Consider the following 144,179-nt stretch of genomic DNA (forward strand, 5'->3'; position numbering starts at 1 on the left):
GCATCTTTGATTACATTGAAGTGTAAGTTATTTCCCTAAGTGGCCCTCTCCCACTAGGGTGTTTGTAACATTGGCATTCTACTCAATACAAGTTTGAAGTCTTACTGCAACTGGACTCTGTGTGTGCTCACTTCCAGCACCACGCTGCACCTCCCAATATGTTCACTGTTCTGTAACTTGTATATGTTGCCAGAGTAACTTCGCAATGGCAACAGGGTTGCTTTAAGGCAGAATCCCACTTTTGTTAAAAAAATAATATAGCATATTGTATTGGTATTGTTCTGTCACATGTTCTGTCCCCCTTTGTAATGTACAGCGCTGAGCGAACTATTGGCGCTTTATAAATACTGTATAATAATAATAATATAAAAATGCCACACAATTCACTTTGTAATTTGTTATTAAAAATTGCATTGCCCTTTCAATTTAAATCTGCTGTAGTTTTCTCAAACTTGACGAACAATTGAATGCAATATGGCAATACTGAGGCATTCTGTACACAGATGGTGTACAGAACGTTCCCAGAAATGTAATTTCCTGCTTCTGTGATTGGCTCACTGATTTTCTCAGACCTCTGCATAAGATACAAGTAACATTTCAGGCATCCACTGCAGTAGGAATTCATTTTGGTGATGTACTCCCTGAGGGTTAAATACTTCTAAAGGGATGCAGATACTGCAAACTTTCCAATTAAAACACTGAGAGTGCAGCGGGTGATTATAAGGAACCAGACCCTCCCGTTCAGGAATTGGTCTTGCTAGGACAAAATGGGGGGATTTACTAAAACTGGAGAAACAAGACTCTTCAACTAAGTTTGATAAAATCCTTGCAATGTACATAGATCACCCAGAGGCGATTGCCCTTTTCTCAACAAAAGTGGAGTTACTCTTTAAGCACAACATTTGGTGACTTTGCTTTTTTTCTGATGGCCATAAAGGTTCTGAAAGGCATATGCAAGTTCTTTTGAAGTATTTCCAGTACCTATGAGTACATCTTAACAACAGAGTATCATTTTCTCACAGGTTGAGTTTATTCTCCTTGCACAATGCATTAACTGTGTTTACAGTCTATTGAGAGGATAAGTGCAGCAGGTTGACTTAATATCAGTTATTTTCTGCAGCGTTTTCAAACATCTTATTTTTTTCCTCAAGGTTGTTGATTTAACACACTCCGCAGCAACACTGCCACCATTATATAATGTCTATTTACGACACAATGATAAAATACCACAGAGACAACCTCTAATTTCTTTCGTTTCAGAGTCTTTATTTTCACTGCGATCAGTTCAGCTCAGGACACAGATTATCTTTTGTACAGCTCTTGGATATTTTTCTTCTTTTCAAGATGAGCTATGTAACGAAGGTTTTTAAATGGTTTATAGTTTTTAAAGGACAGATGAATATGGTTACCATTACTGACCTCCCTCTAAAATGTTTAACTCTCTTTGGATTAAAGCTAAGTTCTGGTCAACTTTAAAAAGAAATCACATGGGGGTGCCCCCCACCCCCCAATCTGGTAAATTAAAGTGGTAGTAAACCAAATAGCAAATATTAATTATATTGCAGCTTACCTATTCTTAGATGTGGTATCTGCATTCACTTTGCTTTTCAGGCTTTCTTTCCTTTATTTTCACCTGGTGATCCTTTAAGTAAGACTATTGTTTTTCCAACAGAACAAGCTCTCCTACAAATGTATCAGCTAAGACTGTTAAGACAAACCATATACCTTTGACAGGGGTGCTTAAATGATCCACTTTAATTTCTTCATGTAAAACCTTTATTACAAAAGGAAAAAAACAGTTACTGTAACTGCAGTATGCATTGGAGTTTGGCTTCAATTTGTTAGTGTATCTAAATCTTCTAGTACATGTAACACTCTCCTCCCCCAGAATAACAAAGCTGCTGTCCAAAGATGCTCCTTTGCTCCCTTATCCAGAGCGGGGGCATTCTAATACAGGAGGTGTATTACTGGCCAGATCACCAGGTGAAAACAAAAACCTAAAAAATAAAACTAACACAGCCACCATGTCTAATGTTTGGTAAGGTGCAATATATTGCATTTTTGGTTTTGGATTTAATACTGCTTTAAGGATGTAATACCCATGTACTCTTACTCTAGGCAAACATGTTATTTTGCTTTTAAATTGAAACATGGAGCACAGCCACCTATAAAATGCCCCTAATTCTCATCCCACCATTTCTCTATTTCTCATAGCTACCCTGTTAGCTAAATATCTCTACCTACAGCTGTATCCTGAATGAGCCCCAGCCAAAGCTTGTGAAGATGTAGACCAGTGCTCGTTGTTTCAAGCTCTCTCTTTGAATCCAATGCAGCCTTGTCCAAACACACTGGACCACAACACTTTCAACCAGTCCTCCTCTGCATCATTCAGATGTTCAGTGGTAAACTTCAGACAAACCTGGACATGTGCTTTCTTGAGCAGAGGGACTGCAGGATTTCAATCCTTGTCAGCATAGTGTGTTACCAATTGTTTTCTTGGTCACTGTGGTCCCAGCTGCCTGGAGATCATTGACAAGATCCTCACGTGTAGTTCAAGGATGATTCCTCACTGTTCTCATGATCATTGACACTCCACGAGGTGAGATCTTGCATGGTACACCAGACCTAGGGAGACTGACAGTTGTTTTGTGTTTCTTCAATTTGCAAATGATTGCAGCAACTGTTGTCACCTTCTCACCAAGCTGCTTGGTGATAGTTTGGTAGCCCAGTCCAGCCTTGGACAGCTCTTTCATCTTTGCCATAGTGGAGAGTTTGGAATCTGATTGTTTGATTGCTCCTGTGGACAGGTGTCTTTTATACAGGTAACAAAATTAGATTAGCAGCATTCCCTTTAAGAGACTTCTTCTAATCTCAGCTTGTTACCTGTATGAAAGACACCTGGTAGCCAGAAATACTGCTGAATGATAGGGGATCAAATACTTATTTCGCTCATGAACATGCAAATCAGTGCATAACTTGTTAGACATGCATTTCTTTTGAATTTTGTGTTGCTATTCTGTCTCTCAGTGTTACAATACACCTACCATTCGATTTTTAGACTGATCATTTCTTTGTGAGTGGGCAAACATTCAAAATCAGCAGGGGATCAAATATTTATTTTCTTCACAGTATACATGCTTTGTTCATATTTCATGGCTGAGGTATACAACCACTTTAAGCTGCCAAGACAGTGGACAGGATTGCATGCATGCCAGTCATTGCAAAACAGCAAAAGTTATCTCTCCCGTAGTGTTTGGCAGGGAGTGCAGTCTTTCAACCTCAACAAATGCAACTGAATAGTGCTGTGCCACAAGCACCTCTCAGCCACATGCAATGTGCATGGGTGCAGTGCAGCTTTTTATGGGTTAAATGAGGCGAAGAGGAGGCGACATCATACCTCCTCACCTTCTGTCAAACGCAGAAAGACATTCATGTATATACAAGCTTTAATAACTATAGGAATATTCTGTTTACAATAACCTTCATAATCCTTATCTTTGGTTTCTTATCTTTCAGTCAATGGCCCCAATAACACTTCAAAATTGAACCCTTTACAATGGCATTTACCACTCATGTGTCAAGAAAGTTAAATTGTATTTTTAAAATATATTTTCTTGTTCCTCTTTTTAACTCTCTGTATAATAATGTAGGTTTCAGAGTTATTTTCAGAAACGTACAAAGCCTGAAGTGATCTAAGTTATCCCAAAAGCTTGCATCTTTAGCCACTAAAGGTTATCATTTAAACTTTCTGCATGAATCAATGGCTAACATGGTATTATACACTACTACTGCATTCACCCAAGAAAACACAAACACCACAAAATAAAGCTGAGATGCCCTCTTATTTTAAATGGAATTTACTTTTTTTAAATATATTTTCTTCATTTGGTTCAAGACATCTTTATTTCTTTTTTTATTCATGTCTTTATGAAACACTGGATACTAATATATGATGTTTAACACTTTCAGTCGTCAGGTGATACACTTTTTCTTCTGTTGTTTACCAAGATATCTCACTACTATACCCCATCTTCTAGTTATGAATTTGTATGAGTTGTTAATTAGACAGACGTAGCCAAAAGCAGCAGGCAGTGCCAGGCTTTCTTAGTAGAAAGCACTGTATATACATTATTATCTTTAAGTATAAGATGAGACCTTCTTAACCCATGCCAGAGAGGTATTCATAGCTGAGAACAAACAAAGCACTAAGGGACTGTAATCAGAGGATCATTCTTGAATTCTCTTGAGAATGTTAATTCACTTGCTATCATTATGATGCTTTTGCTTTAGTGTGTTGGCAGGTTCAGTTGGCCACTTTACCACCAGGTTGCTCTGTACCAGAATAGTGTCTGGTACAGCAGATAGTGACATTTGGTGTTGGGCCCCTTTTAGGTAGAGCCCTCACACAAGTGATGCCAGGGGCAAGTCAGTACCCACATATAAGCTAGGTTGGAAGGGGGGAGCACAGTGAGTTTGGGGCATGAAAGCCAAACACCCCCAACACCTATGAGCATGTAACTTACAGACACAGGGCAGGAGGTCAGGTGGAGTGGACCTGTATGCAGGGGCCAACTGTATTTATTCTCGTTTCTTGAGGAGGTGAGGCTAGGGTGGATTGCAAAGACTTTGTAGGTCAGGCTGAATATCCCTGTATGAGGCTGCTTCCCTGGAGGGTTCCCATCTAGAAAGTGTCTACAAAGAACACAGTCCGGTGAGTACTTATGATCCTGGTCAGAGAAGAGACTGTAGGGGATGGATGCGAGGTGCTGCATGTGCTTTCACATGCAGACAGTCCACTTTATGTGATTGACTGTGTATGTCAAATGACTGTAGAATGTACTGTATATCCCAGTGATAAGGCTGTCTTACCATTCCCTGAATGACACAAGTAAAGTGTAGAACTGATGTGTGGACATTCTTTCTTTGGGATATAAAGGTCTGTGGATGGGAATGTCGTGACTAGGCCTACGGCAAGCAGCAGGGCACAAGACGGTGAAAGGGTCAGCCTCAACAGGTGGGATTTTGCTCTAGCAGGGCTGCAGTGGGGGGTAGAGCCCTAAGTCTCTGACTTGAAAACAACATGGAGATAAGGAATTCTGACATTCATTTTAAGTATGCTACTTCTTGGTCTGTGATAAAAGTACAAAAGTACTTAAGTCAGACACATCCAGGAAGCTAACATTTTCTTCAAAAAGCTCAATTGTCAGGGAAATCATATGCGTGGTCGTGCGTGAAGATATGTGCATGCACATAATACTACCTGGGTGAAAATTAGACTTGACTTGACTGCGTGCACACGTGCGTGAGCAAATGTGAATACTTGGCACCCACTTGCCCATTTAAAGCGGCCTCAGAGACCATCTGCGACCTGATCCTGCGCTCGCTTCTGTGGTAACCCAGCCTGTTCCTGATATCCCGTTGCTGACTCCGGCTAGTGATCTGACTCTGCCTTCTGTCTGCTGTTTTGTTACCTTCTCTGCTCACCCAATACTGACCCCAGCCTGGCTCTGACTCTGCTTTGGTTACCGATTCTGCACCTCTGCTGCCTGTTCAATATTGACTCTTGCCTGCCTGACCACCCGAGGTCAGTATCCGACCCCTGTTCTGCACCTGCTACAGTGACTCCGCATCTGCCAAAGTATTCTGCATCTGCCTGCCTACCGGCCTGCTTGCTGTCCGCTGTTCAGCACCGGCTGCAAGAGTCTTCCAGCCAGGATCTCCTGCAAGGCACCCATACTAGTCCGTGCCGTGTTATATCCTGTCATCTCCTTCAGGAGAAACAGGACTGGAGGTGTAAAGGAAAACCCTCTCGTTAGCGCAGCCTCGACCAGGTACATAATTTTCCATGTAATTTTCCTTCATGATTAAGTCCTGAGGCTGGGGCAAAATACGTTGTAGGCGAGGTTTAGACAGAGCAAGGTGAGGCTGATTTTACTAGTTACCTGCATGGCTGGGTAAGGTGTGTAACTTCCAGAACACATTTTCATCTCTATTGTGTTTATTGTACTTTTATTAAATTTTTACCAGGCCAAATACTAATATAGTATAGGGTGGGCTCAGTGATACCACTGCTTTGGGTAAAAACAAGTGAAGGATTTTATGGCCTAATGGTGACAGGGAGGATTGTTTAAGAGAGAGTAGGCATGAGACAATGGCCCAACTTTTTGCTTGTTCAGCCCCTGTTCAACAGGAGCTAAAAGTAATATAAAGATGTGATATTTTCATCATTTCTATATATGAGATCATCTTACTACCACTGGTTGCTAGGAAAGCAGCAGGTGCTTGTACCTGCTGCATCCCTAGGAACTTCGAACGTCACCAGGAATCCCCAGGCAGGTAACCAAAGGAGTGGCAAAAGCAGCTACATTTTTTTTCTTTCTACAAATCACTGCTTCGGGCCACATAGAATTTAGCTTTTTTTTTTTTTGCATTGGTAGTAATGCTTTTTTTTACACCTGCTTACATCTTTTTTTTGACAAATTCAGTTCCCATTGATTTCAATGGGGTTCAGGTTCAGCATCCAACTTCTTTGAAGTTTGCTGAACCCTGCTCAAACTAAACCCAGGACAGTTTGGCTAATCACTAAGGGACAGGAGTACTGTACATTTTAAAATTTCAGCATCTAATGCGGAATAGTTTTATGTTATGAACACTTACATAGATTAAACATATCTAGTTAAAAAAAAAGTTGAGCTGTGCATGGCAGAGCATAAACATTGGTACCCATGTTCTGTTGAAACTCCAAACCAATAATTCTTTGAAGGGATAGTCATGAAATGTTCAGAAAATAGATATGGCTTTGTGTTGCAATTGGTTAGATCTGTGAAATGTTTGACAGATCAAGTCTTAAAGTTGTCCCGATTAGATATCTGATAATGACTTCTGTGTTAAGAACCTGAGTGCTTTCCTCTTGCATCCATACATTCAATAGTTATATATAACATATGTACATCTTCACAATATTAATTTTCATAAGTACATGCCCCAGTAGAAAAAGTTAAATAAAATATAGACAACGGGAAAGATAATCCTTGAATATGTGTCAATGGCATGATTGTTCTCAAGGATTATTCTGCCAACATTCCCTTTAATGGATCTCTTCCTTTTTACACGTGCTGCATCCAGAGTGGCCACACTGGCAGCCCGACCGCGGGATGTGCTCTCCTCCGAGTGCACAGAATAGTTCAGGTCGGCATCACTGTCGTGGTAGCAGCCATCAAATGCCATGGCCTGCACTGCCTCTAGGTTCAGGGTTGTTGAAGACTAGGAGGAAAATATACTTAAGTCAGTTCACCTTTGAAGACAGTCTTTAATAGAACAAGTACACTTTTAACATCCATTAGTTCCTTTCATATTTACAGGCAAATCGAGTACATTTTTGGAAAAATATTAGTTTACCCTTTTCATTGCTACTATCCCCTGAGATCTGTACTGGAAATCTCAATGGATCTAAAGTTGTCTATGCACTATTAGAACTTTATGTGAAATTTCTCCTTTTAAGAACATTTGTTCAATTTTCTGATCGTTAGTAGTGTTAAATTGATGTTCATGTTCAATCATAGTGATGAGAAAATTTGAAGGAGCAGGATAAAAACATTTCTCGACCAAACAAATTCCTAAGTGTAAATGAGAATTTTGTTCAGGAAATTACATTCATTCCAAAATCAAATGTTAACAACAAATTAGGTTTTGAAGTACTTTTGAATGACATTCATCATCAAATGTACTGAAAATTTTCATATGAATGTTTGTTAAAGATACTAGATACTTTAGAATCCAAATTTCCTTGATAAAGTAGTCACTAGCAGACACAGGTTTCCCTGCATATGGTATTATATAAATGAAAGTATCCTCTGCATAACTTTAGATGTGCATGCTACAGTAGCTAAATTGCTTATGGAAAATGTTAAAGGTTCCAAATGTAAAAGAAAAAAAAAGTTTTAAAATGTTTCTGGTTTAATCTTTTAATTGGTTTTCTTGTTATAGTACAAGGACATTAGTAACTATAACAAATATGGAAATTATTAACATATTATTAATAGTAAAAGGTATAACATATCCAAGATATGTAACAAACAAAGATAAATTACTCATTAATATGACCGAAGGTTAGGAATATCCCTATTAAGTGTAGGGACACAACTATTATTGAAGAGACCAATGAAAAAATATAAATGATAACAAAAGTATATAAATAAGCTAATATCTTGTTTGGGTAAGATTGTAAGAGGATCATAATTTAAATCAGACTTCGCGTTATAAATCAAGGTCTCTTCAAATTATCATAAATCAGATGCTTAGGGTTTTCAAAGTCCACTCAACACAAAAGGTAACCAGAAGAAAAGAAAAGAGAAATAAAAAATGAAAAAGAAGGGGAGGGGTAGGACAAGGGCAGTCAAGGTTTGCTGTCTCAGGCTTTAAGTATCTACAGATAGGTATTGTATCTGGGGTTTCCAAATATTATCAGATTTTGTTGGGGATTACGGTATGTAAAGTGCAGTCAGACGCTTCTCAAATTTCTGAAAAAGAGCAATTTCCAGGGATCTGATAAGATTCCCATCTGTAATCAAACGGATGAAGTCAAACATGTTCCTTTCTGACCACAATTTCTAAAACATCTAGAGGAGGATTGTCGATTCATTTTGGCAGTCCATGATGGAACAATATACCATTGCAATGGTATTTTGTAATTAGATTCCATCGATTTTAGATTTTAGAAATATTATTGATTACACCAATCTTGGAGTTCCCAAGAAATGTCAAGATCTTTTTCCCAGTGTTCCATGTAGGGAGTTTGAGTGCAGGGTCAGTCAGATAGCTATATATAATAAAGATATGGTCCTTTATTGGAGTCCTAGTGTTACAAGAATTTTCAAAGAAGGATAACGATAGAGGTTTATCAATCTTGCTAAGCTTGTTTTACTGTTTCAATCTTTTTATTGAGATTTCAAATAGTAATAGAGCAGTGCAGAATTACCAAATCATGTACCAAAGTGAATTGTCTGCATAGTAAAAATGGCGACAATAACAAGAGAACATCAAAAAATTAATGTTAAGAAAAATTAGGGGTTCAGCCAGGAACCCATAAAGAACCCTTATGTATGGATATAACTATATCAAAGGGGTCAACTACAAAGAGTTCTGTGTAACACTGTATAATGTTCCAGAAGGAATTTTAACCAGAAAAAGAGCTTGGTCAACAGTGTCTGCTCAGCAGGGAGGACGAACAAGGCTACACCCACCACCCTACTGACTGGGCAGATGAAAACCGTCATGGTATATAGTTTATCATAGCCAATACAGGTGTCAGGGCAGGATCTATGGAACGGACAGGCAGGCCTAATGGCAGGGTCACGCACCGACTGACGACAACCACCACCCACAGACCGGAGTCCCTCAGGGCGCGGAGTCTAAGTCCCAGGCTGCCCTTTACCAGGGCCCCTGATGGTGGGGATGGACTTGACACAGCCAGGGACCAGGTCGTGGCCCCCGAGACACCCCAGCTGTGGTAATGGCCACCGCCAATAGCGTGTAGCTGGTAGGAACCAGATAAGACAATAGCGTAGTCGGGCAGGCCAGGTCGATAACAACGGGACAAATGGTACAGAACGATAGACAAGAATAACAGGTCACAGGCCGGGTTCAGCAAGGGGAGGTCAGATAAATGGATAACGCAGAGAATAGTCTAGTCAAAAGCCGAGTCAGTTGCCAGGAGAGCCACGAGAGTATAAACAGAGCTTGTTGCAACACGAACACACAAGACACAAATGCAAAGAGCACATGCGGACAACAGGCTTATATGTGCTCAACCACACCCCTCTGGGGGATGGACCGCAGAGGCCTGAAGGCATAAAAGACTCCCACCATGCTCTGCAGAAACCCAAGATGGATGCCAGCACATGGAGCAGCATAACCTCTGGGAAAGGGTAGGACCTTGACAACAGGAACCATTATGGTACTAAGCAGCAGACTTGTATGTCTAATGGAAATTTCTCAAAAGAAAAAAAAAAACATTAGTGTGAGGATACGCCCATCCAGGAAAACTGCCATGCCTTCAATCTGATGCCAGCCTTACGTGTCCAGAACCTGCAGGTAGGAAAGCCAGTTCCATATTTTTTCAAACATGGGTTGTTTGTCCCATAAAACACTGACAAGCTTTTCATGTAACATGATCCAAGTTAGCTTCTGTTTCATTAAGGCTAAGTCAATCACATGGCTTTTCCAAGCAGTAGCGATGGCTATTTTGGCTGACAGAAACATATAATATGTAATGTCTGCGTGGATCTCAGGATATTGTCTATAGGTTCCAAGGATCTTTGGTAATGTTAACCATAGTAACTGAACAGATTAAAGAATGAACCCATATCCAAAAACACCAAACCTTATGGCAGGTCCATGTGTGGAGAGCAGAGCCAAGTTGGCAACAGCTCCTAAAGCAGGAGGGTGACAAACCTGGGTACATTTTAGAGAGACACTCAGGCACTAAGTATCATCTTTCAAGCACCTTATACCCTGCTATACCCTGCTTCGATCAGGGCAACATTCATAATGACCTTGTGTATGTATGTAGACCAAGTCTGCCAGTCCTCCACATCAGGGGAGTTTAGACGGGGGAGAAACAAAAGATTTATACAGTATGGAGATGCAACCCCTCTGGAGGGTCTCTTGTATACATCTGTTTCAGACAGTGAGGTCAGATATTTTCTTCTGTAGAGAACAGAGGTGTCACCTACCTGATGGGAGACTGAATTGACGAGGTCAGCCTAACTTGTGTCACTAGCCCTGACCCTGCTAAAGTTGGAACAGAGGGAGTCTAGGGACCAGGGGGACAAGAGCACCAGAGGTTTGCTTGTGGCTCTTGCAGATGATGACCTTGATTTGGGTACTGTAGCAACAGACCAGGCAGGTATAGTGGATTGCCAGATGCACAGCAGAGCCAGGTTTGTAGCCAGGACACAGGACTGGAGTGGAGTCGTAGGATAGCCAGGGTCATAACAGTCGGGCAGCGCAGTACAGGATCAGGAGGAAAAGCCAAAGTCAGGATCAGAGCCGAAGTCAGGAACCGGGGGCAGGAGAGTACTCAGAGTAGGGTCAGGAACAAGCCGGGTCAGCACCAAAGGAATCGCACAGGAACTAGCAGGACACAGGGGGAAGCTGAAGACCAGTCAGCACTGAATCCGGGCACCTTAAATAGCCCGTCTGGCGCCAATCTTCACCGTGCGTGTGCACGTGTGTGTGCATGTGCGCGATCGCGCATTTCTGCGCGCCTGTGCACAACCGGCAATTCTTCTGCAGGGTCTCTTTTGCGCATGCACATTCCTGATCGCGATTCTCCTTGCAGGAGTTCTCTTACATTGCCCCCCCCCCTTAGGGGCAGCCTCTGGATGCCCACTAGGGCTTGTTTCTCAGGATGACGACAGAGGTAGGCTTGGACTATCCGTGGGGCGTGGACATTAGTGGACGGTTCCCAGGAATTATCCTCTGGTCCATAACCCTTCCATTTGATGAGGAACTGGGTTTGTCCGCCCCTCTTTCTACAATTCAAGATAGCCTCCACTTCGTACTCTTCATTTCCCTTCACCAGCAGTGGAGCAGGTGCCTCTGAATTCCGGTTGGGAAACCCACTTGGGACGGGTGGTTTCAATAGAGAGCAGTGAAATACCGGGTGGATCTTCAAGTTAGCTGGTAGTTCCAATAAAATGCCACAGGTTTAACCCTTCTCTTGATAGTAAATGGTCCCAGGTATTTTGGACCGAGCTTCTTTGATGGACAACTTAATTTCAGATTGGCTGTGGACAGCCAGACTCTATCTCCTTGTTTCAATTTCAAATTGCCCCTTCTCTTCCTATCAAAAAATGTTTTGTTACTCACTTGCGCCTCGGAAATCATTTTTTGTAACACCTTGCCGTTCCTCCTGAGGAACTCCATCCTTTCTTGTACCGCCGGAACAGCGGCCTCCACTGGTATTTCTGGAAGAAAGGAGGGATGGTATCCGTAGTTAGAGTAAAAGGGGGATTGTTTGGTGGCGGAATGGATGGAATTATTATATGCAAATTCCGCTAGAGGAAGGAGTGATGCCCAGTCATCCTGTGAATACGAGGAAAAGCATCGGAGATATTGCTCCAGAGTTTGATTTTTCCTCTCCGTTTGTCCATTCGTCTGTGAATGATAGGTGGAGGAAAAGCGTAACTCGATTTCTAATGCCTCACACAGAGCTTTCCAAAATTTTGATGTGAATTGCACCCCCCAATCAGACACGATATTCAAGGGAACACCGTGTAGCCTTACAATCTCCTTGATGAAAGCGGAAGCAGTTTCTGTAGCAGAAGGAGTTCCTTTCAAGGGAATGAAGTGGGCAATCTTGGACAGGCGATCAACTACTACCAAAATAGTGGTGAATTCCTCAGATGGGGGGAGTTCCACAATAAAATCCATGGAGATCATGTGTCAGGAATGGACTTGCCAGTAATGGTGGGACTCACCTGCCCTGTGGGCTGCAGTACCAGGGCTGGCCAGCGGGTGCTCTCAGCAATCAGAGACTCAACCCTGTAGTCAGCCAAATACCTGAAGCTGATTATGCAGGTGTATTTAAGGGATGGCCAGACCTGCAGTCTGGGCCTTGGTGTGTGCTTTCTATGGGCCCCTGTATCTTGTTACCTGCATCCCTGTTCCTGTTCCTGTCTGACTGATTCGTTGCTGACCCTGCCTGATCCGGACCTCTGCTGACTTCTCCTGTTTGATCCCTGGCTTGTGACCCCGACCATTCTCTGCCTGACCCCCTGTACCTACCTGCCCGTTAGTTGCTGTACCCGGCTCGTGACCTGACTACTCTCTGCCTGCTCCTCCTGTTCCTACCTGCCCGATTGTTATTGACCCGGCCTGCCTGACGATGCTTGCATTGTATGTATTGTTATCTGTGGGTGGTTTGGTTCGTTTGCACTGTGTTATGTTTTAGTATTGCACTGCGTTTATGTATTGTTAGTGTTAATAAATTATATTGTTTATAACATATCTGAAGCCTGCGTTTCCCTGCGTCAGTTCACATACCTCTGGTCATACCCTGGAGCCCTGACATCATGCTCCAAAGCTTTTCTGGTACGGGCAAGGTTTTCAACAGGCCCCAAGTCTTGGCTCTATCAGATTTGTTCCTCAGACAGACTGTGCATGATCTCACATAATCCTGGCAATCCTTTACTGCGTTAGGCCACCAAAAAGAGCAAGAGACTAAATCAGATGTTTTGCGAATCCCAAAGTGCCCTGCTAAGGGATGGTCGTAACATCTCTGGAGAATGAGTGCTCGAAGTTCTTCGGGCACAAAGATCTGTCCTTTGTGGAAGTACAGGCTATCCTTAGGTTGCAGTTGCATATCTATGGGAGGTGGAAACTTGTCCATGGCTTCTTTTATCTGAGTTATGAGATCGGTCTGCAGAAGTAGAATGTTCTTGGCAGGCAAGAGTGCATCGGGTTTGCCATTTTTTGATCCCGGACGGTAAGTCAGATGGAAGACGAAGCGTGAGAAAAATAGTGCCCATCTTGCTTGTCATGGTCTGAGTCGCTTCGCTGTTCTCAGGTACTCTAGGATTTTATGGTCAGTAAAGATAAGAATAGGATGGGCTGCTCCCTCTAGTAAGTAGCGCCATTCTTCTAGTGCTGCCTTGATGGCAAGTAACTCCCTGTCTCCCACATCGTAATTTTTTTCAGAAATACTCAATTTCCGAGAGAAGAAAGCGACAGGATGCAGGAGGGATTTGGGCCCCTGTCTTTGTGACAAGATGGCTCTTACCGCGTTTTCCGAAGCATTAACTTCAAGGATGATGGCTGGAGCAGGGTCTGGATGTTTTAGAATGGGTGCGGTCATGAACAAGGTCTTCAACTGCTCAAAGGCTGTTTGGATCTCAGAAGTCCATTTGAATTGAATATGTTGGCTGGTGAGCTGTGTCACTGGTGCTAGGATTCCAGAGAAGTCCTTGATAAACTTCCTATAGAAGTTCACGAATCCTATAAAGCGCTGCACTGCTTTCCAATCTTCAGGGATAGGCCATTCTAAGACGGTGGACACCTTCTGAGGGTCCATAGAGATGCCTTCAGGGGTGATCACCAGCCCAAGAAATTGGATAGATTGTTTCTCAAACTCGCATTTCTCGGCTTTTGCGTAGAGGTGATGCTGGCGTAGTCTATCTAGTGTCTTCTTCACATGGTCACGATGACTTTCGATGGAGCATGAAAAAACAAAGATGTCATGCAGATAAATGATCAAAAATAGGTCCAGGTAGTCCCGAAATACACCATTTACCAGGTGTTGAAAAGTTGCTGGGGCATTACAAAGACCAAAAGGCATTACCAAATATTCAAAATGCCCGAATCTGGTTCGGAAGGCTGTCTTCCATTCGTCCCCTTCCCGAATTCTCACCAGATTGTAAGCGCCCCTCAGATCTAACTTGGAGAAAAAACATGCTCCTCGTAACCTTTGGAATAATTCGGGGATCAAAGGCAGGGGATAACGGTTTTTGACCGTGATCTTGTTCAAGTCCCGATAGTCTATACAGAGTCTCAAAGTGCCATCCTTCTTTTCCGCAAAGAATATGCCAGCTCCTGCTGGTGAAGTAGATGGCCAAATGAACCCTTTTTCCAAGCTTTCGTCTATATACCCCCGGAGGACTTTTAATTCGACTTCAGATAGAGGGTAAATTCTACTGAAAGGGATTTCGGCGCCAGGCAGGAGCAAAATTGGACAGTCACAGGGACGATGCGGAGGAAGGGTGTTGGCACTCTTTTTGTTGAACACATCCAGATACTCGTGGTATGCCGAAGGGACGAGCTTCATGGTTTCGGGATCGGAATGGATACTGAGAAGCGGAGTTGTCACACCCATTTCTTTGGGAGTACAGTGAGTCCGGCAATATTCCGATGGGAAAGAGATCTCTTCAGACAACCAATTGATTGTTGAATTATGAGCTTTTAACCAAGGCATACCGAGGATAATTGGAAAAATCGGGGAGGTGATAATGTCCAGACATAGGAATTCTTGGTGTCCAGAAAGAGAATAGCAAAATATTGGCAAGGTTTCTTGTGTTACAGGACCAGAACTGATACCAGACCCGTCTGCCAGATGAACTGAGAGCCTTTGAGTTTTAGTGCAGAGGGGAATCTGATTCTGAGTGGCAAAACGAGAGTCCATAAAGCAGCTACAGGCACCTGAGTCGATGATGGCCGGGATAGTGATAGTCCTTTCGGACAATTGTAGTTGCAGATGGAAAGAGAGGTGTGTCCGGTTTATTCCCTGAGGATGCATCATGTAGAAGCAGTTGGGAGGAGGTTTGTGAGGTTTAATCGGGCAGGTAGCCACGAAATGTCCTGCTTCACCACAATAGAGGCAGAGATTAGACTTCTGCCGTCAGAGGCGTTCAGCTGCCGATAACTGTGGTCTCCAAAAGCTCCTTCTAGCCGGATTGGTGGGTGATTCAGACGAGACAACTCTCGGGCCCAACTTTAGGGCATAATAGAAGTTTCCCACTAGTCTTTTCATTCAACCTTTCCCGGATCCGGCGGTCAATATGGATCGTTAAGTCGATCAGACTCTCCAATCTTGTGGGTACCCCCACTCGGGCCAGCTCATCCTTCAGGGTGTCAGAAAGACCAAGGCGGAACTGATAACGGAGAGCAGACTTGTTCCACTGAGTATCGGAGCTCCAGATACGGAAGTCCATGATATAATCCCCCACAGTCCCCCACACTTTGTCCTTATTGTAATTTACTGATCATGGATTATGCAGTTTGGCGCTGGAAGGGATCTGCGTAGATCTGTGCCATTGCTGAAAAGAAAGAATCCACAGAGGTTAGTGCCGGATCATGCTGTTCACGAAGATGATATGCCCAAGACTGGGGTTCATTCCTGAGGAGGGTGATAACAAACCCCACTTGAGTATTTGGTGAGGAGAAGGTCCTGGGGAGTAGGGAAAAATATAACTCACAGGAGCTGCGAAAAGTCCTGAACTTTTGGCAATCTCCTGTAAAGAACTCAGGCATAGGTACCCGGGGTTCCGGTAGGACAGAGGTTTCAAGGAACATACTGGTCTCTGTCTGAGTAGCTGTACCAAAGGTTACTGTGTCTGGGAGGACATTAGAATCGGTTCGCAGTTTACTCTCCAGGTGTTTGAAATTTCTTTGCAGGTCGTGAATCACGTGGAACAAAGAAGTCACAGTTTGGCGAAGGTCCCCCAGTTGTGAGGCCTTCCTTTCAGACTCCATCATTGGCTGACTGGTACTGTCACGTACCTGATGGGAGACTGAATTGATGAGGTCGGCCTCACTTGTGTCACTAGCCCTGACCCCGCTAAAGTTGTAACAGAGGGAGTCTAGGGACCAAGGGGAAAAGAGCGCCAGAGGTTTGCTTGCGGCTCTTGCAGATGATGACCTTGGTAGGTAGGATATCCTTTGATTTGGGTACTGTAGCAACAGACCAGGCAGGTACAGTGGATTGCCAGATGCACAGCAGAGCCAGGTTTATAGCCAGGACACAGGACTGGAGCGGAGTCGTAGGATAGTCAGGGTCATAACAGTCAGGCAGCGCGGAACAGGATCAGGAGGAAAAGCCAAAGTCAGGATCAGAGCCGAAGTCAGGAACCGGGGGCAGGAGAGTACTCAGAGTTGGGTCAGGAACAAGCCGGGTCAGCACCAAAGGAATCGCACAGGAACTAGCAGGACACAGGGGGGAGCTGAAGACCAGTCAGCACTGAATCCGGGCAGAGGTGCACCTTAAATAGCCCGTCTGGCGCCAATCTTCACTGTGCGTGTGCATTTCTGCGCGCCTGCGCACAATCGGCAATTACTCTGCGGGGTCTCTTTCGCGCATGCGCGTTCCCGATCGCGATTCTCCTTGCAGGAATTCTCTTACAAGAGGAAAGTATGTATTTGTTGTAAGTGAAAGCTCTCAGAGGTGGGAATCTGCAGATCCTGTACATAATATGAGGAGGGACGTACCCCACATGGTCAAAAAATGTCCTATACAATAGAGGCCTTTGTTTGCTCACCTACAGAAATGAGCGGGTGATATGCCTGGTGAAAAATGAGGGTTACTAAAGAGAGGTGCTGCGAGGGTGTGAGGGGAACTGAGGGGCCACTGTCTGCAGATCGATTCCCAATAAGCCTATAGAGTGGGGAAGTGTTGGGCACAAAATGGCCCTTCGGTAGTTCAAAGGGAGCCAAAGAACCAAGTCTATTGGCACTGGGGAGCAAGCTTGAGCCTCTGTAGATACCCAGTCTAGTCTATAGTGTTTGTAATGGAATTGACATAACTACGTGAGTTAAGCTGCAATGTAGATAAAGATTTTGTTTGCCACTGTCTTAAGGCCTGCATTGGCACTGAGATAACTAGGATTCTGAAATAGTATAATATCTTGGGCAACACTGCCATTTTCTAAGCTTGTTTTTCAAGCATGAACGAATTTGGTGATATCAGAATAACTCTGAGAAAGGTGGTTGTAATACAGATTTATAATCATCTAGTGAGTATAATTCATCTCCAGATAGAAAGTTTCCTATACGTAATAATCCCTTATTTTCCCACCATTGAAAAAAGAGGACAAACCCGGTATGAACGCAGGATTATTAAACAAAGGAGATAAAGTTGTATGAGGCAAACAGAGTTTCTTCTTTTTTATTTGATGTCTGTTGATAATGAAGAATAAAAGCGTAGGGCACAGGAGAGGGGGAAGTAAACTGATAGGAATGGTAGAAGTTTAAAAAATTTTAAGCACAACATGTTTTTCACCAGTGAAGTTAGGAAATTACATAAAAAGCTGTCAATTTATGTTGTGTTTTCCAATTACACACTGCTGCTTTAAACCTCTATCTGCCCCCCCCCCCCTCCAATACAGATTCACAGAAATTGCTGTATGTATGTAAATAAACTGTTCGAATGGTTGTCCACTTTTTTCACATTTATGTTTTTCTGTATTAAAAATGAAATCTGCCCCACCGCTCTTCTCGATAGAGTCTGTCATTTTACTATAAAGAATATCATAGGGCTAGTTTTGTTTTTAAAAGCCACTAAGAGGACACAGGGTAACTGTCATTTCATATTTTCACCACCCTGTGGTCCGAATTGCAACTGTTTCCACAAGTTTGACCTCTATAATATATTTTTTATGCACAGATGTCTACACAACAATGAATCCTGACTTCTTCATCTGATTTTCTCTTTTATTTACCTTCCCTCTCCTCTTGAGCTGTTTCCGTTCCTCCACAGTGGTCAGGTAATTGACAGCAGCATACTCAATAACAGACAGGAACACAAAGAGGAAACTGATCCACAAATAGACGTCTACAGCTTTAATGTAAGACACCTGAGGCATTGAGGCACTCACTCCTGTGATGATGGTGGACATGGTCAGTACGGTGGTAATACCTGTCAGTGAAGGAAAAGATGTTGTATGAGTGAATGATCATTAGCGTGGAAATATGATTGATACAATGAAGGCTTAGCTATGTGAAAACCGGTACAGACAGAGGAGTGCAACATTATTGGATACACAAATTATATAAAGATGATTTTACATTTTATAGTTTTGTTCCCACATGATGTGTTTTTCTTTCAATTATTTTTCTGCTTCACACCATTTTAAAATCTGCAAATGAGGCTTGCCCTGTTCTCCTTAACCTCAGCCACACCCAGCCAGATCTGCATTCCAGAACAACTTTACCAATTCCTGACATACCTCACTCCTATATGTATCAAAAAATAAGTAGTCTCCAGCCCAATAGACAGCATGGAATGGTCATAAATACTGTAAAGTAAACCTGTCATGAGAGCACTGAATCGGCTTCCATTTCTGACCTTCTAGTTGCCTGACTGCAGGTCACAACTGCTTGTCAACATACTTTGTACAGGTTGGTAATTCAAAATATTAAAGCCAGAAGATCAGCACAACAGTCGGGCATATAACATTTCAAAGGGTAGTCAGTTCATATTAGTAGTATTCAAAGTGAAAAGTAGGATCCTTTGGGGAATTAAGGGCCATAAGTTTGGCCCTAAAATTACGTTACCGACCCCTGTTGTCTTATACTGATATCATAACTTAAAGTGATTCTAAAGGCAATTTTTTTTAAAATAACAAACATGTCTATTCTTACCTGCTATATGCAGTGGTTTTGCAAAGAGCAGTTCAGATCCTCCTCTTCTCCTCGTCTCCTGCAGGATCTACTGGCTCCTCCCTCCTGTTGGGTGCCCCACAGCAAGCAGTTCACTATGGGGGCACCTGCTGCTCCATGTGTCCATTCACACAAGGAGCTGTGGCTCAGCCCCGCCCTCTTTCTCTTCTCGTTGGCTCACTTGCTGTGATTGACAGCAGTGGGAGCCAATGGCTCCCGCTGCTGTCTCTGCCAATGAGCAGAGGGAGTCCTGGGATAGCTGAGACTCCAGTGCACATTGCTGGATTGAAAGGGGGCTTAGGTGAGTATTAGGGGGGCTGGGGGATACTGAAAACAGAAGGTTTTTCACCTTCATGCATAGAATGCATGAAGGTAAAAAACCATTCAGCCTTTACAATTACTTTAACTTACAGATGAAGTCCAGGCTGAACCCAATCTGAAACCTGCTCCCACCCCCATTCTAATTCCTATACTTAGTAGCCTGTAGAAGAAATATGTCTATACTTACCAATTCTAAGAGTGCTTTTGTCTGATCATGTTATCGACTCCCAGCACTGGCTTCAGGGGAGGGTGAGGGACCTCTGACAATGGATGCCTTATAGTAAGCCTATGGGTGACATCACCACCCAGGCATTTCAGCTATTGTCAGCACTCTCTCCTCTCCCCGAAGCTGACCACTGAGGAGATTCCGATGGCCAGACCAGAGCATCCTTAGAATAGGTAAGTATAGACATCGTTCCCAAAGGGGTCGTGACCCACAGGTTGAGAACCGCTACTCTACAGGCTAGTTAGTATAGGACTTATAATGGGGGTTGGGGCAGATTTTAGATTGAATCGGTGTAGCCCAGACTTTCACTTTAAAGCTAGGCTAGCAGTAGAGCTGGTAGAAGACACTGACCACAAGAAATGTAGTCTTTACAGCACCCTGAGCTTGTGTGAAGCCAGAATGCATGTGTCCACTGCTCAATACCATCAGCTGTGGAACTAGAAGTAAGACAGGAGGTTGCTACAACATTTCAAACCATCAGTGTGTTGTCACAAGTAGTATAGCTCTCCTGACTCGCACTCACCTAACTCTCCTGAAGTCCCCTAGAATGTGCAAGTGGGAGCCATAAAATTAAGTAAAATATACTGAAAATGGTATATAAAAAAAGGGCAAACAGAACTAGGGAGGAACCAGTAGGGTCACAGAAGACAGAAAAGTGAGGGGTATAGAAACAAAATAGCCTGAGATGCAATGGAAACACAGACAGGTCATAGAATAATACTTAGCTGACAACCTTTTACTAGTACACACATGTTCTTAGGGTTGAACTAGATCAGGGGTGCCCAACCTGCAGCCCAAAGGCCTCATACGGCCCAAGACGACTATGAATGCGACCCAACACAAAATTGTACACTTACTAGTCTGGCACATTTTGCTGGCTGGAAGCTAAAAAGAGTGGGAAATTTGAGTGGAGAATGAAAAACAGTTTTGCTTTTGTCTGCTGGTGATTGCTGGTGCTTGTAGTTGTTTTATTTTCTTTTTGGGGGCTTTTTTTCTAGCAGATTTTTTCTTTTTGAAATCACTTTATCTGTCACTTTTTAAATAGCATTTTTTTTCTTTCCTTTCCTTCCTTCAGTCTACTGACTAAGGGGAGGTGTTAATTGGTCACAGGTGCTCCAGGTACTATATAACTTTCTGTAGAGCTCACTCTGAGCTTGCTCATTCTTGAACTTGCCTGTATTTTGCTTGCTGGACCTTTGACAAAGTGAATATTTGATTAAGTGGAGTTAAAAAAACGCAGTTGAAAACAGGAGATTATAACAGGAGTCTACTTACTTGGAGGGGCTGGGCATGACCCAGCTGTCTTGGTCCATGTTGGAACCAATGACAGAATACTGGAAGGTGGAGGCTCCTTAAGAATTAATTTAAAGATCTAGGCTGCAAGTTGAAGGGAAGGATCTCTAATGTAATAATCTCTGAAATATTACCTGTGCCATGCGCAACTCAGGAAAGACAGGGGAAGGATTTGGGATTCTAGAGCACCAGGCTGACTTTTCATTGGGGTGCAACCTATATGTTAGAGATGGTTTGCACCTAAATGGAAGGGGGTCTGCTGTGCTGGGGGACAGGTTTATGGGACAGCTGGAGGAGTATTTAAACTAGGATCAAGGGGGAAGGGAGAATTAGATTATAATGGGGCAGACAGATCAGACAGGGGTCAGTGCTTATTGGTGGGTGGAATGGGGAAAGGTGGGGGAGGGCTATGGCAGGTGATAAGAAGGTTCCCATGTTACAAACATGTTACAAATAACCACTGGAATTGGTACTATTTGTCCAAAAATAAAAAATATGCAAAATACGTGTGCAAAAGGTGTCACTGAATTAAAGTGTTTGTTCACCAATGCTAGAAGTCTGCCAAGCAAAATAGGTGAGTTGGAAGTTTTCATGTATGAAGAAAACTATGATTTAATTAATATTTCTGAATCTTGAATTCATTCTTTACTTGACTGGGCTATTAATATTCCTGGCCATGTTCTCTTTCGGAGAGACAGGGTAAAAAGGAAAGGTGGTGGTGTCTGTCCCTATGTGAGAAGTGATCTTATAGTGAGTGTGAAAGAGGACCTCTTTGATGTAGAGTGTGATAAGGTTGAAGCATTATCTGTGGAACTGCACATGTGGGTGAGTACTACAAAGGTAATCTTTGGAGTTTGTTATAGGCCACCCAGTGTTAATGAGGAGGTGGAGACTCAGCTCCTTGCACAGATCAAAAGGGCTGCAAGGGCTGCAAGGGCTGGGACAGTGATAATAATGGTGGATTTTAACTACCCGTAAATTGACTGGAGAAATGGTACTGCAGGAACAGTTAAAGGGAAAAAATTTATAAACTTACTACAGGACAATTTTATGGTACAGTCCATAGAGGCCCCAACTAGGAATGATGCTCTGCTGGACCTGGTAATCTCAAACCATGCAGAGTTTATTATTCATGTCCATATAAAAGAACATCTGGGTAGCAGTGAACATAACATGATTTCATTTACTGTTAGCTGTAAACAACAAACACATACAGGAAAAATAAAAATGCTCAACTTTAAGAGAGCTAATTTTCCAAGGCTGATAGCTGCTCTCTAAGACTAAGACTGGGAGGGAATATTGGCATTGAAGAACACAACACAGAAATGGGAGTTCTTCAAAAAGACTGTATGTGAACACTGCAAAATATATTCCCATGGGCAACAAGTTGAAAAGGCTAAAAATCAAACCTTTGTGGCTTACGACCAAAGTTAAAAAAAAGCTATAAGTAATAAGAAAAAAGCTTTTATTAAATATAAAAATGAAGGAACGCTATCATCATTTAAACATTACAAAGAATATAAAAGAATATGTAAAAAGGAAATCAAGGCCGCAAAAAATGAAAATGAACGACAGATTGCAAAAGATAGCAGGACAAACCCCCAAAAATTTTCAAATATATTAATAGTAAAAGGTCAAGTCCATCAGGAGCATGTAGACCCTTTACAAAATAATCTAGAGTGGGCGACTGGAGACAAAGAGAAGGCAAATTTATTAAATACCTTCTGCAGCTCTGTGTATACAAAGGAGTATGGGGAAGCTCTTGTCCATAAAGGATATGGTATTGACGCAGCTCCAGATGATCCACATTGGCTCACAATTGATATGATCCAGAAATATGGACTGGATGGCATAGACCCACGGGTCCTTAAAGAACTGAGCTCTGTCTTTTCAAAGCCATTGTTTCTAATTTTTAGGGACTCTTTATTGACTGGCATAGTACCACTAGATTGGCGTAAGGCCAATGTAGTGCCTATATTTAAAAAGGGATCATAATCTTTACCAAGTAACTGCAGACCTGTTAGTTTAACATCTATAGTTGGGAAGATACTGGAGAGTTTAATAAAAGACCATATAGATGAGTTCTTGCTGGAGAAAATATTTTAAGCAACAGACAGCATGGATTCATGAAAGACAGAAGTTGTTATAGAAATCTGATTTCTTTTTATGAGGAGGTGAGCAAAACTTTGGACAGAGGAGTGGCTGTGGACGTGATATACTTGGATTTTGCAAAAGCGTTTGACACAAAAGCATTTGACACATGGCTAATGTGTAAGGTAAAGTCTACCAGCTTGGAAAAATCTGTATATTAATGGATAAAAAACTGGCTAAAAGATCGTATTTAGAGAGTAGTGGTTAATGATTCATACTCTGAATGGTCTAGGGTTGTTAGCAGTGTACCCCAAGGTTCAGTGTTGGGGCCCTTACATTTTAATATATTTATAAACGATATAGGCTCTGGGATTATAAATACCGTTTCAGTCTTTGCAGATGACAGGAAGCTGTGCAGTGGAATAACGTCCTTACATGTTTAATTGGACAACTATGTGGCAAATTAGGTTTAATGTTGATAAATGTAAGGTGATGCACTTGGGGGTTAAGAATATGCATGCATCATACATACTAGGGGGAGTACAACTGGGGAAATCAATGGTGGAGAAGGATCTGGGAGTTCTAGTAGATCACAAGCTTAATAATGACATGCAATGGCAAGCTGCGGTTTCTAACGTGATCAAAATCCTCTCTTGTATTAAAAAGAGGTATAGACTCCAGAGAGAGAGATATCATATTACCCCGGTACAAATCATTAGTAATACCTCATCTGGAATATGCAGTTCAGTTTTGGGCACCAATTCACAAAAAGAACATTGAGGAACTGGAGAAAGTACAGAGAAGGGCAACCAAACTGATGAGGCATGGAGGAGTTCAGCTATGAGGAAAGATTAGAGGAACTGAATTTATTCTCTCTTGAGAAGAGGAGATTAAGGGGGATATGATCAGCATGTATAAATACATCATCAGTGGTTCATATAGTGAACTCGGTGTTAATCACCTTGAGGTCATCACAGAGGAAAAGGGGGCACTCTTTACATCTGGAGGAAAAGAGATTTAATTACCAAATATGGAAAGGTTTCTTCATATTAAGAGCTGTGAAAATGTGGAATAGACTCACTCAAGAGTTGGTTCTGGCCAGCTCAGTGGATTGCATTTAAAAAAGGCCTGGATTATTTCCTAGATATACATAATATAACTGTTTACTAACATTTATAGGTACAATTGATCCAGGGATTATCCGATTGCCTCTTGGGGGATCAGGAAGGAATTTTTTCCCCTGCAGGAGCAAATTGGATCATTCTCTGCTGGGTTTTTTTTGCCTTCCTCTGGATCAATTGTCGGCAGGGGCGGGAACATGGCAGCACAGGAGAGAGTGTAGCTTAGCACTCTCCGTGAGCCTTTCCCCCCGCTTACCTCCCTATGAAGCCTCGTTAGAGGGACCAGCTGCACTGAAGGCAGTGACTCACCTGCAGGAGAGAGTCGGAGAGAGCCGGCGGAGTCCCGGGGACGGTCGGAGCCGGTGGAGTATCGGGAGGGTGCTGCGTGAGAGACACCTCGGGGTCTTCCCTCCTACGCTTCTACAGCGGCGGCTGGAGAGGAGTGGGGTTGCCTAGGAGACGACCGGTCGGCCTGGAACTGGGGGAGAGCCGGGAGAGAGACGCCTCGTGGTCTCAGCTGGTGTCTGGTGTCTTGCAGCGGCGGCTTCGGAGGAGGAACAGGGTTGCCAGGGAGACGTCAGTGGGTCAGCTGGGACATTGGAGAGTCGCTGACACTGACTCCGACACTGACTCCGACACGTGAGGAGCTCTGGGAGCCCCGAGAAAGAGAGGGAATGTCTGGCATCTCAGCAAGTGGGTAAACCAGCTGAGGGTAACAGACATACTGTCCCTCAATAGATATAACATTCATATGTATATACCATCTCCTTGCCTCCTATATCCAACCTAACTCCACCCTATTTCCACACCAATTCCATCATCTCCATATCAGTTATAATTTTACAGCTCCACAAGCATATAATATCATGCTCATTCTTATAAAACAGCTAAACATCTTAACCCCCACTCTACTCCTTTCTCTATTTTACTACTAACTTGCATACTAACTTTAATCGAAGGGGGCCTGTAATGTAAAGGGAGGATAAGCTGCATGAACTACGAGAGACCCCTAGGAATCCCTTCAAGAGGAGACAAGCGGATTTAAACACAGAGGAGGACTGTTTCTAAAGTGAAGTTCCAACGCGGTGGGTGAGTGAGGACCGTGGGTTTATCCTGCAGGTCCTCTTTTACACTGCATATACATTGGTTTGTATATTAGACTTTTATATATTCTGAATTCCTGCACTAGATTGTGAGGTGCCTGGAAAAAGAACTGTGACTAAATACTCAACCAGAAAATAAAAGAAATAGGGGATTCCTGGGACAGGTCTGAAGATTGGAGGAGTAAAAGATCAGGAGTTCCAGGAAATAAGAGTTAAAAATTCCCAAACTACAGCATGAAAGGTAAAAATATCAAAGGGAGTGGGTCTAAGAACACCCAAACGGGTACGATTAAGAAGTATGTGTCACAAGGAAATGTTACCCCAGAAAGAACCCAGGGAATAAGTGAAAAAAGTGAATCGGAAATAAGTCTGGATAACAGCCCAAGACTTTCCCTGGGCCCAGTTTACAATAGTCATATGGAAGGTAGGGAACCAAGAGAGCTGGAAAGAGATATGCAACTACCTAATAAAAAAGAAATGGCGGAGATGTTTAAAGGTTTGGAAAATTCAATAAAGCAAGAGATGGGGATGATTCAGGAAGATCTGGGACAATTACTAACTAGGGTGGAGGAAATGGAGGAGAAGGTACAAGCCCAAGCTCAGACCATCCCAAAATTAGAGAAATGGATAATTGAAGATAGAAAAGAACATAAGAGAATGCTTTATAGGGTGGAAGAACAAGAAAATAGAGAAAGGAGAAATAATATCAGAGTTAGAGGAGTACCGGAATTGACACAGGGGGAAGATCTAAAAGAGCTATCTGGTAAAATCTTGAACTTTATAATGGATAAATCGGATGAGGAGATGTTTAAACTGGATGAAGTATACAGGATTGGGAAGTACCAACAAGGAAATGGGGTAGAAAAACCAAGAGACATAATTGTTAAATTTCACAACTATGGAGATTGTCATGGAAATTTTGTATTGTTGGTCGAACTTTAAATGTGTCATATATTCGTGTTATTCATATGTCTCTCGTGTGGCTTAATTAAAGCTCTGAAGGCTGCAATTGGGCCATGCGCATGTACAATGTATGTATTACAGTACTCAGCTTGGTAATGGATGAGATGGCAGATCTGCGCTTATAGACCGGCGTGTATACCACCACGGCATTCCATGCGAATGCTGCTGTCAGTAGACCGTGGGCCTGTATCCACATATCAGCAGCATAGTACCACGTGGGCTTCATAACGCAATGCGCAGGCGGTGTGAACTCCACGTGTAGGCTTATGCATATCTTACAACCCATTACTAATCTGAACTGTATCTTGGATGGATGTGTTTTAATAAAGATCGTATCGGGCCCATCCAGGTACAGACTGGTATTTTTAGGAGATGCTTGTGCAGAGAATTTACATACCAATAGAAGCTAGTAGGACAGGAAATATGACCTCAGATGGCTCATAGGGGGGAAGGGGAGGAAGTCTGCTGACCTCAGAAGGCTCATGGGGGAGGACCAGTGATAGATAATAGGAAAGGCTATGCTCCAATTGGAATGTACATCCTGTGTATAGGCAATCCCCATTGCATTGCTCGGTGGGAGGGGATTGACTTTATTCATGTGGGGGGCATGTGTGTATTTTTAATAAAACAGAGAGCTGGGTCTAAAATCAGCCCTTATGTGGATTGCAACCAGCCTTAGAGTGTCGTGTGATCATTCTAGGGTAACGGAGCTCCAATCACCTACATTTCAACAGAACCAAAGTATTTGGATGGGCAGGAATCGTGTAGTTTAGCTGCAGTCGTGGTAAGCGAGATTCGCACAGCTTTATGGGGGATTTCTGCGCATCCAACTGCGAGTACTCACGGTAAGGAGAAATTCGTTAAAGCGAATTTCCAAGACAAGATAGAGAAAAGATATGGAAAAAGATCAAAGGAAGATCAAATATTACATATGGTGGGAAAAATATGCACATTTTTGCAGATTTGACAGCAGAAACTCTGAGAAGGAAGAGAGCACTGAAACCCCTATTGGAAACGATGAAAGAACAAGGAGTGAAATACAGATGGGGCCGTGACTTAAGCTTAATTGGGTGGAGGGATGGAATAACAGCTATCTTAAGATTCCCGGAGGATATGGAAGAATTTTGTGACAAATTTGGACTGTAGAGACAAGTGATATCTGGCTGGGAAGGGGAGGAGGGAGAGTTGGATATTTGTGGGACAGGAAAGTGGCAGCTGGTTAAAAGAGGAAATAGAGAAACAATAGATAAGGGGATATCGGGGAGGAGGGGGGGACGGTAAGCGGTCATGGGTAGAGTCGAACCCCTATAGAGGGATCAAAATTGGAATATGATCCAAAGGCATAGGAGGCCTGGGGGGGTGGGGAGGCGGGAGGGAGGGGGGGGAGGAGATGGCAGGAGGGGAGGGAGAGGGAGAGGGGGGGTTGGGGGGAGGTAAGGGGGGAGGGGGGAACGGGAAGGAGGGAGGAGGGGATAGGAGTGGGGTGGGAGGGAGGGAGGGGAGGAGGTACTGGGTTAATACTCTGCATGACAGATGGGATAAAGAGGAAGAGGCAATCTGGAAGAGAGATGGAGTTAATTGGGAATGATGGAAGAAATACAGTTTATAACCTATAATGTGAACGGACTGAGTTGTCCAGGGAAGAGATTTAGGTTATTTAATGAGTTACATCATAGGGCTACGTCAGTGGTATTTTTACAGGAGACGCATTTTGAGATAGAGGCAAACGTGAGGATGAAATCTAAATACTACCCAACATGGTACTATGCAGATTCCCCAATTAAAAGAGCAAAAGGGGTTGCAATAGGTTTGGCAAAGAATATGAGATTTGAGTTGGAAGACAGAAGAACCGACCCGGAGGGGAGGTTTTTATTTTTAAAAGGTAAACTTCAGGGGATTGAGTGTACTTTAGCCAACATATACTGCCCTAATAAAAAACCGGAGATATATATGAAAAGTTTGTTGAAAAAATTAACGGAATTTAAAAAAGGGTGCCTGATAGTAGCTGGAGACCTAAATTTCTGTATGGACCCACAAAAGGATAATACCTCTTCCGTGCAAAGAGAGGGGAGTAGGTCTCTGAGATCTTTGAAAAAAGTGATGCATGAATATCAACTAGTGGACACCTGGAGAATAAAGCATATGAAGGACAGAGACTATACCTTCTTCTCTAATGCACATGAGATATACTCGAGATTAGATTACATCTTAATAGATCATCAACTTATAGACCATCTGGTTAAAATTGACATAGAGACAAGGACGTTCTCGGATCATGCTCCGGTCGTAATGAAAATGGGATGGGGAAGAAGGTGGACTGGAGGATTAGGGTGGAGGTTAAATGAGGTTCTTCTTTTGGATGAGGATTTAGTTCAGAAAATCGAGAAAGAGATAAAGGTATACTTTAAGGAGAACAAAACAGAGGAGGTATCGATAGCTACAGTCTGGGAAAGCCACAAGGTATTTATAAGAGGAATCTTGATAGCAGCAGGAGCAAGGAAGAAAAAGGAAAGAAGAGAGAGGGTTAGTGGGCTTTTAAAAGAAATATTGGACTTGGAGCAGATCCATAAGAAGAAAATAACAAAAGATACGAGACAGAAGTTATTGGATAAAAAAGATGAACTAGAGAGGTTGATGGATGAGGAGAAGAGAAGAGTATACAACAGGGTTTTGAATGAGAGATATAGATGGGGAGATAGACCAGGAAGATATCTAATGAGAGCCCTGAATAAAAAGAAAAATAGGAACTATATAGAAAAGATAAAAAGTTCAAAGGGGGAGTTGGTCCATTCAAATAAAGAGATTATTAAAGTGTTTACGGAGTATTACAAACAGTTATATAATATTAGTCCCCAAGGCCCTCTAAAAGAAGCTCAAGAGGGAATCAATGAAAAAAAGATGACATACTTAAAAAATGCGGGATTACCAAAATTAAGTGAAGCACAGTTGAACACCCTAGATGCAGAAATTTCCCAGGAAGAAATTAAAATAGCATTAAAAGGCACAGTGGGGGGGAAAAGCCCAGGTCCAGATGGCTATACAGTTAAATACTATAAGAAATTTAGTGAAGTACTGTTACCCAAGTTGGAGAAATATATGAATGCCCTGGGAGGTGGGATGGAAGTGAGGAGAGAATCCCTACAGGCCCATTCACAAGGAGGGAAAAGATCCGTCTCAGTGCTCCACAGACACTGACACAGACACTAAACTGTATGCAAAGGTGTTAGCAAACAGGTTGAGAGATCTTATGCCTGAATGGATCCATGGAGACCAGGTGGGCTTTGTACCGGGGAGAGAAGGTAGAGATAACGGTCTGAGAACCCGGTTTCCTTTTCAGAAAAGTAGAAAAGGGAAGGCCCCGGTGGTGCTCTTGTCAATTGATGCAGAGAAGGCATTTGATAGAGTGGACTGGGGTTTTATGATGGACAACTTAAAAGTGCTGGGAATAGGTGATAGAATGCGAGAGTGGATAAGTAAATTATATAGGGAGCCCACTGCAATCATCACGGTAAATGGGAAGAGATCAGAACCCATTGGAATGTCTAATGGTACAAGACAGGGCTGTCCACTGTCCCCTCTGCTATATGTATTGTCACTCGAACCTCTGCTGTCAATAATAAGAAATAGTGGATCGGTAAAGGGAATTCAGATAGAATCCATAGAACATAGAGTTGCGGCCTTTGCGGATGACTTATTGTTCTATGTGGGGAATCCCCGAATAACTCTCCCAAATATAATGAAGATTCTGAAGGAGTACGGTGAACTATCAAATTTAAAAATTAATCCAACGAAAACAGAGATCTTGAATATTAATATATCGAAGAATGAAAAAGAAAAACTACAAAAAGAATTCCCCTTTATATGGAGAAAAAAAGAGATAAAATGAAAAAGAAAAACTACAAAAAGAATTCCCCTTTATATGGAGAGAAAAAGAGATAAAATACCTAGGAATAAAACTCACTGCCTCATCTAAGCATTTGTATAGATTAAATTATATCTCTTTGATAAATGAGATTAGAGAAGATTTAAAAAGACTAGAAGGAGGAAACCCATCCTGGATAGGACGTATAAACCTAGTTAAAATGGTAATCCTGCCTAAAATACTGTATAGATTTCAAATGGTACCAATTAAAATTCCAGAAGCCTTCTTCAAGACAATGAAAAAAATACTAACAAGATACATATGGAAGAATAAAAAACCTAGAATAGCATATGAAACATTGAGTAGGACTAAAGAGAAAGGGGGATTGGGTCTACCAGATGTCAAGAGATATTATAAAGCAGTGGTTTTAGCAAGAATATATGACTGGACATTCAACCATAAGGGGAAAAGCTGGGTAACAATTGAAAATGATCTTAGTGGCATTAGATTGAGTCAGATGATATGGGTTCCACCACAGTTCAGGGGAATTAAAGAAAGCACAAGTATCTACACTTTAAATGTCTTTAGGGCATGGGATAGTTTACACAAAAGCATGAAATGGGATTTTAATTCTATATTAATGCCTCTCACAAACACTGAGTACTTTCCCCCGGGAAAGATTAAGATATCAGGGAGATGGTTTAGAAAGGAAGATACTCAACTGAGAGATGTTTTGGTGGAGGGGGAATTGAGATCACTAAAAGATTTAATAGAGAAGAAGGGAGATATTTTTATTAGAATAGATGAGTGGAAACATCATCAATTGAAATGTTTTATTGGAAATCTACCGAAACCCCTGAGATCAAAAGAGGAGTGGAATATGTTTGAAAGGTTGTTAGAGACACGAAGGGATGGGAAGCACGGTGTTTCAAAAGTGTATAGAATACTCACAGAATTAGACACAAACACAAAGTTAATCTTTATAACAAAATGGGAAAGAGATATGGGAGTGGAGATTGATGAAGATAGACAGAGAAAGATGTTTAGATTGATACACGATAATGTTAGTATGAGAGAGGTTGAGGTTAATTATAAGTGTGTGACACGTTGGCACATTACACCGAGTGTAGAGCACAAGATGAGTGGTGAAAATTCAAATTTGTGTTGGAGAGGATGTGGAGAGATAGGCACGGTGTTCCACATATGGTGGGAATGTCCGAAAATCCAGGCTTTTTGGAAGATAATAGTCAAATTGATTGAAGATATAACTGAAATTGACATAGGGTTAGACCCAATGATGTGCCTCCTACACAATGTGGAGACATCTGTAAATAAATATAAAGATTCAGGTATATGGTACTTATTGAATGCGGCGAAGGGGTTGATACCCAAGTTTTGGCGGAAATCTGAGGTACCGAGGGAGGATGACTGGATTAACAGAGTGAACCAGATAGGTAGAATGGAAACAGCATACCATATGCAGGAAGATAGGATGAGAGTTTATTTTAGGAGATGGGAAAAGTGGGAAAGAGCAGGATTGAAAGAAAAATATAGGAAAATATAAACTAGGATGTTAGTAAAAAATTAATAAGCCTCAAGAGAGTAGAATGGGCTAGAGTCTGCAGAGGGGGAGGAGGGGGGAGGAGGGGTGGAAAGGGGGGGTAGTGGGATGGGAAAGAAAAGAGTTTTTAGTAAGGGAAAGGTAGAAATGTTATAAATGTCTATGTGTATGAGAATCTTTTCCCCTTTATGGGTTTTTGTATTAACATGAAAAATTTAATAAATATTTAAATTAAAAAAAAAAAATTGTCGGCAGGGGCGGACTGACAACTCATGGGGCCCCCGGGCAATAGGGGATCATGGGGCCCCTGTGTCCTTGCCCAAACTCAAAAAAGCCTATGAAAAAGGTACCAGGGGCATCTCATAGGGCCCCCTACTGACCCCGGGCCCTCGGGCAGTGCCCGAATTTCCAAATGGTCAGTCAGCCCCTGATTGTCCGTATAGGATTTTACCTTTTTTTTTTCTTTTGGTTGAACTGGATGGACCTTTGTCTTTTTTCAGCCAGACTAACTATGTAACTATGTAATGTTTATTTTAGAGTCTGAAAGAAAGAAAAGTTTTGATTTGGAAGGCCTTATACTCTAATGCTTCCATAAGATGCGAGCTCTGATTAAAGGATAAGTTCACCATTTGAAAATGTTACAGATGCACCAGCCTCCACTCCCTTAATCCCCCATTCACAGAATACTGTGAATGAATGATGCAGCTGTGTGGGCAAAGCCGGCCTGGCTGTGAGAGCCAGCAGGGGGAGAATATCACTCACTACCTGTCACAACCAACCTGGTTTCACCCGCCCAGCCACATCATTCACATCCAGTATTCTGTGAATGGGAGAACTACAAGTACTAAATGCCTTTGTGGCAGTCAGCTTGAAGTTCTGTTGAGCTCTCTAGGTAGTTCATTGAGTTTCCTGTAACTACCTGCCCATATCTGAGGTATGAGTAGACAGCTACACAGTTTGCAGGACCATGGCATTACACCTGCGATCTGCTGATCATGGGTGCAATGCATATTTTTTTTACCAGCAAAAAATGTGCTTTTATTATTTTTGTTTTGTAAAGGTGAACTTATCTTTTAACATCTTGGATCCATATAATAAAAACAGTGATAGAAGGAAGAAAAGCTTACTGAAAAAAAATATACTCCAGACTCCCTTCACTGTTGATCATGAAACAAAAATAGTAAACTAATCCTCCATTTCAGATAGATCATGTGATCAAAAGCATGGGTTACTGCTCATGAGAACAGGACTGGAGGGAGTTTGGAGTATAATTTTTTTTTATCCAGGAAAGTCCTTCTATTACTGTATTTATTGATTCATCCCAGCAAAAAATGTTAACCTAAGTATTTCTTTCAACAGATGTTTCCTTTAAAGTGTTATTCCAGCCAGAAATGAGAAAAAGTGACTTTTGCAAGGTTTCTCCTGCATATAATTCTTAACAGTAACTTCAATTTCATATCTTTAGATTAGAGATGTATTGCTAACCTTGATCCTGCTGTTGCCCTTAAATCACCTTTTTCTCGGGCCAACCACAGGATCAACTGCTATTAAAATGGCTGATCTCACTCACTTTTGTTATATCATTGGAACCGCTACTAGCGACTGTGTGAAAGAACATAGACATAAAGGGTTTTTTGATAGGAGATGTGCAACATAAGGTAGCAGCGTATGTGGATGATATATTATTGTATATAACAAATCCCAGAGTAACATTACCCAATCTAATGAAAACTTTAAAATACTATGGAGGTTTATCAAATTTAAAAAATGAATCCCTCGAAGTCAGAGATATTGAATATCAATGTTTCAAAGATAGATAAACAGAGATTACAGGAAGCTTTTTCCTTTGTATGGAGGGAAAAAGAATTGAGTTATCTAGGTGTTAAGTTAACCCCTTCTTTAAAGAGTATATATCAGACAAATTATATCCCATTGATAAATGAGCTGAAGGATGATCTGAGGAGAATATCTCTCTTAGATTGGTCGTATACATTTGTTAAAAATGGTGATAGTCCCTAAGGTTCTGTATAAATTTCAAATGCTCCCAATATATTTACCGAGGTCATTCTTTGAGACAATTAAAAAGATGATACTTAAATATATATGGGCAAATAAAAGACCAAGAGTGAACTATGAGGTATTGTGTAAAGTTAGAATAAATGGGGGCCTGAGCGTTCTGGATTTTAGGAGATATTATTGGGCAGTGTTGATTTCACGAATAGCAGATTGGATTTACAACTCACAGGGAAAAAGTTGGGTTAAGATGGAAAGTGCACTGAGAGAGTCACAGTTAGATAAGATTATATGGCTTCCACAACAGTTTAGAAATTGTTCTGAAAATACTAGCACTTTAACATGAAATGTCTTTAGGATATGGGATAGTTTCCATAAATAAAGGGGGTGGGTATATAATTCACTGTTAATACCGTTGGTGGGGACAGAACTCTTCCCTCCAGGGAAAGAGAATATTGCAGGGAATTGGATAACAAATAGAAACACACGTTTAAAAGATATCACCGAGAAGGGGGAATTGTGCACGTTTATAGATTTAAAAAATAAGGAGGACATTTTTTTTTAGGTTTGACGAGTGGCATTATTATCAATTAAGACACTTTGTTACAGCACTCCCACAGCCACCAAGGATGGTGAAAGACATGTATCTACAAATCGTTAGTACAGATACAATGCAAAGGCATGTTACCTCTCGCATTTATAAGATTCTTACTGGTCTATCTGGATCTGCCTTGCTGCCATTCTTGGAAAAGTGGGAAAAGGAATTAGGAACAATATTAAATGAGCAAGAAAAAAAGAAAATATTTAACTTGGTGCATGGGGCGGTGGATATGAACACTGTTGAAATTAATTACAAATGCTTTGCAAGGTGGCATGTTACACTCAGTGTGGCACATAATCAACAAACAGAAAATTCACTGTTATGTTGGAGAGGATGTGGAAAGAAAGAAACAATGGCACATATATGGTGGGAGTGTCCCAAAATACAGCAATTTTGGAAGGAAATAATACAACAAATACACAAGATAACAGGGATCAGTGTTTTGAAGGATCCCCGGGTCTGTTTATTTCATAATACCGATCTTACGGTAAAACAATATAAGAACACAATATTTTGTTTAATAAATGCGATGAAAGGACTGATCCCTAGCTACTGGCAGGTTCAGGTTCCCCCAAATATTAAAGATTGGATAATTAGAGTGGAGTATATATATATATATATATATATATATATATATATATAATGGAAGAACTATACTATATTGGAGAGGATAGAATTGAAAATGTAAACATTTAAAAAAATTTGGGATAGATGGTTGGGGTTTAAAAAATCTATGAAATACCTAGAATTGTCTGGAGTGTAAAAGAGGATTAAGAAAGCAGGGAACTGAAGGCTTCTCTACCTTGGATAGAAGGCGAGGGAGAGTGAAGGGGGGTAAATAAAATAAGATGACAAGAATAAAATAATGGAATAGGAAGAAAGAGATTTAAAGTAAGAGGTGACCAGGGGTAGGGGGTGGGGGTGGAAGGGAGGGGAATGGAATGGAATTTCTAAAAATTTGTTATTTAAATTGTATGTTCTTTTTATTGTGTGGAAAACTGTTGTAATTGTAACTATAACTAATAAAAAAATATAATTTAAGAAAAAAATGGCTGATCTCAAAAATATTGTCGGTAACCAGAAGCTTTGCAACCTTGAGCAGAGCTTTCTTGGGCACTGGTACTAATATTGCTCCTCCCCTTTTCCCACTTACGTAATCCCTTGGGGAAATCTCCACCCTTGTGAAGTAAGAAAAGGGGCAGCACCAGTTGTATTTTAAAAAGATTTTATTTTCAATTAAAAGAAAACCAAGTATAGGAAACGTAGTATTAGGTAGCATTCGGGCCATTAGCTAGTAGATGAATTTTTATCTACTTTAGGGAACAATGTGCACTTGCCATGAAATGACTGGAAGAAGTAAACAGTTCTGCAGACACAAGCTTGCCTAGAGTACATAGGAGCCAGAGAGGGCTGCAACAGAGCTTCAGAGCAATGGCTCATGGTAAGTCAGTTTTCTCCGGTGTTCTGCCTCCAACAGTTATATGTGCAATGAAATTGCCCCTGTGCTTATAGCCTATAATGCTTTACTAAGTTGTGTATGGTTATTCTGCCACTCTGTTTTCCTTGTATTAACTGCACTAATTTTCTGTAATACTTCTATCCTCATTGTGGTTTCCTGCAAGACACACATTGAGGTTTGGAAAGAAATATTCCTTTTGACCTTCAAACTGCAATTGCCAGCATCTACTGCATCATATTGTTTGCCTCAACCCTTCTGCATGGAATAAAAAAAATGTATGGATGCCAAGTGTTTGGTAAGTTCAGCTATCTGATGACAATTTCCTGCTTGTCTGCAATAATTATCTTACATTCAAGTCATGCATATGCTGTAGGTCCCAGGTAGGGATAAGTCACTGTTACAACAATTGGAGTAAGAATATCTAGCTTAAAGTGCTTGTAAACTTTAAAAGTTTTTTTACCCTAATGCATTCCCTGCATAATGGTTAAAAGAATCCTTTAATGTGCATCTATGCCCCCTCCCCCCAAATACTTACCTGAGTGTGATGGCAATCAAGCACTGTGCTCTCTCTCCTCATAGGCTCAGAGACAGCAGCCTGTAAAGAGGAGGTGGGGGCAGGGCCGAGCTGCACAGAGCCGGCTTGGGAGTGAGTCCTCACAAGTGCCCCCCCATAGCAAGTGGCTTGCTATGAGGGTAGTCTGAGGGGAGGAGCCAGAACATCGGGCAGGGGACCCCTGAAAAGGATTATTGGGGCTGCTCTGTGCAAAACTATTGCAAAGAAGACTTAATTATAACATGTTTGTTATAAAAAAAAAAAAAACTGAACCTTTACAATTACTTTAATTCAGTACCAACAGTACACTTTGTGACAATATTGTCCAGTATTCAGTGCTACTCATTCCACCAAGCAATGTTTACATATTTAAAAATGTGTTTGCTTGTGTGTCTCACACTATTTTCTCCTACATATTAAATTTCTGTATATCCTGTATCAGTCATTAACTCATTGCTTTACTGCTATGCACACTTATTGTTTTAGCACTTAGTCACTGGCCCAAAAGAAGTAGATCTTCTGGAACACTGGCATTCAGGGGAGTGCCTCTAATGAGCTCAGGGGACTTCTGTGTTCAGTAACAATTAAGTAAATGAAAAGTGCCAAGGACAGTTCAGCCTGGCTATTGTAATATATCCCAAAACATGGAACATGTTTAATATTTTCAGCAGCTTTTCTAAAAAACAGAAGTTTGGTAGGCAATACTTTAATTAATATTTTCAAACACTTGGAAGGAAGAAACATAGATAATATGTAGAAATCCAGTGTAGACAATGCTGATTGGAATCATATCATGCTTTGATGCAGTACTGTGACTAGTTTATGTGCACTCTTTTTCTTGTTTCCAGTGTTTCTGAAAATGACTTTAGCATGGTAACTGCTGGTCTCTTCTAAAGTCATACCTTACCTAGAGATACTCTGGCAGGTACAGCTCTTCTGTCTATCCAGAAAGACACCCAAGATAGCATCACCATCAGCATTGCTGGGAAGTAGGACTGAAGCAGAAAGAAGAAAATGTGCCGTCTAAGGATGAAGTTGATGAAAAGTCTATTGTACCAGCCTAGTAAACAAGAAACAAAATGGAAATAAATGTTAAAAAAGTTATTTGATTTTTGTTTGCACTATGTTCATACTTTAATTTGATATTTGCTATTATTTTCAAAACTGTCTTAAATAGGATTGGTTTGCATTAGGCACAACTACCAATCAGAATAAAATGTATTAGAAGAGAATAATATAACTGATAGCCTGGTATAATCCAAACAGCTGGTCCTGCTTGCTTCAAATTTTCAGTTGTATATTGCATTACAGAAGTTTTGGTGTTTAAATGATACCCTTTGTTGGCTGACTTAAGTTATAAAAGATGCATTCAGGATCGCTTAGATGTCTTCTTCAAACTTCATGCAATTGTCCTGATTATCCGAAAAGTTTGAATCTTTAAGAACATGTTACCCAAAAAGGGTATCACTTAAACTTAAAAATTTCAGCATTAATCAACAACTAACACTATACAATACTCTACGACTGGTACAGTTTATTGATTTATATATATATAAATATATATATATATATATATATATATATATACATATATATACACACACACACATACAGTGAAGATATATATACACTGAAAATTAATGAAGGAATGTTTTATAAAACTTCTTTCTGATGAAGTGCCATCCTGCTATGGGACTCTGACTACTAAATTCAGGTCATAAGATCTGCCTATCCCGTATCCAATGAGAGCTTCTCTCCACCCAATAAAGCCTCCTTAATGGTCAGGGAGTTGAGGGGTAGTACACGGTATGAGAAAATAGGACAACCAATCATCTGAATTTCCACAAAAATGATATTAACCTGTAAGAAAATTCTCGTCTGACAAAGGTAAACATAGCTCCATACTAGTGTAGTATAAGAGGAAGAGTAGGGTTATTCTATGTTTCTAATCATTTTTTCTGCTCACTTATTTGCATATGATTACTGTACACATTAAGCTCCGACATTGTTTTCAAGTGCGATAACATTTTTCTAGCTTGCAACCTCGGTTTTTGTCATCTGAAAAGTCATAACCAGCTTTCAAAAGCAGTATACTAACTATCAGATAATCGTCCAATTGTTCCTCGTACTGAAAATGTCAGGCAGGGCACAGAGGAGGCTTTTCTGGATAAGTAAAGTAATAGGAAACATCTTAGGCAGCACTTTTAGCTTTATACAGAATAGAATGGTGGTATATGAGTAGTCGAGAGGTGTCACCTATTGTATTTGTCTTGCCGTTTGAACTGGGAATGTTGGCAACTGTTCAGACAGATGATGGAAGTCACAACATCTAATTAAACAGTTATTATCAATAGTTACCTGTGCTGCTGTATAGTGCCAGTCCACTAGAAGCACTGAACTCTTCAATAAAAAACTGGGAGAGTGAAATGTGTTCATCAGTTTTCAGAGACTCGTTTCCACGCTTCCAATACAGCATTAGGTCATCTTCATTATAGGCATCTGAGTAAAATCAAAAGACGATGAAAATGATGAAATGGGACTTTTTAGAAGCAAAATTACCTAGCTGGGTTACAGTAATTGAAAAATGAACTAACATATACTCTGTGACACTTCAAATTCAGGAACATAAGTGTAACACGCTGCCGTAATACAGTTTGTAGGAAGGTAAATGGACACCAGATGTCAATGTTCTGCAGCCCAGTTGTACATACTCTTTGTGGGATTCATAGGCTCATGGCAGGACTTTGCTGTTTGACAGCCATCTGATGAACTCCATTTCCCAGAGGAGCCGGCGTGTGGGCGGAAGAAAATAAATACAAAAGCCCGGGAACCTGAGACCAAAAGTGAGAGGGAATAGCTGGAAAGCAGGAGTGAGTAGAAGGCTGTATGGGACGCTGGAGGATGAGAGAGTGAAGGAAGAGGGAGGAATTGCTGACCACTGACATCACTGTTAAGTCTGAAGAACCACCCTGCTGGCCGGCGATCTTGAGTGCTCCTGTCAGGATGCGATCCAAAGAAGAATTCATCTGTACAGCAACGTGCTTCTGCCCATTCCTTGAATCTCCTGCTTAAATTCACATCTCACTCTATGTGTTAACGGGGCAGCACTTTTTTCTTATATTCACCCTTTATTAAGGAGCTTCCACCTTTGCTCTTAAAGAGATTTGAATCCTTAAGGTGCGCCAACTTGGGCCCCATCAGAAGACCTTATAGTGCAGTTTAAATGGACATTAACCTATTCAATCTAAGAGCTCTTTCTTTGCCTCAGAATTCAACCCTGACATCAACCTCTGAGAGCCCAAAGTGATTTAGGCACGCGGTTTGGTAGTTTCTCGACTCAAGGGAAGTAACATCTCAGGACTGAGGCTACTGGTTAAATTCTGAATTGCAGAACATCTGCAGTATAACTGATTGAGATTTTGCTGTATGTTGATCTTTACTTGAAGTTGCTAAGAGTGATAGCTGCTATTACATGCACACATTTTGTTTCTTTATATTGTTTACTGTGCTCTCATTTGATCTCAATACAATCAAAATATCAGTTCACTGTAAACTTTGTGTGAGTCTATTTTCTGGTGGCAGTCAGAGGGTTCTTCTGGCCAGACGTTTATGGTGATGTCAGCAGAGGTTGGGCTTTTAGAGCGGGGTCAGGCAAGACAGGGAACCCAAAAAATACTTAACAACCCCTGAGGGGGTAATGCTTTATAAGGAAGCTTTCGATTTTGTATTCACATCACCATTATTAGTTCTGAAGAGGTGGGCTCTTTGTTTCAGTGGGTTTTGCCAAAGCTACCTCTATTTCAATCATTAGCTATGACAGTTTCTCCTGTACCAACCAGCCCATCTCTGCAATGCCATTCACTGATAAATGTTAAGACCTCAGTTTACAAAATGAATAGAAAGGACTGACTGATAAGGAGCAGGGCAGGGACAAGGGATGGGCAGGAGGGACAGCTCCCCTGGGTGCAGCGTGTTTAAGGGGGGTTATCTAGAAGGGGTGATTTGGAGGGGGGATATGTACCAGGAGGGTTGATTTGTGTTAAGAAGGGGGATTTGTGCTAGTGGGATGATTGGGGGGAATTTGTGCTAGTGGGATGATTGGGAGGATTTGTGATATGAGGGAAGGTCTGGGGGGGGGGGATTAGTGCTATGAAAGGAGATTTGGGAGGATTTGGACTGGAAGAGGGGGATTTTGGAGGGGGGGAGGAGAAGGATTTATGCTCAAAGGGGAAATTGGAGGGTTAGAGGATTTGTGCTAGGAGGGGGAATTTGGGGAGGGAGAGGATTTGAAAAGGGTGGGGGAATTTGCAATTGGGTAGAAGTTGGTTTACAAGGAGAATTTATACTTAGAAGGCAAGTGTGAAGACTAGTGCTCAATTTTTTTGGGAGGAGGGAGAGGATTTTTGCTAACATTTAATGCTCGTACATTTTGGGAGGGTGCCGTTTGGCATCTCCGCTTTGGGCGCTAGATGAGCTTTTCCCGGCACTGATAGTGAGGGCCTTTTATGTGCTCTTGAGATAATGTCCCATATTTTAATCAAAAGGCAAGAAATGCACTGGGCAGCTAATCAGGAGTGGAGTGAGCTCTGAAAAAGATATAAAAAGGAAAAAGCGCTTCTGAGTGCAGCAGCCAAAGGAATTTTATTAGGATACAAATCAAAAACACTAACAAGTATGTGTCTTGAAAAGGTGCCTATCAGCAGGATAAACCTGCTAGGTCCCCGATGCGCAGCAGCATCAGCCAATGTCATTGATCCTTAGAGCTGATCAGCAGCCTCAGATTCACATGCCAGCAAGATGGACGCCTGGCAACTACCAGGACCAGCGTGGAGTGCAAACAAGAAAAGATGTCACACCAAAAGGGGCAGTAACGTGTTTCGCAACATGCCCAGTTCGCTCCTTTGCCAAACTAATTGGTTTGACAAAGGGGAGAACGGAGCATGTTTCGAAAAACATTTTGGCCCTTTGCTGATAATATCTGTTTGTACATTAAATGTATGTACTATTATTAATGTTTTCTTATATAAAGCTTCTATTATTTCTTTACTGCTGTGCATCAATATGTTTATGGTTAATTTTATATGCTGGTTGCAGTAGTTCTTCTGCTTCCAATTACTTTGATTAGATTGCTGGTTAATTTCCCTATGTTCACAGAGGCCCTGTCCTGGCTGCCAACTTTATTATAAATTCCATTTAACAGAGGTTCTGGTTCTTTTATTTACCTATAGGTTTAGTGTAATATTCTGTTTGAAGAGGGACATTTCTCATATGACCGTCCCCCCAAAAAGAGGGCTACATATACCTATGTTATAGGTAAATCATGAGAGTGGTCAAACAAATTTACAAACATACTGTCCAGTAAAACACTTTATATACTGTGTATGTAGCTGTATGGAATTCCTTTTCAGTATTGTCATTATACATGTAATCCTTTTAAGTGTTCTTAGATGCTGAAAATTCTCAGGACACTATGCATACTTTCTGAGAATAGAAACAGGATCTTAGAACAGGCTGGTACTAGCCAAAAGAATTTGTAAATTTATCCAAGTACCTTTTTCTATAATATTCTATAGGTCTGGAGAGATTTCCTTTGCATTTTATTCTGAATATACATAAGGAAGTGAGAGGGAATCTCTCCACAGTGAAATAAGCCCTCTAAGACAAGTGTTTCTCTTCTATTACTGTTCTGTTGACAAATGTAAAATGCTTGATTTCCCTTCACTTGCTGTCCCACCTATGACAGCCACCAGGACGAAGAAGGGGTGAATCCCCAATGTAGTGTCAAGGACAGCAATAGTACCCTAATGTAAAGAGAAGTCAGCACACTACATTTTGGTTGAATACAAAAAAAAACATTATGTCTGTTACCTTGATAAAGGGGACTCCCATATCCCAGAAATGTGATTTTTTTTGTTTTGTTTTGTTTTGTTTTTATGCATGGAACTTCAGCATGGAGTTTTTGACTGGAACCTGTTGGGTTGGCATCTCTTCACATTACATGTTACCATTTGGATTTTGGAAGTTGAGAAATGAGTGTGGAATGAGCTTGTAATATACAGCAATAAAAAATAGGAAATACTGTAGGTTATAATCTTTCTGCACAGACAGACAGAGCATAGAACTTTCCGTACAATTTTCTTAAGTAAAAGCCACGTGACCCTGTGGCGACACGCGTAGGGGAGGGGCTCTGACGTCACCGCAAACCCACTTCTGAACGGCGAGTATAGTCTGAATGAGGAACACACCAGGAGGCTTGTTCCACTCAGCGGGCTGTTTGCATGTATAAGGCGTTGTTTACATGTCATACTCAGCGAGCTGTTTGCATTTATAAGGTGTTGTTTTCATGTACGCCATGTGAGTGCATAACACCATGTGAGTGCATAACATACACAATAAACCTTTTATACAAAGATAAGGCACTATATTCCTTTTCTTTTCTTGTCACCAAGATGGAGGAGAAACCTGCAGGGTAATCATCTACACCGCAGAGATCATCACGGGAGAACAGAGGGGAGTCTCACCATTCATCTCTTCCTGAAGGATCTAATCATATAACATCAAACCATCACCTTATTGGATCTAAAAAGCTTGTTTTGCCTAGAAGGGCTTACAGGAAAGTGAGCGCATAAGAATATCATAGTTGCAGCAGAGATTTAAACAGCGATGTGAACATACCCAGCAAACTTTGGACTCTTATATATACAAGTTTTAATATTTGATTTGTTCACATATTCTTTACTTCAATTTTATTATATTATTCTCTATATATCTTTTTGGTCCATATAATTTTATGCAAAAATATCTATTTGATAGATTCACATTCATTATCTTATACATTATTATAATATAATTACTAATACTATACACCAAGTGGACGGTAAATTTGGTTTGATATAATTAACCACCACCACAACCCGTAATAAAGATAAATAATTAATCTGTTCATCTGCTACAGGAGCAGATTAACCACCACCACAACCCGTAATAAAGATAAATAATTAATCTGTTCATCTGCTACAGGAGCGCAGCATCTATTTTAAAATCATTTAAAATCTATTTAGGCCTCTTGCACACAGTACTGATGTTTGAGCATCTGCTTTTTAGGATGTCATTTCAGGCCTTTGTTTTGCGCGTATTCATGCGTATTTGTGAGCATTTGCACAAACAATATATTCTTAGGGAAAATGCATTAATATTTATGCTTCAATCCACATATTTGCACGTAAATGCACGAACGTGGCAAAAATTACTGACCAAAAATGCAATTTTCCCATTTTTTTTACTGAAGAATTCAAGGCGCTTCTTTACAGGCCTGTGTGCAAAGGCACAATGTAAATAATGGGCTACATTACTGAGCTTTTTCAAGCTGCAGTGTGAGGCCTTATACATGAATCTTAGCACCACATATCTTCATTTTCAGCACAAGCATACAGCACAAATAATGAACAAACCTACTTACAACTTTCCAGTTCCAAGGAGCAGTTCTGCGTGTCTAGAGGAAATCTGCTGAAATCCATGAAGCACATAGCAGAGACCGTTATCCTGAAATAATCAGAAGGACCACATAAATAATCTACAGTGGGCTTACTGCTCATATCAAAGTTTATTAAACAGTGGCATTTAAAGAACACCTAAAATAAAAAGTTCCCCATGCTATTACCTATACAAAAATGACAGTCTGACCCACACCCCATAATATTTATCCCAACCTTGAAGTAGGGTACCCTAAATTGCAACTGCTACTGCCTCACTATAGCCTCTACTTCCCAGTCAAACATTGCATGGCTGGACGGCAAATAAGTAATGTTATTCAATGAATAACATATCCAAAAAGTCCACAGAGTCCTGAGTGGTTTGTCTATCCTGCAGCAGAAATACTGATACGGAAATTAAATATTCATTGAAAACATTTAAAGTAAATCCAAATATCCAAGTAACCAGCAGTAGTTAACTGTTGGTACGTGCCTGTTGCTGCATAAAGTCTCCCTTCAGATGTGCCCCAGCCCTAACTCTTCTTATGTATGCAAATAACTTGTTCTAAGGAAAAAATAGGAATCCTTGAGCTCAATGTGACTTGGAAAAATATCTCATCAGTCTCTTGCAGAAAAGTAGAAGCATTTGCTCAGTCCCTCCTCACACTGATCACTGTAATTTTGTAACCAGTTTTAAGTGTAGCACTACCCTCGTGGGGGCCGCTGTGTTGTGGGTACCCCTAAGCTCTGGACAGCCAGGCAACTTGCATTGTTCACACTTTCATCCACAGTCACTGAACAGTCCTTGAGCTTGGTTTTATTTTTTTAGGGAAAATAACTTGGATAGGGTAATAGGAATTATGGGATGCCCAGTTTGGCTTGATGGCAATGAAGGGGGGACAACCTCCTTCCTATGTACAGAAACAGATCCTGGACTGTTCTTTTCCTTGAAAGCCGTCAGTCTTTGCGGACCTTTGCAGATCAGTAGCAACAGCCCTTTATGGACCAGGAACTAGCAGCCCCTCAAAAATCAGCTTAGTTTCTTGTAACTACATGCAGAGATGACGCTTCTCCCCTGTAGAGCTGCTCCCAGTTCCACAGCCTGCAGACACTATCAGCGCTCCTGGCTGGTCTGAAGATCTCCCAGGATAAGGATAAAGGATTGCGCCCAACGTTGTCCTTTGAAAGCTTGCTACATGTGGCAGTATTTCCCGTATTTCAGTATTTTATGGATCCCAAGGTGTGCTGATGTACTCACACTGACCTCTTTGCTCCCACTGCTCCCAGGTCTTGATTCCATTCATGCTGTCCTGCAGAATGTATCCTCCTGAGCTAGCCCAAGCCCAGCCTGGAGGCCAACACCCCCCCTGGCACCTACAGTCTCCTCATCACTCCATCTTCCACTTGACACCCTGTCTCCCATATTTATGGGCCAGTCCACCACTCTACTGTACCGACTTCCATAAACATGCAGATTAGGTCTCCACCCCTTCCTGCTTACCGACTTTTGGAAGGTTCGATGGTCCTCCAGGGTCAGGGGCAGGCGATAGAGCCACAACCCATTAACTCATCCAGCTGACCTGCAGTAACCTGACCTCAATTACATGACTCACACAGTTACCATGATGATTTTATCTGCAATGCACAACACTATTCTAGTAGCGCACTAGAGGTGCCAAGAACATACAGTCTAAAACAAAGACATGAAGATTCATATGACTGCATCATCTGTGGACCATACTCATCTTAATTTAGGATGTAGATGTTGACCCAGGGTTCCCCTTTGTGGAAAAAGGTACAGTTGTGCTCAAAAGTTTGCAATCTCTGGCAGAAATTGTGAAACTGTGGCATTGATATTGAAAATATGACTGATCATGCCAAAAAACAGTTTTTTTAATAAAGGATAGTGACCATATGAAGCCATTTATTATCACAGTTGTTTGGCTCCTTTTTAAATCATAATGATAACAGAAATCACCCAAACACACTGCCCTTTCGTAAGTGCGTGGCAGTTTCATTGATTCTTAATGGCACCCCCACGCACCTTGCTAACACACACAGTTTCACACTCACCTGTGCCAAAAAGTACCATGCATTCTTGTGCGCCTCCATTTTTAAAAAGTATCATGAGCTTCTTTTGTGCTTTTTTTGCATGTAGGGCAGACCATTGAATTAAATGTGCCATGCAAAAACACATGTGCTCCATCGTAGCTGCATAAATGTAAATGTTAGGGCTAGTGTACACTTGCAGTAGCACTTTTAAGAGCGAGCCACATTGGATCACATTTCAGAGGGTATTTAACAGGGGGTGAGGAGGATTTATTTTGTCCCCTCACCACCTATTTTAACCCCGTATGATCCCACACCAATGTGCCCGGAAACTTGTATTGCATGCGGTTGCGCAGTGGTAGCACCTCAGCCCTATTCACTTGGTTTACTTGCATAGGTTGAGTTCAGCAGATTGTACTATATGTCAAAATAATGTGAATATATTTTCAAATAATAGCTAAACATAAAATGTAATGACAGATCCATTATAGCACCATACATCTTTAGTCTGAGTACAATCTCAGTGTAATCTGAGTATGTTCATTAGTTGGCATACTTCAAGCAGTTGTTTTTGTGTTTATCAAACTGCAGTGGCAGAAAAATGAGAAATGGACAGCTGGTGCATTTTTCTACAAGGATATAACATTTAATATAATAAGCTGTCTTTGTGGGGGCTACCTCAGCATGGGATTAAACAGGATTTTAATAGCAGTGCTTGTGGCCCTATTGGGTAATCTGAGGATAATATAGATAATGGATGTATATTTTGTGTCACCACCCACTTTCTTAATCAAAGCTGTAAAGTGCCCCATTAGTTGGAGCAATTGCTTTTTGTCTCAGCTGAAAGTGACACTGTGCGTAAAGTGCATCTATAGCTATTGCTGAGAGAAGGGTAGAGAGTAGGCAGGTACTGGGCTACAGTATATCCACCAACCTGAAGGTGGCACTGTGCCTTTTCTTCAGGCTGGCAGGAGACCTTTGAGGACTAATTTGTCCCCTGCTTTGAGCTACAGGCAGCCATCTTGGGGAAGACAACATATCTTATTGGATACTGAAATCAGACAACACTTTGGCCGGTCATCTTAACATAAAATTCCTTAAATACAAGATTTTGTATAATACAGTGTGTCTGCACTGTAGGTGTAAGACAGGGACAGAGCTCTCACAGGATAGGGAAGGAGTAGGAGTACCATTAGGGAGAGGTACCTGTCAAAAAGAGAAGGAATACTGTAGGTCAGAGGTGTAATTAGAACCTTCAGGGCCTGGCACAAGAAACCATGATGGGCTCCCCTGACCCTAAACCGAGGCTCTTCGCACCAACACGGGGGGCCCTTCCCTCTTAGCTCACGGCCCTTCCCACTGATCCCCGGATGTTTTACTCCTGTCACAGGTCCCTTTCTCATGTACTTATGTGGGCCCTTTCCTGCAATCTTGGGGCTGCCCGCGGTGGTGGAATGCCAGAGCCTGATCTATGGGATCAGTCAGAGGTGAGGGGGCCCTTGGCAGGGGATGGGATCAGTCAAAGGCAGTGGTGGTAGGGGCCCTGGGGGGATGGGATTAGTCTGAGGCAGGGGGTTGATGAGATCAGTGGCATTGGCATTCACTTGTTCTCAGTGTGTCAGTGTATCCGTCTGTCTCTGGACTCTTGCTCCCTTCACATGCCTCCAGTGATGGCTCTCTCTCATGTTTCTGAGCAGTGGCAAGCTCCTCCCCTTCATGCCTACTGGTCATCAGCTGGTCAGCTGACTTTTTCCTCCAGTCATCTGCAGCAATGGGGATCGCTGTGTTGGAATTGCAGTGACAGTGTGAGTGCTCTGCCTCAGTGTGCTATTTCCATTGAGGCCTGCTTGGGCCTCACCTGTAAGCAGGCCAAACTGCTGGTTAGTGAGGCAGCGGCTGCCCCAGCCAGAAGGGAAACAGATAACCTGGTTTCCCACTCTTTCTGCTGAGCTCTGCCTTTCTCCCTGTGCTGCTAATAAAAGGGGGTAGGGTTCTGCCCACACAGTCTGCTGCATGGGAAAGAAGACACAGACAAGCCACAGTATGTAATCTTCAGCTGCTTACCAGGGCCAAATCAGGAGGGGGGGATGTGCCCCGGGTGTGGCATTGGGAAAGGCACCACGGCTGGTACTGATCTTCCTGCAGCAGCTGAAAACCCTGGTCTCCTCCTCTCCCTACAATCAGCATTCAGCTGCTGCAGGAGGAAAAATACAGGGATCGGTACCAGTAAATGTCACCCCAGCTGTCACTCCTGTCCATGTCCCTTATTCTTAAACTGTCCAGTCCCCCCACCCCTGTGTTCCTCTGGACCCTCGCAGTGCTCCCCCATCTCTCCTGCTAGCTGTGCAGTAAGGGGGTGGGCTGAATAAAGGCATAATCCTCCTCAGCATGTAGATGTTCAGCATGCGATCAGTAAGACAGCCACAAAATAGTTGCAACACAACCTTCCTCGGCACTCGTTCACCTGGTCCTCTCTCTCCCCTCTCTCCATCCTGAACAGACTCCCCACAGCAGCTGGCTGGATGGAGAGTAGGGAGAGAGAAGACTAGTAGAATGAGTGCCAAGGAAGGTTACATTGCAACTATATTGTGGCTGTCTTACCAACCGCATACTGAACTTCTCTATGCTGGGGAAGATTATGCCTTCATTCAGCCCACCCACTTACTGCACAGCAAGCCAGCAGGAGAGGGGCGCTGCAGGGGATCAAAGGAGCGGAGGGGGCAGACAGCTGCCTGCACAGCTATTCAGCTATTGCGTGGGAGTCTGTGACTTTCTTTCCTGCCTTACTGAGCTAGTGCATAGTGTACCCCTGAACCATGCACTCTGTACACAGCACACCCCAGAGAAAGGGACTGGGGAATCTATCCTCAGTCCTTTTCTGTGCTCAAAAATCAGACCTCAGGGGACTGTGTAGGCAGTTTTTTCAGTTTGGCATCTTTTCCTTCAGCACTGAATTAACTTGTTTCGGTACCGGGTGGGAGGGGTGGCGTGCCAAACTGTTGCTTACAGAGAAGGAGCAGTTCCATATTGTAGAGTAAGCCTGCCTGCTGTCACATCCAGCATGTAGGGGGATTGCTGGGACCTACAGTCCACCCTGAAGACAGTTGCTGGATACTGCCTTTATGGACTCTGCCATGAATTGGCTCTCATCCTGCGCAGTTACTTGGGGTAGCCACAAGCCTAGTTAGGTATTAGGGTCATAAGGAAAAGACTGTGCACTGTGTTTTGTTATGCTAAGAGTTCTCAGTAAAGCTTTTGAAACTTTGTCCTTGCCTGGTCTGAAGTTGCTAAAGAGGTGTAATGCAAGTAACCGGCACATTCTACACATAGCCTACAGTGCGTGTCAGTAAAGCACATTGGGGTATGAAGATAGATCCGTAAGAGTTAACACAGTGGGAAGTAGCAGAGATATGCTGGACATGTGGAGTTTGCGTAGGCTCAGTGTGTTCCTCCAATGGACAATGCAACAGAGACAGTATGGTATACACTTACACAAGGAAGAGAGAGTGAACTAGAATACAGTTTATTATTCAAGTGTACACGGTATATGGCCATCTCTTGCGTTGGGATTCTGCCTTATGGTTGAGTTGTCCCTGAAAACAAACACTGTTTTGTCCAGGGACATTGATGAGCACGGCACAGTAAAGGTACCCCATGTGTTGGATGAGTGACTCTGTTCAAGGTGCTAGTGTAGCCCAGAAGACCCTTGTGTGGGTCACAAAGATCTTCTTTGTGACCCACACTTGGTGCCCAGTGAGAAGGGGAACATGGAGGGAGTGTCACCAGGCAGCCGTGCATGCCTACATATATCTGGAATTAACACCATGTAAAGGGGGACACAGCTTGGTCTCTGGGATGCAATGATATACAAACTGAAGGGTATTTCAGCCACCAGAGTCAACCTATAGCAAAAATATTAAGTTTAGTTTAAATATAATAACTCATAAAGTGTATTTATAGCTTAAATTTTATTTCTTGTTATTGTTTTAGATGAGAGGAGAAATATTGAAATTCCTGTCAGGTTTTACTGCTGTCCAGGGCTCCATTAGAGAGATTTCCCCTCTATACCTTTTACCAAACAGGAAGTGAAGGAAACTCTCCAACAGTAACACCAACAGAAGTAAAAATTATTTTTTTAAATTAAAGCTCAACTCTTGGCAACTATAATCTTCTTCCTAGCCCCCATTCCCTTCTAAACTATCCTGCTTTTTTTTTTCTTTCTCACCTTCTGAAGAAAGAACTCTGATATATGGGTCCCTTGCAAGAGCTGTTTCTAGGGTTTACGGGACTGGTAATGCAGCACTGCAGATATGCCCATGCCACCCTGTCCCTCATGCTGACCGATGCAGACTATTCTTCTGGATTCTGAAAGAACTCTGCTACTGGACAGCCAATAGGAAGAGTCCATGTCACATATGTGGTGACATGGACACCTGGAGAAGTGTTCCTGCTCCTATAAATAGATACAAGATTTGGAACTGGAGCATCACATGACCACTACTTTAGAAGAGTAAAAGGGGCATTTAGATTTTTCTCTTTTTTGCAATGCCAGCAATTAGCTACAGTACAGAGGAATAGTGGGAGCCCAGAGATCAGATTTAAGTAGGGGAACACTAGGACCCCTGTCAATATTGTTCGTTTCCCTGTCAGAGTATTCCCCCTACTTTCTGTTTGGTGAAAGGCTGACCCCAGGACAGAAAGTGGGGAAAAATCGAAAAGCAATTTTAACCTGATAGGGTTTCCTTACTTTCTGTTCTGTGGAAAACCTAACACTGGGCAACAATTATTTTAGTTTTGCTTCCTGAATAACCTTTGGCGAATTTAAAAGAGCCCTTCAAACAGAACACAAATGTAATTTTAGAATAACTGAATCATATTGGAATCTTGATAAATATTAAACTAACTGTTAATGACTAGAACATATTGAATGGCATAATGTTTCCAACACACTGCATGGGTTAACAGGGCTAAAAGTGTTTTGTTGCTGATTTTCCTTTGTATGCATTGATGGATTCCAGTTGCCCTAATACCATTTTTCCATTGTGGCTATGACCTGGTGAAACTTTTCACCATTTTCATCACTGAATGCACCAAGATTGTAAGGAAAAAGTCAGTGTGAATACAGTGCAACACTGTGCATTGTTACTGTGAATACAGATTTGTATTTATCCACAAGATGGAAGAGTTTAGCACTTTATTTGCCACAGCCTTTAAAGAGAATTATGGGATTTCTTTTTCATACCTACCTATGTGGATGCAGCATCGATCTGATGCTGCAACTGTCCCCCGCTGGCTCTAAGAGTGAGAACTGACACAAACACCACTGACTGCTCAGTTCTCCCTGCCACTTGGAGCAAAGAGCTGTGACTGTCAGTCACCGCTCTCTGTTCCGCCCTCCCCAGTGCTCACGCTGGGCTGCGGAGGGAGCAGGAGTAGTCAATTTTTCCCCTGCCTTGACCGGCTGAGTGATGTCAGCTGACAGTAGAATTTAGTCTGCTGTTGGCTGAAAACTGGTCACAGGAGTGTAGAACTGCTCCACAGGAGATCCACAGGAGAAGTACAGCCAAACAAGCTTTGGCTGTACTTTTCCTTTAAAACAGGTGCACAGAGACTTCTGAAACTTGTATGCTGTTAATAGGTACATACAGTTTAAGCTGAAACTAAATTACAGCAACCATGAACAATCACCAAGGGGCAGGAACATCTATAAAGGAAAGCCCAGGAAGACAGAGGGGAGTTGGAGTTGGATAGAGACTGAGGGCCGGAGAGTTTGTGTAGAGCTACACACTTTAGTACCAGATCAGATTGGGCTGGAGTTCACAGAGAAGCTGGAAAAAAGCTTAAGGGACCACTGTCAAGCTGAGTATCAAGTGAAAGAGGCCGCCCTAAGGAGATCTGACAGCTGCAGGAATGCCAGGGTTGCCTACAATACAGCCGCATCTCCAGTCAGAGGGGGCCCCCCACTGCCAGATGCTCATAGATGCTGCCTAGGATTGGATGAGAGGGTTGCTGAGTCACACATCATCAAAGCCAGTTACATTTCAGACTGTGTTCATCCAAGTTCCTCAAGTTCTTATAGACCTTCTTCCACATAGGCCTCGATTGTGTCATCAATACACTTATTTATTTATTTATTTCAGGTACTGATATAGCGCCATCAATTTACGCAGCACTTTACATATATATATTGTACATTCACATCAGTCCCTAACCCTCAAGGGGTGTACAATCTAAGGTCCCTAACTTACATTCATACATACACATACTAGGGACAATTTAGACAGGATCCAATGAACGTACCAGCATATCTTTGGAGTGTGGGAGGAAACCGGAGTACCTGGAGGAAACCCACGCAGGCACAGGGAGAACATGCAAACTCCAGGCAGGTGGAGCTGTGGCTGAGATATGAACCAGTGACCCTAGTACTACCAGGCAGAAGTGCTAACCATTTACCCACCAACACTTGTGCCCTTTATTGCTACAGACTGCCCTCACTTACCTGCCATCATGATTCCTGCCTGCAGGTTGTAGAACTCAGCTACCCCTTTGCTCCCTGGCAGGCAAATTCTGTTCTATGTGATTGCATTTACTGCAACCCAGGAGGGTGCTTTGCTACTTGGATTGAATCTGGCCTGTAAAGTATTTCCAGCTCCCAGATCCACCCTTTTAAATTGACTTGCGGGGACTTTTGAGTTTATATAATAAAAGAATACATCTCAAGGAGTGGAAACTGCATTTTTTTTTCAACATATACCTCTGCCACATTTATACACTTATCCCCGCATTTAAAGTGGTAGTAAAGTCAGTTTTTGTACTTGTACCTACAGGTAAATCTATAATAAGGCTTACCTGTAGGTACTGTAAATATCTCCTAAACATGCACCATTTAGGAGATATATACCTGTGTAGAGCACCGGCGCATGTGTGGGAGTAATGCCATTGCGGCCCTGCCATTCAAGCTGTTGGAGTGAACCCGGAAGAAGAACCGGGTGAAGATGTAATCATTGTCAGTGAACGGCTTCTTGTAAGGTAAGTTTCACATCAAGCCATTGTCTTGCAGGGTTTTTTTTTAAAAAAAGGTCACAGTTTGCTACCGCTATAACTAATGCTTGGAAAGCTTCAACATAGAAAGATTTTTCAGTACGCCTGAACCATCTAAGGATAGCCTGCTTCACTTTGTCATCAGCTAAAATGCTGATCTCCGTGGAACTCTTTTAGGGGTCCAATTTCAAGACAGGTTATGCGTCGATTATCCGGGATCAGGCGTTCCATACGCTGAATTTTCACAGGGATGACTGCTGTGGGCTGGAAACCACCACGGCCGGGATCATCACTGACAGACGTACGGCCATATTTAAAATGTTTACACCATTCAAATGTGTTGCTGCGGCTGAGCGTCTCATCACCATACTGTGCTTGAAGTCTTCTGTAGACATCTGCATGTTTTATGCCTCGGTTCACAAGAAACTTCATCACCACACGCTGTTCCATGCACGCACTAACATATTTGTCTGCCATCTTTATTAACGATCTCTGGACTGGCCCATGTGCACCACCTATCAGTAATAGGACAAACTTTCCACGTACTACTGGGTGTAGTACCACCACACTAGCATCCCTTTTTATATCTGTAAATTTAAAAGTCCAGGTTTGACTTGAACACCCCTCGTACCTTAAAGCATTCTGGCCTATAACTTTGCATCCTAAATAGACTTTAGTTTAGCACTTTGTGTCTTAAAGTGTCCTCAACATGCAACCCCTCATCTTATAAAGTGACCTTTGCTCACAACCTCTTTGCTTAAAGTGAACTGCACCTACAGTCCTGACTTTAGAAAGAGAATGATCCTATTCACCTCTTAAAGTTACAGCACCCTGCATTGTGCACCAACAGAAAGGGCCCCCAGCTACTGTAAGTTGGCAGAAGAACCCATCTCTCATACAGTGTCATATTCAGAGTTATCCTATTAGAAAAACTGGTTTGCAGGAGGTCTGCTAGATTCCCATGCTTAAACCTAGACTCTTCTGACTGAGAGCCCACAAGTGAACTAGCCAGTTGATCTCTTGCTCACTTGGGGAAAAATCTCCCAGTCTGAGGGCTATTGTTTATGCTCTTGGTCCTGCAGGACATAGGTGGCCACACTTTACAGGCTATCTTTCAGTATTGTATTGTCACTGTGTTGATTCACTGTATTTACTTCTAAATCCTAGAATTGTTGCTTTGTTTTGACATCTCCCTTCTATTAATACAACCTGGTCATTGTTTAACAATAATATGTGTGCGTCTTTCTTGAGTTACTACTGGAACCCTCCTCAAGGTATTCTGGTGGTGTCAGTAGGAGTGAAGCTCTGGCTAAGGACAGACAAAGAGCAGAGGACCCAAATCTACTTGTGGCTTCAGCAAGGGTATATGAATCTTCAGTGACATGTTGCACTTTATGGTCTTGTATGCTGTAAGATGTTTAACAACCAGTTGAATGTAGTTTGGTGCTCTGTAGTTTACAAGGAAATTCTCAATGACATCCTTAAATGCTTTCTATGTGATTTTCTCTGGTCCCAATAACAGATCTTCAAACTGAATATCACTGATGACATATCTGATCTATGGACAAAAAAATGACTTCCTTAACCATTACATCAGTTACATTACATTACAAATGCCTACCTTAACCATTACATCTTATAACTGTCTGTCTGAGACAACCAAAACTTTCACCTTCCTTATTCATCACTTTCACAAAATGTTTCATCAGTCCAAGTTTTATGTGAAGGGGAGGCAAAAATATCTCTGGTCAACAAGTGGTTGTGTGCCACATTTTTTCTGTCCTGGAACTTCTTTTGGGGTGGCCATTTATTTTTATGTAATGTAGTTCTTTAGCATGACTGTCCTATTTGCATATGTATATGTGGTATGTCCATACTGCACTCCAAGTAGCATGGCCATTTTTTTTTTAAAGACCACAGTCATTCCTGTTGTTTTTGGTGTACTAGATGCACCTCAACAACAGTTCCATGTTTCTTTCACATGTGCAGCATAGCCAGTATTGAAGGGCACACATTCCCATTGTGTAACAAGACAGCCTTGAGGCTTAAAGTGCGCTGATGAATCAATAAAGAGACACCATTTTAGTGGATCATGATCACATCCAAAAGCTGTGAACAAACCACCAATGTCAGTATAAAAAAGGAGGTTTTGAACCTGTACAAAGAAATTTGTTAAATTATCTTGGCGGCTTCAGGAGACAGAAGTTCTTATGCCTGCTGATAGTGAATACCATCCTTGTAGTCTTGAACCCAAAGGTTATGTTTTTTATTTTACAATCCTAAGTCCCTGACCAGGTGTTGTGAGATGAGGCTCCTCAGACATACACAGTTCAAAATCCTGATCGTTGTCACTGTCCAAGTTTAGCAGGTACATAGAAGCCTCTTCGTTTATTTCATCTAAGCATTTTGCTAGTGACTTCTGTACTGGCAGTTTGTCGTCATGTGGCACTGGTCTTATGGCTGAAGGCATATTGGGGTATTCAATTGATTTCCTATTTTTAGCAGAGAAACCAGCGACATTAGTTAGACAGCAGTAACAGTCACTCATGTAATCATTCTGTTGTCACCATGTCATCAGGACAAGAAACAGCATTGACTTCAGAGTCCCTCTGATCCAAGTTTTATGATCAACAGCACATCTTGCACAACAAATGTAAGGAGCCCAGGCCTTATTTTGATCACCAACCTTACAACCAAAATACAGTTCATATGCTTTCTTAATTAGTCTAGTCAAGGTACATCTTTGAGACAGAACAAAACACGATATTCTGACATTGGTGGGAGATTTCTCCTGTCATCAGTCAGCCTATAGCAAGTCTGGAACTGACTTATTAGCTATGTAAATTAGTTGTACATACATGTAGCACCCTCCTAGTCACTCCTCTGTGTGGGTGGTGTGGCTGAAGGTATTTGTGTGGGTCCCGCAACAGCATCACCAGCACAGATGTGAACCAAGCCTTAATAAGTAGCATCTGTGCATGCCCTCTGCTTTTATAACCTTTCCAGGCAGCATCCATCTACCCTGGACATGACAAAACTGTAACAGTTCCACAAATGTTATGCAATATTCCCTCAGTGCATGCCTGGACATGCATGAGCTACACAAAGCATCTCATGACGCAAGCAAAAAGTAGACTTAAAATATATATATACAAAGAAATTGAAATAACAGAAGATATCTATATTACGGTAAGTGATAGATTAAAACGATTCTAAAGGCATAAAAACTTAAAAAAAAAAATAACAAACATTTCATACTTACCTGCTGTGTGCAGTGGTTTTGCACAAAGCAGCCCAGATCCTCCACCTGTCAGGTCCCCAGCAGGCTCTCCTGGCCCCTCACTCCTGTTGGGTGCCCCCACAGCAAGCAGCTTGCTATGGGGGGCACCTGCTACTCTGTGTGTCATTCACACACAAAGCTGCGGCTCAGCCCCGCCTGCTTTCTCTTCTCATTGGCTCATTGACTGTGATTGATAGCAGTGGGAGCCAGTGGCTGACTCAGCCAGTGAGTAGACAGAGTCCCGGGATAGCCGAGACTCCAGTGCACATTGCTGGATTGAGAGGGGACTTAGGTGAGTATTGGGGGGGCACGGCTGCAAAGAGAAGGTTTTTTATCTTCATGCATAGAATGCATGAAGGTAAACAACCTTGAGCCATTACAACTACTTTAAATTCCAGATTATCTTTGTTATTAGCAGTCAAAAATCCATGCACCCAAAAGCAAAATCTTTGTTGTCCAATCCAGACAGGAAGGGGAACTCTCCAACAGGAAAACAGACAACAATTAAAAGTAGGCAAGGGCTCTAGCTTTCCCTTACTTGAAATAAAAAGAAATTTTACTTATTTTTGTGTTGCTGTTGAACAGTTTCCTTTACCTCCTGTCTGATGAAAAGGAAATGAGGGGAAATCCCTCCAACAGAGCCCTGGTCAGCAGTAAAATCTGACAGGGGTTATATTTCTTCCATCTAGGAGTTACTGCACACAAATCTAATATTTAAACTGTGGTGGACCCTGGTGGCTGATTCACCTTTGCTTTGTATATCTGTGTCCCTGAGACCCAACTGTGTTTCTCTTTTCATGGAGCAAATGTCTGTCTCAGCAATGTTAATAAATAAAACATTAAAGCGGTGTATTGATGGAAACGAAAATGATCAACCTACAGAGGACTGAATTCAAAGACACCCCAGAAATCAAAGCGAAAAAATGATGCAGCAGGCTAGTCCATTTTGCTGAAATTTCATTGCATCAACTCAAAATGGTACTCAGTAGTTTGTATGGCCCCCATGTGCTTGTATGCATGCCTGACAACATGGATGGTTGGTGTCCTGGGGTATTTCCTCCCAGATCTGGACCAGGGCATCACTGAGCTCCTGGACAGTCTGAGGTGCAAGCTGGCGGCGTCAGATGGACCAAAACATGATATCCCAGAGGTGTTCTATTGGATTTAGGTCAGGCAAGCGTGGGGGTCAGTCAATGGTATCAATTCCTTCATCCTCCAGGAACTGCCTGCGTACTTTCGTCACATGAGGCCGGGCATTACCGTGCACCAGGAGGAACCCAGGGCCCAATGCACCAGTGTAGGGTCTGACAATGGGTTCCAGGATTTCATTCCGATACCTAATGGCAGTAAGGGTGCCATTGTCTAGCCTGTACAGGTCTGTGTGTCCCTCCATGGATATGCCTCCCCAGACCATTACTGACCCACCACCAAAACAGTCATGTTGAACGATGTTACAGGCAGCATAACATTCTCCAGACCCTTTCACGTCTGTCACATGTGCTCAGGGTGAACCTGCTCTCATCTGTGAAAAGCATAGGGTGCCAGTGGCAGACCTGCCAATTCTGGTGTTCAATGGCAAATGCCAACCAAGCTCTATGGTGCTGGGCAGTGAGCACAGGGCCCACTAGAGGACGTAGGGCCCTCAGGCTGCCCTCATGACGTCTGTTTCTGATTGTTTGGTCAGAGACATTCACACCAGCAGCCTGCTGGAGGTCATTTTGCAGGGCTCTGGCAGTGCTCATCCTGTTCCTCCTTGCACAAAGGAGCAGATAACGGTCCTGCTGATGGGTTAAGGACCTTCTAAGGTCATGTCCAGCTCTCTTAGAGTAACTAATAGAAAGTGATACTAAACGAGCACTGGATAGAATAAAATGTGTATAAAGCTGCTGGCATGAAAGGTAAAAACCTCTAAAAACCTTCTATAAAACCATGAAATATATAAACATGCAGCGCTGATAATAAAGGATAATAAAACCACATATAAAATAAGGTATAGGTAATGAGCCCTATAAAATACGCTCTGTGGCGCTAAACTGGATAATGGTAAAATTATAATCCAAGCAGCATCAGTAACCATACATATAAATAAGCGCTCAATAGTGTTGTAAATAATGACACGTGAAAACATCCAAACTCGACATCATAAGGTGCATATAGTGATAAGAACAGGATATAAAGAAATGTTCAATAGTAGTACAATGGTGACAATCCGTGACCGTGGTGTTTAGAAGGATGAGTGTAGATTACACTAACCAGAAAGCGCAAATTAATGCGTATTTGAGTAAATTAAGACCAACTCCTGGTCATCAGCATCTGGAAACTGGAAATAGTAGGGGGTCATCTGGCAAGCGTCAGCTAGGCAGGTAGCACACCATCAGGGTCTCCAGGCACCAGGAATACACTCTCTCACCAACAGGGGGAACCAGACATGCAGGTAATGCAGAGGTCACCTGGGTTTGCCTTGGGGGGGGGGCTCGTAATGAACAAGCCAAACAGAAAAAATTCCAATAGTGTAGTAGTTTATTAGAAAGTAGGGGTGATGACAAGGTAAAATGCACACTCACATGTTGGTGAATGACAGTATCAAGAAAACCAAAATGGCCACCGGCCGTCCATGTGGGCCATGCGGAGTGATGTCACAGGGTCGGGCACCCACTTACGCGTTTCGTGCCCGTGCATGTTATCAAAGGGCATGAATTACATAGCATTTTTGGTTTGTGGTGCTCACATGCAGTGCAGTTCGGCATTAAGTACAAGTCAGATGTAAGTCGGATGTTTGTAACTTAGGGACTGTCTGTATTACATTCTTAGTTTTGGGTTTAATACTGTTTTAAGATGTCCTTTAAACAGTCAATGCTAATGGGTGACCCAGGGAACCTGAGTGTGGAAATTCTTCTGGCAATGCAGTCTTTCCAATTTAGTAGAGAAAGGAAGGAATATAGGTGTGACCTGAGTCTTAAGCACCTTTATAGATGAATATTTTTTTTCATTCAACCAATGGGTTAAACAAAAGAAAATTGTTTTCTCCCATCCACACATTCAAGGTGGATGGGGGAATCCCTCCAGTAGAGCTATTGTATTCTGACAGCAGAGAGAGTTCCCTGTTGCCAGAATACACTTATCATCACCGCCAGCTATAGCCAGCGACACTGATCATGATAACATTTTCAAACAATTTGGTTGTGAAGAAACTGATAAAGAGATCGACCTCTGTACAACCAGCCTGGCCATAGATGGATCAAAATTTAGCTGGTCCCTGCTGGTCCTTATTCATGTAGTCTGTAATACTGAATATTGCTGTACTTATTTCCCTGGCTTGCTGCCTTCTTTCTTGATGTGAATTTTTTTTGACCTTCTGTTTCAGCTGTGCTTGAATGCAATTTTCCCTAGCCCTCTGCTGATGTCTTTGCTTGAGTCTACTCTGGCAGGTGGATTCCTACTAGAGATGAGCGAATTATTCAAAAATTCGATTTGGCTGATTCGCCGAATTTGCGGGAGAAATTCGATTCGATGCAAATTTATTCGCTGCAAATTTAACTTATTAAAAGGGTTTCTAGGCTTCAGAGAGCCTTTATATTAGTGCAGAACACTGTACCTTTAATTTAAATGCCCTTGGAGTCTGCTGGGGAAGAGAAATAATACTGTCAGTCAGTATGACATGCAGATGAGTGCCGTCGATCTTAGAATCACCGCACACTTCACTCATTTGGGCAGTCACGGGGCACGACGAAGAAGATGAAGAAAAAGATGAAGAAGAAGAAGAATGAAAAGAAGAAGAAGAATGAAAAGAAGAATGAAAAGAAGAAGAAGAAGAAGAATGAAAAGAAGAAGAAGAATGAAAAGAAGAATGAAAAGAAGAATGAAAAGAAGAAGAAGAAGAAGAATGAAAAGAAGAAGAATGAAAAGAAGAAGAAGAATGAAAAGAAGAAGAAGAATGAAAATAAGAAGAAGAAGAATGAAAATAAGAAGAAGAAGAAGAATGAAAAGAAGAATGAAAAGAAGAAGAAGAAGAATGAAAAGAAGAAGAAGAAGAATGAAAAGAAGAAGAAGAAGAAGAATGAAAAGAAAAATGAAAAGAAGAAGAAGAAGAATGAAAAGAAGAAGAATGAAAAGAAGAAGAAGAAGAATGAAAAGAAGAATGAAAAGAAGAAGAAGAAGAATGAAAAGAAGAAGAAGAAGAAGAATGAAAAGAAGAAGAAGAAGAATGAAAAGAAGAATGAAAAGAAGAAGAAGAAGAATGAAAAGAAGAAGAAGAAGAATGAAAAGAAGAAGAAGAAGAATGAAAAGAAGAAGAAGAAGAAGAAGAATGAAAAGAAGAAGAAGAAGAATGAAAAGAAGAATGAAAAGAAGAATGAAAAGAAGAAGAAGAATGAAAAGAAGAAGAAGAAGAATGAAAAGAAGAAGAAGAAGAATGAAAAGAAGAATGAAAAGAAGAAGAAGAAGAATGAAAAGAAGAAGAAGAAGAAGAATGAAAAGAAGAAGAAGAAGAATGAAAAGAAGAAGAAGGAAAATAAGAAGAAGAAGAAGAATGAAAAGAAGAATGAAAAGAAGAAGAAGAAGAATGAAAAGAAGAAGAAGAAGAATGAAAAGAAGAAGAAGAATGAAAAGAAGAATGAAAAGAAGAAGAAGAAGAATGAAAAGAAGAAGAATGAAAAGAAGAAGAAGAAGAATGAAAAGAAGAATGAAAAGAAGAAGAAGAAGAATGAAAAGAAGAAGAAGAAGAATGAAAAGAAGAAGAAGAAGAATGAAAAGAAGAAGAAGAAGAATGAAAAGAAGAATGAAAAGAAGAAGAAGAAGAATGAAAAGAAGAAGAAGAAGAATGAAAAGAAGAAGAAGAATGAGAAGAAGAATGAGAAGAAGAAGAAGAAGTAGGATGAGGATGAAGAAGGAGAAGAAGAAGAAGGATGAGGATGAAGAAGAAGAAGAAGAAGAAGAAGTAGGATGAGGATGAAGAAGAAGAAGAGGAAGAAGAAGAAGAAGAAGTAGGATGAGGATGAAGAAGTATTCCATTCCAGCAAAAAGTGTATCTGCAGAGAGCTCCGCTATTTCTGACAGTTCTCTGACAGTTCCTTCACATTTACAGCGGTTGAAACATTGTATCTATTTGTTTCCGAATAAAAACATCTGTATCCTAAATGGAAACAAATAGATACAATGTTTCAACCGCTGTAAATGTGAAGGAACTGTCAGAGAACTGTCAGAAATAGCGGAGCTCTCTGCAGGGACACTTTTTGCCGGCTGTAGAAGGGATGAAAATCGGCAGATCGGGAAAAATTTGATTCGCGCATCCGAAGTTTGCTAATATTCGGATTCGATGCGAATCGAATTTTTCCTAAAATTCGAAACGAATTCCACTTCGCCAGGTTCGATTCGCTCATCTCTAATTCCTACCATTATGTGTAAGTATTCAAAGCAGTATTACTAGTTATAGTTATCTTACTTACAGTGGGGATCGAAAGTTCGGGCACCCCAGCTAAAAATTTGTATTAATGTGCATAAAGAAGCCAAGGAAAGATGGAAAAATCTCCAAAAGGCATCAAATTACAGATTAGACATTCTTATAATATGTCAACAAAAGTTAGATTTTATTTCCATCATTTACACTTTCAAAATAACAGAAAACAAAAAAATGGCGTCTGCAAAAGTTTGGGCACCCTGCAGAATTTATAGCATGCACTGCCCCCTTTGCAAAGCTGAGACCTGCCAGTGTAATGGATTGTTCTCATTCATCGTCTGGGAAGACCAGGTGATGTCAGTCTCAAAGGTTTTAAATGCCCAGATTCATCTGACCTTGCCCCAACAATCAGCACCATGGGTTCTTCTAAGCAGTTGTCTAGAAAACTGAAACTGAAAATAGTTGACGCTCACAAAGCTGGAGAAGGCTATAAGAAGATAGCAAAGCGTTTTCAGATGTCAATATCCTCTGTTCAGAATGTAATTAAGAAATGGCAGTCATCGGGAACAGTGGAAGTTAAAGCAAGATCTGGAAGACCAAGAAAATATCAGACAGAACAGCTCGCAGGATTGTGAGAAAAACAATTCAAAACCCACATTTGACTGCACGATCCCTCCAGAAAGATCTGGCAGACACTGGAGTTGTGGTACACTATTCCACTATAAAGAGATACTTGTACAAATATGGTCTTCATGGAAGAGTCATCAGAAGAAAACCTCTTCTACATCCTCACCACAAAAATCATCGTTTGAACTTTGCAAATGAACATATAGACAAGCCTGATGCATTTTGGAAACAAGTTCTGTCGACCGATGAGGTTAAAATTGAACTTTTTGGCCGGAATGAGCAAAGGTACGTTTGGAGAAGAAGGGGCACAGCATTTAATGAAAAAAACCTCTGTCCAACTGTTAAGCATGGGGTTGGATCAATCATGCTTTGAGGTTGTGTTGCAGCCAGTGGCACAGGGAACATCTCATGAGTAGAAGGAAAAATGGATTCAATAAAATTTCAGCAAATTTTGGATGGTAACTTGATGCCATCTGTGAAAAAGCTGAAGTTAAAGAGAGGATGGCTTCTACAAATGGATAATGATCCTAAACACACCTCGAAATCCACGGGGGATTACATCAAGATGCGTAAACTGAAGGTTTTGCCATGGCCTTTACAATCTCTTGACCTCAACATAATTGAAAATCTATGGATAGACCTTAAAAGAGCAGTGCGTGACAGACAGCCCAGAAATCTCTAAGAACTGGAAGACTTTTGTAAGGAAGAATGGGCAAAGATACCTCAAACAAGAATTGAAAGACTCTTGGCTGGCTACAAAAAGCGTTTACAAGCTGTGATACTTGCCAAAGGGGGCAGTACAAGATATTAACTCTGCAGGGTGCCCAAACTTTTGCAGACACCATTTTTTTGTTTTCTGTTATTTTGAAAGTGTAAATGATGGAAATAAAATCTAACTTTTGTTGACATATTATAAGAATGTCTAATCTGTAATTGTCAGGGCAGGAGCTGAGGAACGGACAGGCAGGCCTAACAATGTAACGCACTGGCTGACGACAACCACCACCCACAGACCGAAGTCCCTCAGGGTGCGGAGTCTAAGTCCCAGGCTGCCCTTCACCAGGGCCCCTGATGGTGGGGATGGACTTGATGCAGCCAGGAACCAGGTTGTGGCCCCCGAGACACCTCAGCTGCGGTAATGGCCGCCGCCAATGGCGTGTAGCTGGTGGAAGAGACAAAAGAGTAGTCAGACAAGCCGGGGTCAACAACAACAGGACAAAACAGTACAGGACAGCAGACGAGAATCACAGGTCACGAGCCGGGTTCAGCAACAGAGGGTCAGATCAAAGAATAATACAAAGAATAGTCAAGTCACAAGCCGAATCAGATACCAGGAGAGTCACGAGAGTCAGAACAGAGTAATAGCGACACAAGACACAAGTGCAAAGAGCATGTGCGGGCCACAGGCTTATATGTCATCAGCCACACCCCTCTGGGGGATGGACCACAGAAACCTGAAGGCATAAAAGGATTCCCATCATGCACAGCAGAATCCAAGATGGACGCCAGCACATGGAGTAACATAACCTCAGGGAAAAGGTAGGACCTTGACAGTAATTTGATGCCTTTTGGAGATTTTTCCATCTTTCCTTGGCTTCTTTATGCACATTAATACAAATTTTTAGCTGGGGTGCCCAAACTTTCGATCCCCACTGTATTAGTTCCATTCTGCAGTACTGACAGATCCAGGCTTTCAGCTGCTCTGTTCCCCGCCATCACAATTTCCTCTTCCACCACTACTTTCCAGTTCCCCTCAATCTCCTTCAGCTACTGGACAGCCTTCAATGTAATGTTATCAGAATAGTACAGTGGCTTCATGGGTAGCACTTCTGCCTGGCAGAGGTGGGGTCCCTGGTTCAAATCCTGACCAGGATACCATCTGCATGCAGTTTCTAATGTTTGCATGTGTTTCCTCCCACACTCCATATACATGTTGGTAGGTAAATTGGCCTGAGTATGTATGCATGTGAGATAGGGACTATAGGTCCTTAAAGTATTAGGAATCAAAGCAGTTCTCTATATCTACCCTACTTAATACATTGCTTATGCCTGATAAACTCCTAAAACAGTTATATTTCTTAAATGGAAAATTTACCCATAACAAATCTATCACAAATAATGTTCTTTAGCAAGGACCACACACATTCACTGACCACTTTATTAGGTACACCCGTTCAATTCTTGGTAACACAAATTTCTAATCAGCCAATCACATGGCAGCAACTCAATGCATTTAGGCATCTAGACATGGTGAAGATGACTTGCTGAAGTTCAAAACAAGCATCAGAATGGGGAAGAAAGGGGATTTAATTGGTTTTGAACGTGGCGTGGTTGTTGGTGCCAGATGGGCTGGTCTGAGTATTTCAGAAAGTACTGATCTACTGGGATTTTCACGCACAACCATCTCTAGGGTTTACAGAGAATGGTCTGAAAAAGAGAAAATATCCAGTGAACAACAGCTGTGTGAACGAAAATACTTTGTTGATGTCAGAGGAGAATGGCCATCCCTTTATGACTACAGTGTACCCATCATCTGATGGCTACTTCCGACAGGGTAATGCTTATAATAACACCTTGTTGAATCTATGCCACAAAGAATTAAGGCAGTTCTGAACGCAATAGGGGGTCAAATCCGTTATTAGGTACTGTAAGTGAACCTAATAAAGTGGCCGTCGAGTGTCTATTCCACATAATAATTATGCTACCAAAATGAGTGTGTGCTGTAAATTGCCTCCAGCATTTCTCCTGTTTCTTCTTGCTTTAGGTTGTCATTTTGCTGAAGTCCTTGCGCAGCAGTAAATCTTAGAGCTGTCAGCAGATTGGCCTCTACAAATTCGGCACAGTGCCAAAAAATAGAGAGCAACTGAGCATGTGTAGAGCAGGGTGAGACAGTGCATTCCTGGATTTTAACCATTTCCATACCGGGCACTTTTACCCCCTTCCTTCCCAGGCCATTTTTCAGGTTTCAGCGCTCTCACACTTTGAATGACAATTGCGCGGTCATACATCATTGTACCCAAACTAAAATGTTATCATTTTCTTCACACAACTAGAGCTTTCTTTTGGTGGTATTTAATCACTGCTGGGGTTTTTATTTTTGCTAAATTAACAAAAAAAGACTGAATTTGTTTTAAAAAACCACGTTTTTCTTTGTTTCTGTTATAAAAGTTTGCAAATAAATAATTGTTCTTCATAAATTTAGTCCGAGATGTATTCTGCTACATGTCGTTGGTGAAAATAACCCAAATTAGGATGTATTTTTTAGTTTGTAGGAAAGTTATAGAGTTCACAAACTATGGTGTATATCTGAATATTGATCAATCCTGAAGTACTGATAGCCAATCTAATTTCTTGAGGTCCAAGAATGTCAGAACAGTACAGATATCCCCCAAATGACCCCTTTTTGTAAAGTAGACAGTCCGACGTACTTCATAAGAGGCATGGAGGGTTTTTTAAAGTTGTATTTTTTTGTCATAATTTTTTGGAAAATTAAAAAATTAAAAAAATTATTTTCACAATTTTTTTCTTTTACATACTGTCACCAGTGCAGTATAGCGTCATCATATAACTGGCATGGCGGTGATCAGGGACACTGACTGGTGACAGTATGAAAAAAATATATATATAATTTTTTTTTTTAATTATTTGTTAATTTCTTATTTAATTTTTTTTTAAAGATTTTTTTTTTCATATTTCACTATGACCAAAGTAGTATAATGTTACCATAGTAACATTGTACTACTTTGGGGAAGTGATCAGTTTTGTTTTGTTTTTTTTTACACAATTTGCTTATAGCAAAGAATTACTTTCTTATAAGCAAGCATTTACCTGAATGACATTGATTCATTCAGGGTTTTTTTTTTTTTCTTTTTTTTGTGCTTAGCTGTGATTTGGCCATGGCTAATCACATGACATGTGCATGTGATCGCTGTGACCATTCACAGCTAGACACTAGTATACAATGGACGGCATGAATGAAGCCATCCATTGCATACAACTGTCATGTGACTTGCTGTGATTGGTCACAGCAGGTCATATAGTACTGGCAACGGGACCGGTACTCAGATCTGTCATCGGCCGGTGACAGATCGCTCCGCTGCATGGCTTTGCAGGCGCGCAAACTGCGGATTTTGCCGGCCGCCAAACGGCCATTGGCCGGGCGGATAATGGTTAAACAGTAAATGCACTTAATTTTAATGCTTTACTTAGCTATACCTCCAAAAGGGGCCGCTGTGAAGTCATCTAGCAGAACTTAATTTTCTGACTAAAGTTCCACTTTAATCCATTTACTAATAGTCAAAATATTCCCAAAATTACACATCTTTGTTCACTGATAATAACAACTATTAATTTATATACAAAAAACAAATTCCTCATGAGTTTTGTAGCCCTGATACTGCAAAAAGGTTAAATCATAGTATGGCATTTATCATCTGGGTGGGTGTCTGTTTCTAGAGTACCACAGTATTCAGACTCATGGTAGATATAGCTAGTTGATATTGAAGGTGGCTGGAGGTGTGAGTTATGTATTTAGAGATTTAGCATAGCTACATATTTTTTTTCTACAGTGAAAGCTTCAATACATCTACAATTTCCCCTCAAGGCATTATGCCTGTCTAGCAGAGATGGTTTGAGAGCTTGTCATGAGTCGTACAATAAATTGTACACTTATCTGCTTTCATCAATGAATACGTACAGTATTACTACTGATGGGGAAGAAAAAAACATCTGGCCCCTCTTTCAGATCTGGTCCGTGGACTACTAATCCTTGTATAATCTACCGCTTATTGCATCCTGACTGACCATCACACCAACAATGCATTTAAACCAATCATGCCTCTATTTTCTGTATTCAGACAGTACAATATTTGCCAACATTCAAGAATTTAAACTGGATACCCAAAATATATTCACATCACCAATCCAACCAATCTTTAACAGGACCAGTTATATAGATGTCTCATTAATACAGTGCATAGCTCAGAGCTGAAACCACTAAATACCATGTAAAGAAAAAAAAATCTGCAATAAGTCATGCTCAGAGAATATCTTAAAGTGGACATAAAGGCAAAAATGCATTCTCTGCACTGACTTAAAAAAAATCTTCATGTGTCCGCGCCACCCACGCACCCACCTGTAAACACTTACCTGAGCACAATGTTGATCCAGCGCTGTGTCCATCTGCAGCAGCTCTTCTCTTCTCTCTCTCTCTCTTCTCAGAGGAGACTTGGAAGCAGCTTCTGTCAGTCAAAGCCTGTGAGGAGGGAGCAGGAGGCAGGGCTGAGCCATGTTGTGTGTGTGTCTATAGATGCACACAGCCCAGCTCAGGATCGAGCTCACGGATCTGCCCACAAGCAAGCAGCTTGCTATAGGTCCAGACATAGAAGAGGAGGAGCCAAGATCACCGGCAGGGGAACCCACAAGAGGAGATTTGGGGCCTTTCTGTATTTAAGTAAATTATGTTTGTTATTTTATTTAAAGGATAAGTTCACCTTTGGGACATGTTACGTGTTCCACTCGTTTTTAGGGTGGAACATGTAACATGTTCACAATGCTGCAATCACCACCCGATCCCCCCATGTGACAGCAGTACAAGAAGACGTTCCCTTTTTTAGCTGTCACTTTTTGAATAGAGCTCGACCAAGTGGGGCTCCACCCACAGGGCTGCATTATTTATTCACAGAGTTCTGTGAATGAATGAACTACAAGTCCCTACAGCCTTAACAGCTGTCGGCTTGTAGTTCTCAATTCTTCCTGTCAGTATATCTGCTCGCTCATACATACCGTATGGGCAAGCAGATATAATGATAGATCTGCAGGAGACCTGCATCGCACCTGCGATCTGCTGATGATGCAATGCTTTACAGGCTCCTGCGACCAAAAATAATAAATGCACATTTTTTTACCTGCAAAAATAAATATGTATAAATAAATGTGCATTTATTATTTTTGCTCAAAAGGTGAACCTATTCTTTAAAACAGAAAACAAGCTTTACAGTCACTTTAAATCTAAAACATACAAATAAGCCAAATAACTAATCAAGAAATAATACTGTATATTCAAAAATCTCAATGTAAATCAAAAGGTCATATGCAAAACCCGTATCCATAAAAACATTTAAAATAAGTCCAATCAAAATTCTTTATTCGCCTTCAACTGGTAAGACAAAAAGAATTGATAGTTCTTCATTAAAAAATATAAAACCAGGACTGTTCTTATATTTTTATTGAACTCATCTTCAAATGTAATAATCAATATGCCTATGTTTAACTCCAAATTAAAAAAATATGGCTACTGTTTTAGCTGTTGCTGGTCAGGGGTCTTTTGACCCTTGACCAGGGGCAGACTGACCATTTGGGAACTCGGGCGTTGCCCGAGGGACTGGGGTCAGTAGGGGGCCCCATGAGATGCCCCTGGTACCTTTCATAGGCTTTTTTGGGTGTGGTTTGAGTGTGGCCGAGGACACAGGGGGCCCATGATCCCCTATTGCCCGGGGGCCCCATGAGTTATCAGTCCGCCCCTGCCCTTGACTATTCAAAATGTTATATAATAGTCCCAGCATGGCACAAGGTGCACCAAATATTTAGCAACAGACCTGAAGCAGTATCATCTAAGCACTCCTTTGCATCAACCCACAAATTTGATTCCATATTGCAAAGCTTGGCATCATTATCATTCCATCGAGATCCCAGGGTAATATTGATTAACCCGAACCTCTAGAGAAGACATTCCAGCATAGCAGAAGCATATTCTTGCAAGATTTAGAGTACTCAGTGTTATCCTGGGATCTAGCTGGAAGGATCATGATGTCAACCTTGCCAAGCCACCTAGGAGGAAGTATATTTAATAACTTTTTCTTTGCAATTTTTTTTTTACTTTAATGCAGCTATTATATGGGGACATGTTTATACTGCCAGGTATCCTTTAAAGAAGAACTCCATCCCTCCTGTACACATTACCCCCTCCCTGTGTATATTACTCCCCTCCCTGTACACATTACCCCCTCCCTGTGTATATTACTCCCCTCCCTGTACACATTACCCCCTCCCTGTGTATATTACTCCCCTCCCTGTACACATTACCCCCTCCCTGTACACATTACCCCCTCCCTGTATATATTACTCCCCTCCCTTTACCCAATGCCCCTCCTGTACATATTACCCCCTCCCAGTGCACAGTGTCCCCTCCTGTACATATTACCCCCCTCCCTGTATACAATGCCCCCTCCTATACATATTGATCCCCTCCCTGTACACAATGCCCCCTCCTGGACATATTACCCCCCTCCCTGTACACAATGCCTTCTCCTGTACATATTACCCCCCTCCCTGTACACAATGCCTTCTCCTGTACATATTACCCCCCTCCCTGTACACAATGCCTTCTCCTGTACATATTACCCCCTCCCTGTACACAATGCCTTCTCATGTACATATTACCCCCCTACCTGTACACAATGCCCCCTCCTGTACATATTATCCCATTTCCTGTACACAATGCCTTCTCCTGTACATATTACCCCCCTCCCTGTACACAATGCCCCCTCCTGTACATATTACCCCCCTCCCTGTACACAATGCCTTCTCCTGTACATATTACCCCCATCCCTGCACACAATGCCTTCTCCTGTACATATTACCCCCCTACCTGTACACAATGCCCCCTCCTGTACATATTATTCAATTTCCTGTACATATTATCCCCCTCCCTGTACACAAAGCTTTCTCCTGTACATATTACCCCCCACCTGTACACAATGCCACCTCCTGTACATATTACCTTCTCCCTGTACACAATTGCCCCCTCTTGTTCAAATTTACCCCTCTCCCTGTACACAGTGCCCCCTCTTGCCCACATTTACCCCCCTTCCTGTACACATTACCCCCCCCCCCCACACACACACAAATACACACACATTGCTCACTCCATATATACACTGGCCCCCATCCCCCTACAAATTGCCTTCTTGTACTTGCACACTGTCCTGAAAATATGAAAGGTGAGTTGCTAAGAAATTGCACTGATTACTCCTCAGGCTGGCAAAAGTTAAAGCTGATCCTGTCTTGCTCGGTTGCACAACAGAGATCTTTGCATTCTGAAAGGAAAGGAATGCTGATTAAACTACAACAGAGAAATGGCGAACAAGGAAGATGCTGGGAAAGCCATTTTCCTCCAGAGACAGATTGCTGGCCTACTGCTGTGGGACTTTGCAAATCAGTTCAGCACAGCACCACACCAGGATCGCACCAGCGTCTCTGCATCGGCACTGTCATTGTCGAATCTTCACAAAGACATCTCTGCTTGCAAAGCCAACAGGTCATCAGGCAGTAATTTGGCACACTGAAATGCCAGTATTCACTAATGTTTATGAGCCCCACCATTGCTAGCAGAAGACAACAGATACTACCATATCAGGAACTTTAAACATCACAGGTAGCAAGTTGCAATTTCTAGTTAAAGTGACCTCTTCCCTTTTATGGCCATTGCTATTCAAATTGGGGTACTTATATCTATTCATAGCTCAGTACACATTTACATAATGTACATAATTCTGCATTCCCCATTGCAGCTCTGGTGGCCTATAGGTAGCTGATAAGTTAACAAGCCTTTTCTTTCCCCTCTCACTGCTGGTGTTGCAGTTTAATAGTTGAAGCTTGCTACTCAAGACTGTATCATTTGTAAAATGTTGCTAACTGATTACTTCTAGTTTAGCAGTGTTCTATTTTTGTATGCATTAACTGGAGATCCTAAACCCATTATTTTTGTGGTCTACTGTTTTGAACAAGATTAATATAGCGATATTACTAAAGAATTGTGTTTCTTGCATTAATATCCTTAACTGTTGAAATATATCTAACCGCGGAATGTCAGAGGTATCGGGAGACTTGCAAGGTCACGGCAACCACTGGGGACAAGCATTATCAAGTGTCCCCTGCGGGGGTAGAGCTGCACTTATACCATCCAATTTCACACGTGCAACTAGTTACAGAACTCCACCTGGGATCCACCCAGATGCCTTATTGATAGCTGGCTTTGCCTCTCAGCACATGGCTGAGAGCCAGAGCCAGCTGCACCAGACCCCTCTCAGTGGTGACTGACAGTCACTGCTGCAGCATAGAGGTGAGTATATACAGTATGCTTTTTTTGCAACCTAAAACTTCTTCATTTAAAAAAATATCCTTATGAACAGCTATATGCTACAATCCACAATATAATATTCAGAAACAACCCCATCATGACATACAATAAAACATTTTAGTGATTTTAACTGCTAATATTAACAGCAGCACTGCTCCATTAACCCCTTGACGCCGACGGCACACAAATATGCAGCCTCACGGAACTGGGCTTTTTTTCGTGGGGCCGCATATTTGCGTACCTGTCCTTGTGCTGGGAGCGCGCTGCTTGGCGTGAGACTTTGAGACTGTGGTGTCACTGAGAGCCCCGGGTACCGTTCTAACGATCGGGACTCCCGATTCCGGGTCACGTGATCACTGTGATAGCCTCTGATTGGCTATCACAGTGATCAGTCATTGTGCAGCCCGGTCCCCTTGTTTTTTCTGTCTCTGTGAATGGAGAGGAGAGATACATTGTATCTCTCTAACTCCTGACAGAGATAACAAAAATGTTTGTAAAAAAAAAAAAGATGATAAATAAATAAATATTAAAAAAGAAAAGAAAAAAGAAAGAAAAATACCTAGATCAAGGTTTGATCTAGTTCAGTACCAGGGTTAGTGTTTGGGTCAAGGTCAGGGTCAAAGGTCAGGATTTAAAAAAAATTGATATCAGTGTCAGTGTGTTTTAGGTAAAAAAGAAAAGACAAAAACAAAATGCGCACTATTGTTTCTGGGCTGTACTACGGGTACAAACAACAAATAACATACACAAATATGGTATCGCTGCGATTGTCAGGAGCTGGAGAATTTATTTTAGGTTGTTCTATGGAGGTAGGTTATGGTCGTAACAAGAAACACACAGCTAAATTAAAAAAAAACTATTTTTTTTTACTATTTTGGGCCAGTTTTCCTTTGATAATAAAAATAAATTAGGAGCTATCCATTACCATTTACCACCAAATGAAAGCCCAATTTGTCCTGAAAAAAACACGGTATAATTCACCTGGATGTACAAAGTAGTTGTGATGATATGTATGGTTTTAATAACACATGTCAACGTTGCAAAATTGTGCTTAGGCATTTAGATTTGTTTTACCCTTAGGCGTGAAGGGGTTAATGCTCAATAATATTTTACTTCAGAACAACCTAAAAGTAGGAAGTTGGGCACAGAAGATAGTTGTTTCTGGTATAAGGTTACAAGAAAGAAAACCCTGCAATAGCGTATGCAACAACCACTCAATTGGTCAGAAATAACATCACCCTATTACTCTACATTTCTTCAACTTGCACAAAAAAAATTAAAACATACTAATGTGTTATCAGAAACTGCTTAATTGTGCCCAACCATGTTAAAAAAATACCAAAGATTTTAAAAACCTCCATTTAAGAGAATAAATATGGAGTGTCAAATAAACTATAAACATCTGAATGTACTGTAATAATAGTTATAGTATATACGTCTACTAAAAAAGGGGCATAGTAACGATTAAATAAGGAAAGCAACATAACAGGGTGCAAATAAGTAGGGCAAGGAAGGGTGCACAAAAAGGGAAATGAAAATACTCATTCATTCAGACAATGAAGGAAGAGAGGGCTGCACTGGCTCTACAGGTTATTCCCCCTTGGACAGCCTTTCCAGGAACCTTGAAAGAGCATTGTATAGCTACATGCTCCCCCTTTAATTCTGAAATCACAGCATCTGACACAGGGGAGTCTTCCAGCATCAACTTCCTTTGTGGATATGGGATTCCATGTGATTCTATGCCAAGAGTCACAAAGGAAACTGATTCTGAAAGATGTGAAAATGTGTGTCACAATAATCCTGGACATTTAACACACATAAATCTGTCCCTACTATGAAAAGGACACTTGTTGTATTGGCTCCCCAAGCAAAAGGTTCAAAGTTCACATTTGGTCGTGTACACATTTGGTTAATTAAGAGACTTTGCACACCTGCCTCACAACTGTTAGCTGTTTTTGGGGAGCTCCAGAAAACATTGACCAACACGTCCTCTGGGATCTTCTCAAAACTGCACTTCCCAAGAACCTTTGGAAAAGATTTTCACACCATTTTAGCTGGCTCCTCTCAATTTAAGGCAGCAACAACTGCATTCTATGTCCTTCCTTATTCACCAAATTTCTTGCCCTGTCATGGAAACAAAGCCCATCAACCTGTAATAAAACCTTATTTCCTCATTTTGTTCTACATTGTTCCTTTGATATCTATTTGTGGCTCTTGACTGGTTTGGCCACATCTAAAAATTCAACTCACTTTTCATCGCTACAGGCTAGTGTAATGTTTAAACATTTTCAGCTTCCGCCCCCATCTGTTTATGGCTCTATATATTCCAAATTTATGTGATTAGATTCCAAATGTTACCATAGCACTTTGTAATAATTTCAGCCATTTCTCTTTCTAAAGGAGAAGAACAGCTGTTTGTTATTTTTATGGTATCCAAGCTTCCATGGAGAACATTTTATTTGCATGTATGTGTTCAGAACATATGGATAGAAAAGTTGGCCACACAGCCTGACTCTTACAGAGTTATCCGGTCTATAAATTGGAAAAAACATACATGCACTCATTTCCATAATGAAAAATGTTAATCAGTCACACAGCGTGAAGTAAGACAATCTGCAGTCCTCTTACCTTAGGCTGAATAGCACATTCCCATCTGGATATACACGCAGCATAATGTTTTCCATCGTGGTATCATGTATAAATGATCGTTTGGAATGGACAAAAAACACATCTGGCACCCAAATCTTTTTGATTAGTCTTCCATCAAATGTCATGCTTCTGTTGTTGGTACTCTGGAAAGATAACCTTTCATCTTTCCAGTAATGTCTGAGGTATAAGGTCATTGTAAAATCCTTCAGAGACCAGCAGAAAAAGAAGGAAATATGATTACTTTACATAAATGACAGCTGCATAAATATCGATATAACAATACTGTTAGTAAGAATGAAAGAACTCTGGTTGGCTCAACCACCATAACCCAGTCACTGTACACTGTCATACTCATGAGGCAGGTGTTCATTGAAACACATCACTTAAAATGTGATTGCTGCTACATATACCCCTTAATGAAGCAAGTGTCAACTTAAAAGACATAACTGGAGGTGTGAAAGTGCCATAGTAGCCATAGATGTTTGTAAGTAATTGATAGGTGGTGTGACATGCAACCATATTTTAAAGGATGGTTGCACTGATCTGACATAGGTTGCCTCATTTACAACTCTTTTAAGCTGTAGAAAATGTATACATTGCTGTTCTTAAGAACCATCCCTCACGGTTAGGTGTAGATTGCGGAGACTTGGAATAAAGACCCCCTCACCCTACGCTGATTCATGCATTTGCCCATCATATTCGGCTACTCTTTCATTAGAGACACTTGGTAAGATCGGTCCATTGGAACCAAGACAATTTGTGCCATATGCTACTGTTTTTCTATAAAAAAAATCTTTGATACATGCAGATATATATCCCAATATATTTGAATGGAAGTTTATGTTAGCCCAGCAACAACCTATCAAAATAAATTAGAACTGTATTGCAGCTATGAAAAAATGCTTTCCCTACGAGATGCTTCAGATGAATTTCAGGATTACAACTTCCTTTAAGATTGGTGCTACAAGCATTTCTCTATATAGCAGTTATTACACAGGAGTAAGTGTGTCAGTAATAACCTATGACGTGTCCATCACTGGATTACACAGATTATAACTACCTGTGATACATATACTTTTATTTTGGCCAGCTACAGCCTACATACATTTGATCAATTTGTCTTGGTTCTGCAGTGGTTCCATTTTGACTCTCCTGCACAAGGATGACATCTGGATTATTGTTTTGCAGCTTAAAATTTCCTTAAAAGATATAGTGATTTGTCTGTATATATATATATATATATATATATATATATATATATATATATATATAGACTGTGTCCTTCATTCACAGAGTTCTGTGAATGAATAGACTACAAGTACCAACAGTCTTTGCAGCTGATGATATGAACAGTGGATATAAAAAGTCTACACACTCCTGTTAAAATGTCAGGCTTCTGTGATGTAAAAGAACGAGACAAAGATAAACAATTTCAGAACTTTTTCCACCTTTAATGTGACCTATAAACTGTACAACTCAGTTGAACAACAAACTGAAATCTTTTAGGTGATGGGAAAGAAAACTAAACAACTAACATAACATGGTTGCATAAGTGTGCACACCCTTAAACTAATACTTTATTGAAGCACCTTTTGATTTTATTCCAGCACTCAGTCTTTTTGGATATGAGTCTATCAGCATGGCACAGCTTGACTTGGCAATATTTGACCACTCTTCCTTGCAAAAGACTCCAAATCTGTCAGATTGCGAGGGCATCTCCTGTGCACAGCCCTCTTCAGATCACCCCATAGATTTCCAATCAGATTCAGGTATGGGCTCTGGCTGGGCCATTCCAAAACTTTAATCTCCTTCTGGTGAAGCCATTCCATTGTTGATTTGGATGTATACTTTGGGTCGTTGGCATGCTGAAAGATGAAGCTCTTCTTCATGTTCAGCTTTCTAGCAGAAGCCTGAAGGTTTTGTGTCACTATTGACTGGTATTTGGAACTGTTCATAATTCCCTTTACCTTGACTAAGGACCCAGCTCCAGCTGAAGAAAAATAGCCCCAAAGCATGATGCTGCCACCACCATGCTTCACTGTGGGAATGGTTTTCTTTTGGTGATGTGCAGTGTTGTTTTTGTGCCAAACATATCTTTTGGAATTATGGCCAAACAGTTCAACATTGGTTTCATCAGACCATAACACATTTTCCCACATGCTTTTGGGCTTGGATGTTTTTCTTTGTAAGAAAAGGCTTCAGTCTTACCACTCTACCCCATAGCCCGGACATATGAAGAATAATGGAGATTTTTGTCACATGTACCACACAGCCAGTACTTGCCAGATATTCTTTCAGCTCCATTAATGTTGCTGTAGGCCTCTTGGCAGCTGCCCAGACCAGTTTTTTTTCTCGTCTTTTGATCAATTTTGGAGGGACGTCCAGTTCTTGGTAATGTCACTGTTGTGCCATATGTTCTCCACTTGATGATGACTGTCTTCACTGTGTTCCATGGTATATCTAATGCCTTGGAAATTATTTTGTACCCTTTTCCTGACTAATAGCTTTTAACGATGAGATCCCTCTGGTGCTTTGGAAGCTCTCTGCGGACCATGGTTTTTGCTGTAGTTTGCGATTAAGAAAATGTCAGGAACGACCTACTGGAACAGCTGAACTTTATTTGGGGTTAATCAGAGGCACTTTAAATGATGGCAGGTGCGCACTGACTCCTATTAACAAGATTTTGAATGTGATTGTTTAATTCTGAACACAGCTACATCCCCAGTTATAAGAAGGTGTGCACACTTAAGCAACCACATTATTTTAGATTTTTATGTTTACTCCCCCCCTAAAAGATTTCAGTTTGTTTTTTTAATTAGGTTGTACAGTTTATAGGTCACATTAAAAGTGGAAAAAGATCTGAAATGATGTATCATTGTCTCATTTTTTTACATCACAGAAACCTGACTTTTTGACAGGGTTGTGTAGACTTTTTATATCCACTGTAGTTCTCAATGACCTGCAAAGGCGCTGGTGAGCATCCTTCATTGATTCCTACTGGACTGAAGTAGATACCTCCTATACAAGTAGACAGATCAGGGATGTTGAATTTGTATTGCCCGACGCCTAGGACATGTCGTTCTGGGTGTTGGTCAGGTAGCTTTTTTCAACCTTTAGCCCTGCTGCGGGAAAGCAGCAGGGCTCACCTGTCAGGTGGAAGCATTTGGGCGGCAGCGCTGCCGCCCGATTGTTTCCACCCAGCCCACGGTGCCAATCTCTGGCCCCCTGTGTGAACCTCCCCCTCCCAAGTGTCCTGGGCTCTGCTTGCCCATCTGCGGGCCTGGGACTGGCTCAGTGTTAGCCAGCATCTGGGGGGGAGGGAGAAGAGCAAACACGTCTGCTCCCCTCCCCTTCTTATCCTGACCCAGACATCAGTTTCAGGTCTCCATTCACAGATTCCCATATACACATGTCACATATCACCGCGCACGCCAGAATGAGAGCAATAATTCTAGAACTGGACCTCCTCCATAAAGCTAAATTGATGACCTATAAGGATCTTTAAATGGGTCGCCTATAAAAAAATATAGGGTACTGAAGTTTGTCACCATTTTGCGAGCGCACGCAAATTTAAGGTTTGACATGTTGTATATCTATTTACTCAGTGGAACCTCATCTTTTATACTTTACCAAAAATAGGGTAATTTATTGCTTTTTTTGTGGCCAAAAATTAATTTGGGGAATTTTTTACTGAAATGTTGCTTTTCCTAGACCTTTGCGGTAATATCATGTGACATAAAAAATTGGATCTACCGCTATTTTATTCTCCAGGTTCTCTGATTTCAGAAAAAATATAATATTTGGGGGTTTTGTGTAATCTTCAGGCCTTACATTATTTTTTAAACGTGTGCAAAAAACGCAAAAACGGCTCTGGCAGCAAAAGGGATAAAGGATAAGCCCGACACTCCCCTTTCCTGACAAGCAGCCAATCAGTGCTCATTACACTGCAAGGTCTCTCCCCTCCCTGCTAGTCCCTGGGTGTGGTGCTAGATACAGGTAGGGAGGGGAGGAGGAGATAAACAGAGCAATGCTAAAAAAAAATAAACACTTAAGTCGCCATAGAGCCCCTTTTGTTTTTAAAAGTCCCAGACATTCCTAACAGCACCTCAGATGTAAATACGGTTTTGGTTAAAATTAATTGGCGATCCCCCTTGGTCTCCCTTGATCTTCTGAAGGCTAAGTTGACCTGGATAATGGTCAACGAACGTTTGACTGCTATTCTTCAAGAAAGGATGGTATATTTTGAAAAAAACTGGGAACCTTGGATGCAATTTCATCATCATCCAAGGATGGAGGATACTAGACATGGGATGCTGATCAATATAAACCGTCTTGCTCCCAGCACCCGCCTGTTGGTGAGACCCTTCTTCTGGGTGAGACCCTCACCCTTGATGAGACTCTTCTTCAACAAGCGTCCTTTGTTTTTTCCTTTTTTCTTGCCTTTACTTCCCCTATCTCTATTTTCACTTTTCCCTTTCAGTTTTAACTCGCCTCCGCTTTCCCTTCCATGGATCTGCACATCTTCCATCTACAGGTCCCTAAGGGATCCCTATGGTTACCATCAACAGAGATTTATTTTTCTTATTGAAACATTGTATTTTGTGCATTGCCTGTTCCGGCCCGAAAAGGCTGCAGTTTGTACGGGATGAAGGGGGGGAGGGGTGATAGATGTACATCTTCTCTGTACTGATTTGTAATTTCTTCTGAAAAACGAATAAACACTATTGGAAAACAAAACTGAACTTATCCTTTACCCCCGGTTCACACTAGCCCACATGATGCGGGCTGGTTGCTTGTGCAGGAATTGATGCAATTCCTGCAGTCGTAACCACCCACAGCCGCTTTGCATTTCTTTTGCGAGATGCGGGGGGGCCATTCATTCTGAATGGCACACCCACGCATCTCATCCCGCAGCGTGATGCGTTTTGGAAAAGGTGCATGCACATTTTCTTACGTGACACACTGCACAGCTGTCCATTGAAACTAATTGGCTGCCATGCCTGTTCAAACGCGTTCCACATTGCCTGCATTAGTATGAACCAGGCCTTAAACAATCTTGCTACTGGTAAATGTTGTGAATTTGTTTATTATGTATTGTGTGTTTATTTTGTGTTTTGCTATTTCTGCCTTTTCTGCTTTAAAAGATAGTAAGAGGAATTGGAGCTGGAAGTTTATGTGATTAATATAGATGGTGACTTGTTAACAATCTGCCTCCACTGCTGAGACACAACAATGACAAAGAGGACACTTGAACCCTGTATGAGCTTGCAGTGCCCTGGCATCTCTGTTATGAACAATTTTCAATCTACTTACTAACATTGTGGTCTGGATGGGGCCTCACCTGAGAGACAGAGGCCCTTGTTCCTTAAAGCAGAGTTCCAGCTGAAAAAAAAAAAAAAAGTCAGCAGCTACAAAAACTACAAAAACTGTAGCTGCTGACTTTTAAACTACAGCCACTTACCTGTCAGCTTGCGGCTTCACAGCCGGGTGCCCATTGCACATGCACGAGAAGTGCTGCGCTTTGTGAATGGTCCTGTAGTCTTCTGGGACCTATCAAGTGTCCCAGCAGACTATGGCGGGGGAAGGAGGGAGGACAACTTCCGCTTCCAATCGCCTAGGCGATCGCAGCAGAAGTGGGAGCGGGTACCTCTCAAATTCGGGTACCCACTCCCCCCCCCTGCTCCCCAGAGGTGTCAATCCTTAATGGGGAGCAGCTTACAATGCCCATTTTCTTTATTACCCAGTCCAAGAGGCACTGACTACCCTAACAGGCTACAGTAATACCCAAATTTCAGTGTTGGGTAAGGTAACTTTACCTGGCACACACCGAAAAAAGCATTTGTGCAGTATTACATTTTATGCCAAAGTAGCACCCTCCTAGAATAGATTGTTAGAGAGGCTCAGACTGTTCTGGGTTTCACTGGCTGCAGGCTTGACTGCTTCCCCCTGCCTTCTAGTGGATTCTAGAATGGAATGGGCTGGAAGAAGCAGAGCACTAGCCTGAATATTTATGTAGTATCAGCCAATCCCTGGAGGAAGGATGCCCAGTAGGTGGCTGAAGAGTGCATTAATAGTGTGGGCCTGGAGCAGTAGGGTTCTTGTTCAAGAGGAGAAGATCCCAGCCTGGAGGGCTGCTGCCCTGCTAGACAGTGTGGCTGAAGTCTGCAGGAGTTCCTTGAAGTCCCAGCTCTTTGAGAGCTGGGATGCCTATTTCATTTAGATAGTTGGATCCAAATCAGAAGGATTCACTGAGGATTTGTCTTGTAGAATTGCTGGAGATGTGTCTGGCTCAGGGGCGGACTGACCATTTGGAACGAGGGCCCGGGGTCAGTAGAGGGCCCCATAAGATGCCCCTAGTACCATTTTCATAGGTTTTTTTTAGTTTGGGCAAGGACACAGAGGCCCCATGATCCCCTATTGCCCAGGGGCCCCATGAGTTGTCATTCCACCCCTGGTCTGGCTGATATTGGATGGAGGCATCCAAGTATACAGGAACATTCTGAGTGTAGGCCTGGATGTGGGGTCCTAGAGACTGGTTGCTATTCTTCCCAAGTAGTATAACACACCGCACTCCCTCTCTTCCCAAAAAGTATAACACACCGCACTCCCTCTCTTCCCAAAAAGTATAACACACCACACTCCCTCTCTTCCCAAAAAGTATAACACACCGCACTCCCTCTCTTCCCAAAAAGTATAACACACCACACTCCCTCTCTTCCCAAGAAGGAAAACACATTGTACTCCCTCTCTTCCCAAGAAGGATAATACACTGTACTCCCTCTCTTCCCAAGAAGCATAACACACCGCACTCCCTCTCTTCCCAAGAAGTATAACACACCACACTCTCTCTCTTCCCAAAAATGATGACACATCGCACTCCCTCTCTTCCCAAGAAGAATAACACACCACACTCTCTCTTTCCAAGGATAACACACCAGACTCACTCACTGAGTGTGGTGTGTTATCCTTCTTGGGAAGAGAGGAAGAGCAGTTATTTCTTGGGTATCTTTATCTTTGCACACTGGGAGCATGGAAGTCGGATATGAAGCGTTATAGAAAAATGGACTTTTGTTCATAATTATATGGAAGCTTTCACATGGTTACTTATTTTGCACAATTTGTAGAGGCAATAAATTTCACTTATTTATAATATCACTACAGTGATTCACAGTATTTAAGGAGCACGGTATATATTGTTTGAATGTTTTTAGGCTTTTTACGCTTTCCAACGAGCAGCTCGACATTTATATTCACATTTATTTTTATTAGGTTTGAAGGAAGCATGATCTTGGATATTTAATGAAAAAAGAAATGCCAAGAAAAATACCCTAATTCCTGGCCAATGGGTGAGGAAAAGGAAGCCACTAACCAAGTCAAAGAGTATCTAATCCTGCACGAATCCACAGCCAATTGGGACCAGTAACCTATAGGCTGGAGAACAGATTAACTTGGCATGAAAGCAGGTTAGTATGAGTTCAAGATTCTTTGGTTGGGCAGGACACTACTCCTAATTGGCTTACTTGGAATGATGCATTTAGCCCTACCACACAGCCCAAACATCTGGAAGCATGGACAACTCCCACTCTCATGAACTAGAAAGTGAAAACCTAGGCACCCAACTGACTATGTACTTTTTAATGTTATTGTCAGGAGTGTGTAAATGCTCCTGTTCCATGACAGCTGCTGGTCTCATCCCAGCTTCCTGGTTTTAGCTGTTATATATTCTCCCTGTCTGCCTGTCAACCTGCAAGATTCATGTAGCCAGTCTCTGGGTGGAGACCAAAAACTGATTTAAGCCAGCCAAGCCTGCAGTTTCATGCTTGAGACAGTGTGTTTACCACGTGCTTCAAGCTCCCTGTTTGCCTGCCCTGCTACGCTGTTAAGATTCCCCTGTTTATGACCTCATATTGGAACTTGGAATATTCTCTGAACTCTGCCTGCCTTTTGACTACGGATTTGAGGCTTGCTTACCCTATAGAAAAGGGGGCTGCTATAGGTAAAGAACACAGAAGCTGGCTATAATGCCTTACCACCTGCGACAGTGGTAATCGTGACAGTTACCAAGTTTGGGCGTGTAGCGGGAGGGGGGTGGGAATGATGTGTATTTGTTAGCTTCTGTGTATTGCCATTTTAAGGAAATGTTATGGCATTTTTCCCATAAGAAGGAGTTGGAATAGGAAGTCCGTTTGTGTATGTCCCTCAACAGGTTGTATTTGGTTCAATCCAATGTGGTTTCTCTCTGATCTCTCCTCTCTCTTCTATTTGCATGAGTCACTTCTAACAGTCTAACACAACACTACAGAATCCCAGCAGGTGATTGACAAGCATCAGCTGTGCATATTTTCTTATGACAGTGTGTAGAGGGGATGTGTCCTTTCCCTCTACTCAGGTCTCAGATTACATAGAGCTCTCCTCTCTATGCTGTGCAGTGTGAGACTTCAGATCCCAGCCCTTTGTCTGCTGGAGCTGAGAAATGCTGTGTAAATGATGTACTTTGAAGGGCTGTAGAGAAAAGAGGGCTACAGGTAAACAGGTCCAACTTATGTAGCAACATTTGTATAATCTCATTGTACCTGAGGCCTGTTACTTCAGTGGGTATATGTAAGGGTTTACAACTACTTTATTAGATGGTGACCTGTTAGCAGTCTGTCTACACTGCTGAGACACAACACCTAACATTATAGGAAAATCATATTGTTTTCTTACACAATGTAATTATAGAAACATACAACAACAACAAACAGAAGCAAACAGTATGATTTTCAATGTAATGAAGACAATCATTCTTTCTAAGTTAGTGTTTATGACATTCAGGCTGCATTCACACTTGAGCGTTTTGAAGCTTGAAGCTTGAAGCTCCAAAAACATTCAAACTTAGAAAATCAATTGTTCTTTATGGTGCCTGTTCACACCTGATGGTAGAGAACTGATCATAGAGAACAATTGATTTTTTAAGTTTGAGCTTTTTTGGAGCTTTGAGCTTCAAGCTACAAAACGCTCAAGTTTGAATGCAGCCTAAGGCAACAAAAATTATATAACTTACCATATCAACTTCTGAAATGCTGTCTATACTTTCTATCTGTACATCAATGCCAACGGGAATTGCTGAGCCTTCAAGACAAAATATTTTCAGTTATACAAAGACCAACAATATATTATTTCTACTGCATTACACCTACATATTTTATGCACTTTACTAAATGCATTTGTCACATTCAAATAAAAGCTACATATCTTTTATCTGATAAGATATGAAAGGATTTAATTGGTGAGATTGTACCTTTGGATGATCTTATAATTCTAGTTTTGCATAGACAATAAATAACAATCAGTAAAGCTTTGGTAGATTTTACAGTTCAGAATGTACAGTATATCTGATTGTGCAATGTTAATTGCAAAACATCCTAATGAAGTATTAGAGGAGAGCTCCAAGGTAGGACTTAATGGAACAGATCATTATCTAATACATGATTTATCTTACTTTTTGTATTTTCATATTGTTCTGTGATGAAGCATTAGGGAGAACATATTATCTGACACATGGCTGTAATGCCTGCCAGTTAAACCCCTTGCTGACATTGTGCTGAATTTTGTTTCAGACATTATAAGGCTGCCAGCAGACATCACAAGGCGGTGAGATGTGCAGACGTGATCTGACCTCCCTCCAAAAACTTGCAAGGTCAGCTCTGCTGCTTAGAAAATGTATGTCAATGGAGAGGGAAGGGAGGAGAAGGTAATAATCTCTGGGAGATGTGCAGCTTTTCTAAAAAATTTTATGTTTTTACAAATACAGCAGTTTTTAACATCTGCTATGGGGTGTTTTTCTGCTAAGGGGACAGGACAACTGTGTCGCATCAAAGGATCGATAGACGGGCTAATGTACCATCAAATCTTGGGTGGCAACCTTCTTCCCTCAGCCAGAGCATTTAAAATGGGTTGTGGATGGATGTTCCAGCATGACAATGACCCAAAAACACACGGCCAAGGCAACAAAGGAGTGGCTCAAGAAGAAGCACATTAAGCTGCTGGAGTGGCCTAGCCAGCCTCCAGACCTTAATCCGATTGAAAATCTGTGGAGAGAGCTGAAAGTTTAAGTTGCCAAACATCAGCCACCAAACGGTAATGACTTGGAGACGATCTGCCAAGAGGAGTGGGCTAAAGTCCATCCTGAGATGTGTGCAAACCTGGTGGCCAACTACAGGAAACTTCTGACATCTGTGATTGCCAACAAGGGATTTGCCACCAAGTACTAAGTCATGTTTTGTAAAGGGGATCAAATACTTATTTCCCTCATGAACATGCAAATCAGTGCATCATTTGTTAGACATGCATTTCTTTTGGATTTTTTTGTTGCTATTCTGTCTCTCAGTGTTACAATACACCCACCATTCGATTTTTAGACTGATCATTTCTTTGTGAGTGGGCACACATTCAAAATCAGCAGGGGATCAAATACTTATTTCCTTCACTGTATTAGCACATTATGAAAGACTTACTTTGATACGAAGCCCTCCGGCAGAGCACTGTCACCACTGCAGAGGCTTCCATCTTCACTTGGTCCTCCTTCATGGGCTGCGGCTGACTGAATGGCTGAGTCATGATAACATCACTTCCATGCATGCGTGTGTGAGTCATGGGCATGGCTCAGAGCTTTGAAGGAAAGGCACAGGTATGCCATTCCTTCTGTGTGCATGCATTTGTGACATCACTGGCTGCCAGCTAAGCGAATATCTCATAAACAGGTAATTCCACTTTCGTGGGAAAAAAGTAGCAAATAAAAAAATACTGTATATATAGCATATACAATTGTGACACACGTCATTTTGTAATTGAATGTTATTAAAAATGACCTTTCCTTTTCAATCTGCAGTGCTGTAATTTTCTCTATAATGCAATGCAATATGGCTACCTGGAGGTATTCTGTACACAGAATGTGTACAGAACACCCCCAGCAACCTCATTTCCTGCTTGTGTGATTTGACATCTGCACTAAGATACAAGTCAAAATTCAGGCATCCCCAGCAACAAAAATTAAATTTTTGGTAAGATACTCCCAATAGGAAATTACATCTAAAGGGATGCAGACCCTGCAATTTTCCTCATTAGAGCCCTACAGGTGCAGCAGCTAATTGATAATTATGAAACCACTCCCATTAGATTCACTTTCCATATGGACACAGACAAACAGCTCTTTCTTCAGAATAAGAAAAGGCAGGACTTTGTAACAAAGTTTGTTAAAATCCTTGCAATGTACAGTTGTGCTCAAAAGTTTACATACCCTGGCAGAAATTGTGAAATTTTGGCATTGATATTGAAAATATGACTCATGACAAAAGATGCTCTTTTATTGAAGGATAATGATCATATGAAAGCCATTTATTATCAAATAGTTGTTTGGCTCCTTTTTAAATCATAATGATAACAGAAATCACCCAAATGGCCATCATCATAAGTTTACATACCCTTGAATGTTTGTCCTTGGTACAGACACACAAGGTGACACACACGGGCTAAAATGCCAATTAGAGGTTAATGTTCCACATCTGTGGCTTTTTATATTTCAATATTTTTATTGAGAAACAGCCATATAATAGCATAAAATAGGATGGCAAAAAAAAGGGGTCCACCTACATGGTGTTACGTTATATAGAATCACAATCACAACACTGATAGGCATGCAAAAAAATTTGACTAACAATGGCAATAAGGATACACACAGATGCCATTTTTTTAAGATGAGAAGAAAGTAGAATAATACACCCCCTGACCAAGGCCTTATGAGCTGCCCAATTAATCGCCGGGTCCGTGTCCTCTGCTTTATTGAAGTCAAAGAATGCTTGTAAATGTGAGGAGATTTCCCAACAATGAGAGGGGTTACCCAAAATAGAGTCATTAAGACGCCAGTGAAAAGCCATCTTAGCAGGTGTCCCGGATGACAAGGTTATAGAAACTGGGTCATGATCAGACCAGGGCGTGGAGAAAATTTTAGCAGTAAGAAGTCTGGGGAGTGAATGTGTCTGAAGAAAAATCTGATCAATAGGGGAATAACTGTTATGAGCCCTGGAGTAGTGGGAGTAGTCTCGAGAAGTAGGATTAGCCTCTCTGCATGCATCAATAAAGTCATAGCGATATAATAGTTGGGCCAATTACGGCTCCATCTAGAATTGGGCTGAAGCGTGACGGTTTGGGAATTATCCAGAGTCTGGTCCAGTGCTAGATTGGAGTCCCCAGCCAGAATAACATCACCCTCAAATTCCCTGACTAGGGTGCTTAGCAGGGACTGAAAAAATTCCACCTGATTGGTATTTGGAGTATAATAAATTAGAAAAGTGATTAGGTTTCCTCCCAAGTGGCCTTTCACCAGAAGATATCGCCCCTCCCTGTCCCGGATAATTTTGGATTCGGTTAATTACAGTCGGCGAGAAAAGCAAAGGGCCACCCCCTGTTTCTTCTCTGTAGCATTAGCAAAAAAGCAGACAGGGTACGTTTTATAGATATAGCGCGGAGAGAAGGAGGGGGGAAAATGCGTCTCCTGTAAGGCAACTATATCTGCCCCAAGGGAGTGGTACGAACTAAAAGCCTGTATGCCTTTAGAGGGGGAATTTAGCCCCTGAACATTGTGAGAAATTAGATGAATACCCCCTCTAGTTGACCGTAGGGAAGACATTATAAATAATTAAGGAGCTAAGCAGGATGGAGACCCTACGTTCCTGAAGAGTGAAAATGTTCCCAAGAGTCCCTAAATGTTGCCAGCTGACCCTGGAGGAAAACAAAAAAAGACAAAGAAAGAAAAATTGGAGAAAAAGGAAAGAGAAAGGATAATAAGACATTTGGAACACAAAAGTCCGCATGTCAAGTAACCGTGGTACACAAAACAATGATATATAAATAGTTCAGACTATGTACCAGGAAATACAGAGCAATAGCCCTGTAGTGGAATGGATCTGCCCAGAGATGCGATCTCGGGGAAGAGTCTTCCAGTCAGGGAGAGCGCAAAGACACTCTCCGGCACCGACAGTAGCAGAAACCCATCAGCAATAAATTGAAAGTTTAGTGCATAAAAATACAAGAACAAAACAAAACAATTGAACCTTCTGAAATGGCATTCAGCAAACAGATGTAATGTAATCCCCAGTTCCCGCCCCCCCCGCCAATCCCTCCACACCAGCAGAGCAGCAGCGGCCAACGATCGCAGGAGCCACAGAGAGGCCACCACCAATCAAAACATCACAGTGAAAAGTCCCCAAAAGGACACAGGAGTTCAAGAGATCTTCCCAGGTGGATTCTGTGACCCCTTCTCCTTAGAGTTTGGCGTAGTCCACAATGGCTGGAGCAGCGGAGGTCGAGAAGCCGATCCCATAGGGGAATGGGATGCCGGACTGTGAGGGATAACACCCAGCTGAAGCAGCAACTCCTCGACATCCTGGAATGTAGCAAACCCATAGGATTTTCTATTAAGAGTGAACTGCAGGCGAAAAGGGTAGGCCCAACGATATCTAATGCCCTTCTGAACTAAGTGAGAGAGTAGTGGCTTGAGGGATTGCCGCTTCTGGATAGTGACCGGAGAGACATCAGCAAAGATTTGTATCTTGTGCCCCGTAAGCTCCAGGTCCAGATTCTCCCTGCCATATCACATAACCACTTCCTTGACCTGGAAAAAATGAGGCTTGACGATGATATCTCTAGGAGGCCCCCTTGCCGGGGGGGATCAATGCCCTGTGAATACGATCTATCTCAAGATGAAGGTCATCAATGTCAGGCAAAGCAGACCGCATGAGGGTGTGTGCGCAGCTAGTGAGCTCCTTAACAGACTCAGTCCTCGAATGAGAAAATTGTATCGCCTGGCCCGATTCTCCAAATCATCAATTTTAGAATATGCTTTCTCCAGGCGATCTTGCAAGCAGGTGATCAAGTTGGAATTTTGGGAAACACTATGAGCATCAACTTTATCCTTGATACTGTACAGCCATTGGCCCAAGGCCTGAAAATCCTGCTTAAGGTCAGCTGCCAATTTTGAGGTAGCTCTATCCAGTTCGCGTTGCAGCAGATCCGCGAACCGAGCTATCAAGGTCGCGTCACCCGAATATAGTGGTGGGTCAGGAGGAATTGTTGGCGAGGAGGCCGGGCTGTCATCTGCAGTTTCTGGACAGCTATGCTGGCTGGAAAAAATGGCAGCGATCTTGCTGCTCAATGGCGAGGAGGCAGGGGAGTCACGGCCCAAGGAACAGGCCGAAGCCTGGGACTCTGGTGGTACAGGGCTGGAAGGTGACCGGGGGGGCTGCAGGGAGTCACTCACCCCAGCTGGTGATGCTGTCGCAGTCCTCCTCAGTCCAGTGTGGGATGATGTGCCCGTTTTCTCCCTCTGGGGGAGAGGTGCTGCCGTGAGAGAGGCAGAGGAGGCACTAGGAGCCGCGGGCGCTGATCCGGGCACCATCTTGGACCTCCCAGTCCTCGCAGGGAGCAGCATCTGGGAGCCTCCACGGCTCTTCCCCGCTGGTTTTCCCGGCATATTGCGGGTGCCCGAGGTCCGGTCCAGGTCTGGGGGGGGCCCCGGGAGCTAGGGTGCACTATGCCCTTATATGGGCTGTTATCGGCACCGGAGGTGTGCGGAGCTATCGCCGGGACAACCGATCCCGACGGCCGCGCATGTGCACTCCCATCTGTGGCTTTTTAAATTGCATTTAGTGTCTGTGTATAAATAGTCAATGAGTTTGTTAGATCTTTCGTGGAAGCACTGACTAGGCTAGATACTGAGCCATGGGGATCAGAAAAGAACTGTCAAAAGTCCTGCGTAACAAGGTAATGGAACTTTATAAAGATGGAAAAGGACAAAAAAAGATGTCCAAAGCCTTGAATATGCCAATCAGTACTGTTAAATCACCTATTAAGAAGTGGAAAGTTCGGGGATCTCTTGATACCAAGCCAAGGTCAGGTATACCAAGAAAGTGACTGAAGCAGGCAAAATATAACTAAAAGGCATCTAAAAATCAGTAGTTGTCATAATTTGTAATAAAAAAAGGGCTGCTCAGTGTAAAATGCCCAGGCCTATTTTATGTCCCATTCCAGGCCTAAGTACAAGATTCAAAAGGGTGCTAGGTACAGGGTGCAGAGTTCAGAAGGGTGCTAGGTACAGGGTGCAGAGTTCAGGAGGGTGCTAGGCACAGGGTGCAGGGTTCAGGAAGGTGCTAGGTACAGGGTGTAGGGTTCAGGAGGGTGCTAGGTACAGGGTGCAGGGTTCTGGAGGATGCAATCTACAGGGTGCAGGGTTTAGGAAGGTGCAATGTACAGGGTGCAGGGTTTAGGAGGGTGCTATGTACAGGGTGCAGAGTTTAGGAGGGTGCTATGTACAGGGTGCAGAGTTCAGGAGTGTGCTAGGTACAGGGTGCAAAGTTCTGGAGGGTGCAGGGTTCTAGAGGGTGCTAGGTACATAGTGCAGAGTTCTGGAGGGTGCAAGACACAGGGTGCAGGCTTCTGGAGAGTGCTAGGTACAGGGTGCATAGTTCCACCCCCGAATCCCTATCCTTGACAGGATTGTCTTCCCCCTCTCAGCATAGCCCCCCATCCCCCTTCCTTTACAAATACCACATTAAATGTTTTTAATTTCTCCACCCAAATCTCCCCTCCCAACACAGACTTCAGATACAGCGCAGCTTGATGCAGGGCATGAGATGACCCAGGTTCCTCCTCATGACCTGTCATAAGACACGTCAGAGCCGAAGAGAAGCCTAACAAAAGCTTTCAGGGCTTTGGTGTGATATGTAACAGGCGGCGGTGAAAGATGCTGGGGGTGCCGAGAATTGCAGCAGGGCAATGCCCTGCACCCAGGGAGGGTTCTGTGCAGCAGTCCGGACAAGAATTCTGTCACTTCTAAATACAGAAACCTGGCTTCTGTGTTTAGAAGTGACATTAGTGAATGGAAAACACAGGGATAGCTCAAGAAGTGATGGAACTCCATTCCGCCATGTTCCGGCTGAAAAAAAGCCTTGGTGTCACCCGTCTGGCGGGTGTCACCTGAGTGTGGTCCATACCCCCTGCCCCCCCATAACGACACCACTGTTCACTGCTAGCACCTAAAAACATGTGAACATGCATGGAAATCACACACATTGCTAATTTTTAAAATTAATATTAATTTTAAAAATTGTAAGTCTTTCCTAGCTAGCATATAACTAACGACAGGCTTTTTTTATTTTCTTGTAGGTGCCAGCAGGTGCATACATGTCCATGGGAGCACATGCCTCCACAGAAACATGAGCTGACATGAACATGAACGTGGTGTATACTTGCTGTGACCAAGCTAATACTGAGGTGCTGAGAGGTCAACACACTAACTCCCGGCTGATGATCACTGGCATCTTATTGGCAACACCCATTCTAAAAACACCAGCCTGACTTAAAAAAACATTTTCCAGGGCCAGTGGGAGATGTTCATACATAGATTTCAAAAGTCCAAAATACAAGTGGTTGTGAAGGTTTTTAGATTATGTTTACGTTTGGTCTTACCTCCAAATCCAGGTCGCATGGCAAAATCATGGTCATCTATGCGCAAAAGCTGTTCTGATTTAACCTGGCGAACCTTAGTGCTGTCAATTCTCTTCATTTTACTTTAAAATGAGATTAAAACATTGTTAGTCATTGCGATGAGTGTTAGTGCTTGATGTAATCGTTAGCAAAATAATGCTATGTCCAAATTAAAGGCAATCACCAAATTGCTGTTGCGTAATACAGCTGTGTACAGCCTGTCCACAAACAAGCAGATAACTGAGAATGACGGGAGGAGAAACATCTGCCCATCTTTTAATGAATAGCTTAGGATCTGCCATAATACACAACTTTTCATTCTCTCCTTGTCTGCATAGAGCAGGGGTTCTTAACCTTTTTATTCTGAGGACCTAAATAAGAAAAAAGTTACCGTACTGGGGACCCAAGAAGAGAATTATTACCAAAATGTCAGCAAAGTCAGGCATAGATGGTTTTATAATTTAAAAACAAACAATGAATGTATTTGCTGCCATTCAAGTATATTCTTCAATATTTTCTAGTTTAAAAAGCAGGAAAGCGAGAAAATGGCATATTGTTCATAAAACAATAAATATAATTTCTAACAGAGAATAGATTACATGTAATTGCTTTCCTTTATAAAAACAAATATCTGAAGTGGAAAAAGATGTAAATTAATACAACACTGTATTTTATAAAACATCAGGCTTACTTTTAAAATGCAAAAGGTGTAACTACCTAAATTAGACTTATCAGTCTCTTACGGTGTACTGCGGAGCTCAGACTTTGTCTATGTAACTCCTCCTCCCTACCTCAAATGAGTTCTATTTCCCCATAGGTGTCTATGCTGTCCATCATAGTCAGTGTGCTTGGTATTAGCACAGGGGAACTTGATTATAAATATTATACGATTACTGGTATCAAGTGTTAACACAATGGTATTGCTTATGTGTGATCTAGCACCCCATTTGGCCAAGGCCAAATTACTTCACCAAGCCCCACACTGGAAGGATAGTGTCTTTTCACTTGCCAGTGCCACCTGTTCTGGCACTGACTACAGAGTCATTTTGAGAGAAAGAGTGCTGAACAACGATTTTGCTCCCCCAGCTTGTTACGCACCTTGTACCTTACACTTTTATGTGCTTCAGCCCAAAGGCATGGAGGTAAGTTGCTGTATACATTCAAGAGGCCTTGCACACCTGTGGTGCAAGTCAGGTCCCTAAGGGTGTTCAATTACGCAGTGGGCCCAAGCATAGGGACCCTTCTGCTTAGAAGGGTAGAGTATAAGCCACCAATCCACCCTTTCAACAGAATCCCCATCACTAGCCACCACCACCTCCTCTACTGAGCTGGCTGCTCCTCTTTATTTTTACCCTTTACTGTTCATCACCCAAAAGATAAACTTGAAGGTCTGCACTTCATTCCCCAGTTCACATTCTGATTCTCAAAGTAAATCAGCCCCATTGTTACTAAATTGAAACTCTCCTTAGTTGAATAAAAAAAGCATAGGAACAGAAGTTCCTTAGCATCTCCACATTACAGTTCTCCAACAATTACATGGGCATGCAACAAGTTAGCAAACATGACAGTACTCCTTCTCTCCTCTTGTACTATATGCTCAACTTGGGCTATGCTGAGGTTGTCATACCTTTTTAGCTTTTAGTAATTTCCAACTGGTAAAGACATGGTTTCAACTATCTAGTCACATTACTGGGTCCCGCCTAGGGTTAACCTCACTTAGGTGAATCTGGATTTTCTCATGTATGGACCTTCCATCTCCCATGACCAATGACAACTCACGCCTAACCCACTTACTTTATATAACCTCCTACAGAAAGCACTACATGCCAAATGGCATACATACAAGTGCACATAACCTCTGAGTCACTGGACATTAACCCTCTTGTGAAAATTGCAAATAACATTTTAGGCACCTGCCCACATGCTATATAACTTGCCATTGACTGGAAAGTTTTATTGAGCTCTAGTTCCCTCTGGGTACATTAGGGAATAGTTTGGCAGGAGGAGTTACTCAGGATAGAAGAATATAATAAAGATATTACTCTGGTTTTAATGGGGTTGGATCTGCAGATAGATTCAAATGCTGTCAGGTAAAAGGATGATTAACAATAAAAAAGTACAAGTATATAACATAACAGTGCAGTGGTTGCAAACACACATACAAGTGATATGGGGGCTTGTAACAGATTATTACATACAGTAAAAACATTTCTTGCTGGCATATTTTTTGATACCTAAGCTGTTGCACATTCTCACTATGGTGTGCATAAAAAAATGGGGCTTGCAATTTTTAGATAGGGAGTCAATAAATGCAGCTATTGTAAGTTCCCCATTTAGATTTTCTGGGAATCTTTGAGTTGTTCAAAGGTATGAAGCCCTTGTATGTTTAATAGAGAATACACCATTTTGAAGCTGCATGAGGTCCATCAACAAAAGTGGTAAGGGGCATCCTGCCCAGGGGGAAAGAATGGGCAGTTGCAAAGATAGGGTGATATTGGGCCTGCTGAATATTAACGGTGGTCAGGGTGTGTTACAACTGTGTTTTGAGGTTTGTGCAATAAAGGGGAAATCCAGGTGAAGGAGGAAAAGGAGACTTGGTGGACATCCAACACATTCAATGAGGTTCATAAAGGTACACCATATTAAGAATGTAGTTGAATCAGTGGTACAATATGAGCTGTTTGTAGTAGCAGAATATATTAGGTACTCCTATTCTCCCATTTAGTTTAGTTATAGTAAGCATATTTCTATAGAGTGTGGATTTAGTAGGGCCCCAGAAGTGATAAAGTAGCTTGGGTAGATATGACATTTTGACCATGTGAATGTGACCAAAGCATGAGATATAACTATGATCCCAGAGTGTCAATAAACTCCTAAGATGTTTGGTGAGGGAACGTATATTTGCTTTATAGAATCATGTATAGAGAAAGAAGGTGTGATGTGCTTGTGAATAGCCTGCTACTTCATCCCTAGAACAGGAAGACAACAAAAACATCTCCCATAGGACTTTAATGCAGCAAAAAAGAATGTATATCAAAATATATATCAAAAAGATTTTTTTGATATTTTTTTCATATACTTCTTTGTTAGCTGAATTAAAGTCCCAGGGGAGATTTTTTTGTTGTCTTCCAATACATAAAAAAATATAGGAAATGTGAGTATTATTCTCAGGTTTCCACTGAAAGGGAATGTGCAATTGTAGAGATTGTTGGGATACTGAGGACAGAGACAGAGTAATGTTCAAAGCGGTAGATTTTGAATGGTCCACATGAAGTCCCGAGATAGAAGCAAAAGAAGGGATAGCAAACTGGGAAGAGAAATACTAGGGGAAGTTATATATCCACTAGAAAACCAAGCATTTTCTGGTACTTTTTGTTTAGATGTAACAATTAGTATTTTTTGCTATAAAATGTCTTAGAACCCCCAAACATTACAAATTCTTTTAAAGCAGAGGCTCTAGAGAATAAATTGGTGGGTTTTGCCATTTTTATGTCACATGTTATTTGCCCAGTGGTTTTTCAAGTACAATTTTTTCAGAAAAATTATTTGTTTTTTAAATTTAATGCAAAAAACACATTACATAACCACATTTTTTGTAAAATACAAAACATGATGTTACACCGAGTAAAAGAATAGGAAACATTTCACGCTTTAAAATTGCACATGCCCATGCAACAGCAATAAACAACATAAATTTTACTATCCATAGGCGACGCTTTTAAAGCTTTTACCACTTTAGATTTACAGAGGTCTGGTGCTAGAATTACTGCCCATGATCTGATGTGTTCGTGGTGACACCTCTCATATGTGGGACAATCACTGTTTTAATGCGGTCACAAGAAAATGTAAACATCCCTTGTAACAGCAATAGGCATGCATTGGTATACTTTATGGAGGGATCTGGGGCCAATAAGACCATTAAAAGCATTTAATCACACTAAGGTCAGTGCAATTAAATGTTTTTTTGTCTTTTTTTAAATAAATGGAACCGTGTATTTTCAAGTAAACCGGAAGTGATGTCAGGTCATTGTTGTTTGCTCTGTGACCAGCCCGCTGCTTGTAATAGCAATTGAGCAGCTAATTACAAGAGAGCCCAATTTGGCGCACGCCCTACCTGCACTGCCGATTGCGGCCCCAAGTGTCAATCACCGGGTCCCAGCCATTGATTACACGCCGGCGCCCAGTGATTACCGCCGATCACCGACAGGGAGGAGGGCTGCATTGTTTACCAACAGCCCTTCTTCCTGTCAGTTTGGGCACACTGCTCTGGATGGCTGAGCAGAGCCATCCAGAGCAGTGTGCTTACAGTGAAGCACACACCCCCGCCCCCTAGTAAAACACTCCCATCACACAGTTAACCTTTTGATTGACCCTCATGTTAACCCTTTCCTGCCCAGTGCCATTAGTACAGTGTCAGTGCTTTTTTTAGCACTGATCACTGTATTGGTGTCACTGGGGATGTCAGTGACACCAAGTCAGTTCCCCCAGTGTCAGAATGCCCGCTGCAGTTCTGCTATACATCTCTGATCACCGCTATAAGTCGCTGATCGCCGCCATTATTAGTATTTAAAAAAAAAATTCCAGTGTCTATACCGCCATTTGTAAACGCTATAACCTTCATATAAACCAATTTATTTACACGTATTGGGATTTATTTTTAGCAAAGACATGTCGCAGAATACATTTTGACCTACATTTATGACGAAATTTGATTTTTAAATTTTTTTACTGGACATGTTTATCACATAAATCACCTTAACCAAAAATTTACAGATGTCTGTACTCCCCAGCAAAAAATCTGCGTTGATGACTCCCTCATTAATTTATCTTGCCGCCTTGCATTCAAACAATTTCTCCCCAGCAAGCATGCTAGATATAGGGTCCAGATGTATAAGACCTGTGAGAGGGCAACTGGCTATACATATAAGTTTTGATTTACAAAGGAAAAGATAGTCGCGTGGAGCCCCCCGGATGCTCAGACTACATGGAGAGTAGTGGCAAGATAGTTTGGGCTTGGTGTCATCATTTCTCCATTTGGGGTACCACTTATACGTCGACAATTTTTATTCAAGTGTGCCACTATTTAGACATTTGTACAATCTTGGAATTGGCTCATGTGGCACCATGCAACTTAATGTGTGCCCACCATTAGAAGTGGGTGGATGCAAGGTGATATATTCTAATGGTGGGCATATCACACACTTTTTCTGAGATTTCTTCTCTTTTTTTCATTCAGCCCACAGGCTGCATACAAAAAAAAAGAACATAAAATATATGCCCAACAAGGACCAGCGACGTACTGGTACATCACTGGACTTTAAATGGTTATACCAGGATGATGCCTACAGCTGCAGGCATCATCCTGGTATCGTTTTTTTCAACAGGCAATTGGATTTCATGTAAAAGCAATCCTAGTGGCTAATTAGCTGCAGGATTGCTTTTACAAGCAGCGGGAGACAATGCCCCCCTCCCCTGCTGCCTTCCACGGTCTTTTTTGGAAGTCCCGTGCCATTGGGGGGAACCGGAGAATGCAGCCGGTGTTTCTGCCAGCTGACCATAAAGCTGATTGGAGACCGGAATGGTGCCAATCATCTCTATAGTCCAAGAAATCAGAAGCCATGAGCATTTCTTCAGTTCAGTTTTGCCAGATATAAACAGCACCATTTGTAAATTGGGAAAGCATCTGATCACACCAATCTTAGTGAGATTAGATAATGTAGGGCAGAGGAATTATCTAGAGTATGATAGACCCCAGATTTCTCAAAAAAGAATATATGACAATGCCCATTGAAGTTATAGGGGATATCTGCATTCCCTGTGATAGCATTAAAATTGATCAATAAAAAAATTAAAGGGACAGTGAGCGTTGACCCTGTGTTGGTATGTAAACAGTGGTTGCACCATGCATGTGAGGTATTGCTGTAAACGTCAGATCAAGGGCAGTAATTCCACCACTAGACCTCCTCTGTTAATCTAAAATTGTAGCTTGTAAAGATTTATAAAGCGTTGCCTATGGATATTAAAAATGTATGAATTTTGTCGTCATTGCACGGGGCATGGGCAGTTTTAAAGCATGTCATGTTTGGTATCTATTTACTCAGCATACCATCATCTCTTATACTTTACCAAATAATTGGCCAATATATTGTGTTTTTGTGCATTAAATGTAAAAAAAGTATTTTTTTTTTAAATTTGCTTTGAAAAATTGCTGCACGAGTACTATGTGGCATAAAAAATTGCAGCACCCACCATTTTATTCACTAGGGTGTTTGCTTTAAAAAAAATATCATGTTTTGGGGTTTAAAGTGATTTCCTAGCAAAAATACAGATTTTTTTCATGTGAACAAAAAGCGTCAGAAAAGGCTCAGGTGGTTAGAAGAGTGAGTGATGTATGGCATAAACTTCTAACGCTGGGCATAAAATGCCCCCACCCTCCAAAACGACCCCTTTTTGGAAAGTAGACACCCCAAACTATTAGCTGAGAGGCATGTTGAGTCAATAGAAGAATGTATTTCTTTACCACAAGTTTTTGGAAAATGACAAAAAAAATTTTCTAACACAAAATTGTCACTTAAATTATTTATTGCTCACACATGCCATAGGTATATGTGGAATTACTCCCCAAAATACATTCTGCTACTTCTCCCGAGTATGGGGGTACCACCTGTGAGAGACGTTTTGGCAGTCTAGCCAAGTAAAGGACCCTAAATTCCAATAAGCACCTTCAGGCTTTTAAAGGGCTTTATTTCCTCATTACACTTCCTGACCTATCACAGTTTTGGAGGTCCTGTAATGCCAGCATAGCAAACCCCCCTCCCCCCCCAATGACCCCTTTTTGGAAAGTAGACACCCCAAGGAGTTTGATAAGAAGCATGGTGAGTATTTTGCAGATCTCATTTGTTGCCACAAGTTTCTGGAAAGTGAAGAAAGAAAACAAAAACATATTTTTTCTTTTCTTATATTTCAAAACCTTGTGAGAGAAAATGAGATCTGCAAAATACTCACCATGCCTCTTTTTAAATTCCTTGTGGTGTCTACTTTCCAGAAAAGTGGTCATTTGGGGGGGGGGGGGTTGGTGCTATTCTGGCATTTCAGGGCCTTCAAAACTGTGATAGGTAGTGAGGAAGTGAAATTTCAGGCTCCTGTATGTGGCTAGGTTCCCAAAAAGTCTCACACACGTGGTATCCCCATACTCAGTAGAAGTAGCAGAATGTATTTTGGGGTGTAATTCCACATATACTCATGGCATGTATGAAAACATATGATTTAAATGACAACGTTTGTCTAAAAAAAAAAAAAAATGTTATGTGTTATTTTCCAAATACTTGAGGAAAGAAAAATCTTCCATGGATTCAATATGCCTCTCAGCAGATAGCTTAGGGTGTCTACTTTCTGAAAAGGGGTCATTTGGGGGTGTTTGTACTGTCTTGGTATTTTAGCACCTCAAGAAATGTGATGGGCAGTCAGAAAGTAAAAGCTGTGTAAATTCCATTATCTATACCATAGTTTGTAGACGCTATAACTTTCACACAAAGCAATCAATATACACTTATTGGAATTTTTTTTAACCAAAAACATGTAGCAGAATACATTTTGACCTAAATTTATGACGAAATGTGAGGGTTTTTTTTATATTTTTTTATGACAGAAATGAGAAAATATCGTTTTGTTTTTTTTTCAAAAAAACCTTTTTTTCAAAAAATTTGTTTATAGTGCCAAATATAAAAAGCACACAGGTGATCAAATACCACCAAAAGAAAGCTCTATTTGTGTGAAAAAAGGACACAAACTTCATTTATGTACCATATTGCATGACTGTGCAATTGTCAGTTAAACTAGTGCAGCCCTGCATAGCAAATAAATGGCGTAAGTTGCAGTATCTATACCATAGTTTGCAGACGCTATAACTTTCACACAAAGCAATCAATATACACTTAATGGGATTTTTTTACCAAAAACATGTAGCAGAATACATTTTGGCATAAATTAATGACTAACTTTGAGTTTACTATATATTTGTTATAGCCGAAAGTAAAAAAATATTGTTTTTCTTCAAAATGTTCGGTCTTTTTTTGCTTATAGCGCAAAAAATAAAAGGCGCACAGGTGATCAAATACCACATAATGAAAGCTCTATTTGTGTGAAAAAAAGGACATAAATTTTGTTTTGGTACAGCATTGCATGATGGCGCAATTATCAGTTGAAATAGTGCAGCGCCGAATAGCAAAAAGAGGCCTGGTCAGGAAGGGGGGTAAATCCTCAGGATGGCAAGTGGTTAAAGAACTACAGAGGGATCTGAATCATCATTTGGTATTGTCAGATAATTATTGCCACCAATAGAGAGGTTAAAAGACTTTTTACATAAATAATTATTTCACATATGTAGTGAAGATGAGCCCCAAATGTAGAGCTACTCTGGTAAGAGGCCACAGGAATACTGTTCAGGTCTTTCCTAACTTTGCTCTGCGGCCAGGCACATAGGTTCATTCATGTGTTTCTCCAATAACTGGTCTAGGGGTGTTATTTTTGTTGTTTTTATGGACTATATACATTGAGGACTTTATCCAATCTTCTAGCTAAGCAATGTTAGTGTTCTTGCTTGAATCAAACAGTGGTTTTCAGCTTAAGGCCATAGTAGTAGTAGTAGTTTCTTTAGAACCCCAGAGCAGTGTCCCTTTAAAGTCAGATGGACAAAGCTCTTTGGAACACCAGCTGGTGCTCCCATAGCTAACTTCCTAGCACCAGAGGGATGTGTGACAGGAGTCACTTTGGGTGGGGGACCCATGGAACCCAGCTCACTTTGGAGAGGTGGGAAGACCCCTGTCTCAGCTCCCCATATCCCTCTTATGTGTAAATCACTCTGTGCCTCTTAGGGGGACAGGGCGATCTGTATATTATTGGAGTGGGGGGTTGTTTATTGTTTGACATTATGTGGCTGCATCCCATTGTTCTATTGTTTGGGAGTAAACTATTATGAGATGTATGTGTTTATGTGTATTAGCTTAGTGGGGGGTGTCTCCAGCAGCCATCCCTCCTGATGGGACTGTCTGCTGGTGTGAAGTTTGAATACCTGTGTGTCTCGTTACTAAATGTAGATTGCCCTGCCCTGTGTCATTATGCAGGGAGGGGGGATTGCCCCCTGAGTGTACATATCTTGTATCTGCTTTCAAATAAACTAGTCTACCTCTTGGTTTACTTCAAGACTGGTGTAATCTAGTCTTGTATGGTCGGCTGTGGTGTCTGTTGTCGGTGTTCGGATGGGGAAACGGTATTCTAACGGAAGTACTCAAGCTCAGTCTGGGTCGGATCTGTTACAGGGGGTTAAACAGCACTCAGTCGCTAAGATCCTTTAGGGATGTCTGTACTCATATGGCACAGGAGCAGCTGGATGCCTTCCTTTGTGATACCAGACTAGATCTTCAGTTGACAGCCCTTAGTCAGCATAGCAGGATCTGAGTCCCAGCATGCAGGCCCTCAGGTCGCCCACCTGAAGCCACACAGCAGTAGTTGCCTGGGAGGGCAATGTGCCCTCTCCCAGGCTGGAACGATCCTATACAGGAAAGACCCAGATCCCTGTGTGTTCACTGAATATATACAGTTACCCAACATGCCTTAGAGCCCTTCATTCTCTGGGATAGGCTGAGGCTGTATCAATATTCATTCTGCCATATGCATAGCTCCACACCATTCATCCAGAAACTTCTGCAATTTCCTGGATACAGATGAAGCTAGGCAGACTAGTAGCACCTCAGCACACAGAGCAGACCTAACTAAATGATCCCAGCTCACTCAGTACAGTAAGATAGCTATGTTTTTACATGGCAATAACTACATAACTAACCCTATCTATTTAATCCTAGCACCTAGGATGGTGAACATTTTAAAGAATGATGAACATTTTAAAAGAACACATGCGTTCTACAGGCAGACTCTGTAAGGAAGGGCAGGGTGGAGAAAAATGGGCCCATGGAAATCATTGCATAATCTGCAGTAACATGGTAGTAGACATAAAGAATCAGAAAAAAATGTCATTTAATTATGCAATAATGACAATGTACTACTGTATATGTAAGTGTAATGCATAATGTGCCTCAAAAACCAAAATAGTGAGATTTACCCCTTTCTTTGTCTTACTGACCTTTGCCACCACGACTAAACGAAAGAATATTTAAATTTTTTAATTATAAAATGTTCAACTTTTTTATGGGAGGATATTCCTTTTTTGAAAGAAACCTCCTCCCATTTATTGTTGTGTCTACAGGGCAAGAAGTGAAGGTGCTTCTTTCCATTGGAACATAGACAACAACAAAATGGTCAAGCATTCATTACTCTATCCAAAACAAAAATAAGGGCTTTAGATACATTTATGCCTCCTGTTTCTATGTCTCTAGACATGGGACCAGAAAACATGCTTGTTATAGTTTGCAGGAACAAAAAGTCCCTCCGCCTTCCTGCTGCTGCAAGACAGAATGCAATTGTTTCTATATAATTATATTGCTTATATTTCTGAGTACAGCAGCAATATAATAGTAATCTCAGTGCTCCCAAGCAGCTAGCAGGAGTTAGTAGAGCAATGCTTTCAGAATAAAGAAATTAATAAACAAAATTATTATTTATTATTCAGAATCTGTATTGTAAGATGGATATATAAATTTTATTTATTTTCTAAGTCCTCTGTAGCCTTTTCACGCAGTACATAATAAAATATGCAAGTGCTCCGAAGAAATAGCTGTGTTTTTATTGGTGAGAACGGTCTCTTGTTTATTGAGTAAATGGACCAGGAGAGTAATCTCTCTCATGTACTTTTGGTTAATGCTTCAAAATCTTCTTTGGAAGAGAACACAGACAAATAGCTTTGCAGAGGAGGGGGTGGTCGCTTGCTGAGACCAGGGGAAATTGTAGGTTAATAACATTTCCCTGTGGATTCTTTTCTGAAAGTCCCCTACTCTTTCCAGCACCATCTGTCTGAGATGCTCCATGGCTGTTGCTGTTTTGTTTTTTATTATGTATTGCAACATATTCCTATATAAGATATTGTATGCCCTGCTGTACATTATAAAGATACGAGGATCACCATGGCAGAGGATGAGGAAAATAAACAGAAAGACTTGGCCCACAATCTGCGTTCCAATTCACCCCAAACGTTTTTATTAGGGTTGAGGACAGGGTTCTGTGCATGTCATTTGAGTTCCTTCACACCAAACCCATGACTTTATAGACCTGTCTAGGGAAACAGTCATGCTGGAACAGAAAAGGTCTTTGCCCAAACTGTTGCCGCAAGGTTGGAAGCACATTTGTCTAAAATTGTCTTTGTATTCTGTTGCATTAGCATGATCACACTTGAACTCAATAATTTGTAGAGGTGTCCATATACCTTTGGCCATTTAGCGTAAATGAAAATGAGTAAACTCCTGCTTAAAGCGGAGATGCACTCACCCTGTCAAAAAATAAAAGTCTGCAGCTACAAAAACTGTAGTTGCTGACTTTCAAAAAACAGCCACTTACCTGTCCCTCGGTCCCGTGGTGTGTCCCCTGCAGCCGTTTCACCGGCCGTCCTGTATTCCAGGAGGCCAGCATCTTTAGTGTGGGCACCCGGCTGTCATAGCTTGTGGCTTCACAGCCGGATACCCACTGCGCATGCGTGAGTAGCGCTGCGCTTCATGAATGGGCCTGTAGTCTTCTGGGACCTGTCACATATCCCAAAAGACTACAGGGAGGGAGGGACAGAGGAAACCTTCCGCTTCTGATCGCCTGGATGATCGGACCGGAAGTGAGAGTGGGTACGTGTCAAATTCGGGTACCCGTTCCCCACCACTCTCGAAAGGTGCCAACCCTTAATGGGGACCGCATTGAACTACAAATGCACTAATCAGCACACTTGTCATCCATTGTCACTTCCTGCAGCTCTAACACTGACAGCTAGTATAGAAGTAAGGGTAAAGAGCTGTAGGAAGAGTTGGCAGGAGCCTGACAGTGCACCCTCAATCCACTGATAGCAGGTGCACTGCTCTGCAGGCTCCTGAGATAAAAAAAACAATAAATGCATATTTTTTACTTGCAAAAACATTTATTATTTTTAAACAAAGGTGAACATAGTCTTTAAATGGCATTAACAAAACACATCAGGCTACTTACCCTAACCCTTCTATTGTAAATGATCCCATTAAACCAGCTGGGGGCCAATAAACTGACAACCGCCTGGCACCCAAGGTGCCAGAATTTAATACTGCTGTTGGAACTACACAATTTTGCCAAATGGTTTCCTGACAGTGAGTGGGACTTTGACAGAAGTGGGTGGGGCCTGTCATATACTTGGGAGGAGCTTTTTTATATTACAGGTGTCAAATTTTGTACAGACTGTAAAAGCAAAATATTCTGCCATTACAATATGTTGTTTCCACATATACCTGTTTAATTAACTGGCCAAGCCAGAGGCACTTCATGAATGGCTGGTTATAGCTGTCAAAACACAAAAGATCAATGGGAAAGATTCCCCCATCAACACATTCAGATAACTTTTTTCTTTTTAACCCACTGGTTGTACCAAAAAAAATGATTAAGGTATGGCCAGCTTTACTGTAGTCAATAATACACTGTAATACAATCGCAGGTAGAGAAGGGAGTCACATTGAGGGCTGCAGTGAAGAGTTGGGCAATCAGATTACATAAACCTATACATTGTAAGATCATCTTTCTTTTTTTCATGTTCAGAGAATGCATTGGTACTGTGTGGAATATCAGAGAGAAAATTATTTTCTCTTTCTGTAGGGGTTTCTTGTATAGTTTATACACAATCATGTCATTACAAAAGCCTATGGAGGGTCTATTCATAAAATTATTTGATGTGCAAATGTTCACAAGTTATCCCCATTGTTTGTAATATGTATAATCATCAGCTCCATCTAGTGACCATCATGTGGTATTTTCCTGATTGTGGTATTTTGAGAAATTATCACATTATGGCCACTAAATGGAGCTCAATCAGAGGAAATACACAGAAAATAACATTTCAGACATATTACAAACATTATGTGGATTATTTATGATGTTTGTGTGAATGATAAGAGATTCAGACAGTTTTGTTTTTATTTTACATACCTTACTGTCATATAAAAGTAAAAATTCTATATTTAGAGTGCTACAACAAACATTAACAATACTAATATTATTTATATGATGTATTTTACATGTATATGTAAAATATCATTGAGAAGACAATATAGACTATTTTTGTTCTAACAAGATCTTCATAAAGTCAGGTAATTTGGAAACAATAATTTTCCCTTTCGCATACTATTCTTTAGCTATCCCAAGCATCAAGGGGGTACCATAATCTTGGAAGCTGGTGGTCTAGCTAGTCTTAAACTGGCCATAGATGGGTCTGGTTTTTTTTTTATGTTCAGCCAGTGGCTGACTGAAAACAAACAGATTGCTCCATCCACACAAACGAGGTAGATAGAGGAATCCCCCCGGGTGGGACATTGTATTCTGACAGCAGGACCTGCCACTGTTGTAATACACTGATCAGTGGCTGCAGCTGCTTATTGATAAATCTGTCCCTTTGATCAAACAATCAACTCATGTTGAGCAGGGATGGCCGCACACTGATCGAGATGCAGCCGGTACCTGCTGAACCAGATAAATTTTGATCAGTGTATGACCAGCTTTAGAATGCCAACTTGACATCTACAACTGAGCCAAGGTATCATCCTATGTATTGGTGTATGGGAAAGCTTTGCATTAGGATATATATTCATTTAAAGGGCAACTCCAGTCCAGTCAATTAGCCAAATGAGAAAAAAATTATAGAAGCTGTTTTACTAGACAACAAGATTTGTGAAGTAGTGCAAACATTTTGGTTATCAACATACATATTTAAAATGGCTGCATACCATAAGTAGGGTAATACCATTTTTAAGAAGCTGCTGATTCCATGACATCGTCCCACCCACCCACCTGCTTTGAGACTATTAGAGAATATCCTCATACTGATAATGCCCACCCTGCCTGTAAAACCACATAAACAACCCCCCCCCCCCCCCCCTTTCTCCTATACAGTAGACATTGCTCCTGCAAGTCTGATTTCAACTTTCAACATCCTGCCATATCTCACTTTAAGCAAATTCAGATCATTACAATGGTTGAATGAAAAACCAGGTTTATTATAGTGCTCCTTTAACCGGGTTATATGTACCTTTAGGAATAATAAATGTTGTGTTTAGAAGTGTCTATTATATTTTGTTTTGATATCTTCTGTACAGTGTGCGAGAATGGAAGAGACATTCTGATGTGGGCAACAGATACAGTTATTCCTCCAAATACTTTTGATCCTGAGTTCTCAGAGCATTCATTGTAGAAAGAAATCCAATCACAATAATACTATTTTTTAAGGAATTATCCTTTATTTTGAAAGGTGTATTTCCCATATGTATGTGACTACTTTCACAGTTCTGCATTACATTGAGCAGCCCTCAACCAATTTACCCTAGAGGAACCCCTATAATAGTTTTAAGGTCTTGAGAAACTCTTAATGAATCCAATTCATCACAGGTCAATGGGAAAAATGTCCCTTACATTGGTGGTCAGTAGGAAGAATGCCACTATTACAGACAGCTAAAAAGATCTGTGGTGCCCTGCTGCTGGCTTTGCCAAGTGGTGTTGATCCTGGAACTATCTAGGTATCATCAAATGGAGGAAAATCAATCACAGCTCAAGAAACCTCTAGCAACTTCTGGAGGAGCCCTAGCTGAGAATGGCTGATATTGCGATATAATTACAGGTCAGTTGTAGAATGACATCCAGTTATTGCAGTTTGGAGAGCATCACTCATAAGCGTGTCTTTGCACAAGCGAAATCAATGTTAAAATACTTTCTGATTTTCTTGGTACCCATTGCTCTATATCATAATTGTTTATGGTAGGAGAGAACACTGCAGTTGCTTGTATATACTTGTTTATTTGTGTATATGTAGGTCTAACATGTCCTACTAATTGTGTAAGTCTCAAAACAAGTAAAAGGAGAGGAAACAGAAAAAGAGGGAAAAAAAACAAAGAACAAGAGAGAGGAAAAGAGAGAACAAGGCAAGCGAATGAGAGCGAAATAGAGGGAAGGAGAGAGATTATAGGAGAGACGGGGAGGAAACTCAAGAGAGAGGAAAAAGAGAGAGAGAGAGAGAGAGAGAGAAAGAAAGAATGACTGCCCATGGCAAAGAACATAGAGTGAATAAAGAGCGGAAGAAAAGAGTGTGAAAAATGAACACGTGAGAAAGAGAGGGGTATGGATAGAGAAAGAGGGATGGAGAAAAGGAGAGAGATGGATAGACAGTGAGATGGAGAATATGAGAGAGTTGGAGATAGAGGGATAGAAAGAAATAGAGATCCATAAAGAGAGAGAGAAATGGATAGAAAGAGAAATGGAGGATAAAAGAGAGGGGGAAAGAGAGAGATACAGAGAGAGAGACAGAAGGAGAGAGGGAGATGGAAAGAGAGAGAGGGGAGGAGATGGAGAAAGGGAGATGGGAAGAGAGAGAGGGGGTGATGGGGAGAGAGAGAGAGAGAGAGAGAGAGAGAGAGAGGTGGAGAATAACTGAAAGAGAGTGAGAGAGTGAGAGAGACAGACACAGAGCGAGAAAGCGATCTAGAATAGGAGAGCGTGAGACATCAAGAGAGTGAGAGAGAGAGAATGAAAGGAAATATGAGAGAGAGGGGTGAATAGAATGCGAGGCAGCAAGATCAAGGAACAGAGAGAGTGAGAGAGAAAAATTAGAGTGAGAGTGAGAGGACAAGAGCAAGAGGAAGACAAATTGGAAAGGAAATCACGACAATATAAAAGAAGGGTTAAAGAAAGGAGCAATGCACAATGAGAAATGAATAACTTTTGTAGTTACTTGTAAGTAATGTGTAAGTCAATGTCATTGGTTCTGGGTTAATGTCAATGGTCATGGGGTGAACTCAAAAATAATGTTTTTGGGGTAACAGCTGAAACAGCTCTTAATTAGCCCCCTCACCTGGTATTCTTGCGGCTGTCTCTCATGGGCACTGGGTGAATGTCCTCTTTCTCTTGTAGTTGTTGGTGGTGTTGATGATGATGCTGCTCCTTCTGCGGATGGAACCCATTGAGGACAGCCCCTGGCCAGAGACTACTTAGGAGAAGCAGTTTAATAATGAGGACCATTTCTCCAAAAGCACAGCACCTTGTCCCCCGGCTCCTCAGAGAACACTCATCTCCTTATCCTTGTAGTTGTGTCACTCTGCCATTGTGACATGAGCCATTCCTGAGAGAATGTAGCAAGCACATAGCCAGCGCTGATTATTATCCTGATTTATCCAGTCTAATACAACCTGTAAATATCCAGGCTCTTTCCTCTGAAATATGCACAGCGATACATCCTCTGGTCTTCGTACCAGGAATATCTAATTGCTGTGAGGTAACCAAATCAAGAAAACTGATTTTCAGGTCATGAGGGCATTATTCGGCCCACTTTTCCTCCTTCTGTAGCCCTACATAAGCTCAACATGAAGCTTACCACCCACACAGTACATTCTCAAACACACTCCAGCATGGAAAAGAGAGATGTCGGCATTTAATCTCTTTAATCCTACACACGCCATTAAAAAAAAAACTTCAATACACTACAAAATCTGGTCTTATTTTGTGGAGGTCATGGGATTTAATCTCTGCTATGCATCTTGAGACTAATTTTTCAAACGAGTGATTTCACTGTAAATACACAAAAAGGATGAATGCTGTTTTACTTCATTTAAAGCACCTAAATGCATTATATGAGCTACTGGCTGATAGCTTGGGTTCTAAGTGTCTTAGAAAAAAATGCCTAATTAAGAGATTGCTAAATGGATTGGCACACAGCAACAAATCTCATCTCCCTTATATAGTCTTTTAACAGTTTATTCTAATGACAACTGGAGGCTAGACATGAAGTATGAAAAAGTAGCCTTCAAAATAGTTGACCTTCTTTTAATAGTAGCCATCGCAGATTTTGAGTTGTTATTTACTAAATTCTTATTGTGATGTGTACCCAGGGGCGGACTGACCATTTGGAAACTCGGGCACTGCCCGAGGGCCCGGGGTCAGTAGGGGGCCCCATGAGATGCCCCTGGTACCCTTTTCATAGGCTTTTTTGAGTTTAGGCAAGGACACAGGGGCCCCATGATCCCCTATTGCCCGGGGGCCCCATGAGTTGTCAGTCCACCCCTGCGTGTACCCAACACTTTCAGATGATTTTCCCATACAACTTGTACTTTGCCATATTTATGTTATCACATTCCACAATGAAAACAGAACACTCATATTCATAGGAACTCTCTTTAGCAGCTATCTGAATTACAGACAAATTAGTCAGCATGCTTGCCAAATGTCTTTATGAAAATCATTACAGGATAAATAACTTAGGAGTGTATTTGTCCTGCGAAATCAGTAACAAATCATCACATTATTGAGCACTTGACTAAAGTGCTAAAAGGTGTACAAAACGGGATTTTGTCTCTCAATTAAAACAATGCACACTCTAAAGGATTTATTTATACAAAAATTCACAGAGCTTTTTGTCCTGCAAAACTATAGTCCCGATTTACTAAAACTGGAGAGCGCAGAATCTGGTACAGCTGTGTATGGTAGCCAATCAACTTCTAACTTCAGCTTGTTCAATTAAGCTTTGACAATAAAACCTGGAAGATGATTGGTTTCTATGCAGAGCTGCACCAGATTTTGCATGCTTCAGTTTAGTAAATCCTCCCCCTATATGTACATTTATTCTTTGTGACTTCCGGCAAACTTGATTGTTACTAGGCTATATTCTCTCCAGGTCAGATGTTCTTAATTCATAAGAATAGTGAGAATCAGGAAAATGCTGCATTATGACCGCTAGATGGCACTGATGATCAAAGAAAATAAATATCAATTTACTTAGCAAATGGCATCCTATTTATTATGGCACTAAAATTATGTTTTGAAAACAAAGAGTGGTAAAGTTATCTTATTTATTTTGTATATATTTAATTCTAAGACCTCAAAACAGAAAAAAATATAAATTGTAAAAAAATAAGATTTGTGAAAAAAATGAATAATTATGACTAGTTAGGGATAACAGAGGGTTAATCAGGGTTAGGTAGAAAAGCATTTTAGAGAGAAGCAAGAGGAGGTGTGGGATTTGTTGTAAGTATGTGATTTTCCTGCATCTAAAGCTACTTTTACACTGAGTTTTTGAAGCACTTTTGCATTAAAAAAAGCCCATGAAAAGCTCAAGAAAAATGCTTCCCTATGTATGTGAATGTATATGTATGTATGATTTCACACTGAGGCGTTGCGCTTGCAGTGCGGTGTAAAAACTCCTTGCAGCATCTTTGGGGCATGTTTAAAAAAAGCCCCAAAAACGCCTTTGAAATCAATGGAAAGCACCTGAAGAAGAAGAACGCCTCAAAAAAGCCTCTGATAAGCGTTTTTGGGGCAGTTTTTAACTCACGTGCCTTTTAAAAAAACGCTAAGCACGGCAAAAGCGCGGTAAAAATGGCTATGCGTTTTTGCGGCAGATCAGTGTGAAAGTAGCCTAAGAAATAATAATCCACACTTTCTCCAGGATGTGTAATTCTCAAGGGGAACAGAAATTCCCAAAACTAAGCAGTGGAAGGTCAGGTTACACCTCACCCTATTCCACGTCCATGACTTCTATAATATCTATAGCTCCAACTGCACTGGACTGCAGCAGCAACACAGGATTTGAGCAGAGTCTTCTTAAAACTACATGAAGGATAGGAGGTATGGGGTTTGGAATAGATTCATCTTCATTGTCTTGGAATAAGTATGTATCCCAAATTTTAGAGCATGAGATTTTGTAACGTTTGGATAGAATCACCATTACTGCAACTGATTTTTTATATCATATGACGTTATAGCATGTCTTTTTTAAAATAATTTCTTAATTGAAAGTAAGAAAGGAAAGTGATTCTTCATTATTATATCAGATTGCTTAGGGATGAAAATGTGGAAAGGAGATTCCCACTTTCACTCCTCACCAGGCCCAGACTGGCCATAGGGCAAACCGGGCATTTGCTCGGTGGGTCAGGGCCGCCTGGATAGGAGAGGAGGCTGGGCAGCGCATAGAGGACCGTGCATTTCTCGTTTCCTCTATGTGCCGCCTCTCCTATCCATGTCCTGCATGCGGTTGGCTCCTGTATACTGCCCCCATGGTTGCCTCCTTCCCTCATCTCCAGCGGCCCCCCTCCCTCATCTCCTCCAGTGCCCCCCCTCCCTCATCTCCTCCAGCGCCCCCCTATCTCCTGCAGCGGCGCCCCTCCTCATCTCCTCCAGTGGCCCCCTCCCTTATCTCCTCCAGTGGCCCCCCTCCTCATCTCCTCCAGTGGCCCCCCTCCTCATCTCCTCCAGCGGCACCCCCCTCATCTTCCCTAGTGGCCCCCTCCCTCATCTCCTCCAGCGACCCCCCTCCCTTATCTCCTCCAGCAGCCACCTCCCTCATCTCCTCCAATGGCCCCCTCCCTCATCTCCTCCAGCAGCCCCCTCCCTCATCTCCTCCAGCAGCCCCTCCCTCATCTCCTCCGGCAGCCCCCTCCCTCATCTCCTCCGGCAGCCCCCTCCCTCATCTCCTCCAGCGGCCCCCTCCCTCATCTCCTCCAGCACCCCTCTTATCTCCTCCAGCGGCCCCTCCTTCATCTCCTCCAGCAGTCCCCCTCCTCATCTCCTCCAGCACCCCCACCCCATTTCGCGCCCCCCCCCTTCATCTCCTCCAGCACAGCGGGGGAACTATACTGTCCCCAGTGCTGACAGTCACACACACACACTCTCTCCAGCTAGCCTTGTGTTTTCTCTCCCCCTTCTTCTTTCTCTCTCTGTCTCCTGTTTCTTTTCCTTCCTTTCTTTCCTTCTCTGTCTCCCGTTTCTCTAATTTTCTTTCTTTCTTTCTCGTTCTTTCTCTCTGTCTATCTCCTGCTTCTCTCCTTTCTTTCTCTCCCATTCCTCCTTTCTCTCTTTCTTTTTCTCTTTCTCTCCCTCCTTCTTTCTGTCTTTCAATACGCCTCTCTTTCTCACTATCGGTCTCCTGTTTCTCTTCTTTCTTTTCTTTCTCTCTCTCTTTCCCTCATACTTTCTCCCTCTCTCTCTGTTTCCTTTTTCCCTCCCTCCTTCCTTTTTTCTTTCTTTCTTTCTTTCTTTCTTTCTTTCTTTCTTTCTTTCTTTCTTTCTCTCTCTCTGTCACCTCTTTCTCTCCTTTCTTTCTTTCTTTCCCTCCTTCTTTCCCTCTTTCTTTCTTTCTTTCTTTCTTTCTTTCTTTCTTTCTTTCTCTCTTTCTTTCTTTCTTCCCCTCTTTCTCTCTGTCTTTCCCTCTTTCTCTCTGTCTTTCCCTCTTTCTCTCTGCCTTTCCTTCTTTCCCTTTTTCTCTCTGTCTTTCCCTCTTTCCCATTTTCTCTCTGTTTTTCCCTCTTTCCCTCTGTCTTTCCCTCTTTCCCTCTGTCTTTCCCTCTTTCCCTTTTTCTCTCTGTCTTTCCCTCTTTCCCTCTGTCTTTCCCTCTTTCCCTCTTTCTCTCTGTCTTTCCCTCTTTCCCTCTTTCTTTCTGTCTTTCCCTCTTTCTTTCTTTCTCACCTAAAAGAAAATGTAAAAAAAAATAAAATATAAAAATATGAAATTGTAAAAAATTAAATAAAAATAAAAACCTACTGACACTAGTGGCAGAATTACAAGGGTTGCAAAGGCCGCTCTTGCGACCGAGCCCTAGCGTTCCGCCTCCGGGCTCCGAAGAAAGGGTCCCTGGGCTGCTCAGTCCAAAGTGCCCGGGCCTATTTTTTGTCCCAGTCCTTGCCTGCTCCTCACCCAGTAATGAATAGGAATACCAGCAGGAATATCAGGCAGGAATAGTATTTCTAGAGTATTTCTATGTAAATAAGAACAATAACGATTAATTCACACAGCTGTAAAAAAAAACCACGTATGTGGCACTTACCTCCGTACCATTCGCTGATTTGTCCCAGGTTCCTTTCCCTGATTAATGCAAAAGCAGCCAAGCACACAGCAGCAATCACTCTTCTAGTTCAATGTTCAGTCTAGAGATTGTCTTTTTAAAAACGTATTGCTGGTTAACTTGAATAGGACATAGGGAGTTTGGGGATACTCAATGAATGCTGAGCAATGAACTGAGGACACTTTTCACTGATATATAGATCATACTGTATCCAGATACTGGAGTTGGAGTTCCTGAATTTAAAGAGGACTTTTTTTCCATATATTTTATTGATTTTGGTTATGCGGTTTATTGAATAAGTTTATAATTTGATTTGCACAGTGGTCATGAACACAGTTAATATGGTTTGATGTTTATATATTTTAGTCACAATTTATTAATATATTGTATTCACATCAATAACGCATCTGCTATTGGGTGCATATAGAGCATTTAATTAGGGAGCACGGCACTATTGTTATAAATCTGTTTAGTTACACTATTTAATGAGTTGGTGTGAGTGCCAGCGAACCACATGTGAGGTTTTGTAATTGATTATTTAGCACAATTTAAAAATTCACCATAGTAGCTCACAAGTATTTATATTTTCTCAGGGGGAACAATCAAACTTGCAACCTAAAACGCCCAGAACAGCTCAAAGCAATCACACATGAAAAAGAATTACATTTACCTAGCATCCTAATATCCTATCTAGGAGGGCGATACACATATGCAAGTGTTTTCAATAACAGATCTGAATGCAGCTGAATAGTTTTCATTGGAGCATTTCGCACAGGTGCTGCTTTCAGATCTGTAACACAGAATCCTAAAATCTGCATCTAAGAGCATGTAATAAATGCGCTTATGCATGTATATGCGTTCATAAGCATGTAAATTAAGTCTAAAAAAAGGGGAAAAAATAAATCATTTTAAAAGTTATGTACGCATATTTATGCATTTAAATGCATCTATACACAAGTATTTTGCTGATCATTTCTTGGGAACTTTTCTCCTAGAACCTTCTAGGTCACTTCAGTGATTTACAGGGAATCATATATCCAACAAGCTTATATTTTATAAAACTTTTCGTATTTATCCTAACATGTTCGTTTTACTAAATGCAGATGACTAAAGAGAGTCTGCCCTGAAGCTAAACATTATATGAGGACGTATACTGAAACTTTTATAGAGGTATAAAAAGGGATTCTAGCGTGGCGGTACTACACGCAGTAGTAAGTGGCAAGTGTGTCCTGTTACTGATAGGCAGCGCACATTTTGCAGGCCAGTCCAGAGACCGTTAATCAAGATGGCAGACAACAGTGTTAGTGCATACATGGAACAGCGTGTGGTGATGAAGTTTTTGTGAACTAGGGCGTAAAACCCGCAGATATCTACAGAAGACTTCAATCACAGTGATGAGACGCTCAGCCGCAGTAAGACATTTGAATTATGTAAACCGTTTCAAAGATGGCCGTATATCTGCCATTGATGATCCTAGCCATGGTGGTTCCCAGCTCACAGCAGTCATTCCTGTGAACACTCATAGCGTGAAACGCCTGATCCTGGATAATTAACGCATAACCTGTCATGAAATTGCACAAGAGACAAATCTTTCTGTGGGAACGGTGAACATAATAATGTGAAGTGAAGCAGGATGTCCTAGGATGGTTCAGGCGTACTGGCAAATCTTTCTATGCCGAAGCTTTCCAGGCATTAGTTAAACGCTGGGATAAATGTAGCAGGGGAGTATGTAAAAAAATAAATGCTCCTATTTCCACATTTATTTCATTACATAAACTCAAAATTCCCAGTTTGACTTGAACAATATATATATATCAGTAATATGGGTGGAGTGCACAACGATGATCAAGCAGGCCCTCAGAAAGGCCATATATAGATTTATGGTCATATATGGAATTCCCAGAAATAGCCGTGGAGGTGACAGGGAATTACAATTTAGACAACGGGAGGTTCAATGGATCCATCGTTTGGATACATTAACCACTTCCTGACCGGCCGTTGCATATAAATGGCCGGACGGTGGCAGTGCAGAGTCGGGTGGCCGTTTATAAACGGCCTCCCCGCACCCTGCTTGTGCGCGCTCCCTCGGAGCGCGCAGCACCGCGATCCGGTGCCCGATGTGTCCTCCGGACACAGTGAAACACCAACCCTTGGATGGGACCTCTGTACGAGGTCCCGATCATGTGATCACTGATTGGCCAATCAGTGATCACATGCAAAGTAGTAAGCAAGATATCACTCGTGACATCATTGCTTACTACGTGTGAAATCTGTGAATGATCACAGAGGTCACATGGTACAAGGCTATTCACAACAGCCTTGTACCATGTGACAAGCTGTGACCAATCACAGCTCACTCAGTACTTCTCAATGAGTGCAAGAATGCACACAGAGAGAAAGAGAAATGATTGCTTTTACACCCATATAGGTGTAAAAGCAATCAGTGTAAAAAAAAAAAAAAAAAAAATCTTCATCGCCCCCCACAAGTAGTACAGTGTCACCATGGTGACACTGTACTGCTAGGGTGACAGTATGTAAAAATAAAAATAAAAAATAATAATATTAAAAAAAAAATGTAAAAAAAAATGTTTAAAAATTATAATTTTTGGTTATAAACTAATTTGGATTTTTTTTTTACTAAAAAGAAAACGGAATACATTTTGGCAAACATTTATGATGAAATATTATTTATTTGCAAAATTTTATTTAAAAAAACACTTTTTTAAAAAAATTTTGGACTTTTTCATTTACATAGCAAAACAAATTAAAATCCCAGCGGTGAATAAATACCACCAAAATAAAGCTTTATCTGACTAAAAAAAATGGTAAAAAATTAATCTGGGTACAGTGTTGCATGACCACGCAATTGTCATTCAAAGTGTGATAGCGCTGAAAGCTGAAACTTGACCTGGTCAGGAAGGGGGTAAACGTGTCTGGTCTGGAAGTGGTTAACCCCTAAAGGGTTAAATTCGGATTTTGATCTGTATTTCTTTAAAATAATTCTTTTGAGGGTTTTTTATTTTTTGGCTTGTGTGTGTGTGTATATATACTTTAATTTTTTCTTGGTTTTTCCTTAATATATATGTGCTTTTTATAATAGGTATTTATGTCTACATTCCACATCTTTAATATGGAGATGTTTTTCCTGAAAGAATTTTCACTTTTAATCCACCACCTTTATTAGATGATGTTCATCTGATGTGCATTCAATTTGTGGTTAATTACATAATTGATTCCAATTATGCTGTATGTATATATTGATCTAAGTAGCATTTTGTATTTCAGTATGTGTTCTGATCTGAGAAAGGACATTAACATAATAGCCCTAAACTGTTTGTTGAACACTATGATGTATGGCTTTGTCCATTTTTTTGGATCACCCTTTTGTATGGTGATTTTTCAACAATAAAAGTTTTTTATGTGCAGCAATCCAATTTTTATTTATTTACACACACACACACTATATTGCCAAAAATATTGGGACACCCCTCCAAAACATTGGATTCAGCTGTTCCAATCACCTACATGTGATGTGCTACCATGGTTGGCTTGATCAGTTTGGAAAAGGAAAGAAAGGGGATTGGCAGGATAAAAAGGTATTCCACACAAACAAAGCAAAGAGAACAGGACACTTTTTGATACAAGTACATGGTACAACAGACACAGGTCAGGAATATGAAATGTTGGGGATAACATACACTTTAAAGTGGTAGTAAATTTAAAAAAAGGGTCTCCCTGCAGGTTTTAACCAATAATGTGCTAATATAGAATGGATCCCTACAGTGGCACCCTGTCACTGCAGATAGGGATTCCATCTTCACAGAGCCTTCCTTCCAGGTTCACAGGATTCGACCGTTTGACTGGCCGAGCCACGATGAAGTCACGTCCGCGCATGCACACAAATGTTATGGCCATGCACAGAGTTCTGAATTGACAGTATGAGTATTCTGTACCTTCATGGTGCATGCGTGGATGACATCACTGGCTGCTGATCACTGGAATATCTCCTAAATAATGCATGTTAGGAGATATTCATTAAAGCAAATTTTACTACCCCTTTAAGGCCTCCCAATATAGCGCTCATGAATAATAACAACACATATAAACACAATTAAAAAGTTTAATTTACTTATTTTAGAAACAGAAATAGCAGTTTCAGCATTGTTTAAGTGTAGTCTTCAGTGAACCCCAAGACCTCCAGCCATCTCTCATGCAACAGGTCGCTGAGATTGATAGTCGTCCACTTGCAAGCCTCCTCAGTACAGCTCTGAATCCTGCAGTTTAAAGCAAAGGTTCATCAGACTGTGTCTGTACTACTACATTTGGAAACATTCCGAAAACGAAACCATGCATTGTTACTTATTGCTGCTAGTCTTTGTCTTTAGTTTTCTGAATTATATTTTTGTTGTATTGCTTTTAAATTATCCCCTGAATTTCAAATTCCTGGTATGTGAATGTTGTATCATATACTATACGTTTCCGCCACCCTCTCTGCCAATCCCTCCACTGGCTTCCGATTGCGCAACGGATCAAATTCAAAATCCTAACACTGACGTACAAAGCCGTCCACCATACTGCCCCGAACTACATCACTGACCTAATATCCAAGTACCACCCAGCACGCACACTCCGCTCCTCACAAGACCTCCTTCTCTCTAGTTCCCTGGTCTCCTCCTCCCATGCCCGCCTCCAGGACTTCTCCAGGGTGTCACCCATCCTCTGGAACTCCCTGCCCCAACCCATCAGATTATCACCTACTCTCCTCTCCTTTAGGTGCACCCTGAAAACCCATCTCTTCAGGGAAGCCTACCCCACCCCCTGCTAACTTGCCGACCTCCTCCACTCTTCCTACCACTCCATCCCCCACAGCTATCTCCTCCTGTGCCACCATCCCCTCCCTCCTAGATTGTAAGCTCGAAAGAGCAGGGCCCTCAATCCCCTCATGTTTTGCATTGTATTGGTATTGTTCTGTCACATGTTCTGTCCCCCTTTGTAATGTACAGCGCTGAGTGAACTATTGGAGCTTTATAAATACTGTATAATAATAATATACTTGTGTTAAAAAGTATCCTGTTGGGGGGGCGTGGCCAAGCCATGGTGCAGGACAGTGGCTGATCCCGGAGCTCCCGCTGCCCACCGCCGCTAAGCTTGGTACACAGCCTTCACAGCAGCCCGATCCTCTCAGCGATGATGCCGCGGAAGAAAGAGGACTCAGAGCCATCACCTGACCCTTCCATCAGAAGCCAGAAGGGCAGCATTGTCTCGTTCCTCTCGGAGGCAGCGGGCAGGAGAAACGGCCATTTTGGAGGAGCCTTCCCCTCTCTCCATGTTGGGAGAACTGCCGGCGCTCCCTGGGGACGACCCTGATATGGATGCCACGCTGCAGGATGAGTATCATTCTCCCTCCGCACCCTCCCCTGCTAAAACAGGGACATGGCAATCCCCTGTACAGCAATCCCCTCAGGATCCCTGTTGGGATTTAAAGCACTATCACAGTGAACTCCCCACTAAGGCTGATCCGGCAGCTTTCTTCAAACAGCTAGAAAAAACATACAAAGCAGGCTTCCAAGAACTTAAAGCTGATACTATACAGATAGGCTCACGGGTTGAAGTCCTTGAAACGCAACAAAGTGAGTCCACGAACACACTCCACACCCTGCAGCACAGATTAGATCAGCAAGACCGCAAGATTGAGGGCTACTTTCCCAACTTGGTGATTCTGAAAACAGGAGCCACAGGAAAAATCTATGGATTTGCGGGCTGCCTGAATCCATTAAAACAGACACTCTGATTCAAACTTTGCTCTCTGTTTTTACAAAAATCTTGGAAAAAAAACCTGCTTTTCCGATTGAAATAGAACGAGCTCATAGAGCTCTGGGGTCTGCGAACCCAGATATTACCAATCCTTCGAGATGTGATTAGTAAACTGCTGCAATACCAGGATAAAGAAGCTATCATGAGAGGTATGCGCAAACACCCTTATCTGGAATTTGAGAGGTCAAAATTATATTTTTTTCCCTGATCTATCCCACCGCACTTTGGAGCTGAGAAAAACCCTACACCCTCTCTTGGATTCCCTCCGCAATGCAGGAGCTATTTACCATTGGGGCTTTCCGTTCCGGCTTACAGCTACTAAAGATGGGATCTCGGCCACTCTTCGTGTTATGTGTACTGTTCTAGATCAGCCTGCCAGAGGTCTTCAGGGGTGCCATGGGGAAAATGGCTGTCACTTGAGCCCGAGCTCCCGATCTCGCACTATACGCCGGTACTGGGAGCCATAAGACCGCTGAACAAACTGAAAGCAAAGGGAAGGGGCGTGTCTTCTGTGCTCTCTGCTTCCCCCTAGAGTGCAGTACCCTACTGTATGATGGAATCTAATGTACTGTAACTTTTTATAATGCTGTATACGTGTGCGTGTGTGTGTACGTGTGTGTGTACGTGTGTGTTTCTGTGTGTGTACGTGTGTGTGTACATTTGTGTACATGTGTTTGTTTTTATATGTGTGTATATTTATTTTACTTTTTAATCTTGACCCCCTATTCCTGAACTATCAGAACTCCTTTTTTTAGGACTTGTTCGTAATAGCAGCAATGACTGCTGCTCCTCTGAAAAGCAATCCATGCTCAGATCGCTTTTCAGAGGCATTTGACAGCTGGTAAAGAGGCCATATGTTGCCTCCTCACTGCCTGGTTTAACCCCAGCATCAATCACCACAACTGTGTACAATGCACACACAGTTGCAAGTTGGTTGTAGTCCAACTCCATTTACCTGGAGGTATACTTCCACCTGCGGCAACAGCATATGTATACCTCCAGCTGCTGTTACTGCAGCTAAAGGTTAGAGCAGTTGGGGGTGGTAAAAGCAGCTCAATGTAGTGGTTTTTACCGCCCTCCAACCTCACAGGTGAACAGGCCCTTGGTTCACATCTGTGTGGCTGTGTGTAGGGCAGCCCATTCATTTCAGTGGGCTACCTTACCCTCTCAAAAGCAAGGAAAGTCGTCCCTGACCTTAGTTTTAAAATTGCACCACACCAAAAACACCCCGTTTTTGGCAATGTATGGGGTACCCCTAAAGAGCAGAACATTTGTCTGTGTGTCAGAAATGAGCGTGATTCCACATGTGTTCCGCGACACACAGTAACATGAACCAAGCCTTGGACAGAGGTGCCTCGTGACTGAAAATACTTTTCAAGGGCATCCAGACTGGAAAAAGGTTGAGACACACTGCTCTAGATAGTTGACTGTGTTATCTGTTTTACTGATCTATGCTTTCAAATGAACATAAACGGTGGGAAGCTCTGGCTGGAGTTGCCTACTTCAGTATGGTTTACACTCTAACCCACTATAGGCTCACCCTGTTCCGTTTTTCAAGGGGTGTCCACCCTTTTGGGTTGTAGACCACACACTGCCGTTGCTTTTTTGCGGTCATCTTCCACCCGGCGGTTTGTTGTCTACTGGTAGGTTGTATATTGTTTCCCACTGTATTATTTGTTTTACTATTTGGTTACAAAACTATTTTTTTGTTTTTTCTCTCCTGGTCAATTACTTATTTGCCTTTAATAGGCTTTGTTCTCCATCATAATGTCTGTCTTTAAGGTGCTGTCATACAATGTCAAGGGTCTTAGCTTTCTTTTCAAGCGCAACAGAGTTTGGAGGGAGGTAAAGGCCCTCAAACCACAGGTTTTTATGTTACAAGAAACCCATTTTGTATTGGGATCGATTCCTAAACTCTCATTGTACCTGTTTCACCACTGGTTTCAAAGCCCATCCCCAATCATGCGAGCCAAAGGTGTGGCGATAGCCTTCCAGAAATCTTGCCTTTTATCCTTGAATCACACCTGGAGGACCCAGAGGGCAGATATGTGATGGTAAAGGGTTCCCTTTTACAGTAGCCCACTGACACTAGCGAATATCTACGCCCCGAACTCTGGCCAGGTTTCTTTTATTGACAAAGTGCTCAGGCTTTTACAGAACTTCTCTTCCAGTCTGGTGATCTTGGGAGGTGATTTCAATGTCTGCCAGGACCCCGGCTGGACTCTTCCTTGGGTAAATCCACATTGTCTTTTTCAGCTAGGAAACATATCTCCAGATCCTTGCGAGACATGCGATTGGTGGACTGTTAGTGGGCCCTCCACGCTAATGACAAAGACTTCTCCTACTTTTCCCAGGTACACCAGTCGTATTCTCAGATTGATCTCCTTATGATTGATCAGTCTCATTTAGATATTGTCCATTCCACCAGGATCCATCCTATGATTCTCTCAGGTCATGCCCCGATTGAACTAGTCCTCCAGCCCCGACCTAAGTCTCACCAAACATGGACGTGGCGCCTTAACAAAAATCTTTAAGATGATTTTGCGGTAGCTGGAGAGATACGCAAGGTGTTGCAACAATATTTTGTGGACAAGACGGTTGGGGAGATTTTCGAGAGCGTGATTTGGGAGGCTCATAAGGTTGTCATCAGAGGTGCCTTCATCGCTCAGGATACACATTTGAAGAAACAGTTGAATTCGGACTTAACCGGTTTACTATCTCAGATCTCGGATCTTTCCTATCGATACAAAAAAAGGACAGACCCCAGATAGGGACTCAACTTGCTGACTTGTGGATGCACCTGAAACATCTCTTAGACGCCCAGTCCAAATGCAAACTCAGATATATGGCCCACAAATACTATGATCAAGGACATACGTGTGGGAGACTGTTGGCGAGGGCACTTAAAAAACAAATATCAGGTTCCCCACGTATACGATGCCTCGGGTGCTAAACTACATTTTCCATCGCAGATTGCCAAGTGCTTCCGAGATTTCTATCATTCCCTATACAATCTTAAGGTTTCCAAGGATGAGGATGCCAGGTCCAGATGCAAAACGTCAATAGATTCTTACCTAGACGATATTGATTATCCACGACTTCCGCCGGAGGCTATCTCTGTCCTGGAAGGAGATATCTCTCTGGCGGAGATTATCTGTATGATCACAGCTATGCCCTCAGGAAAGAGCCTGGGCCTGGATGTGTTTTCCTGCCAATATTTCCTTCACTACTCGGACCTCCTAGTTCCTCACATGGTGACATACCGGAAGCATTACGCGCTCATATAACAGTTATCCCTAAGGAGGGGAAGGACCCAGCATTTTGCCAAAACTATCGACCCATTTCTGAATTTGGATATAAAGATTGTCACGGAGCTGGTCCTTCCCCCCCTCGTTCCTCCAGGTTTGCTGCCTGCTACCCCCAACCCCTCAGCAGCCCCTCACTCTTCTTTCCCGTCCATGCTGGGACTTCTATTCCTCCTTGTCAGGCAGCCCCCAGCGATCCCTCACCCCCATGTTGCCGGCAATCTGGCCCCCTGCCGAGGGAGCATCCTGCTTCCCTGGCTGGGCGCAAGAAAGTCGACCCCCTGCTGTGGGAATCCACAGGCAGGCTCCCTCCTGTCACCTCCTCCCTGTCCCCTCGTGCACGTCTTCCCGTGCTCCGTGCCCGACAGGGACAAAGGCCACGTTCCCTGTGCGGGTCCGGAGACGCGGGGGGCGGGGCCCATTGCCATGGTAACTCGCTGCAAAGTCTCAGTTTACCACAGCAATGTGCCGGGTTTTTACTTAAGACAGAGCAGGGCGCCGGCCCCGGGTGTTGTCCTGCCTGCCGTGTCTGAGTGAGGTCTGTGCTGCGTGCCAGCCTTTTCAGGACTTCCGTCCCCCTGCTCTCCTCTCACTGGCTGACCTGACTGCCAGTCTGCTGCTGGATCCCTCCCCTGTGTGGATCTCCTCACTGTGGATGAACCCTCTGCTGCCCCGTGAGCCTGCTGGCTGGATCTCTCCCCTGGAGGACTTAACCCTTTGTTCCCCGTGAGCCTGCGTGCTGGATCTCTCCCCTGCCTGGACTTAACCCTTTGTTCCCTGTGAGTCTGCCTGGACTTGACCCTTTATCCCCATGAGCCTGCCTGGACTTAACCCTTTGTTCTCTGTGAGTCTGCCTGGACTTAACCCTTTGTTCCCCGTGAGCCTGGCGGACTTAACCCTTTGTTCCCCGTGAGCATGGTGGACTTAACCCTTTGTTCCCCGTGAACCTGACGGACTTAACTCTTTGTTGCCCGTGAGCCGGATGGACTTAACCCTTTGCTGCCTGTGTGGATTGACCCTGTGTTGCCTGTGTGGACTGTAACCCTCCATGTCCAGCTCCCCACATCTAGTAAGTGGACTAACCCTGTGTTTCCCAAAAGACTGAGCCCAATTCTCCCCAGGAACCCGAAGTCTCACTCCCCTGTCCTACTGAACCCTGTGGACTACCAGCCCCCTGTTGTTCCATATTGCCTTCCAGAGAACTTTACTGTGTTGCTGTGTCTGGTGTGGATCTGTGGACTAACGGATCTACTGTCTGTACCCCAAAAACCTCCCCAATAAATGCCCACACGTCGGGTTCCGTGCAATCTGTCTCCTTGTGTTCTCTCCCTGCGCTCCTGGTTCTCCTGACAAAGATCTTAGCGAAAATCAAGGCTAATTGGCTAAAGGAGTTTCTGGGTGACTTAGTTCATGCTGATCAAGTGGGGTTTATCCCTGGCAGGGAATGTAGGGACAACTCCCAGAGGGCTATCTCCCTTCTCCACTGGATATCCACCTCAAAAATCCCATGTCTTGTCCTATCGTCCGATGCTGAGAAAGCCTTCGATCGTATTGATTGGGTATTTATATCATGTATATTGCATAGGCTAGGACTTGGGATCAAAATGCAATCTTGGATTGGATCCCTTTATGACGACCCTAAGGCCCAAGTGAAAGTCATTCAGACCTTATCCCAACCATTCCCAGTTTAAAACGGGAAAAGGCAGGGTTACCCTTTATCACTACTACTATTTGCTTTAATCATGGAGGCCTTTCTACGCTGTGATGACTTTTGAACTATTTATTAAGGAAAATTATATTACCCAAAATAAAATCTTAAAAGCTGACTTATGGGTTAAAATAGTTGATCAAATTCAGGTGACCTTCCAGGAAGCCACCATAAACAATGAGTGGAAGAGACCTGTTTAAAATACAATGAAATTAAACACCACCTAGAGGTTTGCAGATTCTCAAACAACAGTACCATAAATTGACAATGGTGGGACCTCTTAATCTTTATTACAAGACCTTGGGAGATGTGTGATAACCAAACAAAACCTCTGAGTTATCACAATCAGCTATTGAATACTAGAAGGTCAAAATCCAGTCCAATAAATAACAACTCTCAGGGAGGCTTAAAATGTCTGTTTACCCTAATTACCCAACAATAGCTGGGGGTCTTCTACAGCACACATTTCCTTGAATGTTAAAACCAGCATAAGGAAAGACTTGGTTCAATTAAGATATTACAAAAAAAAGTGTGGCATACTGTATATCTAAACTGAAATATTATCAAAGGTATATACCCACACACCAAGATCCCTTTAACACAGTTGGGTACTGCATATCACTCAACTGAAGATTATGAAGTCAAAGAATATAAGATGGTTTGTGAGTTGGGTAAATTACATATCTCAAAATAAAAATACAACAACACCTGCGTCTATATCAAGACGGAGAGAGAGATGCTATAAATCATCTGATGAACGGGAATTAAGCACACTAGATAATACCATAACAAATTATGACATCATTATACAGTGATCCACCATTTCAAGACAAAAATCAGCAATCCAAATACAGCTCATATCAGGAAGATGAGACACCAAATCTATTCACATATTTCTATGGTCCTTATTCAAGAAATATTGGGGAAGTCATTTATACCCTAATAGGACCCATATATTATATCTATAAAGACATATTATTTTTTTATATAAAGGGTGAGTCATCATTAAGATCACCAGTTCATTTGTGATACCTGACTGTCCCCGGTGGACAGGTAAGGAACGTCTAAGTCACGCAAACTTTTTAGCCGTCCAATCAATATGCTCTTTGGTAGGTCCTTTGGAACAAAGGACTTGAATGGTATAACTGATGCAACACACCTCAAATTGAAAACTACTTGACTAAACTACTGAACTATTTCACTACTTCACTTGACTACTTCACTTCATATACTGCTTCTATATATATACTTTACTTATATACTACTTCTTCATACTATATACTATATACTTCACTTCACTATACTCGCTTGCTACCTGCTATCTACGGCCATCTTGCTGAGAACTTTCAGCTGCCATTTTATTTTTGAAGGCCATTTTGAAGGAAAAGACTTTCGCCAGAGACTCTGCTGCTGATTTAAATTCTGGTGCCTGACTGACCAGAAACATTTTTCTTTTCCGAACTGCATCCAACTGGGGGACCTCAAAAATCGAAATTCTGGAAGTGGTGAGACTGTGCCAAAATACTGTAATTCTCTTTTATATTTAAACTTATTAAGATTTACAACATTTTTATTGTGTGGTTAGGATAGTGTACTAAGGTTATCTGAATAATTATTAATGTAACTGTGTGAGTATTGATACTGAGATCATATACTGTATACTATTTGTAGTGTTTTTGCGGTGCTAATTATCAGAGATACTTTCTTATTTCCCTACAGCTGTGGGAAAATGGAAATAATATCTGAAGCACTATAACTAGAAACTAACCCCTCTAAAATGTGTTTTACATCATTGGATAAACATATATTGTGTTATACCGTAGAGATTAGTGTAATATATCTTTGATTGTGTGTACGAATATATTCATCACCAGTAATTTTGTACTAATATATAATATAAATATTTGTACATAAATGTATTTATCAAAAAGGCAAATTTTGTGTATATGGTAACGAAATCACATTGCTGAAAAGAACTCAAGGAATATTATTAAGTGGCGATCAAATTATTAAGGTGTTCAAATTATTGGTCTATTAAATATTTGCCGTATTTTAACGGCTGGAGGCACTGAAAAATATATTTTAAGGGACTGGACACCGTCCTAATTATTTAGAATAAATTATATCATAAACCACCACAACGCCAGTTTTGTTTGAACCCGGATATTATCGGGGTTTGAGTTGGATCCACTGAACATAAACTGGCTGCACTTGCAGACTATGTCCTTTTTTTCTTAGCTCACCGAGGACAACCCTGCCTAATCTCCTGAAGGAAATAGATCAATTTCACTATCTATTCAATTTTAAGATTATTTCTTGGGAAGTTGGTTATTCTGCCTCTGAATATTTTGGAGGTAGATCGACGAGCACTCGAACATTCCTCTAAAAGGCTAATTTTTCCCTGCTGTTATACTCTGTCCAGGATAAACTGAAGTCCTGGAAGAAAGTACAAACCACCTGGTTTGATAGGATAAGCATATTAAAGATGATGATCCCCCAAATTTAAATATTTTTTCCAGATGGTTCCTCGTACACTCAGGGGCCTCTTGGACTGGGTCTCACCGCTCTGTTCTGCAACTTCGACCATCTGGAATGGTTTAAACAAGCAATTCACCTTGGTGAAATTCCCCTCACCCCTTTCCCCTCTTGGAGGTTACCCGTGGTTTGTCCCAGGAGAAGACCTAGCCACGAAATTCATAGTTTTTGTTTTATGTCTGGCACACATTTGAGGTCCTTAATGGATCTCCGCACAGAATAGGGGTTGTTGCCCTGTGGTAGTTCGAAACATAGACAGCTTCACACATACTTTGATACTATACGTATAGATGTGAGATCACATGAATCTTTATCTGAGTTTGAGTGTATATGATTAGATAGGACGGGTGCTACTCATCTGCTCTCCAAATTATACAAATTACTATTTGAAAAATTGACTACAACGACTCCTTACTATATCCGAGAGTGGGAGAAGGAACTGGGCAAAGAGCTGTTGGATGTTAGCGTAGATAAAATAATATCCTTGGCTCATACTTCATCAGTTAACTCTAAAACACAAGAAATGTGTTATAAATTTCTATCCAGATGTTATAGGGTACCTGATAGGTTATCTTGCTTCTTCCCGAAAGTATCTGGAACCTCCTAGAGAGGGACTTTCCTACATCTGTGGTGGAATTGTCCAGTCATTTGCCCCTTCTGGTTTGACATTTGAGCAATCATTCATGAGGTGACACAATGCCATGTGGCAGACTATCTCTTACCTACTCTATTCTATGACACGGAAAAATAAGTTGAAACATACAAACGCTCCTTGATGTCCATCCCCTCAATGCCTCTAAGTGACTTATTCCAATACTTTGGAAATCTTCTGTGCTGCCTTCAGTCAAGGACTGACTGCAGAAGATACATGACATTATGGAGGTGGAGGAATGGAGACATCAATGTACACATACTTATGATAAGTTCTATAGATGTTGGGCCCCATGTTTTGAATTTCTCACCTTTGACAGGTATAAACAATTAATGGCGTAATAAATGTTGTACTTCATTCTGAAAAACATGTTTCTGTTGTTAGCACCCTTCTGGGACCTTTTGACCAGGACAGATTATATACTGTATGTGTTTTCTATGCCTATTTTATCATCTGTTTGCCCCCTTTTCTGATACCCCACCCCTTTCCCCCCCTCCCATTTCTCTTTTGTCTCTTCCTTTCTGCATTCCTGTTTGGTTTGTGTGAGAATTCAGATAGATCAACAGATAATGTTTACTTCTTATGAGCTGACCATTTTATTTGACTCTGGCATATGTAACATTGTCATGATATTTCTTTTGTGACCGTTCAGTCCAGTGGAATGTATGTATTGTTTTTCCTTTGTTTTTGGTCTTTTCTGTATTGACTTATGCAAAAATTAAGATAAAGATGTAGAAAAAAAAGTATCCTGTCCTCTTTGTATTTCTTTCTATGTGTGAAATCCCTGAAGTTCCTGCCAGCCCCCCCCCCCCCCCCCATCCTGTTTCAAACTGACCACGTTGGGCATGAGAGCACATACCTCCCAGAGTGGTGAGTTTTCTGGCTGTGCTGCTCTTCTCCAATGGTCAGACTTCTGCTGACTCCCCTACCCCCCACTCCCTGCACAGCAATTGACTGAACAGATCAGTGTGCTGCTGTTTCTCCACCCTCAGCTCTCTAAGCCTCTTTTACAGTTGAGAACAGAGATAATGTGATCGCGTGTTAAAAAAAAGAAAAAAAAGATATTTATAATGTGTGTATGTGTGTTTTCGGGCTCCATGTTACTCTGAACCCCTCTTTGAAAGTCCAACCCCTGCTAACACCACAGTACTCCTCTGACCAGAGTAAATTATCACCAGAAAAAAGACTCACACACAGACTGGAGTTTACTGATATGATGTTTACATTAAACTTGTATGTAAGCTCAGTCAAACAGTAAAAAGTGGTATATGTGTACGTATTGGCAATTACCACCCTTAGTAACTCTAAGCAAAGAAAACAACATATACAGCAATATCTCAATCAGTGATGTCAGGCCTGCTATTCAGAAGTTAACCCAAAACCTCAAACCTGTGGTGCTTCTAGTCCCCAGTGAGCAAGGAAATAGCTTACTTTGAGCCCTCAGGATCAGATGGAAAGGTTTAAATCTGAAATAGAAAGGAGCTCTTTTAGTTAGGGTAGTAATCATCCCTTTACATTCAGTGAGGAATCTTCTGAACGCTCATTGGGGCCCAATTGTTGCACTACAATGGTCCAGACTTTTTTAGTAGGAAAAGCATTTGCTGGCAAAGGGCAACTCCTCACTGGGCTGCAGTAACTAATGTGAATGGTGGTAGATGTTCCTGTAAGAGTGTAGGCCGATGGTTAAGAGAACAATTATGTGGTTTGGCTTGCAGAAGGTGTGCACTGCGACCAGCTCTGATGATTAGACTATGCTGCAAATGTATTCATTGGTAGCGGCTGGGGAACTAGGCCGCAACACGTGTTAATTATATGCAATGTCCGCATCTGTGGGCAGGAAACAATTGGAAACAAATGTCAGTGTTCACTTGTTCGGCTGGTGTATGGGACTCTCTCACCTGATCTGTGGCTTCCAGCAGGTCCAGGCGGTCTCTCTCTTAGCACATGAGGGCCCCCAGCAGTTCTCCAAACCCAACTGCAGCACTCTGAGTCGCCTGCCGACAGGATGTCTCTCTCTCTCTCTTTCTAGGTTGGTGATGCTGTCAGCGGCCGACTGGCGGTAGCCTCTAGCAACCCACTGGCCGGAGTTCTTCAGGGCGCAGAGTCTAAGCCTCAGTCTGCTGGTTCACCAGAGCCCCTGATGGTGGGGATGGACTTGAAGCAGCCTGAGACCAGGTCACGACCCCCGAGAAACACCAGCTGTGGTAGAGGCGGAAGCCAATGGCGTGGAGCAGGTGAGAGCCAGACGTGAAGAGGTATGCGTGGTCAGACAGGCCGGGTTGGTAACAGCGGAGCAGACAGTACAGAGCGGCAGGCAGAAGGATAACAGGTCACAAGCCGGGTTCAGCAACAGGAGGTCAGGCAATCAGGATCAGGCAGAGAATAGTCAGGACTAGCCAGGGGTCAGAGCAGGAGAAGACAGCAGTATCAGGAACAGGCTGGTTCGGCAACAAGGTATCAGGAACACAGGAGTAATCAGGACACAGGAACAGGGACAAGACCATAAGGCGATTTGGAGATGCACAGGGCTGGTTTAAATACGGCGCCCTGTGCTCTCATTGGTGTGGCCGCGATCGCTAGTGCGCATGCGCGGCCGCCGCCACGATCGCCTAAGACTCAGTGCTCGCCGGCTAGGACGAGTCAGCGCTCTGCACATGCGCGCACCGCCGAGACGCCGGGATCCCTGACAGATGCTGGTGGTCAGCAATCCCGCCTAGTTCCTCTCTTCTCTCTCTCTGCAGCCTGGTCCGGTACTCCGGCGGCCCACATAGCTCTCTCTTCACTCCAGTTCTTTCCCCTCTCACTTCCTGTTCCTGTTCCCAAGCTTCTACATTTATATGCCTCTGCCCACATGCAAGTTCTTCTGGGAAAAATGTAGTCCCATAGTCAGCAGCCTTCTAACAAAGTCCTGCAGTTCGGCCTGTAAGATCCATAAAGCTCTTACCAGAGTGTGTGCCACTGAGTTGTCTTGTGTCTCTTTTAACATCCTGCAGTCTGAATAATAGTAGGGTGTTACATATATATACAGTATCTCCCAGAAGTGAGTACACCCCTCACATGTTTGTAAATATTTTATTCCATCTTTTCATGGGACAACACTGAAGGAATGACACTTAGCTACAATGTAAAGTAGTGAGTGTGCAGCTTGTATAACAGTGTAAATTTGCTGTCCCCTCAAAATAACTCAACACACAGCCATTAATGTCTAAACCGCTGGAAACAAAAGTGAGTACATTCCTAAGTGAAAATGTCCAAATTGGGCCCAATGTGTCAATATTTTGTGTTGCCACCAGTATTTTCCAGCACTGCCTTAACCCTCTTGGGCATGGAGTTCACCAGAGCTTCACAGGTTGCCACTGGAGTCCTCTTCCACTCCTCCATGACAATATCACGAAGCTGGTGGATGTTAGAGAACTTGCACTCCTCCACCTTCCATTTGAGGATGCCCCACAGATGCTCAATAGGGTTTAGGTCTGGAGACATGCTTAGCCAGTCCATCACTTTTACCCTCAGCTTCTTAAGCAAGGCAGTGGTCGTCTTGGAGGTGTGTTTGGGGTTGTTATGTAGGAATACTGCCCTGCAGCCCAGTCTCCAAAGGGAGGGGATCATGCTCTGCTTCAGTATGTCACAGTACATGTTGGCATTCATGGTTCCCTCAATGAACTGTAGCTCCCCAGTGCCGGCAGCACTCATGCAGCCCCAGACCATGACACTCCCACCACCATGCTTGACTGTAGGTAAGACACACTTGTCTTTGTACTCCTCCCCTGGTTGCTGCCACACACGCTTGACACCAGCTGAACCAAATCAGTTTATCTTGGTCTCATCAGACCACAGGACATGGTTCCAGTAATCCATGTCCTTAGGCTGCTTGTATTCAGCAAACTGTTTGTGGGTTTTCTTATGCATCATCTTTAGAAGAGGCTTCTGGGATGATGCAGCACTCATGCAGCCCCAGACCATGACACTCCCACCACCATGCTTGACTGTAGGTAAGACACACTTGTCTTTGTACTCCTCCCCTGGTTGCTGCCACACACGCTTGACACCAGCTGAACCAAATCAGTTTATCTTGGTCTCATCAGACCACAGGACATGGTTCCAGTAATCCATGTCCTTAGGCTGCTTGTATTCAGCAAACTGTTTGTGGGTTTTCTTATGCATCATCTTTAGAAGAGGCTTCTGGGATGACAGCCATGCAGACCAATTTGATGCAGTGTGCGGTGTATGGTCTGAGCACTGACAGGCTGACTCTCACCACTTCAACCTCTGCAGCAATGCTGGCAGCACTATTTCCCAAAGACAACCTCTGGATATGAGGCTGAGCATGTGCACTCAACTTCTTTGGTCAACCATGGCGAGGCCTGTTCTGAGTGGAACCTGTCCTGTTAAACTACTGTATGGTATTGGCCACCGTGCTGCAGCTCAGTTTCAGGGTCTTGGCAATCTTGTTATAGCCTAGGCCATCTTTATGTAGAGCAACAATTCTTTTTTTCAGATCCCCAGAGAGTTCTTTGCCATGAGGTGCCATGTTGAACTTTCAGTGACCAGTAGGAGAGAGTGAGAGCGATAACACCAAATTTAACAGACCTGCTCCCTATTCACACCTGAGACCTTGTAACACTAAGGAGTCACATGACTCCGGGGAGTGAAAATGGCAAATTGGACCCAATTTGGACATTTTCACTTAGGGGTGTACTCACTTTTGTTGCCATCAGTTTAGACATTAATGGCTGTGTTGAGTTATTTTGAGGGGACAGCAAATTTACACTGTTATACAAGCTGTACACTCACTACTTTACATTGTAGCAAAGTGTCATTTCTTCAGTGTTGTCACATGAAAAGGTAGAATTAAATATTTACACAAATGTGAGGGGTGTACTCACTTCTGTAAGATACTGTATATATATATATATATATACAGTATATACACTCACAAATGTACTACCTTTCATTTCTATTTTAGGCTGAATGGGGTGTTTAAGAAGGTAAGAGTTCACATATACTTTAATGAGAAAATTATAAATCCTGTAACATGCAGTGTTACGCAATGAGAAGTCAATTACATATTTGACTAAAAGCCAAATGTACTTAAAACTAACATTACAACAAATAACGTTATTTACTGTAAACATAATTTGGTATCTAATTTGCATACAAATTCTTCTCTGGCCTCTGTAGTCCAGAACACTATTTGTCAGAGGGTACAAAAGAGAGGGTTTAAGGTTAAGCTTTGCAAAATTGGAATATCTCTGGAGAGTTCTATAGGCATTCTGTGGTCAGCCACTGATTGGTGGATGTACCTGAAACAAAAAGCAAAAAGGTGAGCGCTGAAATAAAAGCAGCTAGCACCAGAGATAGTGACAATGAATCTCAATAGGCAAAATATGAACATAAAGTGCAGTGCATAAAACAAATATAGTGAATATGTAATAAATAAAAAAATGACAATGAATATATCAGTGCAATCGGTACAATATCATATGTGAAGTCCTTCCTAAAACAATTGGTGTGCAAGTGATGTGACACTGCTTATCACAATAAAAAGTGTCCGGTACACACAGTGCTCTGGGATCCACCACCACTATGCACTCACCAGAGGGCTACTGTAACAGAAGATCTATGCAATCCAATGGGTCTTTAAGAACCAGACTGGTCCATAATGTCTTGGACCCTCCTAAAAATATAAATTTGTTCCCTGATTTACAAGGTTTCTTTTATTGTAATAAATGTAAGGCCTGTAAGACGGTTACCAAAAATTCAAAGAAAAAGAGGAAGTCTTTTCAGTCTACATCAACCAGTCGAGAATATAAAATTGATACATTAATTTCCTGCAATTCATCGCATATAGTTTATGTTTTGGAATGCCCTTGACATTTTCAATACGTGGGGAGAACTAGTAGATTATTGAAAACCAGGATAGGTGAACATCTTAATAATATTAAAAAAAGGCTATGATAAGCATAGTGTATCAAGACACTTTAAGTTGAAACATAATAGCGATCCGAGTCTATTAACTTTTTATGGGATAGAAAAAATGAAGAGACACTGGCGAGGGGTGGACATGATTAATGAGCTATCCAAGAGAGAAACGTTTTGGATTTATGAAATGGATGTATTGAAGCCCCAAGGTTTGAACATAGATATTGATTTGAATTGTTTTTTGACCAATTTTTAAATTGGATTTGCTATGCATATATCATTACCTACTGGTTATGTTTACACTTAGTTATGAAGGAATGATATATAGTGGGTATTAGTTTTTCAATTTATGTTTATATATAATTTAATTTTAAATAGTTTTTTTTTGGTTGATATTATATACATGTGGGTGTGGATATTTTCTTTTATTGCAAAGGCTCCCTGCCTCTATTCTGTCTAATTGTGTATAAATAGAGATAATTTTATATATATATATTATATATTATTTTACATTTAAATACAAAAATATTTTTTAATTAGAGTTCCCCTTCATATGTGATATGGGCCCTTTAAATGGAAGGATATATTCCACACTCCTTTTCGCTTGTTAAATATCATTTGCTCCCTTTGTTGTGTATGTATCTAAATTATGCTGAGCAAAATGATAAATATTACTTTGTAGATTTGATACATTTTATATAAATGACATGTTTGTAATGGTTACCTATTTGCAACAATCAGTTCAGCACTATGTGAGATGTTGCGCTGATTGATTAAGATCTTCTGCATTGCAAAGTGCGGGCGGGGTGTATATATATGGTTACCATGGTGTCTGACATCCAAGCCGCTCCGTGAGGACGTCATTTGTGACAAAACGCGTAGAGCAGAGCCTGGATGTTCGTGACGTCAGGACGCTCCCTGGTAGTAGTGGAGGTCTCCATGGTGAGCAGGATTTGTTTGTTATCTGCAATCTGATGCTAATGTTTATTGCTGATCATGCTTGTGTCGGCGAGACACCTTGTTTGTGAGTTTTTTACTTACCTTTGAATAAATGTGATGATTTTAAAACACGCTGCACCATCATTCCTTTTCTTTATGCTCGAGTGTGGTTCCATGATCATGAATGGAGGAGATGATTAATTAAAGGCTCCTAGATGCTGGCTTGATGTTGCTGCTGCAAAGTATTGCTCCCAAGTTTGGATATTCCATCCCTCTATTGAGTACTGCTTTGAAAATCTGGATTTATTTATTACCATCGCTCCCAGAGCAACAGCACTTTTGCTGGTTTTAATTAATCAGCATTTAGCTCTGGTGAGTCTATTTATTTCTTCTGGTGGTGGATTATGAGCAAGAATATATTTATTTTTTCACCAGATTTATAGAGTGACTTTTTTTGGAATTGACACATGGACTTTTTGTTATATGTGCACTAATTAAGTGATTTACAGTGCATTCCTTATTTTATTTTGTATATTTCACCTTGATCTAGGGTTTTAGGCTTGCTGCGTATTTATATTTAATTTTATATATTAATATATAATTTTGGTAATTTGAGTTTTTTTCATCCGGTGCTTTTCTTTTCTTTTTGATTGATTCACTCTCCAACATCTGCTGGTCGGGTTACCTCCTAGGGGAAAAGCTCACCAAACAGAGCCCAAAGAGATGGTGTACATAGTGTAGTATTTTATTTAAAATATGCATAAAACATTCCACGTGGCAAACATTTGTAAGGCATTAAACATGCAGCATACCAAGATGGCCACCGTTCCAAGGCACGGAGTTGGCGGCGTGACGTCAGCACATAGTTTCCACCCGTGCTGACTTCACACCGCCGGCTCTGTGCCTCAGAATGGTGGCCATCTTGGTATGCTGCATGTTTAATGCGTTACAAACTTTCTCCACATGGAATGTTTCTACGTATATTTTAAATAACATGCTACACGATGTACACCATCTCTTTCGGATATATCTGAAAGCACATTATGGAATACAGCAGTCTCCATGTGGCCAATCTGAAGTTTGGAAGCAGAGGACAGGTTACAATGGACACCTCTCACAAGAAGTCAGGTGGTTCTGTGTGTTGATGAGGACTCAGTGAGCAGTTACCCTTTTCTCTATGGCACACTACCATTGGCTTCAATAGGTTAGTTTAACAGGCGGAGCTGCCTGTCAAATCTGCAACCCAAGTTAAAAAATAGCCACAAAAGGATCATGGCCACAGCATGTGTACAGCCCTGTCTGGCTGTAATGTTAGATATCATTAGGCTTGGCCAGGAACAGTAAAACTGCGGCTCAACTGCCTGTTTTTACTTCCTCCCCAGCTACCCATGTGAAAGATCCCTTGGGGTTTACATCCTCTTTCATTCACTAAAACAAACTCTGCAGCTGTACTAGATATGTCCCAGGAGATTCTACAATCTACAATTCCAGTATCTTCACATTGTTAGACACCTTTTGAGTGTGCAAATCTAAAAAAGCATTAGCGAGTAGTTATTGCCCCAAGTGATGCAGCACATGACATAGTGATGGCTTTACCATCATATCGCAAGTTGCAGCATCAACACTTTCTCTGTGAACAACTTTAAATATGTAAGCCTGACATATAACAGTCATTATTGTTATGCACTATTTGACTTTGTTCACAGAAGGTGATTGCAATTAACAAGTAGACATGTACGTTTCGTTTCAATTAGTTTTTCAGAAGAAAATGTGATTTTCAGAAATTTGTATGTATACGAATCTCTGAATGGACATAGTAATGAATGTCAACTAATCTGAAAAAAAGTTATAATGAAATTAACAAATGTATTTTTTTATTCTGATGACATCACATGATGCGATAGTAGTTCGTACACATGGAGAAATTAATTCCATTTTCTAATTTGTTCATAATTTGAATTTGAAAAACTAATGGATCTGAATTTCTTTCCATTCATTTATTTGGATGCGCATGAGGCCAGTCAATATTGTCCGATCACTTCATGACATTTCTTTTGGAGGATTAAACTAGCATCTGAAAATATTGAATCCTTGACATTTTAATTTGCCCGATTCGATTAAATATCAAAGATAAAACAATCTTCTGGAAAAATGCAACAGTTTTCAAATCCACCCATACCAATGAATATATGAAATGAATACCAAAGTTACAAAATTAATTCCCAGCACAGTGGCTAAATGGTTAGCACTTCCACCTGGCAGTTTTAGGGTAGTTGGTTCAAATTCCATGGCACCACCTGCCTGGAGTTTGCATGTTCTCCCTGTGCCTGCGTGGGTTTCCTCTGAGTACTCCGGTTTCCTCCCACTCTCCAAAGACATGCTGGTAGGTTAATTAGATCCTGTTTAAATTGGCCCTAGTATGTGTATGTATGAATGTGAGTTAGGGACTTTAGATTGTACGCCCCTTGAGGGTCAGGGACTGATGTGAATGTACAATATATATGTAAAGCGCTGCGTAAATTGACAGTGCTATATAAGTATCTGAAATAAATAATAATAATAAATAAGTAATTGGGTCAACATAATGAATATGATGAAAGGAAATTCTTCAGTGAATAAATGCATCTGAAACTAAACAAAATGAAAATTTCCAGTGTGCACACGTCTATTATCAAAGCCCTTCTCAGTATATAGGGGTTCTCTAGATAAAATTCTACATAAAGATTGATCTCATTCAAACCCTGATAAGGGGGGATTGCTTGGCCCCCAAAATATGTGTTGGTGGGTTTTAATTTTATGTAAATTATTTTGAACTCTTAAGATAAATGTCTAGCACTCTGTTATATCAGCTTCTCCGAGATTTCTAAGTGGAGACCATCCCCTGGGGGCACCCTGCTTTGTGGTAAAGCTGCCAAGGTCTAGGCTTAAAGCTCAAGAAGTGCTCCCTGATGGACAGAATCATGGTCTAAGTCCAGTGCCTCATACTCATTACTCCCCGGACCTTGGAAAAAAAAGGACCTCTTTAAAAAAAAAGGTAACCAACAAACAAACATTTTCAGCTCCTGTGCAAATCTCTACAGTAGAAATTTTCATTTTGTTTCGTTTCGGGTGCATTCATTCATTGAATAATTTTGTTTTGACATATTCGTTATGTTGAACAGACTCGTTTTCAGTATTTGTTTCATCTCTTTGGCATTTGTTTTGAATATTCATTTGTCCGTGTGGATTCAAAACATTTAGCAGTTTTTTCAAAAGATTGCTATATATTACTTTTTGATTTCAATATTCCGAGTGAATTCATTATACATATATAGAAACTATTCAATATTCTTGGACGCAAGGGCCCCAAATTTTTCAAACTTAAGAATTGCATTATACTGTGGAACTGAACTGACTGACTGTGAACATTACAAATTCAGTCTAAATCACAACTTTACTCGAATCCAAATTATCGAACGAATTTGAAAACTGAATAAATTTCGTCATGGGCCTGAACTAACTAACATCATGACATCATGTGATGTCATCTGAATGAAAATAATTAAATGAATGCTTTTGTTAACTTTGTTCTAACTTTTTTTTTTTTTATTCATTGACATTCGTTACTATGTCCATTCGGAGAATTGTATAGATCCGAATCTCCGAAAATCTCCAAAAATCTAATTTTCTTCCGAAAATCGATTAGTGACACATTGTCATCTGTCAATTCAAGTGCATAATCAAGACACCTTGTAGATAGAGTGGGTTCTCTCATGAATGGAAATACATGGAGGGGAATTTATCTGGAGTGGCTGTGTATCCAATCAGCATCTCTCTTCAGCTTGTTCTGTTAAGCTTTGAAAATGAAAAGCAGAAGCTGATTGGTTGCCAGCTGTTCCAGATTCTGTGTGCTACAGTTTTGATGAATTCTCCACACAAACAAAAAACACAAGGGCAGCATATTACAATATCATTTTGTGCTTTAGCTGCAGATGTTTTTCATCATGGAGCATCCCTTTAACTGGGATCAAACCTCTAGCTTTACTTATTACTCTGCATATACCAATTTTTGTTACTGCTGTTGTATGAAGTAAACAAATAAAATAGCAAATGCTGAAGTTTACATGCCAGGGGTTTGTGCAGTCAGAAAATCAAGATTAGACTTAATCTCCTGCAGCAGCAGCAGCAACAGATGATCTCAGAAATCCCTATTCTGAAATCAAGATGTTACCATGACAGAGGGACCGGAATGATGTGACTGCCATCATGCCACTTCAAGCACACCCAGTATGTTAGTGGACATCTTTATTATGAAAAGCTTATGCATACAGATCAGCAACATAAATAAATTACGCAGACTCAGATTTTCACCAGATATTGCAGGTGCATGTATCACAACTAGTCCAAATCATGTAATAATAATCATGCAGAAAGGAAAAAAAAAAGTGCAATGAACGAATTTTCTACTTCTGGAGCATCATTGCACTTGCAGAAGTGTAGAATACTGAGGAGTCTGGCACACTAGCACAAAAAGGGGGCACTCCAGGTATGACAGAGAGTTACTGAGAACAATGATTTACATTAAAGTGGAACTTTAGGTTACCAAATAAAAATGGGAGAACAGGCAGGATTTTTAAATGCGGAAGTGACATGCTTTATCTTCTGTATTAAAGTTACCTACCTGCCTGTTTTTCCCCTGTACAGTGGAGCTTGCACAAGGAGCTCACTGTACAAATTTGCAATGCCGAAGCTGACTGCATATCCTCATCCGGCCAGTGAAAGTGGGCAGTGATTGAGACCCAGAACCTGCCCACCCGAAGATCTCAGTGACCGGGTGGGGAGCTTCAGAACGTCACATCACTGGATCCATGGTGAGTCTAGTTCCTCTCTACAGTGAACCTGCGGGGTTTGAAATATGTCAGATCTGTGATATGTCCCAGGGGGCTGTGGGACCACTCAGAAACCATTCAGAAAGCACAGAGTGTCTCATGCATGTGCAGTAGGGAGCTGGCTGTGAGTCAACAGGAAGTCACAGACGGTTTCCCACAATCAACAGGGCGGCACGGGCTGGGGACTCAAAGACTGGTGAAGAACTGGCCTAGTGAAGACATCGCTTGATCCCAAGGATGGTACAGTGCTTTGAAAAAGTAGTCGTACCCCTTGAAATTTTCAACATTTTGTTATGTTACAACCAACACCGTAAATAAATTTTATTGGGATTTTATGTGATAGACCAACACAAATTGGCACACAATTATGAAGTGGAAGGAAAATTATAAATATTTTTCAAAATTTTTTACAAATAAATATCTGAAAAGTGTGGTGTGCATTTGTATTCAGCCCCCTTTACTCTGATACTCCTACCTAAAATCTAGTGGAACCAATTGCCTTCAGAAATCACCTATTTAGTAAATAGAGTCCACATGTGTGTAATTTATTCTCAGTATAAATACAGCTGTTCTGCGAAGCCCTCAGAGGTTGTTAGAGAACATTAGTGGACAAACAGCATCATGAAGGCCAATGAACACACCAGACAGGTCAGGGATAAAGTTGCAGAGAAGTTTAAAGCGGGGTTAAGTTATAAAAAAAAAAATATCCCAAGCTTTGAACATCTCACGGACCACTGTTCAATCCATCATCAGAAAATGGAAAAAGTATGGCACAACTGCAAACCTACCAAGATATGGCCATCCACCTAAACTGAGAGGCCGGGCAAGGAGAGCATTAATCAGAGAAGCAGCCAAGAGGCCCATGCAGCTCAGGTGGGAGAATCTGTCCACAGGACAACTATTAGTCGTGCACTCCACAAATCTTGCCTTTATGGTAGAGTGGCAAGAAGAAAGCCATTGTTGAAAGAAACCCATAAGAGGTCCCGTTTCCAGTTTACGAGAAGCCATGTGAGGGACACAGCAAGGATGTGGAAGAAGGTGCTCTGGTCAGATGAGACCAAAATTGAACTTTTTGGCCTAGATGGGAAGATGGATGGAGCCAAATACAGAGCAATCTTAAAAGAAAACCTGTTAGAGTCTGCAAAAGACATGAGACTGGGGCGGAGGTTCACCTTCCAGCAGGACAATGACCTTAAACATACAGCCAGAGCTACAATGGAATTGTTTAGGTTAACCATTAGCCGCCCAGCCAATGGCCGTTTGGCGGCTTCAATTGTGTCCCTGCATTCCGGGTGCACGCCATTTGGCGTGCTCCCGCACATGCGCCGTTTGCGCTAATGCAGAGCGGCGCAGCAGTGCGATTACCGGCTCCCGTTGCTGGTACCATGTGACCTGCTGTGACCAATCACAGCAGGTCACATGACAGTTGTATACAATGGATGGCTTCATTCATGATGCCATCCATTGTATACTAGTGCCTAGCTGTGAATGGTCACAGCTAATCACATGCCCATGTCATGTGATTAGCTGTGACCAAATCACAGCTAAGCACAAAAAAAAAAAAAAAAAGCTGAATGAATCGATTTCATTCAGGTAAATGCTTGCTTATAGCAAAGTAATTCTTTGCTATAAGCAAATTGTGTAAAAAAAAAAAAAAAAAATACTGATCACTTCCCCAAAGTAGTACAATGTTACTATGGTAACATTGCACTACTTTGGTTAAAGTAAAATATGAAAAAAAAATCTTAAAAAAAATAAAAAAAAATTTAATAAAAAATTAAATATAATAAAAAAATAAAAAAAATTTAAAAAAATATATATATATTTTTTTTTCATACTGTCACCAGTCAGTGTCCCTGTTCACCGCCATGCCAGTTATATGATGACGCTGTACTACACTGGTGACAGTATGTAAAAAAAAAAATAGTGAAAATAATTTTTTTAATTTTTTCATTTTCCGAAAAATTATGACAAAAAATACAACTTCAAAAAACTCGCCATGCCTCTTATGAAGTACGTCGGACTGTCTACTCTGCAAAAATGGGTCATTTGGGGGATATCTGTACTGTTCTGACATTCTTGGACCTCAAGAAATTAGATTGGCCGTCAGTACTTCAGGATTGATCAATATTCAGATCTATACCATAGTTTGTGAACTCTATAACTTTCCTACAAACTAAAAAATACATCCTAATTTGGGTTATTTTCACCAAAGACATGTAGCAGAATACATCTCGGCCTAAATTTATGAAGAACAATTATTTATTTGTAAACTTTTATAACAGAAACAAAGAAAAATGTGTTTTTTTTTCAACATTTTTGGTCTTTTTTTGTTAATTTAGCAAAAAATAAAAACCCCAGCGGTGATTAAATACCACCAAAAGAAAGCTCTAGTTGTGTGAAGAAAATGATAAAATTTTAGTTTGGGTACAATGTTGTATGACCGCGCAATTGTCATTCAAAGTGTGAGAGCGCTGAAACCTGAAAACTGGCCTGGGCAGGAAGGTGTAAAATTGCACGGTATTGAAACGGTTAAAGCATATTCATGTGTTAGAATGGCCCAGATGCTCTATATCCAGTCTGACAGAGTTTTAGTTATTTTCAAAGAAGAATGGGCAAAAAGGCCACTCTCTAGATGTGCAAAGCTGGTAGAGATATACCCAAAAAGACTTGCAGCTGTAATTACAGAGAAAGGTGGTTCTACAAAGTATTGACTCGGGGGGGGGGGGGGGGGGGTTGGGGCTGAATAGAAATGTACGCCACACTTTTCAGATATTTACTTATAAAAACTTTTGAAAACCATTTATCATTTTCCTTCCACTTCACAATTATGTGCCACTTTGTGTTGGTCTATCACAGAAAATCCCAATAAAATACATTTACGTTTTTGACTGTAACATGGCAAAATGTGGGCATGACAACTTTTTTCAAGAGATTTTGGACTGTAGTATACACTGCCCAACATTGCTGAACGTACATTCTAAAAAGTGAACGCTTACACAGCACTGCAGCTCTGTGTGATCCATCAGTCAGGCCGTGTATGTGTACAAGCACCCACTGATAGACATACAGATCCGCAGTTCTGCGTGATCTTCCACTGCTATAACTGAACAATCAGAACTGCTCATAATATTAAATAATCACTCAGAATTGTGGCTCTGTGTCATGTATCTATGGCTGCTTGTACACATTCAGGGCATCGACAGATAGATTACGTAGAGCTGAGTTACCTTTTACAATTACGATTGAACAAGCAGGGCTAATTCTTCATTCATAATAGTGACAGATCAGTTTAGCTTAGATAGGGGGTGGGGGTCTGTGCTGGCTGTACCTCTCCCACCAAGAACACCCATAATTTGGGTTTCAAATATAGGCTTATTAGGGCCCATTCACAATAGAACGCAGTGCGGGGAACCCATCTGTAATGTTTGCTTTGGACACTCACTTGCTGGTGGAGACGGGGAGTGCTTGGACAGCAGAAAGGCACAGGTGCTAGGAAGTTGGTGCAGCAAACTTGGATTTGGAGATGTTGAGGTGGGATGAGCAGAAGCGAAGAGACAGGCCACAAGCCCAGTTCAGTAACAACCAGGCAGATAGGTACAGAATCACAAACAGAATCCAGGTCAGAGACAGGCAGGGGTGGCAATGTGCTAGCAGCAAGGGACAAAATCAGCAGGTAGAATAATTGTCAAAAATCCAGGCCAGAGTCAGTAACATATATCAGTAGCAGACATAAACAGGCAAAGACAATCCAAAGAAGAGTCAGATGAAGCAGGGTCAGGATCAAGCAGACTTTCATGAACACAAGTCACAAGGTAAAGCTGAAGACCATCCAGCAATGATACTAGGCAGGCTTCTGGTTTAAATAGGCCACCAAGTCTCAAAATCTGTGGGTGCACCCATGTGCACAGTGGCATGTTCCTTATTGTAAGTTCAATTATACATCTCTGCTCACAAGCATAGGCACAAGTATGTCCTCAGGTTCCTGACACCTACCATACAACAAAAAGCCTAAGTCTTCTATGACTTCTACCTCTACTCAGAAAAATGGATCTTTACATTTTACCCTGACATTAAGCTCAAAACCAAGGATTAACTCTTCCTTTGTCGCAAGCCCTGACCCAACAAGCCTTCCCAGAAGTCCTCCTTACAATGAAGGGTCGCCCCCAGTCCTTGGAGTGGGGTACCACCTGTTGACGTTTGCATCAGTCTGAATACGAGATGTTCTGGACCTCTGGGTCCAATTTGTCCTTTCAAAGCAAGGCAATTTCAGGCACAAGGAGTAATTGTATCACAAGTGTAATAAAAGCGCCACACCCTTAATACTTTAAAGCAGCAATTCCACCTCAAAGAAACCAAATAAATTTCTTAGTGCTATAACTTAAATCAAGGAATGCGCTAAAACCACAAACTATTCCTAATTTAGTGTAGAAACATTAGTGCAAAAGATATATATATCTATTATCAATTAATATCAAAAAATATCAAAATTATGTGCAAAACATAAGTAATTTAAATAATTAAATTTGTGAATATAAAAAAAACAAAAATGTCCAATTCTGAATTTCTTCAAATGTCCAAATAAATCCTTTCCAAATTCAGGTGCTCTCAAAGAAATTGTGCCAAAATCCACCACCAAAAGTAAAGTTGGGTAACTCACCAGAGCTCCATGCTGATCAATCTCTAGATCAGCAAAAAACGCTTTTTGCTCTGGGAGCAGATGCAATGAATCAACTTCTCAGGTGTGATGATCAATAGCTACACATTCATCCATAAGGTAGGTATCCACCACTCAATATAATGGTTCCAGGAGCATTATATCACTCTCTCTTTTTATATCTCTCCACCGAGGTCATGTTTGGGAATGAAAGAGAAAAATCATGGTGCAGCCAGTTTTTTTATAAAAGTATCCAACAATTTAATAAAGATTTACACTCACAAAAAGGGTGTCTTCACCGACACCAGTATAACAGCATAAAACAGCAAATGGTATAACAGTCTCCTGTTCCCCGTACACTCACTACAGCGCTCGTGACTTAATTTTCTCCACAAACGTCAGCATCCAGTAAGCCCTACTTGAAGACCCTTGACGTCTTCAAGGGTCTTCAAGGGACCGCCCCTTGAAGACGTCATTCATGACGAAACTAGTAGGGCTTACTGGATGCTGACGTTTGTGGAGAAAATTAAGTCACGAGCGCTGTAGTGAGTGTACGGGGAACAGGAGACTGTTATACCATTTGCTGTTTTATGCTGTTATACTGGTGTCGGTGAAGACACCCTTTTTGTGAGTGTAAATCTTTATTAAATTGTTGGATACTTTTATAAAAAAACTGGCTGCACCATGATTTTTCTCTTTCATTCCCAAACATGACCTCGTGGAGAGATATAAAAAGAGAGAGTGATATAATGCTCCTGGAACCATTATATTGAGTGGTGGATATCTACCTTATGGATGAATGTGTAGCTATTGATCATCACACCTGAGAAGTTGATTCATTGCATCTGCTCCCAGAGCAAAAAGCGTTTTTTGCTGATCTAGAGATTGATCAGCATGGAGCTCTGGTGAGTTACCCAACTTTACTTTTGGTGGTGGATTTTGGCACAATTTCTTTGAGAGCACCTGAATTTGGAAAGGATTTATTTGGACATTTGAAGAAATTCAGAATTGGACATTTTTGTTTTTTTTTATATTCACAAATTTAATTATTTAAATTACTTATGTTTTGCACATAATTTTGATATTTTTTGATATTAATTGATAATAGATATATATATCTTTTGCACTAATGTTTCTACACTAAATTAGGAATAGTTTGTGGTTTTAGCGCATTCCTTGATTTAAGTTATAGCACAAGGAGTAATTGTACCAGTTACTATTCATGCCTCAAAACCTATAGATAAATAAGTGGGGTGTAGTGCTCAAAACAAATAAAAACAATATGTCCTTCAATCCAGCACCAGGCGGCAGAAGTGTGCTGTACTGTCTGGTTCTCCCTCTGATGAAGTGCTATTTGCACAAAAGGCCTCAGGAGGAACTAGACAGTACCGCACACTTCTGCCGCCTGGTGCTGGATTGAAGCCCGGGCGGCTATTTTAAATGAAGCCCGGGCGGCTATTTTAGATGAAGCCCACAGGTACCTGTCAGTATCCAACATATCTGGAGGAACAGAAGCCCTGTATCCAGGCTGATTACCTCATTTAGCCTAAAGAAGGAACTTCTGGTCAAGGGATTCAACACCGTTCTCCAAGGGCTTGATGACTGCACCATAGGATAAAGTTCACCGGATTGGCCAATTTACTCTGGAAATTTATATATGTATGCGCATTATCTATGCGCTTCCGGTGAGTGCGCATTTTTCACTTTTGGTTGGAGTCACAAGTTCATCTGCTATATTTCTTCTTGATACAGACTCTATATCCGTTTACACATTCACATGCGTTTATATATCTGGACATATTGTTTTTATTTGTTTTGAGCGCTACACCCCACTTATTTATCTATACTTTTACAGAGTTTTTATTGGTACCTCTTGGTGTTTTAGCAGCTACTTTTAGGAGTGCTCACCTCTATTTACTTTTAATATGCCTCAAAACCTAACTGGGGCACCAGACCAATACTGGACTTGAAATCACTAAACAGATTTCTTTGTGAACCAAAGTACCTGATGTAACCTACAAAATGTGTCATAGCTTCCCTCAGACAAGGGGAATTTCTTACATAAGTAGACGAACAAATGCTAACTTCCATTTTCCATCACACCAACTCTTCCTGCATTTTGCTGTGGGAGACTAGCACTTCCAGCTTGCTGCACTGTTATTCAGGCTCTCCTCTGTAACCCGAGTGTACACAAAAGTGCTTGTTCCCTTTCTAGCTATTCTATGAACCCAGGGCTTTTGTGTTACAGGTTACCTGGATTACCTCCTGCTGAAGGACTCCCAGACAGAACTTTGTCAACCAACATT

The 144,179-nt window shown here is 41.6% G+C and overlaps 1 protein-coding gene and 1 long non-coding RNA gene across 2 annotated transcripts; both read right to left on the bottom strand.

Moving 5' to 3' along the window:
* Positions 1-3,099: 3,099 nt before the first annotated feature.
* On the bottom strand, positions 3,100-106,845 carry GABRR3 (gamma-aminobutyric acid type A receptor subunit rho3). Its single transcript, XM_089682946.1, has 9 exons — positions 106,496-106,845; positions 90,472-90,572; positions 83,012-83,079; positions 73,948-74,171; positions 43,776-43,858; positions 38,675-38,815; positions 37,224-37,376; positions 18,210-18,406; positions 3,100-7,263 (listed from the first exon to the last, which is right to left on the bottom strand). Exons 1-9 carry the CDS (start codon positions 106,660-106,662, stop codon positions 6,970-6,972), a joined length of 1,428 nt encoding a protein of 475 aa, XP_089539072.1. The 5' UTR covers positions 106,663-106,845; the 3' UTR covers positions 3,100-6,969.
* An 8,730-nt stretch (positions 106,846-115,575) lies between these two features.
* LOC149457906 (uncharacterized) lies at positions 115,576-117,788 on the bottom strand. The gene is made up of 2 exons (XR_016313542.1): positions 117,575-117,788; positions 115,576-115,747 (listed from the first exon to the last, which is right to left on the bottom strand). It is a non-coding gene; the product is annotated as an uncharacterized LOC149457906 (long non-coding RNA).
* Positions 117,789-144,179: the final 26,391 nt, after the last annotated feature.

Source organism: Staurois parvus, unplaced genomic scaffold, assembly GCF_062004578.1.
Source record: "Staurois parvus isolate SC_StPar_1 unplaced genomic scaffold, SC_StPar_1.0 ptg000299l, whole genome shotgun sequence".
In the NCBI taxonomy this organism is placed as follows: Eukaryota; Metazoa; Chordata; class Amphibia; order Anura; family Ranidae; genus Staurois; species Staurois parvus.

What these genes read in the sequence shown, in the direction of transcription:
- GABRR3 (XM_089682946.1), bottom strand. Translation starts at nt 106,662, where the DNA reads ATGGTCCTCATTATTAAACTGCTTCTCCTAAGTAGTCTCTGGCCAGGG. An exon ending in GACAGCCGCAAGAATACCAG is followed by an intron (nt 90,573 to 106,495) that starts GTGAGGGGGCTA and finishes CTCATTTTAAAG; the next exon opens with TAAAATGAAGAGAATTGACA. An exon ending in CTCCTTGGAACTGGAAAGTT is followed by an intron (nt 38,816 to 43,775) that starts GTAAGTAGGTTT and finishes GATTTTACTCAG; the next exon opens with ATGCCTATAATGAAGATGAC.